The sequence below is a fragment of the Clarias gariepinus genome, chromosome 25 (assembly GCF_024256425.1).
Source record: "Clarias gariepinus isolate MV-2021 ecotype Netherlands chromosome 25, CGAR_prim_01v2, whole genome shotgun sequence".
NCBI classification, from domain to species: Eukaryota; Metazoa; Chordata; class Actinopteri; order Siluriformes; family Clariidae; genus Clarias; species Clarias gariepinus.
The window spans coordinates 16,934,837-17,056,732 of record NC_071124.1 but is presented as its reverse complement, the minus strand read 5'-3'; the positions used below and the strand labels follow the sequence as shown (position 1 = coordinate 17,056,732).

The following is a 121,896-nucleotide window of genomic DNA, read 5'->3' as shown; positions in this document are numbered from 1 at the left end:
GACGAGCAGGAATCGAACCCTTGAACCTTGATGTGTGAGGCCACAATGCCAATCACTACCACCATGCCGCATATTCTTACTCACTTATCGTTTATAATACTTTATTCTCTATACAGGGTCGCAGGGACCTGGAGCCTATCCCAGGAGATTTAGGGCACGAGGCAAGGTACACGCTGGACAGCTAGGCAATCCATCACACACACACACACACACATGCACACACATACAAACACATACACACACTCATACACTTTTTTACACACATGGGCATTTTGGGAACACAAATTAGCATGATCTGCAGGTCTTTGGACTGTGGGAGGAAACCATTGTACCTGGAGGAAACCCACCAAGCACTGGGAGAACATGCAAAGTTTATGCACACAGAAACGGGAAGCAAACTGGACCCTGGAATTGCAAGGCGACAGTGCCAACCACTAAGCCACCGTGCTGTCCGTCTCTCACATTATTATCATGAAATGTATTACTTTGGAACTATTAAGAACTATTTTATTTCAGTATGTGCAATTAAAAATTATTACCATAAATTGTACATAAAATATTGTACTTTAAAAACTTTTATGGGACTACAGAGATGTAAAATATTCAAAAAAATGACAGTGGTACATATCGATTGTGTTCTTTATAATATGCAGTATTTAATAATTTATTTATTTGGTAACATATTACTGTATATAATGGATGACGGAATCTGCCTTCATTACAAACAGCAGGGACAATAAATAAAAAATAAATCTTGCAATGCATAAACTTAAGTAACACAAATAATAATAATAAACCACAAGTTAATGTTTAAAAAAACATGTATTCCTAAAACATGAGATTAAAATACTTGTAATGATAGCAATGTAGGAATGTAGATTCCTTATTATAATAATAATAATAATAAAAATTATTATTATTATTATATAGGGCCAGGGGTAGCTCAGTGGTTAAGGTATTGGACTACGGTTCGGAAGATCCCAGGTTCAAACCCCACAACCACCAAGTTGCCACTGTTGGGCCCTTGAGCAAGGCCCTTAACCCTCAATTGCTCAGATGTATAATGAGATAAAAAAAAAAAAAAAAAAAATGGATAAGAGCGTCTGCCAAATGCCTAAATGTAAATATAGACCTAATAAAAAAAAGAGTAAAATACTAGTAATGATAGCAATAATATATGAAAAAAATTTAGCCCACCTATTATTTTTATTAATATTAATGTAAAATAAGATAAAAATACTAGTAATAACCTATCAAATAAAAAATAGCTTCCAATTATATATATATATATATATATATATATATATATATATATATATATATATATATTATTTTTTTTTTATATACTATATTTTAAATAAATATTTAAAATTAAAAATAAGATTAAAATACTAGTAATGATTGCAACAATATATAAAAAGCTTTCCTATTATAATTATTATTATTATTATTATTATTATTATAAAAACCTAATTAAGAATTTAAAATTTAAATACTAGTAATGATAACAATAATATATAAAATAAAATAGCTTCCCTATTATTTTTTAAAGTAAAAACCTAATCAATAATTTTAAATTAAAATGAGATTAAACTACTAGTAACGATAGCAATAATATGAAAGAAAAAAATGTAAATTATCTATTATCATAATAATTATTATTAATGTAAAATGAGATAAAAATACTAGTAATAATCTATTAAATAAAAAATAGCTTTCCTATTATTATTATTTTTTAAATAAAAACCTAATCAATACTTTTAATTTAAAATGAAATTAAAATACTAGTAATGATTGCAATAATATGTAGCTTTTTAATTAATTAATTATTATTATTATTATTATTATTATTATTATTATTATTATTAATGTAAAATGAGATAAAAATACTGTAATAATATATACGATAAAATAGCCTTTTTCTTCTTCTTCTTCTTCTTATTATTTTTATTATACACCCAATAGAAAATAATTTAAAATGTTATTAAAATACTAGTAATGATTGCAACAATATATAAAAAGCTTTCCTATTATTATTATTATTATTATTATTATTATTATTATTATTATAAAAACCTAATTAAGAATTTAAAATTTAAATACTAGTAATGATAACAATAATATATAAAATAAAATAGCTTCCCTATTATTTTTTAAAGTAAAAACCTAATCAATAATTTTAAATTAAAATGAGATTAAACTACTAGTAACGATAGCAATAATATGAAAGAAAAAAATGTAAATTATCTATTATCATAATAATTATTATTAATGTTAAATGAGATAAAAATACTAGTAATAATCTATTAAATAAAAAATAGCTTTCCTATTATTATTTTTTTTAAATAAAAACCTAATCAATACTTTTAATTTAAAATGAAATTAAAATACTAGTAATGATTGCAATAATATGTAGCTTTTTAATTAATTTATTATTATTATTATTATTATTATTATTAATAATGTAAAATGAGATAAAAATACTGTAATAATATATACGATAAAATAGCCTTTTTCTTCTTATTATTATTATTATTATTTTTATTATACACCCAATAGAAAATAATTTAAAATGTTATTAAAATACTAGTAATGATTGCAACAATATATAAAAAGCTTTCCTATTATTATTATTATTATTATTATTATTATTATTATAAAAACCTAATTAAGAATTTAAAATTTAAATACTAGTAATGATAACAATAATATATAAAATAAAATAGCTTCCCTATTATTTTTTAAAGTAAAAACCTAATCAATAATTTTAAATTAAAATGAGATTAAACTACTAGTAACGATAGCAATAATATGAAAGAAGAAAATGTAAATTATCTATTATAATAATAATTATTATTATTATTATAAATGTAAAATTAGATAAAAATACTAGTAATAATCTTTTAAATAGAAACTAGCTTTGCTATTATTATTATTTTTTAATAAAAACCTAATCAATACTTTTAATTTAAAATGAAATTAAAATACTAGTAATGATTGCAATAATATGTAGCTTTTTAATTAATTTATTATTATTATTATTATTATTATTATTATTATTATTAATAATGTTAAATAAGATAAAAATACTGTAATAATATATACGATAAAATAGCCTTCTTATTATTATTATTATTTTTTTTTATTATACACCCAATAGAAAAAAATTTAAAATGTAATTAAAATACTAGTAATGATTGCAATAATATATGAAAAAGCTCCCCTATTATTATTATTATTATATAAATATCTAGGTAAAAAATCATATACTGTAATATATTAAGCAATAATATGAAGGAGCTGGAAACACAGCAGTGTGTCCTCTCGGGCTTCCGTAGAAAGCGAGTGCGGGGGAGAGGGCGGGGGATGGGGGGGGGGGGTGTTGGGGGCGGAGCTAATCTCCACAGGTCCGCGCGGATCCTCTCCTCACTGCTCCTCACCCGCAACATGGCAGCGCAGAAGATAACCGAGGCGCACGAGCACATCGCCAAAGCGGAGAAATGGTGAGAATAATATACCAACAACATCATCATTCCACAGCTTTATAATCATCCTGTAAGTTATAAATCACCCGAGAGCCGTGTATAATCGCATTATCACAACGCAGCGCTTTCCTTCTGCACCTGCTCTCATTCAGGTCCGTGCAGTAACTGTAAACAATATCATTGTCTAACATTAACCTTAAGGCCCAGCGCATGCGCACTCGGGGTGACAGCTGTACTGCTGATGCTGATGTTGATCTTGTGGCTTTGGAGTACATTCACACCATTGTGTGTGTGTGTGTGTGTGTGTTTAACATCTGGACTGTCTTTGTTAAAGCTTAAAGACCAGCATGACTAAATGGAAGCCCGACTACGATGGAGCTGCGTCTGAGATGGCCAAAGCTGGTGAGCAGTAATAACACACGATTACTAAACATCCACCTACACTGTGTGATCAATGTTGTCCATCTGTCTCTAAGCACAAGGTCAGCCTCCTCCCTCCTCCAGCAGTGGGGACCGGACCAGAATAGGATACCTGGTGTTACTTGTTCTCGTTGCCATAACAAATCAGTATAATCGTATGCTGATGCAAAATTCTTTTAAAATTTCAGTCTCTTAAGGCAAAAATTTGTAATGAGGGCATTCGTATTCTGAGGTTCCACTGTACTTCCATTGACTTTTACAATTAAAAACAATTTCACAAGTTAGTTCTGACAGAGCAGTATTATTTGATGACAGGCATCGCCGGATCTAGCTAGCAAATATTTGCCTTAGGATAAGGGATGGTAATGGCACTTGGATGTTCATCTAAAGTGGGTACGGAAAGTATTCAGACCCCTTTTAAATTTTTTAATCTTTGTTATATTGCAACAATTTGCTAAAATCATTTTTGTCCCTTATTAATGTCCACATAGCACCCCATATTGACAGGAAAACACAGAATTGTTGACATAAAAAAGAAAAACTGAATTATCACATGTTCCTAAGAAAAAAGAAAAACTGTCATCACCTGTCCAATACAGTGCCAACAGTGAAGCATGGTGGTGGCAGCATCATGCTGTGGGGGTGTTTTTTAGCCGCAGGGACAGGACGGCAGGTTGCAATCGAGGGAAAGATGAATGCGGCCAAGTACAGGGATATCCTGGATGAAAACCTACTCCAGAGTGCTCAGGACCACAGACTGGGCCGAAGGTTTACCTTCCAAGAAGACAATGGCCCTAAGCACACAGCTAAAATAACGAAGAAGTGGCTTCACAACAACTCTGTGACCGTTCTTGAATGGCCCAGCCAGAGCCCTGACTTAAACCCAATTGAGCATCTCTGAGGAGACCTTAAAATGGCTGTCCACCAACGTTTACCATCCAACCTGACAGAACTGGAGAGAATCTGCAAGGAGGTATGGCAGAGGATCCCCAAATCCAGGTGTAAAAAACTGGTTGCATCTTTCCCAAAAAGACTCATGGCTGTATAAGATTAAAAGGGTACTTCTACTAAATACTGAGCAAAGGGTCTGAATAGTTAGGACCATGCAATATTTCAGTTTTTCTTTTTTAATAAATCTGCAAAAATGTCAACAATTCTGTGTTTTTCTGTCAATACGGGGTGCTGTGTGTACATTAATGAGGAAAAAAAATTAACTTAAATGATTTTAGCAAATGGCTGCAATATAACAAAAAGTGAAAAATTTAAGGGGGTGTGAATACTTTCCTACTATATGTATTACTCTGCATCGCAGGTTGTTCTAATAAGTAATAGTCGCCAGCATGGGTGAAAGTAGATTGGTACGGCTCACAGTACTAAGAAGAGAGCAGCTGCCTGCCAAAACTCACTTTTAAAACCAGACATGAAAGCATTTTCAGCAAGAAAACACATCAGATATCGTTATGTCATCTTAAACAACACTTTTTCTACTTAACAAGTCATCCACAGGACCCTCACGCCTCAGTAACGTCCGTGTTGTTTTATTTACGGCTACAAAGCTAGCTAGCTTCTAACACAAGGCTGATTCCCAAATTGCTCTCTAACTTCGATCAAGGGCACTACTTGGTTTGTAGGGCAAAGGATTGTACACATTCTATGCAGTGCACTAGCTTTTCATTTAACACTATTTGGGATTTAACCCCGGAACCCAGAAGTTAGCTAATATTCTAAAGTGTAATATGATTACAATATGATTCTAAAGGATATATGAAGCGAAACGATTTACAGGACCACTTCCATGGGTTATTGTCCTCGTCTTTTTGTTACATAGTACAAGTAATAATCTAAAACTACTTTCACCCATGATAATTGCTTTAACTGTCGGTCACCAACTCTGCCAGTAGCGGTTAGTTAGTTCCGCCAGACACCCGTACCTACGACTGCATCACAGCCATGCCGATATTCAAGCACAACAGCACTCCCTTTCATGTAATGTTGCTTAAAAATGATGAATATAATCAAAAGTTGGAATTTGTTAGGATTGTATAAACCAAAATGGTGGCTCCTTAGTTATTAGTTTAAAAAAAGTTTTAGAATACCGGATTAAATGAGGACTAATTTTTTTTCTCTTACAGCTGTGGCCTTCAAAAATGCTAAGCAGTTCGAGCAAGCAAAGGACGCGTACCTGAAGGAGGCAGAGTACCACACCGACAATAAAGCGTATCCTATTTTCTCACGGCTCATTTTCTCATTATTTACTCAATCTTATAAAATTCCTTTCTATGCAGTAGAAGTATGATTTCTTGTCTAACTAAGGATCGTGTTCCTTAACACACTGCAGCAAAATGTGAGTTCTGATACCTTCATATCTTGTGGCCAGCATTAATAGATTTTTTTTCAGCGGTTTGCGCTGCATTGGCTTTTCTGTGGGATCAGACCAGACAGGCTATCCTTCGGTCCCCACATGCATAGATCAATAGATCAGCCTTGGGTGCCCAAGATCCTATCACCAGTTTACTTGTATAGAATTGATAATAAATAGTATTCAGGTCATCTGGTGGTGGTGTTATTGTTTTGGCTGATCGCTGTATATAGTGAGTGGTAAAGCGTAGTGCTTTATCCGCATCAGCATGTCAGCTCAGCCTGATTAGTAGCAAGACTAATAAATACCTTAATCAAAAACAAAATATGAATTGTCCTGCCTTTTTTTACTTAACTTTAATAAACAGATTGTTCCATGCTGCAAAGTAAGTGCTCAGTAATGTTTATTTGGAACTTGAATTATTATGAATATTTATGTTTATTAAATGCTTTTTAAACGGGATGGCTATGTAATTCTGACTTTACTCCAGGGCAATCGAGCAAGCAGGTATGATGCTCAAGGTGAGTTCTCATTTGTTTGTCTGGAATCACAAAATAAAGGAATGAATGAATTTAGGGAGCCGTTAAAGGCACTGGGGTCAATGGGGTTACACATTGGTTGTTTTCTTTTTTATGTCTTTTGACATGGACGTTTAAGAAATGAGAAGTTTTTCACTATACCGGTTAGGGTTAAATAACTTGTTATCAGTTGAACCATATAAAACCCTGCAGTAATTATCCAGTGGAAGACCTGTAACTATTTGCTTAGTTAAATCCAGGTGGTGCCTTTTTTTCGGGAGTGTAATATACAATCATTCTTAATCTGCAGACTCCTGAGCCAGAATTGAGTCACTGTTGCAGGTGTGTGTGACTGAGAGCATGTGTCGTTCTTACAGGATATGAAGCGACTCCCGGAGGCCGTCGCCCTGATTGAGAAAGCCTGTGTGATGTACGTGGAGAACGGGACATCAGGAACTGCAGGCATAGCTTTGGACAGAGCCGGCAAGTACGTGACAGCAGGACCATCCTCATTCTTTCGACTCTAAAAACAGAAGAATTGATTTATTATTACATTTAGTTTACTGTCGCATGGAAAAACATAACATTTTCATACTTAAAGAAAAAAATCTTTTAAGTTAGTGTAACTAAACTATTAGAAAGTTTTGGAGGAGTGTGACCACAGTCTTCATCGTTAGGCCTTCCTTTCCCATGTGTTGTGTCTTAAATCAAGAAATATTCTAATGAATTAAAAAATGAATAAAAATGCATTAATATAACCACCTGGTTGCTTCCTCACAGACTAATCGAACCGGTGGATCTGGAGAAAGCTGTGGACTTGTATCAGAAAGCTGCGTCTGTTTTTGAGGTACGATGACGCAATATACTGAGAATAATACGGGACAGGAGACTCAAATTCTTATGTGTTTATCTATAATTGGTTGGCTTCTTAATAATTTTTTGGGAGTTTAAAAAAAAAAAAAATTCCTTTCATTTCTCTTTATGGGCTTCTCATCTTCCTTTTCACCTTCTCACCTCTGGCAAGCTTTTATTCCGTATCGCTTGCCATGTCTGTCCATGATGATGCCACTCGATCTACTGTAGGAACCGTTTCCGACTAGAACGTGAAATTTTAAAGTAGTGAACGCAGATGATCGGAGTGATGTGGTCACCTCATAGGGTGTACCTGGTGCCGAAACAACTCATGGAAGAGCATAAACAGAAGTGTTTGGATATCTGTAAACAAAATGTGGCACAATACTCTAAGGAAGGTGATCGCTGGTTTGGTTCCCGGGTGATGCTGTTACTTCTCACAGCCGGAGGTCTCGAGAGAGCTAAATTGGCCGAGCTCTCTTAGAGGGGAGGGATGAGAGGTACTTTGTGCCCCCACATTAATCACGGCTCTATGCCACGTGGGGAAAATTAATGCCTAAATTTTCTGTGATTCTCAAGTGGCGGTATTCAGTATTATTATGGCTAGCTTTTTAGCCTGAAACATTTTAATGAGGAAATACGAAAGCTTGTTAACAGACGGGGGACAAAAAGGGTATTGAAAGGCAAGGGGATTATTTAGAAAAATGATGTGCGGATCATTTTTGACATTGCTAATATAATCATGAAAAAAAATCATGGTTGTTTTATATAATGCGCTGTTAGAAGAAAATGATCAGCTTCAGGGGGAAAACAGTAAACACGACGACATGCTGTTGTTGATTATTTTTTATAATAGCGTGCCACGTTGTGTTGTTATTACTTACATGTCTTTTTTTTTTTTAATCAAAGTCTTTTTATTGAAAATATTAACAAGTTACATATACATACATAAATTGTACACTATTTTTTTTCCTAACTGTACCCCACCCCCCACCCCACAAAAAAAAAAAAAGAAGCCAGCCAGCAGAAAAAAGGGGGAAAAAAGGGAAAAGAAATAAATTGCACATCAAACAGAAATGGAAGAGAAGGAAAGTATTAGAAACAAAGACTAAAAAAGCAATATTTTATTACAGATCTAATTGATTTGCATCTATATTTTCAAAATGGCTTATAAATGGTTGCCAGGTATCATAAAATTTCTGAGTGGATCCCTTTATAGAATAGCGAATCTTTTCTAGATGAAGAAAATACAAGACCTCTTTAATCCAGGGAGTACCCACTGGTGGCGACGACTCCTTCCATCTAAACAGGATCAGTCTCCTAGCGAGAAAGGAGCTAAAGGCAATCATATTGGCCTTGGCGTCGTTCAAGCGGACACCACTTGAGTCAACACCAAAAAGTGCAATAAATGGGAATGGTTTTAATGGTATTTGGCAAATTTTTGACAAGGTATCAAAAATAAAACTCCAAAAATTGTATAGCTTTGGGCATGTCCAGAACATATGTAGTAGCGTAGCTGGTTCCTGCTTACATCGGTCACATGTGGGATCAAAGTCCTCTCTAATCCTTGCCAGTTTTACCTTGGACCAGTGAAGCCGGTGAACAATTTTAAACTGAATGACTGTATGTTTGAGGCAAACTGATGATGAGTAAATTCTATGTCTTATCTTTTGCCACAGTTTATCTGAAATTTGTTCTTTTATATCATTTTCCCATTTGCTTTTAAGTGTATCTAATGTGGCTGAGTTACTTGTGTTTAATAACTTGTATACAGCACTAATCATCTGTTTGGCATCTGGTTTACAGCTATAAACAGAATCTAAAAGGGATGGAGAAGGAGACAAAGGGAAGGAGTCAGAGTTACAGGAAATGAAATTCCTCAGCTGTAGATATCTATAAAAATGTGTCCTGGGAATGTTAAACTTTTGTACAAGTTGTTCAAATGAGCCAAAGATATTGTCAATGTAAAGATCGTATAATGACACAATACCACACTTAAACCAAACCCCAAAAGCATTATCCGTGTAAGACGGAGCTAACATACAGTGTCCATTTAATGGTGCTATCAAGGACAGATCAGTAAGCTTAAAATGACGCCGGAACTGATTCCAAATTTTAACTGAGTGTATAACTAGTGGGTTTGAGGTAAAAGAAGATGTGGGTTGTTTTTGTGGCAATTTAGCACATAATAATGATGAGAGAGATATTGATCCCATGGATGCTTCCTCTATAGCCACCCAGACGGGAGGGTTGACTGCATACTGCGCCCAGAATAACATTGCCCTTACATTAGCCGCCCAGTAATAATACAGAAAGTTTGGAAGTGCCATTCCTCCTGATTCACAGGGCCTCTGTAGGATACTTTGTTTAATAGAAATCTGACTACTTAAGTTATTGAAAAAAGATTTTGTTAAAAAGATTGGAAGACACTGAAATAGTTACAGGAATTTTGGAAACAGATTCATTTTAATTGTGTTTATTCTTCCGCCCAAAGAGAGAGGTAGCAAGTCCCATCTTTCAAGGTCTAATTTTGTTTTGGAAAGTAGAACCTGATAATTCGCCTTGTATAGATCTGCATGATTGTGTGTTACCCAAACTCCTAGATATTTGATTTTTCTGGGACTAATCTTAAAGGGGGTTGAATCAGGAAACTGTGCTATATTGTTTTTAATTGGCATCATTTCACTTTTTTGTAGATTAACCTTGTAGCCAGATATTTCACCAAAGTCTTTCAGTAAATCCACGAGTTTTGGTAGGCTATGGGGAGGATCGGATATGAAAAGCAGCATATCGTCAGCATACAGGGAAACTTTGTGTTCCACTCCCCCACGAGAGATACCTTTAATATTGGCATTTTCCCTTAATGCGATAGCCAATGGTTCAATAGCCACAGCAAAGAGAAGAGGTGACAAAGGACACCCCTGTCTAGTACCACGCTGAAGCTCAAAGAAAGGGGATAAGTTGTTATTTGTCCGAACGGCAGCCAGTGGGGATGAGTATAGCACTTTTATCCATGATATAAATTTAGGGCCGAAACCAAATTTACCAAGAGTGTAAAAAAGAAAATCCCAATTCACTTGATCAAATGCTTTTTCCGCGTCTAGGGAAATAATTGTTCCCAAAGTGTCAGATAGAGATGGGTTATAGATAACATTGAACAGGCGCCTAATATTAAAAAAAGAATATCTGTTTTTTATGAAGCCTGTTTAATCAGGTGAAATAACACAATGCATAACTTTCTCCAGACGGCGGGCCAAAACTTTTTGCTAAGATTTTCGTATCTGTATTCAACAATGAAATTGGACGATATGAACTACAGTCAAGAGGATTCTTTTCTTTCTTTAAAATTAAGGATATAACTGCTTGCCGCATAGTTGGAGGTAATGAACCAGAAGAAAAGCTTTCTCGGAAAACTGACGCCAACAGAGGAGAGAGCTGATTGGAAATGGTTTGAAAAAATTCTGAAGGATATCCGTCTGGTCCAGGTGATTTACCAGATTGCATACTTTGGATTGCTAGGGCTATTTCTGTATCAGATATAGACTCATCTAATTGTAATGCTGTATCTGCACTAATTGTAGGAATACCTAAATATTGAAAAATGGCCTCTAATGTCGAGGTGTCAACAGCTGAAGGAGCAGTATATAGTAATTTATAATAGTGTAGGAAACAGCTATTGATAGTTAAATTATCAGTACACTTGATACCATGATCATTTTAAATTTCAGGTATAGCTTGTTTAGCCGAGCGCTGGCGCAACAGATTGGCCAACAGTCTACCCGTTTTTTCCCTGTGCTCATAAAATGAGGAGCGTGATTTTAAAACCGGATATTCTGCTTGTTTCGTCGAAATTAAATTATATTCCGCTTGTAATAATAAGCGTTGTTTAAGTATGGTTGGTGTAGGTGACACACTGCATATTGAATCCAATTTCTTTATCTTATCTACTAATTTTGTAAATTGTTCCCTGGTCTCCTTATTTTGTTTTGCACAAAAAGAAATAATCTGCCCCCTTAAATATGCCTTTAAGGATTCCCAAACTGTAGAAGATGACATACCTGGAGTTTGATTGACATTTAAAAAAAACTCTATCTCTGAACTCATAAAGCTCACAAACTTCTCATCTGACAGAAGTGAGGAGTTAAATCTCCAAGGACGATAGTTAGGCCCTGCACTGGGGATATGGATTGACAGAGTCAGTGGAGAGTGGTCTGAGATCACTATGGCTTTATAATCCGAATCTGTTACAAGAGGCAGAAGCCTTTTATCTACAAGAAAATACAGTAATCTATGCGTTAAAGAGTATAATGTACTGGAGAATAAAATGAGTATTTTCTTGTAGTAGGATTTCGAAAACGCCAAACATCTGCCAATCCATAAGCCTCCAGGAAACTTTGTATCACTTTTGCTGATTTGGATTTGGGCGTTTTTTGGGGGGAACTGCGATCTAACACAGTGGAAAGAACGCAGTTTATATCACCTCCTATGATAAGGTGGTGGGTTGTCATATTTGGGATCCGAGACAGAAAGTTAACAAAAAAGCCTTCATCATCCCAATTGGGTGCATACACATTGGCTAGAATAAGTGGGAGCCCGTATACTTGCCCAACTACAATAATATAGCGGCCAGCAGTATCTGCATCTACAGTAGTTGCTACAAATGGTAAGTTTTTATTAATCAGGATAGCAGCCCCCCTCGCCTTTGAGCGGAAGTTGGAGTGATATACTTGTCTGATCCACCCCTCCCTTAATTTAGATTGGTCACATGTGCGTAAATGGGTCTCTTGAAGAAAAGCAATATCAGCTTTGAGGTGTTGCAAATGAATAAGGACTTTTTTCCTCTTTACAGGATGGTTAAGGGATTTAACATTCCAACTAACAAAATTAATCAAACAACCATTAGTCTGTCTAAAAGAAACGCCTGTTTTTGTCATGAAAAGTTAACAGCAATAGTGAAGCTGCAGATTTACACAAAATAGAATAGAGCCAGGAAAAAAGAAAGAAAGAAAGAAAAAAAGAGAGAGAGAAAGAGATTTTTTTTAAAAAGTACTGCTGACTGGCCTGAACCCTAACCCAATCACCCATTAAACCCAGGTGATTAACCCAACCCACAACAACAAATCCACACACTGTGCTTATCTGGATCCTACTGAGCCAAAATCAGGCTCTCACTAAACCATCTTATAAGCTCGTAACAATAAAATATATGAACAAGTCTAAACATTAACTAGTCAACATCATCCTTATTATGATTATAAAGCGTTAATTACAAAAAACTTTGTACTGAAACTTAAACGGACACTTCAACGTAATTACACTAACTTGTAATATAACACTGTAGTTTACCCCGGTCAGTACTGTGTTTACCGTCCATGTGCCGACGATATGAAATATGAACGTCCTTCAGGAGTTAAGGACTGGCTTCTGCAGAAGTAATAACACTGTGCTTAACGTAGTGCATGGCTTTATCCGGATCAGTGAACATCTTGTCCTCGCCCTTATAGGTGATACGGAGTCGTGCAGGATACAAAATGCCGAAGCGCACACCGTCCTGTCCTCGTAAGAGCTTTCTAACCTCAGTAAATGCCGCACGAGCCTTGGCCACACTCGGAGTGTAATCGGGAAATATAGCTATTTGCTCCCCGTTAAAGCGAAGTGGACCTCGGGACCGAGCACGGCGCAGTACCTCCATACAGTCCTGATGGTAGTGTAATTTGGCCACAATGGTGCGCGGTTTCCCTCCTTGCTTCTTGGGCCCAGAACTTCTATACGAATGGTCAATAAGGAGGTCCTTGTCCATCTGCAGAACTTCGGTCAGTACTTTAGAGACAGACGCGGTGGAGCTTGACCCCGGTTCTTCCGGAACGCCTAGGATTCGAATGTTACATCTCCGCATTTTCCCTTCCATGTCATCATACCTGGCTTTCAGTTCGGTCATTTCTGCCTGCAGGCTCGTTATAGTAGTTTGCATTGAGACCACTTCATCCGACCATGTGGACAGTCCGCCCTCCATGTCCCTCACAGAAGACTTAATCTGGTCCATCTCCGTGCGGGTTGTCGCAACGCAATTGGTGATTTCGGCCTTGAGCGTCTGTAACTCACCCTTAATGGAGTTCAGTTCTTCGGTCAGTGCACTTCTCAATTCTTCCTTAATAACAGTTATAATGTCACTCTTGAGGGACATAAGAATTTGAGATTTGAGGTCTTCGACATCCATTTTTTCCAATTTTGAGGAGGATGAAGTAGCGGCGCGGCTTGAACTCGGCTCACTAACGGGGCTGAGGGCCGAGGGTGTGCTGGGCCTAGTGCTCGATGATCCGCTGAATTTGTATTTTCTTAAGTTCGCAGCCATAGCCGACACCGAAAAAAAACTACTAAATTTGTCACGAAGTTATGACTACGTATTACTGACCAATTAATGAAATAAACTAGAAATTAAAAAAAGGATTTTACCATATTAAATGTTATTGTTCAGCGAGAGCTCGACAAAACACGTCCTACTCCATAATAGGCTCTATAGCGCCCCCCTTATTGCTTACATGTCTTGTCAGAAGTATTTGCAGCCCAACAGTTAAAAGTCTACACTAGTGACGTGATGATGTCATACTGTATGGCCTAATCATCATAGCAAAAATGTATTCATGTTGTTCATCATGCTCAGTGTTATGATGTTTATAAATATGTCTAAATCTGTCAAAAACATTTATTAAATTTAGAAAATTATTAGTCGATATTTTCACTTCTATTGGTATTTAGCTTTAGCTAGTGAACCTTGAAATGCAAACATTTCACAAGCGTTATAGATGTCCTTTCTGGCCTCTACGTGTAGAACGAGGACCGGCTCAGACAGGCTGCCGAGCTTCTGGGAAAGGCGTCTAGACTTCTGGTGCGACTGCGCAGGTGAGTGAGTAGCGTGCATGCAGGCGTCTGTGAGTCTGACATTGTCTGACCTACAGCCGCATTCGCCTTCTCTCCTCCCTTCCATCCTCCCTCTGGCGTTTTCCTGTAAACGATTAAGACTGACACAGGCTAATATTAGCCTAGTGAAAGTGAGGTGATACAGCGCGTCTCGTCTCACTGCTCCACAGGCTGGACGAGGCGGCTGTCTCTCTGCAGAAAGAGAAAAACATGTACAAGGAGATTGAGAACTACCCCACCTGCTTCAAGGTACTGTACACTTTAATGTGTGGGAAGACATGCATGCAGACGTGCATTTTCGGTGCACATAATAATTGTACAGTTTATTTATTTATTTTTTTCTGACCACACCAACCATGTTAGATAAATATAAGTAGTTCCTGGACTGTTCTCAAGCCAATTGGATGTTGTTTATGTATTAGATGTTCTTATTTATTAATCGTAAATCAATTATCGCCGTTACAATAAAATAAAAAATAAAAATAACGTTTTTGTTTTGCATCGTATTTCTCCCTAGCTTACACCAATCAGCCATAACATTATGACCACCCTAATATTAAGTAGATCCCCCTTTTACCTTCCAAACAGCCCTGACTCATCGAAGAATGAACTCCACTAGACCTCTAAAGGTGTTTTGGAGTATCCGGCGCAGAGCGTTGTAAGTTGTGAAGTTAAGCCCAAGTGGATTGAACTAGTTTTTCCAGCACATCCCATGCTGTAGATGCTCGATTGTTTTGCTTTGAGATCTTGTGTTCCTCGAAACATTCTTGAACTGATGTTGCCACTATGATCAGGGAACACTTTCCAGGGTGTATTTGATCAGCGATGATGTTTAGGTTCAAATTAACATCCAGATGAATATGTCAGGGGTCCAAGCAGAACATTGTTCAAAGCATCACACTGCCTTCTTCCCAAAGTGCAACCTGGTGATTCACCAGACAAGGCCACCTTTCTCCATTGCTCCTTGGTACAGGTCTGATTTCGGTGGTGGACCAGCCTGCAACTACACAGCACAATACGCAACAAACTACGATGCACAGTGTGCTCTGACACCTTTCTATCAGAATAAACTAGCAATAACCTTTTCCTTCCTTGGAGCACTTTTGGTAGAACATCCAAGGGCTACAGTTTTGGAGAAGTAATAACAATTTGGGCCTTGTCAAAGTCACTCATAGTCTTACACCCATTTTTTTCTGCTTCCAACACGTCAACGACAGGGGCAAGTGATTTACACGTAATAATGATGAATGTCATCATTACGTGTAAAACGTGGAAACATGATGTTTCCTTTCACATCATGTGGACAGACCGGTAGTGTACATCTGTGTGGGTCGCTTACCTGGGAACCAGGTTGCACTATGGGAAGAAAGCAAGAATGTTTCGAGGAACACAAGATCTCACATGCTGCCTGATATATCCCACCCACTTCCAGGTGCCATTGTAATGAAATAATCAAATGTTATGTTTTAGTGGTCATGTTATGGCTGATCCGTGTATATTCACTTGCACACCACAAGAGGGCACAGTTCCAGTTCCAGCAGTACAGCACTTGTATTGGCCATTGTATTTTTAGCAAACTTATTTTGACTCGAGTATTTTCAACAGACTTATTGTTTACGATGTTTGTGTAACTATTTGAGATTAACTTTTGTTTAAACAAAATTTAAATAGAGAAAAAAATGCATGTCTTGTTACCGTTAACTATTAATGATTAATCAGTGATTTATTGGTAACTTGTTCAGCTATCTGTTAAGAATAGTGCAACCCCAGTTTAAATGATATTAAACATCAACAGTCGTGTATAAAAGGATCTCTATTATATGATTGGCATGTACTGTACATTAAAATGGACCATAAGTGCAAGGTTCAAGTTATATAGAGAGTTTTTGAAAGTTGTCTAATTGTTACCTGCGTTTGTTGATCTGCTTTGTGTGTAGAAAACTATAGCACAAGTCCTGGTCCATCTCCACCGAGGCGACTTTGTAGCAGCCGATAAGTGTGTTAAGGAGAGTTACAGGTATATACTGCCTCATAACCCTGTGATTTTGAGAGCTACAGAGTCCGTAAGGTCTATTTAGCTAATCTGCAATATGTCCTGCCCTTTCCGTTGTAGTCTTCCTGGGTTCAGCGGCAGTGAGGACTGTGCTGCGATGGAGACGCTACTGGCCAGTTACGACGAGCAAGACGAGGACGCGGCGTATCACGTGTGTAACTCGCCTCTGCTCAAGTACATGGACAACGACGTAAGTGCATTCAGCCGTGATCTCACACATCAACATTGATCAGACTTCGGTATTTGTATATCGGAATTAATTCATTGCCTAATCTTTAAACACATTATACTGTATGTAATGCACAAGACTCTGTCCGTGCTCTCTGTCGACAGTATGCAAAGCTGGCCATCTCTCTAAAAGTACCCGGAGGAGGCGGGAAGAAGAAGAAACCTCCCAGCGCTCCACAGGGGGGCAGCTCAGGAGCACCGGCTGCAGAGGACGAGGATGAATATGAAGGAGGACTGTGTTAGGTTAAATGTGTGCATGTGTGTAAAAGAGAGAGAGAGAGAGAGAGAGAGACAGAAAAAAAGACAGAGTGTATAGTATTTCTAAAGAAAAGGTACAAAAAGATGTGAGAAACAAAACATGTAGGTGTATATATTCAGTACTTTGTGACTTTCCCATTGCACAGAGTGGAGTGTCTGTCTAGACTATTGTGTCCAAGGAATACTTCATCATTGTTAGTCTTATCTCTCAATACTGCGTCTGTTAAACGGTTATAATTACATACTGTATGTTTATGTGTTAATGTCACTCACTCACTCATCGTCCATACCACTTTATCCTGTATACAGGGTCATGGGGGGCCTGGAGCCTCTCCCAGGAGACTTAGGGCACGAGGCGGGGTACACCCTGGAGGGTGTGCCAGTCCATCGCATTGCACACAAACACACTCGTTTCTCATTCACACACTATGGGCAATTTGGGAACGCCAGTTAGCCTAATCTCTATGTGTCTGTGGGAGGGAACCGGAGAAAACTCACAAAGCACCGGTAGAACATGCACACAGACCCGAGCTGGGACTCGAACCCTCGACCCTGTAGGTGCAAGGCGTCAGTGCTAACAATTAAGCTATGGTGCCGCCATGTGTTACACTAATGTGAAACACGAACAAGTCTTTGTAAATTAAGCTCTATTTTCTTCCCACAGAGACGGGCCTTTGTTTTTGCAGAGGTAAAAAGTTCATGTTTTAATATTTTAAGCACAGATTATACAGATAACACAAAACCTTTAAGAAAGCACAAGCAAAACAGTAATTGTACCTTTTTTTTGTTCAGATTTCATAAGAACAGTTTTGCTAAGACTTTGTTCTGTTCGGCAACAAAGTTGTAACAGGTATCAATTATTATATAATTTTTTTTATTCAGGTACAGACATGAAAAAATGGAGAAATTTTGCTCCGATGCAATATGAAGTAGTCAGAGATCAGAATAAAAATACTGAAGTATTCCTTTAAAACATCCGAAAAAGAACCTAAAAGCTATTTTTGTTTATAAATACAGTACAGTAGAGATAATAAATATTAGTTTATTTACCCAATTTTTTTTAGTACATACATTACCATTTACTATGTTAAAACGAAGCTATTGTGCTATCATGTGTACAGTATCCTGTGTCTCATTTACAGTATGTATTGCTGTTTTATATAGAGACTGATTTGTAAGATTGTGAATATCAATCTCTTGATGTGGTTTATGTGGTCATGTGTAAATGTTGTGGTGTACAGTGACTTATTCATTGTGTTCTCAATGTCTTGTCATTGCCTTAGTCTGTTAACTGAATTCTCCCTTTAACGTGTAGATATCGGTGACTGCACACACAGGCTAGACATATATAAGATTTAGGTAAGCAAGCTTTCAGTAGACTACCATTATCAGCGATGAATCCTTTAAATATTTCTTTCAGTGCTGTTTAAAATGGTTATATAAACTACAGCAGTGAATCTCAGCTCCGGTTGTGGAGGTCTACTGCCCTGCACATTTTTCTTTTTAATTTGCCTAATATAAAAGTTGCACACGGTAATATTTTTTTAAAACGCTTTGATTGTGGAGCAAAATGTGGTGTCTAACTCATATGTGAAAATAATGCCCCATACTCCCAGAACCACTTCATCACAATTTGGAATTTCCTGGAATATGCCAGGAAAAATCTCCATAGATGTGATAACCTGGTCATGGACTTTGACACATAACTTTGGCGAGTCTGGACCAGATCAACTGACATAACCGCGGGTCATAACACTGTCTCCAGGGGCTTGTACCGTGGACACTATGCATGATGAGTGCATCGGTTCATGTGCCTCCCTTCTTACCTTGGTACCCTAATCAGATGGGTACCATATGACCCTTTTCTTTTGCTCTTTATGCTCGCTAGCAAATTAAAGCCCTTTTTTTCCCCTGATAGTTTTCTTATGATCACACAGCTGTTTAGTTTCTCAGTCATGATTCATGTCATTCATGATATATATATATATATATATATAATTATGGTTTTTTTGTTATTCATGTTATGTCTGCTTCATTATGATTATTCTGATAAATTGATATGATGTACGCCTCGCGTTAAAGAGCCTACACCAAGAGCCGGCTCGTCTGTGAATGACAGGTCGCCATTTTCATGATTTTAGGAAATCAGGGTTCAAATTAGAGTGAGGTTGAGTTCTCTTATCTAGTGCATTTCTTATGCAAAACTAAAAGTGAGCGCTTAGAAGTATGTCATTTCTGTGATTTAAGACGCAGACATTGTTTAAACTTTTAACGCTGAAACCTGAGTTCACCAAGGACATGAAACTATAGAATCATTTATAACCATCCTGATGTAACGAGGGTTCCCCTTCATCTAATACCTTCCTCTGTTGATGCGATGGTGTCTGGTGTCTGCACAGCAATAAACACTTTTGTCGCTCCTTGCACAGTAGTCGCTCTTGCTAAAAAAACTAAGAAAGCAGTACTTGGGTTTCCTAACTAATAGATGTAACACACATTTTCCATTTCAACACCTATACATATTCCGGTATACATCCTGTCCACTAAGAGCTGTGGACCTTTTTCTTTTTTTCCTTATTTATATTTCATGAGGCTGTAGAGTCTGCAGTTGAACTCCCACCCTTTTCCCTCTTTAGTCCATCATTACTGTACACGAGTGCAGTGGTTCCTGAACTTTTTTTTTTATCCCACTGGGTCTCTATGCATTAGTAGGCTGCAGAGGAGTGTTTAAGATGTACAACATGGTATCAGCACTAAAAATAAAGAGTAATACCTCAATACTTTTGCTGTTTCTGCTTCAATCAGGTTCAGCTGATTAAATGGTTAATATTAAACCAACAACAACAAATTTACATTTTATACTTTGAGATTCCAAATGAAAAGTAAAAAACAAAACTGTGGCCTTCTGATATGTGCTTTATTTGAAGGTCATCGCTTTATCTTAAGCGCTTCATTTCCATCCTAACATTGTGCTACACAGCAAACCTAGAATAATAAAGCTTCACATTTCTTTGTCCCTGTAAAAGCATATGTACATGTGATGTAATGAAAACACCTCATGTTTAAATAGTAACTATTCTCTCATGCTACAATGGCTTTAAATAATGCATAGTTGGGAAATGTGAGGAGGGTGTTTAGGTTTCGTTAATGCTCTTCTCCCAGGATTCTTCGAGTGTCTCCGTGAGCGTGGCAGGAACACTGGGATGTAAAAGATCAAACTTAGAAGAAAACTTTAAAATTGTAAACTGCAAAGTGCTGCCTGTTGAAAAAAAAAGCAAAGACAGCCCTTTACCTGTGCATAATACACGCTCCCACTGATAACTGTATGTACAAATCAGCCCAGTATACCTCCCCGCCCTTTTGTTTTTTTTTTCCCCCGTTTTTTAAATTTTTATTAAAGTTTTTTAATAAATGCATCAATTTTTATATTGCTTTACCCCTTCCGTACAAGCAACGCATCATTATCTTTATCTTCACATACAGGCCTATATCTTTCTGACAGACACAATATCTCCCAATGCTTTCATGTTGCAAAAAAGTTCATGCTCTATAGCCATCAACCAACCACATATAATCGTTAATCAGCATCACATAATCATTTTACCACTGTACCTTTCATCATTCTTCACCATTTTACACAGTGCGCATTTTTACAGATTCGCACATGACATGAGATTCTCGCCTGGTCCGATGCTCTAATACGCAATGGAAAAGAGGACGTTTCATCGTCTGAGGAAACGCCCGGTGTGTGTGTTCCTGAGAAAAGACATTGAATGAATGAAAACGCAATTATTTGTACAAACTAAATAAGGCAAGTGTAGATTGTCGGGTGATTGCTGTTGTGTGTCGCTCCAGACTTCTGCACAACCAGAAGCCGTTTGCCTCTTGCTGATCAGAAAATAAAGCACTTGGTAATAAGTTCTGTTGGAAATCAGCTTCTCTGACTCTGGGATTTGTTGACCAGCCTGTCGATCATCAGGATAGACGGCCCTCTGGGCTCATGCGCTCCCAGCTGTGAAGGGTTGTTTTTGCACTGACGCGTGATGGGAAGTAGTTAAGTCTTTCTTATCCCTTACCCTCAGCCCGCAGCCCTTAATAATAATAATAATAATGTACAATTAGCTACAGATCCGTGATCTCTACATTCCCACGTTACACACGATAAAGCACTGTATACGTGAGAGAACAAGAACTGCAAAATGCAGCTAGTTGCCAATTTCAGCTGGCGTCCCGTCCAGCCGTTAAAACCCCAGCCTTGTGCTTCTCTGCATTGGAGAACTCCTCATGCGCTGAGTGTCCTTGTCCGTGACGTTGTCCTTGTCCATGACGGTTCATGTTTCACGACGTTTCACTTCACTTGTTCTTCTCCCTGGTCCATTTGATCATGGTCTCCGGCGAGCGGTAGAGGAAGATGAGCTTGGAGTAGAGGTCTTCCTCCAGGTCCAGCTCTCCTGTTTCTCGGACGAGAAAGATGTCGGTGCAGAGTTTGAGGATGCGGTCCACGTTGGGGAGCTCCTCAAACATTATGGTGTGCGAGATTCCGCTGAAGAACTCGCGCACAAACTTGCCGATCACCAGCACCACGGACATGTACAGACCCATGATGCTGAGAGGACATAAACGCAGTTGGTTAAATCAAATCTCGTGTTAGACACCACACACATTTTTACATGCACACAACACATAGAGGATTCGCAGCTATGATTCAGTTGTTGTTTGATATGTTTCAGGTCACTACTTTCTACTTTTTTGTGTAAATTATAAGATATTGCACCAAAGTGTATCAAGATTCTGATTGGTCAGAATGTGTATTTGAATTTTTTTTAAATTAATGCACTCATTCTATTACAGTATAATTTATCATTTTTGAAGGAACAATATCAACAGAAGAACTTGTATGGTTGACGCTCCATGGACTAAAAAAAAATACAAATTATTTATAAATAAAGTTTTCTTTCGTCTAGGATTTAGGAAGGAGTCTCCAGTTACAGCACTTACATTTGCTCTCCTGAATTTAAACCTTTTTATTCATATGAGTCTAACAACTGGTTTTCTTCTGTTCACACAGCTGTTTATTCCCGAACATGTGAGTTCTTGTCACATTGTGTGCATAAAAATGCTCTTACTGTCACTGTTAAAAATAAATATTCTTTTTACTTTTATTTATATATATATATATTTACATGCAACTTCAATTGTTTAAGAGATTCATGATTTTTTTTTCTGACCACATTTCTTCCACAAAGTTATCAGTTCAGCACTGTCCTTACAGGTTTTAAAAAGTTCTTAACCTACGATTAGTCCTATCCTCTTCAGTTTTTTGTTTGATGCAACCCAACAATTTGACATTTCTAAAATGGCAACATTTTTTTGTTTTCTCAATTTGGAAACAAATGCCATGCCATATACAGTACATCAGCTGTATATTTTTGGTTTCTTACATTTCTTACAAGTATTTTCAAAGTTACCTGATATTTGTAACATTACACTGTTTTACTACTATAGTTAAGTTGCACTAACAACAGCAGCATTTTCTTGATTTTGAGCTTCCAAAAGTTAAAGCAAAGACAACGTTTTGCTAATATGATATTTATAAGACATATTTCCATCTAATGGAAATGAAAATGATTGTAGTTATGTAGAAATAAAAAAAAGGAGAAGCTGGTAAAGTTTTATGACCACTTACCCGTATCCGGCCAGAAAGCCCAGACTAGGAGGGCTGACCTGATCACTCAAGATATAGAGATCCAGTCCAGCCTTTACCTGGTCTTTTGTTTTTCCCTTGATTTTGCCAGGCTTTGTCTGGTTCACAATCCACCACTCCTGAACCATTCCATCAGTGCTGCTCTCTCGGCCTAGAGTCAGGGTGATGTTCTCAAAACCTGGAACAAGGAAAATGTTTGAGATTAAATCTGTTTGTATGTAAATTGAAAAACGTTTATATCCAATTTAAATTTTACTTTAAGTAAAAAAACTTAAAGTATAGTTTCAACAACACAGAAAAAAATCTCAGGCGCCTCAGTGCCTTACCTGCACTTAGCTGATCGATGGGTTTCGCGTTGGAGTCACTGGGCGCACGCAGGTATCTCGGAAAAATGTCTTTAATCAACCTGAAATTATGGATTGTCCGATGAATTAAGCAATTCTCCCCAAAGCTGTATAATTCAAAGGTGCTCATAAATTAATTCACTAAAAGTGTGCACTCACACAGACTGTGTTTTGTTGTTTAACAGATCTGCAAGCTTTTTTTTGGTGTCCTCCTCCAAGTCGATGGTGCGTTTGCCCGTTGCTGTCTCTGCTTTCGCTCCTAAACTGAAGTTCCTGTATAAAACAGACCAGACAATATATTTAAAAAGCGCTTATATCAAGGAAAAAAAATGCTTGGGATTACTGCTCAGCAGGGTTACATTTGGTCATTTTATTATTAGCTTTAGTCTGGATACACTTACAGGAATACACATTGTAGTTAAAATGAATTAATTTAGTCAATAAAGATTTAGATCACATTTTGTATTATCTGAAATAGAAATTCTCCAGTGTCTAAAATGATAATATATCTGCACCTGTGTTTCTAACAGACAGCAGCTTTTTTATAGGGAACGTGAAATACATTTTTATTTTTGCATACGCCTGATAAACGTAAAGAACAGTTCTGTGACACAAGGCAGAAACTATGAAAAGTTCAGAAACATTTTTAATATAATAATGCCACAGTAGTTTAAAAGGCTGAATGTTCCCAAAATTACTAAAATATGTTGTTTGCAAACACAAAACATTAATTTTAATACATTTGATACATCAGCTGACTTCATTTAATTGCCACATAACATTGCTGAGCCTAGGCCTGACAGTCAGAAGATTTTAGATAGGCAGCGTAAAAATTCATATTCTAACAACCTTTAATATCTGTTTAAATGTCTAAAAATAAGACAAGGTAAAAAAAAGAAAAATGTCATCAACACCAACCCTTAATCAAACTTGACAACTCAACTTGCTTTACTAGCTATACAAAATGAAAAGATGAAATATTAAAGATGATGAGCTATACCTCTGTACAGACCAGGCAATGGTTAAATGGAATTCACTATTCTGGGCCAATATTTTGATCAGGTTTTCCCGGCTGGGTGGGCTGATGGTCCACAGCGAGTTGGAGCTTCCTTCTAGGTGGGCTATAGTGAGGTCCTGATACACATATGCCTCGAGAAACTGCAAAGCCATCTACATGGGAACCAACATCACTGCCTCAGATAAAGCATTATTTTAACTTTAAACATGGTCATATGTTGTATCAGGCAGACTGACACTACTCTGAATACTTACGGAATCATGACTATAAGCTTTATTGAAATCCTCAAACTCTTTTGAAGTAACGTTTATCAGGTTCTTCTGTTGCGCACTCATTGTGAAGATTGGCTAAATAAAGGAAAACGGAGGAAAAACAAAATGTTAAAATAATTAAAACACTTTCTGCTTGTATTATGGAATATAATGAGGTTTTTCATACCGTTACAGATTATTAATGAGCACCGTCCTGTTGTATACATACCTGGAAGCCTCCGAGTGTGAGACTGACAGAGACGTCCAGAGGTGTATTGACCACGCCTGCTACTGATTTGACCAGGGACATGAACAGCAGAGGGAACCAGACGATGCAAATGAGCAGCATAACGATCATACCACCCATCCCGTACTTTACCACCTTCTTCTTCTTTTGACCCCGAGGCTGAGGGTAACGCTGGAACACACAAACACACACATAATAAACATATCTTATCCTTGTATCTGGATCCAGTGTCCCAAGTATTCTGATGTGACTTAAATGGCCTCCCAGTGCAACAGTAGTCCCAGTAGTCTACAGATAACTCTGTAGATTTCCATCATTTCTGTTTACTTTGCCTAGATTTCATGTCTCTTACCTTTTCAGACTCCCTCCAGCACTTGAGCACGAAAATGTGTGCATAGATATCCTCCACACAAATCCAGCTAGACAAGCTAAGCGTTGTGTCTGTCCATACCCAGTCCATTACAGCGCGCAGCTCGGTCAGAAACGGGATCATTCGAAACCTTTACAACACAGTCAATAATTTCAGGGTCAGTGCAAATGAGCAGGACAAATTCTTGCAAGAAATTTCAACGTGCAGGCCATCCCATAATACAATATATTTATATCTACTTAATTTTCAAGATTATTTCACGTGAAAGTAGAGTGCATATAAGTATAATGAGGAAACTTTATCAAAAACAGTCAATTACTATAGTAAATGCCACAGTATACTACCCTGTGTAGTCATATACTATAATAAATACTACAGTTTACGACCATACACAGTCAATTACTATAGTAAATACTACAGTTTATTACCCTGTGTAGTCAATTACTATAAGAAATACTACAGTTTACTACCCTGTGTAGTCAATTACTATAATAAATACTACAGTTTACTACCCTGTGTAGTCAATTACTATAATAAATACTACAGTTTACTACCCCGTGTAGTTAATTACTATAATAAATACTACAGTTTACTACCCTGTGTAGTCAATTACTATAATAAATACTACAGTTTACTATCCTGTGTAGTCAATTACTATAGTAAATACTACAGTTTACTATCCTGTGTAGTCAATTACTATAGTAAATACTACAGTTTACCACCCTGTGTAGTCAATTACTATAGTAAATACTACAGTTTACTACCCTGTGTAGTTAATTACTATAGTAAATACTACAGTTTATTACCCTGTGTAGTCAATTACTATAAGAAATACTACAGTTTACTACCCTGTGTAGTCAATTACTATAATAAATACTACAGTTTACTACCCTGTGTAGTCAATTACTATAATAAATACTACAGTTTACTACCCCGTGTAGTTAATTACTATAATAAATACTACAGTTTACTACCCTGTGTAGTCAATTACTATAATAAATACTACAGTTTACTATCCTGTGTAGTCAATTACTATAGTAAATACTACAGTTTACTATCCTGTGTAGTCAATTACTATAGTAAATACTACAGTTTACCACCCTGTGTAGTCAATTACTATAGTAAATACTACAGTTTACTACCCTGTGTAGTCAATTACTATAATAAATACTACAGTTTACTATCCTGTGTAGTCAATTACTATAGTAAATACTACAGTTTACTACCCTGTGTAGTCAAATAATATAATAAATACTACAGTTTACTACCCTGTGTAGTCAATTACTATAGTAAATACTACAGTTTACTACCCTGTGTAGTCAATTACTATAGTAAATACTACAGTTTACTACCCTGTGTAGTCAATTACTATAATAAATATTACAGTTTACGACCATACACAGTCAATTACTATAGTAAATACTACTGTTTACTATCCTGTGTAGTCAATTACTAAATTAAATACTCCAGTTTACCACCCTGTGTAGTCAATTACTAAAGTAAATACTACAGTTCACTACCCTGTGTAGTCGATTTCTATAATAGTAATAAATACTACAGTTTACGACCATACATAGTCAATTACTATAGTAAATACTACAGTTTATTACCCTGTGTAGTCAATTACTATAGTAAAAACTACAGTTTACTACCCGGTGTAGTCAATTACTATAATAAATACAACAGTTTACTATCCTGTGTAGTCAATTACTATAATAAATACTACAGTTTATTACCCTGTGTAGTCAATTACTATAGTAAATACTACAGTTTACTATCCTGTGTAGTCAATTACTATAGTAAATACTACAGTTTACTATCCTGTGTAGTCAATTACTATAATAAATACTACAGTTTACGACCATACACAGTCAATTACTTTTATAAATACTACAGTTTACTACCCTGTGTAGTTAATTACTATAGTAAATACTACAGTTTACTATCCTGTGTAGTTAATTACTATAGTAAAGACTACAGTTTACTATCCTGTGTAGTCAATTACTATAATAAATACTGTAGTTTACGACCACACACAGTCAATTACTATAGAAAATACTACAGTTTATTACCCTGTGTAGTCAATTACTATAGTAAATACTACAGTTTACCACCCTGTGTAGACAATTACTACAGTAAATACTACAGTTTACTATCCTGTGTAGTCAATTACTATAATAAATACTACAGTGTACGACCATACACAGTCAATTACTATAGTAAATACTACTGTTTACTATCCTGTGTAGTCAATTACTAAATTAAATACTCCAGTTTACCACCCTGTGTAGTCAATTACTTAAGTAAATACTACAGTTCACTACCCTGTGTAGTCGATTACTATAATAGTAATAAATACTACAGTTTACGACCTTACATAGTCAATTACTATAGTAAATACTACAGTTTATTACCCTGTGTAGTCAATTACTATAGTAAAAACTACAGTTTACTACCCGGTGTAGTCAATTACTATAATAAATACAACAGTTTACTATCCTGTGTAGTCAATTACTATAATAAATACTACAGTTTATTACCCTGTGTAGTCAATTACTATAGTAAATACTACAGTTTACTATCCTGTGTAGTCAATTACTATAAAATACTACAGTGTACTATCCTGTGTAGTCAAATACTATAATAAATACTATAGTTTACTACCCTGTGTAGTCAATTACTATAGTAAATACTACAGTTTACTACCCGGTGTAGTCAATTACTTTAATAAATACTACAGTTTACGACCATACACAGTCAATTACTATAGTAAAAACTACAGTTTACTACCCTGTGTAGTCAATTACTATAGTAAATACTAGTTTACTATCCCATGTAATCAATTACTATAATAAATACTCCAGTTTACCACCCTGTGTAGTCAATTACTAAAGTAAATACTACAGTTTACTACCTTGTGTAGTCGATTACTATAATAAATACTACAGTTCACGACCATACACAGTCAATTACTATAGTAAATACTACAGTTTATTACCCTGTGTAGTCAATTACTATAGTAAATACTACAGTTTACTATCCTGTGTAGTCAATTACTTTTATAAATACTACAGTTTACCACCCTGTGTAGTCAATTACTATAGTAAATACTACAGTTTACTTTGCTGTGTAGTCAATTACTATAATAAATACTAGTTTCGACCATACACAGTCAATTACTATAGTAAATACTACAGTTTACTATCCCGTGTAGTCAATTACTATAATAAATACTCCAGTTTACCACCCTGTGTAGTCAATTACTAAAGTAAATACTATAGTTTACTACCCTGTGTAGTCAATTACTATAATAAATACTACAGTTTACGACCATACACAGTCAATTACTTTTATAAATACTACAGTTTACTACCCTGTGTAGTTAATTACTATAGTAAATACTACAGTTTACTATCCTGTGTAGTCAATTACTATTATAAATACCACAGTTTACCACCCTGTGTAGTCAATTACTATAGTAAATACTACAGTTTACTACCCTGTGTAGTCAATGACTATAATAAATACTGTAGTTTACGACCACACACAGTCAATTACTATAGTAAATACTACAGTTTATTACCCTGTGTAGTCAATTACTATAGTAAATACTACAGTTTACTATCCTGTGTACTCAATTACTATAATAAATACTATAGTTTACTACCCTGTGTAGTCAATTACTATAGTAAATACTACAGTTTACTACCCTGTGTAGTCAATTACTATAGTAAATACTACAGTTTACTACCCTGTGTAGTCAATTACTATAATAAATACTACAGTTTACGACCATACACAGTCAATTATTATAGTACATACTACAGCTTACTACCACACTGAGTTAATTACTATAAGAAATACTCTATAGTCAATTAATATAGTAAATCATACAGATTACAATATACTATAATAAACTGTAGTATTTTTGTCTTTAGGGTAGTAAATGATTAAGTGAATGCATGTGCAGTTTAAAAAAAGCTAACAAAAAATGCTGTACACTGTAGACTGACTGTCAATTTAAGATATGAATTCATTCTTAAGGAATCTTTATTTACTAAAACTGTTAAACTGCATTTCTTTATTTTTCATTTTTACTGCTGGAATGTAATCAGACATATTGGCATATCTCTGTCCTTATTTGTCAAGCGTCAGATTTCTCTAAATGGTTCCAGTATCTATAAACCTAATCTTTGTCCAAGTGCACTTGTTTCTGTAAATGGCTTAGAACTTTTGGAAAAAGTCCTTACAAGCATAGATGGAGCTGGTTTACCACACCATTTCCTTATGGCATTAAATTACTGTTCATTCTTGCTACTATGCTTTACAACAGTGAACAAAAATGAAGTTAGGTTCCTTATAAGTGCCCATATAAACTGTTATACTTTGCTGATCCTACACCCACAAGCACATCCTCAATCGATCAGATCAATTTCTCACTGATCTGCTCTCACCCTTGAAAGAGAAAGAGGTTGACATAATTGTAGCTCTTGGTAAGAAAGTTGCCCAGCACTCGGGTAGGGTAACCACAGCGGATCTGATAAGCTGAGAGACCGAAGTAAATACACTTCACGAAGTACCATAGCTGGGCCACTGTGTTCTGGCTGAAACGCCTGCAAGAGAGTGCACAAAGCCAGGTACTCTATTACTGAGATTCATAGAAGCTGTGATCATGAGCTGCAAATAAAGTATCCAGATGAGAATCCACTACCTTTCTGTTATTCCTGGCAGGATGAAAAACATCCAGAAGTGGATACCAAACACCAGGATGACCTGAAAAATCACTTTGCCCATGACAGTTTTACGCAGGTACAAGGCTCGGTCTACTACCATGGTGCCAAACTGGATTAACACCATAACAAGGAATGGACCTGGGACCTGATCTTCAGACAGAGAGGATGTAATGTCTGCTCCTCCTTGGTGTTTCTAAAAAAAATCACACAGAGCCAGAAGAGATCAACAGAACAATAAATTAGATAAAAGAGACCCAGGAAATGAGAAGCTTACATTATTGTATACATAAATCGTGAACAGTATTTATTGATATTTGGCAGGTGTCCTTATTTAGCTGGAACAATAATAAATTAGTCTAAAAAAAAACTTTTTGCATGTCACTGTAGCTGAGATTTAGTGACCCAATTTTAAAATAACTGACCCAATTTTAGTGTCCAGTATCATCCTTTTGTGACATTTACATACACAAAAATGTACTTTCGAATTGAGAACACATGATCATTTTAAGAGTTTCTTACACTCCGAACCAATATTAAGGACAGTTTAAAAAAGTGTGCAGAAATGTAAAGTAAAAAGAAGAACATGAAATAATAAAGTAAAATCTGAAATACCCCAAAAGCCCAGAAGCCGAACACGATGATGATAAAGTCAACGGTGTCTGCCAGGAACATGAGCACATAGACGTCGGTCACTGCGCTGTACTCAGGATGGATGAGGTTATAGAAGAACTGACGAATAGGGAGGTAGATCTCTCTTCCTCTGACAAAAAATACAAAAAATATACAGAAATGCTGCTTATTGGTGATAACACTAAAACTTCGAACTTAGCCATATCTTTTCTATAGAACAAATTTTATGCAAAATAGTCTTTAAGGTGTGTTTTAAGGTGTGTTTAATAGACTTTAAGTTGTGTTTAAATTTTAAACACAAACTTACTTTTTGAGGAGGAATATCCTGGCTTTAATGAGCTGCTCTCTGACCTTCTCCATGATGAGCTCCTTGCGTGTCTTGGGTTCTACTCCGACCTCGCCGCTTCCTCTGCGGCTGCTGTTCCTTGTGCTCGTGCTGCCTGGGGGAAGCACGGTATATTTGTTCATGCAAAAAAAGCAAAGTATTTTTTAATAATTTTTAATTGCCTTGTAATGTGTTCCCAAATATACGTAAATATCACATTTGAAAATCCGGGACAATATTACTTTACAAAGTAAGGATAACATTTAAAAAAATTTTTAAATGTAAAAGTTTTAAATGTACTGGAAAATTTATAAGAGTATTTGTAAGAATTAGTTTTTTCATTAAGAGGGTCTTTGCCAATATTCATTAGCAATATTTGTCAATATTCACACTTTCTATATTCACATCTTTTTATACTCAAAAGTAGAAAAATAGACAAATACATGTAATTAAATCCTTGACAAACTCTGCATAAATTCCAGATGATGCAGCCTTCTGTTATGAAATAATTGCACAGATTAATATTTTAATATTGATTCTTAGGCGGATTACGAGTAACGCGGTTTACGAGTATTGCAAACAATATTAAAATAAAGCGGAGAAGCTTTAATAATTTAGATTAGAACAACAGTCTTTCCGTTAATGTGTGTTTAAACAAGTTTAAAGTTTTAATGTTTAAGATGAGGAGGGGGAGACAGGAGGGGCTGAAAGCAAGAGTCTCCACTTACTCTAGCCTCACACACACACAAACACACACAAACATACACAGCGCCTGTGTGCACAAACGGAAAGGTAAAGTGCATGTTAATTTGTTTTATTTTTACTTTATATTTTTGGTATTAATTATTTTTATATATTTATTTTTTTGGGCTGTAGAAAAAATAATTTAAGTTTTCATTATTTCTTATGGGAAAAAAATTAAAATTTGGTTTATGAGTGTTTTGGAATACGAACCCACTTCCGGAACAAATTATGCTCGTAATCCAAGGTTCCACTGTATTTGTAATTAGTTGTCTATTGTAGTTATTTGTAAATAATTATTCTTTTATATAAAATTTAGTTAATTTAATTAATTGTTAATTAATAATCGATTACTCTTTAAATTATAAAAAAAAATAGGTAATACAGTTGTATTATTAAAGTAATAGCAGTCAATATGACTAAATATAATAACTCTTTTCCAGTGCTCTTCAAGAAATTAAAACGAACAAAATACCTTTTGGTTAACTTTCAGGTTACAAGATGTTGTACAAATTTAATTTCATTTAATAATTATTTTTTAATGGACTAGTGAGGATTCCCGGCCAGGTTCGATTCCAGTCTCTGTGTGTATGGAGTACACCCCCCCCCCCCACGACCCTGAATGCAGGTTAAAGTGGTACTGTATAGACGATGAGTGAGTAAGTAAGTAATATACAGTAAATGGCCCTCAACCCTGAACTGTGAGAAATGAATGGAAGTTTAAACCGGATTAAATGTTTTTGCACCATATAACATACAACAATGTGGGGCACTGGTGGCTCAGTGGTAGATGGTTTGTCTGCCTTGCGGAAGGCCCGGGTTCAATTCCCAGACAGTGCCCAAACCCCCCAACCACTGGATGCAGTTCCGGTCCCAAGCCAGGATAAAATGGAAGGGTTGAAGGGCATCCGGCGTAAAACCTGTTCCAAGTTGCCGGTGCGGACCGGATATTCCGCTGTGGCGACCCCTTGCCGGGAGCAGCCGAAAGACCAACAACAATAACATACAACAATGTAAGCACTAAAATTAGACCCCTCACCTCTCTTGGAGCGCTGGGATGAGTGCCGTGAGATATACGAGCCTCCGCTGGAGCTCTTGCGCCGCTGGTAAGTGCGCTGCTCAGGTTGGCGCACCTGGACAAGCTGTGTGGATTCGAAGTCCGTCGAACTTCCTAAGTTGAATTTCATAGAGCGAGGGGGTGAGCCTTTCTTTTTTGTCTCTGCTGGTCTCACTGGTACCATTCTTTCTTCATCTTCAGATTCATCGCAATGATGTGAGGTGTCTTTTTTTGTCTCTTTGGGGTCGTCCTCATCCCACAAACCATGGCACTGAAGAAGTAGTGTTTAAAAAAACAGCATATGGATGAATAGTATGGATGGATGACTGAGGTACATAGATCCAGTACTGTGCAAAAGTCTTGAGCCACCCCTTATTTCTGCATATTGAATTAAATTACATTAAGTAGATTAAATTAAAGAAATGGGAACACATGTTTTACTGTAACAGGCTGCAAAGTAGCTGTTAAATTTATTCATTTATACAAAGATACATCCAAAGCACTATTTAAGGCAAGCCAAGTCATGATCACCTGTGACTCTGTTTACACTCCACTCCACTACTTCCTTTTTGGTGCCTCATGCACCAGCTCCGAGCACACCTGTTCTTCATCTCTATTCATCACTCAGTTCTATATAACCCTCCGTTAAACAACTATTCTTTGCCAGAATATCGTGTGCCTTCATGCCCCATTTTCCAGCAACTTTACTTGCTTCACGTGTCGGATCTCAACCCACGCTTTACTTCACAGACCATGCTTCTCGTTGACTATGGTTCACCCCCCGATCTCGTTTCTCAACCATGAATCTGGATCACAGACTCTGTTTGACTTCCCGGCTTTGAACCACGCATATTTATGGCCACGATTTAACTCTGTGGATTTGCCCATGCCAGCGCTTACCGTGACACACTGAGCATTCATCATCACTAGTATACTAATCACTAGCCTGATCACCTGTTTCTCACTGGTTCATGATTTAATGCTTAAATGAATTACTTTATGGCTTAACAAACAAAAAACATTCCCCTGAAACAGGTATGAAAATGAGAGTCAAAAACATTCTTCAGAAAGCCTGGAGAACTATTCCTCAAGATTACATAAAAAATACAATAAAGTCTGGTTGTTTGGACTTTGAAGGATGGCTCAAGACCTTTACACACACTGCATAAGTGTACATGCAGCTACACTGGGTAAAAACTCAAGAAAAAAAAACAGTGTGGAAAAAAAATCAAGCACCTTGAGGATTGAGCGATGGAAGAAGAGAGCAAGCAGCTGAACGAGGTCATAATGAACATAACCATCTTTTTTCTCCACTCCAATGATGTTTGGTGGGTGATAGGGCTTCTTTTTGTCCACTTCCAGATTCTGATTGAAGGGGAAAAAGCTGAACTGGAAGAAGTATTTGATGACGATGGTAACCTAAAGGAACAAGTTTCAGCGACATTTACTCACCAAGAGCAGTTAAAATATAATTCAGTTCACTATATTAGTAAGAGCCTAAAAAGTTATTTACTGCATTTATATCAGTGTTACAATTGCAATGAACATCCATGTGCATATTAAAAGGGTGGGACTTAAACTTAAAGAGAAACTCGCCTCTGTGTAAATGATGGCCGTCATCCAGAAGCGTTTGCTGGGTCGTGGAACAGACAGCATGGCCCACAGGAAGATTAGGACAGGTAGCACCAGCGTGGCCATGGAGGCTGAAATCATGTGGTTGAGGATGATGACTAGGTAGCAAACCATTTCTGAGTGCGCCACTAACAGATTGTAGAGGGCGTAGCATAGCTGCAGACCCAGCGGCTGCGATTTGTAGAAGCGTTCCGACCCATCCAGCTCCTCGTCAAAAAACATTCTGGGGCAGAAAACATTGAACTGGGAGATCATACATATCTAATTATACATTTAGTATTACTTCTGTAAATTCATACTGTGTTTTTGACCATTAGAGGTTTGTTTAAGCCTAGTTGTACCCACACAATTACAATAAAAAGCTTTAAAAAATTGGTCTAACTGATACTATGAAAAGGTTTTGTTGTAACTGGTGCACAAACCACTATGGACCTTCACACCATTCAGCTGAACTGAGTGGATAAGTAGATGATTCTTTGCACAACTTACTTGTTAAGCAGCAGTTCACTAGCTGTGAGCTCGGTGGTTTGCGATGGCAGCAGTGCATCGTCCGACAGCAAGTCTGATCTGCTGTCTGAGGTCATTAGCATGAGCTGCTTATCCTCGTCACTCTCCTGTGAGTCGACTGAGAGACGATCAAAGCTCACTGCTTTGCTATAGCTGGGAGGGACATCTGCATCCGACGTGTTCGGAACGTCCGTATCTGGGGTGAAAAGCTGGCTGCGCGGCCTTTCTGCTGGCACGTGTTCTGGTCCTGAGGATTCACCGTCTTCTCTCCGCGGACTCTGAGCTTCAGCATAATTTCCCTGCCTGTCTTGGTCCTCTTCCTCATTATCTTCAGGTGCCCATTCTCTTTCTCCAAGGTTTTCCTCATCAGGCTCCATTTCTTCTCCATGTTCCTGCTCTGATTCAGGCTCAATAGAGCTCCAGGGGGCTTTCTCGTCTTCCTCGACATGTTCAGGTCTTTCGTCATGGTGATGTAGTTGATCCTGCTCGTCCTCCACCTCATCGATGGTGTCATTAGTACCTTGTCTTGAAAATAAAGTGATGCACTGCGTGGCCTCGCTGTTAAAAACACAGAAATCACACCAAGGCAAGGATAACACTGGTAAACTAAAGTTATCATATATAATTCAATAGCACTGTGTGCACTTATTTTCTCTAAAAATAAATAGTTTTGTTGTTACTTTACTGCTAGATTGGACGTTTTCCCAGGTGTTTATGCAGCAGGAACTGTATGAGAGTCCAGTGTTTGTACAGAAATGTCAAGCTGACAACACAAAACTAGTGTATAGGAAGACGTGTTCTGTATCATAAAGCTTGATTTTTGTTTGATGTTGAGGCAATCAAGGGCCTTAAATGGTCTTAATTTCAATGTCTCCTGTGATGAGTCATGAATTAATAGACTGCTATGTCACAGAAGTCACAGACGAACTATAATCTAGTTAAAGGCATAAGGTGAAGATGAGTGAAGATGCGTAATGTAGTAGTGTTCAAGACCTGGAAATGTTGCTGCTGCCACTGTCTGCACTGGAGTTGGACATGTCCATGCTGTACATTTTGCGCAGCTTTGGCCGAGCACGTTCGCTGGTTTTGGGCACATGTTGAGACACTTCGTCCAGGTTGTCCAGCGTGGATTCACGAGAAAAGAGCATGGTAGCCTCGGTGTATGCGCTGGATGGAGATGGATGGAGATGTGACTTGATGAAAGAAATAATATCATGATATATGTTCACTAGGTTGCTATTAATATACATTACCACTATACCTCATACTGTACTTGCTCAATTCTAGTTATGTAGAAAGCAGCACTGAAAAATTTATGATCTTATTAGTGAGCATTGGTGATATGCTTGGTAAAGGAAACCCCTGATCTGCAACAAATCAATACTTAAACAATACGAAATATGGCACACAGCTGCTTAAAGCGACTAGGCTCCCAAGTACCTCACCATTATTCAACAGACTATATGAGAAACCATACAAGTTTCATTTATACCAATAGGACATTTATTGTGTTATGTTTCATTGGTGTTCCTTCATTATCCCATTTCCAGTTGCAAAAAAATTGTCATAAATATATTTCATAGCAACATTATTATGGAAAGATTGTTTGGTGATAGATTGTGACATAATTGATTAGATTAAATACCAAATCTATCAGTGGGTTATTGCTGCTACTGCTGCTGCTGTTTAACATCCACAATATTATACCAAGCGAGGTGAGAAAGGTGAATATGCAATGAACAACGTAAGAAAGCCTGATAGAATGCAGAGATGAATGAAATACCCATGATACTGGTTGTATACCATGAACAAAAAGGCCCTCTCACATTACTTCATGATTTGACCATTAAAAGCTAAGGGTCAGTACTGTATCTTATGCCTTCTTTACGCTAAGTTGTACTTTTTTGTTGTCAGCCAAATACAATACACCCCCTGTTCAGTAATCAGAAAGTGAATCGCAGATTAAGTTTTGTCTTAAAACGACTGCAGCATATTAAAATTCACTTATAACACTTCAGCGCTGTTATTTTGAATAAAATATTAACTAAGCCCAGTAAAAATATTTAGTTCAGCTTTTCTAAATTAATATGTATTAGTGCAGGTGTGTGTTTACACCGATCAAGTAGCTTATTAGCAGATTATTTAAAATACATTATTTTATCCGGCAAATTACTGTTTGTAACATTGCTTTTACTCAACCTGTTGATTTTGGCACATTACAATGCGATCTCTTTGAGTATTTTACACGCCCTCACCTCGGATTGCTGCGGATATGTTTGCTTTAACGACCCGTGTTTTATCCCATAGTGACGCTTCACAGTACTGCTTTTTTTTAACACCATGGTTTCGGAAACATATTAGACAAACTGGTTTTAAATTTCCCACAGGAAGAATAAAAACACATTGATCTGTCCAATCATCTTTGATGGTTCAGTTTTTTATAGTGTACTTGCCTTTTTTTTTTGGAGTGAGCCATTTTGGGTCGCGTGTTCATGTATGTTTTGTGAGGATTTGCGCGCCTGGTAGGTGGATTACGGTCATTTCTGTGTCCTCTGCATACATAATTGGCTCTGTCGAGTGATGCGTAAAGCCAAACAAAAATCTGGATTCCGTGACATAATCTGCCACATAACTGATCATAAGATCAACGTTTTTTATTTTATCCTGTCTAGCCAGATTTCTGCTTGTATTCCTAGTCTTTAAACTGATTTCGGGTCCTCTAATGTATGAAATGTAAAGATATCTATTAGTAAAACATTTTTTAAAGATATCTAAAAGAGCGAGGTCTGACCAATATACAGACAAAATTTTCTTTTCTTTTTTATTTATACAGATTGGACAGATACCTAGACATGCTATCTCGGGATGCCACAGAGTCCTGGCTCTCTAACGTATATCCCCTGCGTCTTCGCCGAGGTTTCTGAGAGCCTGAAATTGAATCCTCCTCGCTGATCTGATCCAATCCGGACTCACGTGACACGTTCAGACGCATCTGCTTCTGGTAGTACACGTGGATGCTCTCACGCGATGGCACATTGCCCTGTGGGATCAGTGCAAAAGATATGAATTTTGTATAAAAAAAAAAATGAACAAAAAAAAAAAAGAAAACTTTTTTTATAGGATGTGTGTGTTTGTGTGCGCCACACCTTTTTGACCTCTCTGGTAAGCATGCAGCGTTCGATGCGCAGCACAGTGGAGATATCTATGTATTCCTTACAGATGCTGTTAATCCACACAGTCAGGCTCTCCAGCGTGGTCAGAAACAGCACCCAGGTAAACTTGATAATGTTGAAAACCCTTTTAATAATGTTGTCTGTGAAAAAAAAAGGGGCATTGCTCTACCTCAATAGTTGTGGAGATATGTAGATATTTAGAAATCTTTAAAAAGCATTACTTTATCTTTTAACACATGTTAATCATGTGACCAAGTCTGACCCTCATGACTTCCCATAATCGCAGTGCAGTTACCTGGTTATTACTGTGTATGATAATGTTTAACGCGAATAATAAGATGATGGAGGAACCATCACCAGGTGTGCTGAACAGCAAGTTTAGTTATAAAAAGCTTGTGTAATATGGTGCTAATATTGTGTGCTCCAGCTACCTTCAAGGGGAACGATTTTCACACGACTTCATTAGATGTAAGCTGTGAGGAGGGATGGCAGCGCTATCCGCTCCTTTCGCTTACGTGAGCTCGCAGACGCCCCTGATTGGCTGTAGAGCCATGATTAATGTGGGAGCACGTAGTACCTCTCATCCGTCCCCTTGAGAGAGCTCGGCCAATCAGCAAGAGGTTACAACATCGCCTGGGAATCGAATTATATAATAGAATCTCCTGGTGATAGGGCGAGTGCTTTACCACTGCGCCATAGTTTAATAAATATAAAAAAAATGAAAAGATAGGCAGAAAGACAGTCCTAAAAAAATGTCCACCCTGCCTCTTATATAAAGGCATTTTTTTACTTCCATTCTAATATATAACGTTTCGTAGGGTGTTGAGTTTTTTAAATCAGCTGACATTAAATCTGACTGCAAGACAAATCACAGATGTATATTAATACAAATTCTAAAACGTGCATGTTTCTATGGTAACAGCATACACAAGAACATTTAGGACATTTTAGGATGTTTCACATTAACAGATTTGGAAATGTGCAGAATATGGTGAGGTTTTGTGCAGGAAAAGATTTATACAGCATGTTTGTATGTAAACGAGGTCTCTAAATCAGAGCTTTATAACAGTCAAATGTAAAACTAGAAAAGTTCTCAGAAGGACAGAATTACAGTTTCTCAGTAACACGACAAGATGTGTGGGATTTATTTTTTATTTTTGGCTTAATAACTTTGAGAGGAAAAAAAGATTCTAATGCGGAATGACTCTTTGTAGCTCCTATGAAGTAAATAATAACAGGAATTACTTTATTTTATGGACATTCAGCAGCTCTCACTTACTCATTCAGTCACGTCTATAAGCATTAACCTGTATACAGGGCCAGGAGCCTATCCCAGAACCCTTATTGCACTCTGGACGGGGTGCTTTTTTATTGCAGGGCACACCCGCGTACACACACTCACACACAACTGGCAATTTTTGAACGCCAATTAGCCTGATCTGCATGTCTTTGGACTGTGGCAGGAAACTAGAGTACCTGGAGGAAACCCACCACATTTAGTATAAAATATTACAAGATCCATATTACAGCATGTTTATATTTAAAAATATAAAAATTTAAAACTTTAGCTGACCATATCACGGCCTTTACTGTAACTTCCAGATGACATTAGTAAAGTTGACTTGCAGCCATACTCTTCATCAATAACGTGCATTAGAGCTAAAACATAATAAACTGCTCAAAGTCAATCTAAATTAAATTTCTGTCTGATTAGACGAAATGAAGGAAGTAATAATCCAATAAAGCAGTGCTTCCGGAACATTATATGCATAAATTAGGACTAATGTAAAGGTAATGAGCATAATTTCCAGTAGATACAGTACCTGGTCCGTCCTGCTTATCCTCCTCTGAACCCTGCTGTTCATCATCTCCCATTTCGATTGCAACCTGACCTGCTTACACACATACACACTTTTAATGCTTTACCGAAATCTTACCAAATTGAACCCATATAACCGTTTATGTTCACTATACTACTGTATGTACTATGTGTAAAATTTCGACTGAATTTGCAGCATGCACCTTCCTCCTTATCTTTCCTGTGTCTACGTCCTCTTCCGTATCTTTTCCAGAATTGCCGCCGTCCCTTTCCACGCTCCTTAAGAGCCGTTTTGGAGTCTGTGACCCATGCATGGTACACAAACTGTGGAGCAACACAAGCGGCTATTAAAATACTGCAATGAATTTTTCAAAGCACAGGATTCCTACTCTGGTCATGGGGAATCCCCCGTTTTGCCAATGTTCATGTTTTTCCTCTCCTAACGCACACAGTTCAACTCAGGAAGGCCTGAATTAGCTGATTAGTTGAAGGAGACATGTTGGGGGAAGAAAAACAAAACACGAAAATGTGCAGAACAGGAGGAGGCCAGGACCTGTGCTTTCAAGAAAAAAATGACATACACATAAAGTTTCTGCAGTGAGTTTCACAATCAAAAAACACCAGCCTGAAGTCAAAAAACCATCTTCACCTGGGCAACAAAATGTGTGCGTCTGCTTGTGACATAATATTTACTCACTAATTAATTCCCAGATCTTTAACCCTAGTTGTTTGAATTCAGGCTAGAAAGAAACCAAGGAAAACAATGGTATATGTAGTCTTTTTTTTTTTGCCCCACTGGCACAGATATATTAGTAAATATTTGTACTCTGAATTTGAATTCAGCTTTCATTAGTTTGGACTGTAATTATAACTTGTATACAGTGGGGCAAACCACATAGACTAAACACAAATATGTACAAGACAGTTATGCAAAATAAAGAAATAAATGAATAAACAAACACGAACAAATGCACCTAATCTGACAATTGACCTGATGAAAAAACGCATGCCAACCACTGAACACAACATAGATTTAACCGAAACGTTTTCATTCCATGTCGCACCAAAAAAAGAAACTCGTTTAGCTTATACACCTAAATTCGACAGCATGGAGTGAAAAGGCGAGGCGCTGTTACAGAAACACATACAGTAAACCATAAACAAACACAAGAAACCAAACCAACACAGCATAACCTTTAGATGATACCTTGGCTGCCCTGATAAGATACTGAAGGATAGTTTTGGGCAGTTTTAGTATAGACCTGGGCAAAGCCAGAACAGCTGAGGCAAACTTTCCGATGGCTCGCTGAGAGAGAGAAATGAAAACCAGCCAGTGTCAGAAGCAACATTTGGAAATGAGTCGAGGTCTACAAGCCAAACTACAGAATATCATACTATTTGATATCTACTGTGATTACGATGCCTGATATTTTAATGATGTAGTATGCACGTTTAAATATACACCCACTAATTCAGTATGACTAAACAAAACTCACATGGCTCTACAGCGCGATAAACATTTTTTCATTTTTATCGGTCAGAAGGTGCTGAGTTATTTTCTATCAACTCAGACCACAGTGCAAGGTTTAATTTATTGTGCTCTCAGGCGTCAGTACTTTGTCAAAATCAGAGGTAGAGCTATAACTTTTCCAAAACATAAACATCTTCACATCTATATAGTTTCTCTGTATATAAAAAACTCCTTTTCATAAATAATTGAAACTAGCAGACATTTTCTTTCATAAAAAAAACAACAAAAAATTATCTTTTAAAATAAATATTAATTTATCTATCTTGCGTCACAACATTCCTGCTTATAATTTTTTATTTATTACTTCCGTCAATTTTAAATGTAAATTTCTTTTTTGCAAACTAACAGTCAAAAGGCTGGACACACTTTCTAATTCCATGGTCTTCCCTGATTTTTATTTAAGGCAAACTTATGCAATAATATCTTTTGAACAGTTGAAATTAAGCTGTATCTGCTACTTGCACTATGATCTGTAAAGCCTTTATAACAGCTCTGAGATGCTGTTTGTTAATTGGTGATTTTTTAGGTTGGTAACTCTAAATGAACTTCTCCTCCTGGCCTTCATCATGGTGCATGATGGGTTTTTGCAAATGCACTTTATAATACAGTTCTTGCAAGAACCATTTCAGAACAGCTGACCTTCATGTCTTAAAATAACAACTGGCTATTGTTGTTCTTGTTACTTACAGTAATTAGATTATTCTTTATGTTATTTTATAAAAAAAAAAAAATTACAGTATTGTTTTAGAATGTAGAATAAAATAAAACGGCTAAACATAAAATATTTAATCAGAAGGTGTCTAAACTTTTGACTTATAACTTTTGACTTATATACATATTATGCTATGACGCTATGTTTTTTAATATTTCAAACTATACGGCTTTAACCCTAGCAATGACAGTACAAAAGACAGAATAACTAAATCTAGACACACTCTGTGTCTGCTGTAGTGCTCCTATTATAGAGCGTCATTCTTATACTGTAAAGCTCAAATCTCCTCACCTGAAAAGCTGATCTTTTGGGAGGTTCATCATCTTTTTTGTCGTCTTCCTCCTCCTCCTCTTCACTGTCAGTCTCAAAAAGGTAATAATCTCCGCTTCTAACCACTAAAAGAAAGTAAGGGGAAAATAGTTATTCGCTCTACAGCACAGGCCACACAGGCAATGCCGGACAGCAACAAGCACGTATCGATTTTATCATAAGAAAATTCAATATTCCATGGAGAAGCTTAGTATTGCACAAATCCCTGACTGAGGGACCAGCATACACAAAATTTGATCGTACAAGTCAAAAATAGTAAATTTTAAGCCAGGCATTATATGCAAAGAAGCCTAGATCCAGACATACAGTGCTGTAAAAAGTGTTTGCCCCTTCCTGATTTATTCATTTTTTTTTAGCATATTTGTCACACTTATATGAATTAGATCATCAAACACGTTTAATATTATACAAAGATAACCTGGATACCTACAAATTGTATTTTTCAAATGATGATTTCATTTTTTAAGGGAAAAAAGCTACCCAAATGTGCCTGTGCCCCAAAACCTAATAACTGGTTGTTCCACCCTTAGCGGCAACAAGTGCAATCAAGCATTTGCGATAACTGGCAAAAAAACATTGCTGTGAAAGAATTCCACTCTTCTTTTCAGAATTGTTTTAATTGGAGGGTTTTTGAGCATTAACTGCCTTTTTTAAAGGATCAAAATCAGGTTTAAGTCCAAGCTCTGACTGTCATTTTTGCCCAATCCTCCTTCAGTGAGGCCTGCAGTTCTTAAGATGTTGTTCTGGGTTCTTTTATAAGCTCCTGGTGGAGTTGTCTTTGTGCTCTTGGAGTTATTTTGGTTGGCCAGCCACTCCTGGGAAGCTTCACCACCATTTGTGGATAATGGCTCGAACCATGGTTCACTGGAGTCCCAAAGCCTTAGAATTGGCTTTGTAACCGTTTCCAGACTGATACATGTCAATTTCTTTGTGGATTTTTTTGATTGTGTTGTGTTTTTTTTTTAAATAGAATGCTTCACTTTGCTAGTCATGTTTTATTCAAGAGATGTGAATCTGGCTGTTATCAGGCCTGGGTGTTGCAAGTTGAAATTTAACTTCTCAATCACGTTTTAGCAAGGGGGCAATTACTTTTTCACATAGGGTTGTACATCGTTTTTAAAACTGCGTTTTGTATAAACCCGGGTTATCTTTGTGTAATATTAAAATTAGTCTGATTATCTAAATCATTTAAGTATGACAAATATGCAAAAAAGAAAAAAATCAAGAAGGGGCAAATACTTTTTTTTCACGGCACTGTACCAGTATATGACAGTATTAAATAAAGTCTTATATTCTTAGTGATTGTTAATAACAATGCAGACTACACAACACATCTGCCCAACAGACATGAAAATGTTAAAGCAAGTGAAAAAAGCAGGTTTAAAAGCCCTTAAGACAGAGACAGAGCCTAAAAAACAGTAAAGAGGGTTCAGTTTGTAATGTTCTACAGTATATTGTCCCGCTAACTAACCAAGAACGACAGCATCAAAAATGAAGCAGGGATGGTTAATGGTTCGAACAAAAACAGACCAGGAACATTTTATCCCCTGTGTCCTGTCCTGTTTGCACTGTAGGACAGGAACTGGAGTAGGGAAACTGCCTTGTGTCCTTGAACAGAACAGCCACAATGGACAGGGTTAGGGTGGGAGTGTTGAAATAGGAACGTGAACAAAAACACGAGCATGTAGAAATAAAATCGATTTCTGTGGAAGAAGGACAGAAACAAGAAAAGCAAACTACAACAGCACAGCACGGAGATGAACTGCTCAGCCTGGTGCTAAACGTACAGTAAAGCTTATAGTAACAGGTTCCATTTCATCACTACTGAACACATTAACATTCTAAATAAAACCAAAGATAACGTTTGTAATTGGAAGCTGTCAGCACTGATCAGTTCATTCTGAGCTGTCGTTGTGAAAGAGAGAGTTCCCAGCCATAGGTCTTTGTGTTTTAAAGGGAACCGGACTGGAAAGATGGACTCTCTATTTCTTTTAATGAAGGTGATAAAAATTGAAACCACAGCAAAGATTCATAACTGTGGGCTCTTGGGACCAGGCCAATTGTTTTAATCCACTGATGTGACTTTGAGACAAGGACCCAGTACCACCCAGGTATTAGCATTTTTCCTGTTCTCAGATGCATATCTATTTAAGGCTCTAATTGTTCCAAGGGTCAACATGAATCTTTAAGTTTCATAAATTTTTTTCAAACACAGATTACATATTCTGTCACGTAGATACATACAGTGTCCTGCATACGTATTCACCCCTTAAATTATTTCACATATATGTGGTGTTAGAACCCCAATGTGAAATTGTCTTAATTGGGATTTTTGCCATGCGTCACAAAATGTAGTTATACAAAAAGATAACAGAACAACATTTATCTTTACATTTAGGCATTTGGCAGATGCTCTTATTCAGACAAACAAAAAATCTGATATTTCTTGGTTGCATAATTACCCCTTACCCAACAGTTCTGAACACTGAACTAACATTGAGTGACCTGTATTTGTTACAAATGGCACCAGCCAGATTTACTTGGCAAATATACTGTGGGAGCAGTCTTGGCCCAAACGGTTAAGACTTTGGGTTATTTTTTGGAAGGTCAGGGGCTCATGCCCCAAAACTGCCAAGTTGCCACTGTTGAACCCATGAGCTAGGCCCTTAAAGTCATTTCACAGTGTTAAAAAGATACATGTGAAGAATAACTAAACCTTGTGAAAGTAAAAAAATTCTGGTAATAGATGAATTTAGACTCACTTCTGAAAAGAGTTCTACTATTTTCCAAGAGAGGTTGTAGACACTGACTCTAAACAGTCCATGGTCGAGTCATTAGTCATCGATGAAGTAAGAAGTTGTTGCCATAAGCTTGCTGGTGCCTGTTAGCCTGTGAGGCACTGACCTTCTGTACATGCTGATGTGCAACAGTTGTGATGGATACTAAGACTTTGAAAAATGAGAGCTTCCAAGCAATACTAATAGAAAGCTCTCCTGACTTAATTTTGAGGTAATGAGAGCCAGAAGGTCTGCTGCAATTGTAAGCTCAGACATGAGAAGTGTTTGCAGAGATCATGAAAAATGACCTTTTAGGTGGCCCCAATGATGTTCTTGCAAATCACATCTGATGAAATACAGCTGAAGATGCTGAAGACACCAGACAAGATTGGGGTTATGTTGATAATGTGCAACTTCATTTATTCATGAGGATCTGGGGCAATAAGTTTGGACAGGGATGACAAACTGGGATTGGTGGGCCCGCTGAGGTGGTGCAAAAATCCCCCTTATAGGTCGATAGTATGTATGACAGGGATTGGGAAGTCTGAGAACATTACTGAAATAATTAAGATTCTGGGATATATTTCTATCAGCTTGGACATCGGAATACAGATTTTGTTTGGCCGTTCATCTTGACGAAATTTCTCAAGCTCTGGCAGACTGGAACATCAATTTTCAAGTCTTGTAAATTATACTGAAATCCTGCTGAAAGGTGGGTAACATTCTTCTAATTATGTTACTTCAAATGGAAGTTGCAGTGGAAATAATATATAGGTTTGACAGCGACACAGGTGAAAACTAATGAAACTTATACTTTTAACTTTAACTGTATTATATAGATTCATGACATAATCCCACCTGATTCCATTTCAGTTTCAGGTGTTAGAACTACAAAATGTATGAGAAAAGTTTTAAATATATATCATGAATACATATGCAAGACAAGGTATTTTATATGTTATTTTTATATTACAATATAAAAACACAGTCAATTCCAGAATTATTGGCAGCTTTCAAGAGAATGAACAAAATAATTGTATATAACAAATATTACAAAAATAAATACTTTTTTTTCAAACAACTGTAGATATGACGACTGTCTAACTGTTCATAGATATGAACCTATATTTAAAATGATAATATTTCTCTCAAAACTGTTTTTGGAACAAAACTGCTAAAGTTATTGCTTAAGTTAAGTGCATGTTTTCTTGAAGTATGATTATGTTGTTGTTGAAGTGAGACAGAAAGTTGTAATTACTTAAATGCTTAAAAAAAAACAAGTAGCATATTTAGGTATATTTATAATATAAGTATATTCCTGCCGACCACATGAAAAGGCTAGTGACGGAAGTAATATCAAAAATCGAAAATTATATTTTCAGAATTGGGTCATTCATGAAGGTTTAAAATCAACTGTGGAAATGTTCATCCATACCAAACTATTATGAACTAGAAGCACAAAAATCCCTTCCTAAAAGAAGCAATGGTGAGGCTTCATTCAGAGTGCTGTCTACAGTATGTACATCATCAGAATGTTTAGCAAAAAATGTATTTGCATACATAGATCGGCCATAGTAAAATATGCAAGGCTGGTGGTCTGCTGGCTCTGAAGGATTTATGATTACGTTGTAGATTAATTTTTTTTAATGGCTATCTTAGTTTTTAAATCTGAGCCCATGTGAAAACACGTGGTCTGGATTAAGGAAAGCTTGAAATAAAGTTTCAAAGGGCATCTATCTGGGACTAGAGTTGTGCATCGATACTGGTATCCCGCAGGATGCAACAAAAAAGTCGCATAGGCGGGAAGTTTTATATTTTCATGCGAGCACGAGCAAATAGTCAAATGTGAGGCTTGCATTACAAACATGTTCATGCGCAGTGCATTTGCAGCCTTCGTTCATTCCTCATTAGTAACTGCCTGGTCAGGGTCATAGTAAGTTAAATTTTGATACTAGTTTGCTTACATTTTAGGAAAGGAAAAAAAAATTAGAACATATTAGTCAGGTACAGACAAACAAATAAACATAAAAAAAGAATTTTGTGAGCGGGATTTAAAAACAGTCCCGCGCACATCTCTAGTTGAGACCAATTTGAGTAATGAACTAGAGTAATGTAGCTAAGGTTAAATAACTTTCAGAGCCAGAATTCACACACCATTGTTGAAACTGCTGGTGATGTTCCCTGGGATTTTTCCCCAGTGTTGCACTTCTGAAGAATGTGTTGCACTAACTCAAAAGTGCACTACTAAAATACACCTTTGTGAACTATATAGCGTACACATAGCATGTTTAATTTTTGAATTTTGCACATTGTCATGAAAGGTGCCAATAATGCTGGAGCTGTCTGCATTTTCCAATAAGCCCTAAATAGATTCAGGAGAAGCATAAGGCCTGGGTGATTTGAGTTTGTAAATTGGTCGGTCTCACTCAGCCCTGGTGCAGTATGGGAATCTTCTGAATTCTGGTCAAGGACACAAGGAACACTCAGAGCAGAGGAAATTATGATAGTAAACCTACTGGAAGCATGGTCAACCCAAGGCCTCCACCACTGCTTTTTTTTGGCCTTGGCTTTCTCTTTCACTGCTCCTACAATAAAATGGTGGCAAGATCATTAATATAACTGAAGAAAAAAAATGTATACATACAAGCAAGTGTGTTATGTCTATGGTGCAAAAAATCTAAAGACATATAATGAACCACATAATTACAGCACACAGTCTTTTATTAAAAACAAGATTTCACTTGGCCTACGGTATGTTATCCACATTAGCTACAGGCCTACACCAGTTTAAACATATTTTCCTTTACTTCAGATGTGTTTGTCGTACCATCATCATCATCCTCTTCACAAGCATCAGGCTGAATTAGGTTTTGGCTATCTGTGGACTCCTGAGTTAGGCTCAGCATCTTCTCCTTCCCCTTTTTAAACTTCTCCTGCCGAGTCTTAATGCGGTCCATCCTAGGATAAGGCAGTCACATTCACCACTAACATCACAGTCACACTCATAAAGACCTAGCTAGAATTACTTTGGGGATAATCTAAATTACAATTTAAATGCTATGCTTGGAGCTACATTTTGGCCATTGGTAAGTCTTCCCAATTGGCCTCGTTTAAAGCCCTGCCTTCCTACTTTCTTGATAACGTCTAACAATACATGCCAAATATCAAAGGCGCAAACTGAAACCAGGAATCATGTAATTAAATTTAGACTAACATTTTTTAATGATTTAGGCTAGGGTGTGTTTGCCATCTTATTTTGTTAAAGAATTAGTTAAATATGTTCAACGCACAATACATGAATTTTAAATGGTTGAAATCATTCTTGCAGATAAGAATGAGTCAAGATCTAGTATGTATAGGTGTTGATTCTCACTGTCTCTTGAGCTGCTCCATGGATTTATTCTCCTCCTCCAGTCGAGCTCTAACTGCCTTCACTATAGAGGCTTGGAACAGCTCTGCTCCTCTGAAACACACATACAGAAAAAAAAAAACATTTATATTTACAGTTTCTTATCTGAACATGAGAAAAGTTTTTGTGTGGCTCAGCTCATGTTAGATAAAATCCCAGTTCAACAAACTTTAAAAACATTCAGTCCACCTCGAGAAGTTCTTGTTCCGTTTTCATTTTTTATTTTAAGCTGTATTTACCCAATAAATTCCTGATTTGACTAAATTGTTTTCTACGTAAATGCCATGTTGATGATTGATGCCAATACTCTAGACAACTGATAAATTATTTATCTTAAGGTCAAAGTGGAGAGCCACGACGTTTGTGACTAAATAAGAATGGAACATTTAGCCAACAAAACGAAAAAATATAGATGAATTAATCATTGATTATTTCAGCACTGATGCTACAGTGAATAGTAATCCTTGCATGAAGATTAACCATGAATGCTCTTAAGCACAGTACCTAGAAGCCAGAATCTGTCCAGCACGTATATCGGCCACAACGTGGAGAAAGTAGTAGCTCATGAAGACACGTCTCTGTAGCAACAAAAAGCTGAAACAGATGCTGTCCCAGATAATACCTGCCTCGTCCCTAGGCAAGTCACAATCACTACTAGAGACTGAGGACACAGAGACACATACAAACACTATTTCACACCAAAACCAAACAGCAGATTACAAACTTTCGCTCGTTTCTATTTTAAAGTCGTTGTCTGTCTGCCCCCATTAAAAAAAAAAAAAAAAAAAAAAACCTGCAACAGAATTTGTGCTAAACAATCAGCTATTGTATTCTGATCAATTAACTAATGTTAGGGTGCATGCATGTGGTCCAACAGCATTTATTCATTTTAAACTTCAGTACACATAAACAACCGCTGAGTGAATTTATAACAAATCCAGAGTTCATTAAGGGAAACCTTGATGGTTGGGTTCATTGGGACAAAGTTCTAAGATCCACACCTGGAAGGTCCTCATATTCTTTGATGGTGCAGGCCAGACTCAGCAGCTGGATTAGCCAGCAGCAGCTCACCTTCAGCTTGTTGATGTAGCCACAGGCAAGAATCTGGGCAAAGCAACCACGAGAACCACAGAGAAATTCACACAGGTGTCTAAAATTTTAATACCAAATAAACACTTGTGCATAATTGCATTGGACCAAGGAAATTGTGTTTAAAGTAGCATGACATAAATACACACAGATGCCTGTTTATTAGGCACACGTTTACTCAGTGGTGGACAACTCGCTAGCCCAGGTGCCTGAAATGAGCAGATTTGGGGTCTGGGCTATTAGTTTTATATTAACAGAAAGATACTTATTCAAATAAACAAACAAACATAAATTATTTAAGAAACTGTTTCTTATTGACTTCTAAGCTTAATATGCTTTGCATTAACCACCTACTCCACTACACACATTGGGATTTTACTAGGATGATTAATCAGTTTACACAAGTGCCGTCTGTAATTGTACATCTACAAATTGTCCTATATGTTAAATGACAAAATAATAATGGAAGATACAATATACAAATGTTCCTAATAAACTGGAAACTGTTTTTTTCAACAGGTAAAACTTACAAGAAAATTAAAAAATGTTAAAAAATACTAATATTAAAACTGATCTCACAGAAAAGACGTTCTTCATTGTGATGACAAAGACGTTGTAGGCTATCAGGAAGTCCCAGTAGTGCAAGATCTTCTTGATGGGTTTGAGTAGCAGCTCTCCGCCAAACAGCAGGAAGTAGAAACACGCCACCAGGTAGCCCATGCAGAAAATACTGATGCGTGTGGTACCCGTGATGAAGATAATGGTCAAGACAAACCAGAACAGGTAGCTGAACGTGATCACCTTCAACATGTCCAAATACGACCTGCACCAGGATCAAAGTTTATGCACTTTTATACACAACACCTTATCTAATCATGCTGCTATCATTTACTGTATGCAGGTGTACAGGGTCCATCTGAAAAGTCATTGAATATCAAATTTTACATTAAATAAGAATGAGATGCCAAGACACAAGGATTTATGTGTCTGTTTTATTTATATGGATGATATTTTGGTGACTTTTTCGTAGCACAGACATCTGAACACAATTTAGTAGTGGTGTAAAATGAAACACTATTTAGTAGTGATGTAATGGACTCCCATTGTTTGGCATGCATGGATAAGTTTAACTATTATAGTGAAAAATAAGATTTTACTGCTGGGCTTCATTCCTGAATTAAAAACATTTTGTCTGCGCACAATATATATTTTTACTCAAGCTCTCTCACATGCAGTAATTAATTGCTCAAACTCTCCGTCACACACTTTGGGCTTGTCAGGGTTGCTAGATTATAATGACAAAACACCCTTATGAATTGCTGAAAAAATAATTAACATCTGCCCAGTTATACTGTATAAAGACTTTTTTTTTTCACTAAAATTTGTGGAAATTCTGGTTTATTTTATATTACGAATATAAAATAAATACTAAAAAGGACAGAACCTTCTTCACCTAAACCAAAAAGGTCATTAAGGGGCTGGAGTCTATCCCAAGTGACTCGTGGCACAAAGTGGAGGACACAATGAATGGAGTGCCAGTTGATCACAGGGCATGCAAGCACACACACACTCACTCACACACTTAGACTAATCTTAGGACTGTGGAAGGAAACCGAAGTACCCGGTGGAAACCCACCAAGCAAACTCCACACACGCAGAACCGAGGCGGGAATCAAACCTCCCGACACTGGAGGTAGTCTTTAAGTAGCTATCTGTTGACAAGTGCTTTACTGTTAGTAGGGTCAATGTTTTCCGAATCTCCATATACATGTTTATATAAGAAGGAAGTGAGCGCTCACCATATGGGCTGTAAAAGCTAGCATGTATGGATCTTTATCATCTGAGTGCACTCTAGATCTCTTACCCACCTGGGTGCGCACTACATCAGTCCACTCATTAACTTTCACAGCCACTCAGAGCTGCTGTGTGTGGAAACACTGATGTAGGTCCCAGTACTCAGCCAGTTTTAAGGGCTTTGCTAAAAAGATACATACTAGTGTAGCTGATGGGCCAAAATGGACAGGAGTGGAGGCTCTGGTGATGTTTGCGCAACCAGATCTATCTCAATTACTGGCATAAAAGTTTGTAGGGTAATATTGTTACTGTATATAAAAAAAAAATGCCCTCTGTGTATGCGTGTGTTAGCACCTGCAGTGTATAAAGTCTGGGACGGGGTTGTGTACGCTAAAGGAGGCGGCATCCAGATCTCGGCAGATCTCTACGTTTTCTCCGGCCATCAGACGGACCGCCGCTTTGTTCTCCTCATTAAACACCTGCCGCTGTAATGACGCACTCAGCAGCAACATAAAGTCATCTGGAACAGAGAATGAAAGAAAGAGAAATTAAGGAAAAGAAATAAATGAAAACTGAATTTTTTTACTCAGTTTACTGTTAATCAGCACATTTATTTATTATAATAATTTTGACAAAGAAACTTGCCAAACATTAAAAAAAGAAATTAAGAGTATATAATCATTACTTACAGATGAGAAATTTTGAGTTTGGTCTTGTGTGGAAATCGGGCAGGTATAGCCATTTGATAACATTAGAATCTGTTAAAGAGTTAGGGAATCTCCAAGGGTAGTCTGTAAAAGAATACATTTACTTCATTTCATTTCAGGACAGTTTATTTCTATTTGTATGTAGCTTTTAATTATAAATATTGCTACACACAGTTTAACATGAAATTCTAGTGCGCTATATATTTAGATTTCTCATTAACAAGGTAACAGACAAAGATAAAAAAAAAACTCAAGACACAAACCAGATTCAAAACCAGGAACCGACCCAGCAGGAAACCTACAGTAACTTTGGGTAACTGTTGAAAAGTTTTTTATAACAATGTTGGCATGGTGGTTAGCACTGTGGTCTGGCACAAGGGTTCGATTTCCATGCCAGATGCGTGTGCATTTCCCCTGTGTTTGGTAGGTTTCTCTGGGTTTCTTTTGACAGTCCAAAGCCATGCAGATTAGGTTAACTGGCATTCCCAAATTGCCTGTACAGTGAAACCTTGGATTGCGAGTAACACAGTTTGCGAGTGTTCCACAAAACGAGCAAAGATTTTTAATAAATTCTGACTTGGAAGACGAACAAGTCTTGTTTTACGAGTACCGAGTATCATGTATCACGCATCCGCCAATGTTTTTTTTCTCTTCTTTAGCGCTAAAGAATTGTAGGTAATCAGCTCCCCTGCTGGGACTTAGTGCGTGTCTCTCACTGGTATAATCAACATCCGTGCATGCGTGTACTGTTTACTACAACACTGTGACCACGTGTGTGTGCGTAAAACATCTTTTATTTTGTGTCTTTATGCGTGTGTTCAGCGCACGTGATGAATAAAGCAAAAGCAAGTCTCATTAGAGAGGTTAAAAATCCATTTTACATTTACATTTTCTCTCTCTGCACAAGGCTTAACCGGCTCTCTGTGTCTGTGTGCGCACGCGACATTGGACACCGTGCCACAAACACACACACACACAGACCCTTCCTACTTTCCCCTTTTCACACACACAGACACACACACACTCTTTCTCTTTGCTCTACACAGAAACACTGCTCTGTCGCGATTCTTTTTAAATGTTTTTCAGCATTGATTCTGTTAGTGTGTCGCTCTATCGAGTGTCATTAGAGAGATTTCTTGCTTATTTTTTTGATAAAACTGTTTCCATTGTGTGCGCGAGTGTGTGTGAAAAGAGAGGAGAAAGGGTAACTGTATGACAAGAAGGGGGAAAGGGGAGCTTACTTTAGATTTACTCAAACACACACGCACACACACACACACACACACACAGTGCCTGTGCGCAAAAACGGAAACACTTACTTCTTGGGATTTATTTTGACTTTTATTTTGACTATTTTTTAAAGGTAAATTTTCTTTTTTTTTTTTACTTTATATCTCGTGTTAATAATTTTTATGTATTTTTTGGGGGGCTGTGGAATTAATAATTTGAGTTTCCATTATTTTTTATGGGAAAATTTGATTTGGTTTACGAGTGTTTTGAAATATGAGCCCGCTTCTGGAACAAATTATGGTTCCACTGAAATATGTGTGTGTGCGCACCTTGTAATGGGTTGGCACCGTATCCAGGGTGTAACCTGCCTGGTGCCATAAATCTGAAAGCCAGCACTTTACTTTACTTTACTTTACTTTGAATTGACCTAAATGAATGATCCAAACACATTCATGGTCCCTTAACAGATTTTGAATTTCGATTAGGCATTTAGCTTCCTGCACGCAGCTTCTGTATCGCATGTCACGCATCTCTTAGTGTTATAATGTTACCTCTCTGTTTCATTTTGTTTTCGGAAATGTTATTGTGAAATGCATCTTAGCTGCCAAATTGTAGTACTGTAATATGGTGTTTACACAGAGTACCAAACCAATGGCCCCAAGCAGCAATGGACACAAGCAGCAATTTACAGAAATATAAAATCGGTGAAGAAAATACAGAAATATTAAAGACATGATGGATACTGGAGCCATTGGTCTGGTATTGACATTGTTTTGATGTTGTATCTGCATCATTGGGTTCTCTGTATTTGTTCAACATTATCCCACCGTCATGTAATCAATGTTGTTCCGAAATAATTTCATCAAAATAATTCTAACTTTCTAAGACAACCTAATACCATTGTTGTCCCAACTTCTCTACTGTTGCCAGATAAACGTCACCACAAGGTGATTAATTTTGTAATTTGTGCTGTTCTTTAGGATATTCATGTCGGACTGTCGACAACAGCAATTATCCTGATAGCAAAAAATTAGACAGAGAGAGCGGTAGAAGCTTAAAGCTCAATCAGGATAATTCAAGTAAATGCAAAGAGGCAGAGTAGTCAAGGTTTGTCAGGATCTGGCAGCAGGAGAACAGGTACTCGAATTAACTTTGTTGAGCTACAAAACTCTACTAAAGATCCTGGTTGATGAGAAATAAATTGATTACAAAAAAAATGCTGTAAACAAAACTTTTTTAAAAAAAGGTCACAAAAATGGTCACCTTCTGGTTTCTATATTTCTGTATGTTGCAACCATTTTACATGTAAACTCACCACCATATCAAGTCTGTCATTTTAAAATAGCTTTCTCCAACCAACCAAACACATATGAATTGCCCCGACACACTCATGCTCACCTTTACATGCTGCTGGTGGGATGCCTATACAGACAAAATACTGAAAGGTGATCATGCAGGCCAGAAAGCAGCAATATTTAGGCCAGATTTCAGCAATGGCCTTTCTCCTGCGCCGGTACATCACGGCTGCCAGAGCAACGGCATGCAGCATAGAGTAGAAGTCCATGCGCTGGCCGATCACGTTCACCGCCAAAAGGAAACATACCTGAGACAGAAAAATAGGCACACCGATTAAGCAGGACAGCACAAAATAATTGATTTAACACAGGAGTAGACTGGCGGCTACGTCAAAACTACATCATTTTTCCACTTGAAGAAGTGACAGCTCAGTATAATTTAACATAACTCCTTTTATGTATTTGCTTCCAAAAAGTGCATATGTTCATAAAATATACATATATGCTAAAGAAATAAATGCTAAAGAAAACTTTTGGTGACATACCTCTACCCCAAACTTGTAGAAGGAGTAGTTGATGAAGTATTTGGCACAGCTGATGATGCTGTTATCAAGGTGCTGACGAGTAATTTCATGGAAAATGGTTCGAAAAGGTGGAGGAGCGAGCTTGTTACGTAGCCGGAAAAACTCCTGATGCCTGTAGATTGTGACCTCGAATGCCAAGAGGGCCAACATCAGCAAGTTATTCTATATGAAAAACATTAGCAATGTTACACAGTTAAGGTGCAGGCTCTGTAGAGCATGAGATAAAACTAACCATCAGTCATGATGACGCTATATATTTCTCTCTCTCTCTCTCTCTCTCTCTCTCTCACAGGAGGAGCATATAATCAGATAGAAAACAAACTTCCTTAGTATGCAGTATGCAAAAAAAGCCTATTGGCCTAGGCATAAATGAGCAAATTACCTCCCACCGCATTTCAGTAGGAGTAATAACAGACACAGATTGGAGACATCTAAGTTGTATGTAAAGTCTTTTTGCCTATAAAAGAGCATAATGTGTGACTTTTAAGGATTTAATAAAGCACTTGCTTTATAAACCTAATAGGTTAAATAATTGTGCTTTACGCTTTCCTTTTTACATAACATAGAGTCAAACCTCGATGGTAGATTTGTTATATTGGGTAATATAACAAAAAATATTTCAGTTTTCATAAAGCTGGCTTCGGAAGCACAAAATAGCCAGATACACCAGTACAATACACCGCTTGTTTGACTGCCTAAAATTAAAGAAAGTGGATAATTTTTGTAATTATGAAAATTCCTATAACCATTTTGTTAAATAAATAAATCAGGCTTTACAGTACAGTACAAGTACAAGTGAGCACCAATTGACAAAAAGATGTACATGGATGTCTCTTACGTATATGGTGATTCACATAAAGGTGATCTTTTTTAAATTTTTCTCAGCAGTAGTCTGACATTTTTAGTCTCCATGATGCCTATGTATATCATGACGTATTTTATACATCCTCAAGCAATCTGTATGCTCACCCTAAGATTTGGCAAAAGGGAGGGGAACTTCTTCAGTCCAACCCAGTTTGCAGGGTCTACTGGTTGCTCATATAGCAGCGAACGGTTCATATATTCCTTCTCCTTCTCTGTTAAATTCTCAGGCTATAGGAACGAGAAATAGGAAAAAATACACTGCGTAAATGTGGTAACCAAAGATAAAAAAAATTAACTATATAAATGCAAAGCTTTTAATATCTGACTAAAAACAGTCACACACCATTGTGCATTTACTCGAATACGTTTCTGGGTCTATGGACTCTAGCTGGTACAACATTTTGCAGATGATGATAACACAGGTCCATACAGTGCAGATGCTGGAGGCCAGATGCCGGAATTGATTGTAGGGCAGAGCAAAGGCCCATGATGCCAGGAACACTGAGTTCAGCAAAGACACCTGCAAACATCAGTTGACATTAAAAATGTGCTGGGTGTATGAGCATTATGCAACACTTGTATTTCATTCTTATGGTTAACACGTTAAGAAGGCATCATACAAAACACATGAACAACTTATTTGCGTTAGTCTCAGTATGATGTTACGGTACCTCAGTAACAGACACCAGGATAATGTATGAAGAGACGATCTTAATGACGTGCATCTCAAGCAGCCACCAGATAAAGAGCTGCAGTTTATGGAAGTACTCCAGGAACTTTAAGAACAGCACAGTTAGACGGTCCACCACCAGATGCCACTTATTCTTCAGCTCTACAAGCGGAGAGAGTTTAGGATTGAGTAGAGATGCCACTGGGTTCTTCAGCAGTGTCTAAACCACCATTTTTAAACTTAAACACTTTAGAGGGACTGTAATAATAATTCATAAATAAGAGCATATTTATTGATTTCATACTGGTCACAAATGCTATTCTGTAGTTTTCTCGACTGTTCCAAAACTTCAAAAAAACATGTTGTGTTTACATCAAACTGTCAGAATAAGAAAAGCTAAAAAAAAAAATTGTCCTAATTCCATTGTGAAAATCAGGCTTAACTCGGACAAGACTGTTTTACGCACCCTGCTCAGTCTCACCGACACAAATGTCACAAACGCTGCCCACTCAAATCTCATACACCTCCACCCACCCAAATCTCACACACCTCCACCCACCCAAATCTCACACATCCAACCCACTCAATCTCACACACCTCCAACCACCCAAATCTCACACCTCCAACCCACCCAAATCCCACACACCTCCACCCGCTCACTCAAATCACACAACGCCGCCCATTCAAATCTCACATACCCCCGCCCACTTAAATCTCACACACGCCGCCCACTCAAATCTTTTACATCGTGCCCACTTAAATTTCATACACCCTGCCCCTCAAATCTCACACAGCTCACACGCACACACAAATCTCACACACCCCGCGCCCACACAAATCTCACACACCTCTCGCCCCTCAAATCTCACACACCCTGCACACTTCAAATCTCATACACCCCGTCCATCAAATCTCACACATCCCGCCTACTCAAATCTCACATACAACCCGCCCACACAAATCTCGAACACCATGTCCACAAAAACCTCACACAATCCACCCAGACAAATAGAGATGCACCCAGTTTTTTTTTTTTTTTTTTTTGGTGTTTTTTTTTATTTTCTCCCCTAATTTAGTCGTAGCCAATTCCTCCCCGTCACTAGGGGGCTTCCACTTTAAGGCTACTACTACCATTCAGCCAGGAGGGCCGAAGACTATCACGTGTTTCCTCCGGACCGCGTGACGTCAGCCGACCGCATCTTTTCTAACTGCTTGCTCACGCACCATTAGGGAGTAACACACTCGGAAAAAAGCGCTAGCCGCTCCTTCCGCGTACGCAAGCTCACAGACGCCCCTGATTGGCTGTAGATTGGCGAGTACCTCTCATCCCTCCCCCCTGAGAGAGCTCGGCCAATCAGCTCTCTCTAGACCTCCGGCTGTGAGAGGAAAACAGCATCACCCGGGGTTCGAACCAGCGATCTCCGGATGATAGGGCGAACACTATACCACTGCGCCACTCGAAGGTATTAGTATTATAATAGTGTATCAGTATTATACACACTATTCATTCTTCTTTTATTTACTAAACACGTTCGTGAAAGGTTAAAGGTTTCGGCAATGTGACGTTCGGAACATTGGATAAGATATACTTTCCACCCTAAAGGTATATCTGTCATTTCTGTGGCAGTTACTTGACCACCGAGCTACCCCTACAGTACCACTACACATGTCACAACCTAAAGCATAAAAACACATGGATAGAAATAACAGTAGCATTGTACAGTACCTGAGGTTTCTTCTGATGGCATTTCAGGATCTGTAGCTGCGCTACAATGCTGACTCTCATCCTGAATGGAGTCCTCCTCCTTTTTTTTCTCCTCTGCTATGCTCTCCACCACCAACATCTCCTTTTCTTTGTCCACCAGGGGTTCAGGAGAGGAGCTTAACATTGTGAGATCTGCCAAGCTGCCGTCTGGATGGGCGAGTCTGTTCAGCAAAAGTTTTCATTAGGGAAAGAGAGGCAGACCTGCCTGTTTATAAGAGCACTAACTTATGATGTTCAAAAATATTTTAAGATACATAACTTTAGCTACAATATGTATAAGATTAACATATAATATTATTCTTTTTATTCTGGCAAGCAGATGATGAGGGTTAGTGCCATTATAAACAAGTTAAGAGTAGAGGGGTTGTATTGTTCAGGCAGGGTTCAGATCATGGAGCTCAGAGTCTTTACAGAGCAGCGGGGATGTGGTTTTATATAAATATATGAAAGGATTTTAGCAAAAACAAAATGTTAAATTCATCGGTGAAGCTCGATAGTCAGTCAATAATCAATGAAAGTAAAACAATTTTTTATGTTCGCTTATCAGTCAGAATTAGGGGTGGAATCCATGACATTAATGGAAAGCTTGAGTAGCAAAAAATGGGCAGCGCTATTATAAAAGATGTCTCCGTCTCAGGCGATGGAGGGTCAAGGGGGTTGAGAACTTGCATGATATGGCTGCATGGCATTCAATTCTTTTCCTATCCTGCCTCAAGCTTACTTACTTGCTTTGAGTAGATGGGATTTTTTGCTTGATGCTGTTAAAAAAGCAATCGTTTATAGAATTGAATCACAAAATCATTCCAATTCAATTAATACAACAAGGCTTAAGAGCATTAATAACATTTGAGGGGGAAAAAGGTGAGAGGAGACTGTGAAAATGGGAGGTGCTTCAGAAAAGGCACGTGCACATTATGGACATGCTGAGGAGAGAACTGTCTGGAGGAGTTCGAATGCAGTCAGTGGATGGAAGGGAGAAGGTTATACAAGGAGATGTTACTTAAGGGACATGTCTTTAGGGTCACTAGTGTGCCAGGGGTACATCATTCACTAACAAATTATATATTATTCATTTCAAAAACTCTATTGACTATTACTATCAATAGTGACACAGTATCATTCAAATAATGTCCTATTCTATGTTGGAATAGTTTGTCTAAGTAAGGAGAGAATGAGGAAAGGAGAAAGAGAGAGAGAGGTAAGGAGATTTGAACATTCAGAGTAGAGGGTCCATGGGTACTCAGGATCACGAGCAGTCACCCACCTATCCATAATCAGACAGATACGGGCACTGACTTTGGCATGGCTGTGTGGCCAGTGCCATTATGGATGGCAAAAGAGAGACGAGAGCAGACAAAATATTAAAACAGGAACAGGAAGTACATGTTTAAAACTCATTGTTTGATTATGAAGTGCTTCCTGTGTAAATATTAAAACTCTAAATTGACACAATGACCCTACGAGAATGAAAGTGAATAAAAACCATGATGATGAGAATACAAGAAGTGATTTTGTTGTTGTTGGTGGATAAACAGAGAAAATATTCTTAATAAATAAAGTTGATAATAATAATAATAATAATAATAATAAAAATAATAACAACACATCAGCTCTTTACCTGTAGATGGCGTTGTCCTGTTTGGCAACCACAGCTTTGAGGTCAGTGAGCTCAAGAAAGTGTTCATGAAAATAGTGCAGGTGAAGGATGCAGACCAGTAGAAAGGAAGTAGGAATGAAGATGCGTGTAAACAGTATACCCACGGAAAATCTTTCTAGGCCCAGATCCTTTAATCTGCATGATTTGGAGAGAAAGAGAGAGAGAAAATATTATATACTGTATATATACAGTATAGAGAGAAAAAAATATTAAGATAAAAACAAACCAAATCAATCAAATATTATATTTAATACCTTTCATAAACAAATGGTGGAAGGCAGTATGTCTTATGTGCTTATTTAAAGCTTTTTAAATTTAAAATACTGTGTAAAAGCAATGTTAAATACCTAGGGTTAATTTATTTGGTGTAACACTCTGAGGCTTCATGCATTCTTTACTTAAACAGACTGAAAAACCCGCGGCAAAAAGGTTGTAAATGCATTTACAGTTTAAGCTATTTGTTCTACATCCATGATGCACATTAAACCCAATACTGATACAAATCAACAGCTACAGTATGGCTCCAGGGAAAAACAGTAACCTGTGATCACCACAACAATATATAGTTCAGTTTAAATTTAAGAATGAGAAGGAAAAAAATGGGATTGTTCATTCATTCATTAATTCATTTATTCAACTTTTATTCATTCACCCCTATCTCCAGAGGCCACTTTCTTTTAATAAAGGTCATGATGAATTCCTAGGTCCTTTCTAGGAACACCCCCTGAAAGGGATGCTTTCATATTACCCCTATACCCGAGAGGCGTTGCAGTAATATTACCCCTAAAGGTGTTATATTAATATTATCCCTACAGGCACTAGAAGTAATATTGACCCTAAAGGTGTTACATTATTATTATCCCTAGAGGCGCTACTGTAATTTCCCCTAAAGGTGTTACTGTAATATTAATCCTAGATGCGCTGCGCTAATATTAACCTTAAAGACAATATGTTATAGACACTATAACATATGCAATTTGTTCTGTCATATTTCATGCTCCATGCCTCCTATTGGGACAGTTAATTCATTAATTCATTCATTAAGCTTTCACTCATCCATTCACTCCTCTATCCATCCAGCCACTCGTCTACAGTACAGTAGCCACTTTATTCTAGTCAAGGGCATGAGTTTAAAGCTGTTCCTAAAAAACACTTGCTGAAGGGACACTTTCGAATTAACATTAGAGATGCTACAGTAATATTACCCCCAAAGGTATTATATTAATATTATTTCTAGCGGTGCTACAGTAATATTACCCCTAATTGTGTTATATTAATATTATCCCTAGATGCGCTACAGTAATTCTACCCCTAAACGTTTCATATTAATATTATTCCTAGAAGTGCTACAGTAATATCACCCCTGAACGTGTTATATTAATATTAACAATAGAGCCAATACTGTAACATTACCCTACTCCTAAAGGTGGTATGTAAATATAATCCTTACAGGCACTACATAATAATATTAGTAATATTATGTGGTGGAGGTGTTATATTAATATTGTCTCTAGAAGTGCTACAGTAATATTACCCCTAAATGTGTTAAATTAATATTAACATTAGAGATGAGCTACAGTAATATTACCCCTAAAGGTGTTATAGTAATATGACATCTAAAGGTTTTATATTAATATTATCCCGGGATGAGCTACACTTATATTACCCCTAAAGATTTTATATTTATATTAACATTAGAGATGCTACAGTAATACCTGCAAAAGTGTTACTGTAATAGACCTAGACATGCTGCACTAATATTAACCTTGAAGGCATTGCATTAATATTAACCATAACGGTGCTACATTATTATTAGCAATAGAGGTGCCGCTGTAATGTTATTGGAATATTAACCCTAAAGGTACTATGTTAATATTAACCTTAGAGGTGCTACAATAATTTTAACCCTGTAAAGATATTACAGTAATATAAAATCCTGGAAAAACTACAGTGATATGAAACCTAGAGGTGTTGTACTCACTTTTCCTCACTCATCCCCGTCATGTTGGACCAGATATTGATGGAGTTGTCAAACTGGCATGTGTAGATGAGGGTGAGTACCAGCATGGTGTACACCACGACTGACATCCAGAAATATTTTAGAATCCGTCTCCAATAGTCATAATGCACCTGCGCAAAAGAAGTAGCCACCATCACAAATCGTCATGGTTTTATTTTTGACATGTTAATACATGGCCAGTGCATAATACTTATACACCTATAAAAAGAGTACAAAACTTCTTTGAACTATCTTTTACTGAAATGATGCCTGAAATGGTACATCTTTGGTACCTTTAATATGTATGTATCATATTACAGAAATGTGACAGTGATTTAAAGGCAACAGAAGATCAGAAAGTTTCTCCAACTCTATGAGTGCAAACATCTACTGATTCATCACAGATCAATCAAATACATACTAATTTGACATTATAACCTAATCTAATCTAATCTACTTTTAATTTTGAGTATTTAATATCTGACACCTGATAGAGGGCCACACAGAAGAGGAACAGCATCATGTAGATGATTTTGTACATGACGATACGTCCTTCGAAGCTCACAAAGAAGAACATGCCACTGCAAATGTAAATCCAGTACTTCACCAGCATGGCCATCACCAGATTTCCCACCATGTGCACCAGGTCAGTCTCGCCACTTTCCTCTTCCTCTGGCTTCTCCACCTCTAAAACACAAAGCGTTTCTCCTCCCTCATCAAGACAATTATGCTGTCATATCACTTATGTAAAATCGAAGGCATAACATGTTACCATTGTACAATCTTATAGGAAAAGTACCGTATTTACTGTATTTTCCATTCATTTATTAAATCATCTTTAAATTTAAGATGTTGTTATACTGTATACAGGTGAAAAATTCTACTGTCCTGAAATGTATATGTGATAAATATTTTTTTTTCTCCTATTAACAGATTATCAGAGATGGGAGACTTTTAAGACATTTTTTAAGAGACGACATACAGTAGATCATCACCATAAATCTGTTTCTTTAACATAATGCAATTTAAGGTTTAGCTGGCTTGGGGGTTAAGCTCACCCCTTTTTTCTGCATCGACTGAAACTTCAGAAAGCGGAGCTTCCTCTTGTAGTTTTTCCTGCCTTTCGGTCAGGGTCTGTCGCAGAAGTAGCCAGAAACTCAGCAAACACAGTACCTAATGACAAAACAAAAGAGAAATTTACTACAGACACACACACACATACAGGATAATGGGCACCCAAGCTATGGGCACCTTACCTACTGTATGCCCACGGGGACCAAAACCAAGCCCAGAAAAGACAATGCTGGCTATGATAGAACACACAGTGCAACACAGATTCAAGCACCAATGGGATGCATCAGATAAACAAATCCAATCCACAAAGGCCCGACCCTACAACCCACAGAACCCAAAGGATTCCCTGACAACATCCAAGGTCAGAGCTGCCTCTTTAGTTGGTTTAAATGTTGTTTTAATATTATTGCTGATAGAAGTAAAAGTAAAAGACTTAGTAAAATGTTTAGGGGACACATTCTGAATATGGACAGAAGTTATTTTCTGAAAGTGAAGGGAAAGACACCAAGCTCAACACAATTGGGGAAATATACAGTATATTGGTCAACACTTGTCAAAACTGGCAAGTGCTAATTCCCCCCCAAAAAAGTTAAGACACAGAAATCTGATAGCAAACATGTATGGCTGGAATATGGTTAAAAAACTTGCAATAGTCTGGGGAAAAATATATTAAATAAATGAACTAACTATTACTATTCATCTAGTTAGCTCGCTACCATAAGAGCATTGACCTTGACTTAGGCAATCAAACAATCATTATTCTCTTCTAAGATACTTTCCATTGCACTGTAGTTTGATGTGTTTGCGACATTGATACAAAGACAGCAAGCCACTTTTAAACATTTCACATGCAAGATTTACTTTTGTATTGCAAGTAAAAGACTGCTGATGTGTGTAAAGCAGATTCAGATTCATAAGCTTGTTCTATAATTACAGCACTGAATTTCATTAAACCGATATGATGCTTGTTAACAAACAGAATTCAACTTTATGCAAAAAATGCATAATCTTTTTTCGCTAGTTAGTCCAATTTGTCTGCCAGCATGCCAGGCATTAGAAATTATGGACGGGGAGAACTTTTAACCAACTTGGGCCCCAAATCCACACCAACAGTAGCTCTAATACAGCTGGAGCAATTTCAGAATGTCAGTTGGCTGTTAGCCTTGTAGTTTGATAGACATGAAACATGAAATCTCTAACAACCATTTACAAACACAGTGTTATAGATTCATCCAGGCCATGTTCTGTTTTACAAATACTTAATATGATGATAAAGCACGAAGGAAAAGCTAGTTAATTTTTTTTATTTTTATATATATATATTATGGCAAGCCGTTTAGGAAAATATTCATAAGAGAATTGAATGAAAACTCTATATATATTGAATGAAAAGTCTGAATATATTGAATGGATTCTGAATATATTTATATATATATATATATATATATATATAAAACAAGGAGTTAAAATGCACAATAAGAATTAGAGGAAAGTAAAATCAAACACTTATTGATAGAAGAATCGTGGTATCGGATCATGCGTAGATAAATACATTTACTAATCATTTATCACTTTAATCTTGAGATTTATCAAAGTATTTTTTCGAGTGTTTTGAGAGCTGAAAAACTGTATAGAGTAAATGACTATAAGCTAAAATGGTGCTAATTATTATATAATCATATAAATGGCAGCTTTCCCACTCGTGCGGCTAATTTTATTGCAACCATCTTTACAGTCGCATTGTATGACGTGTGATGTGCTGCTGACTCGTGTTTAAGTCTAAATTCAAGTCACCTGACTTCACTTGCACCAAAGTCTCTGATAACGTCTTTGGGTAAGTCCAGTCTTTGGGCACATTTTCTATCAGTGGAGAAGACGGTGAGTCCATTGAGCACTTCCTGGCTCATTGTGGAGCGTATATATTAATCTTAATATAAAGGGAATACAGTCTAGTTACATTTTTCTGAAAGTAAGCTCATGAGTCATAAGTAATGTGATTGGTTACGAGTTTCGATTGGACCATTTTCACAATAACACAATAGACTGTCTGCAAATATGGACAAACAACCTGGACACAAAATCTGCTTGTCCCACTGATCTGTCCACCCATTAATCACTTTAATTAACATGAAGTGTGTATTTTTCTTTCTTACCTTGGAGCAAAGTTCAGTGAAAGGTACGGTGGGCTTGAGGAAGAGACCGGGGACAGAATTCATAGATTCAAAACTCCAGATGTACTGCAGAACAATTACCAGATTCCCATATGCCACCATAAAGGGTGACGTGAGCATGGCATACTTTCTCCTGTCTCGCACCATCCACAGAGTGCAAGACCACATGAGGAAGACAAATGTCAGCCAGCTCACATATGTAATGCTCCAGGCCTGAGAAACAGAGACACACACACACACACACACACACAACAGTGCATTATACTGTAGGTGACGAGATCGCTCACATGTGAGCATGTTTCAGAAGCATGTGGCTTCTACCAACCACAAATTTATAAATGTACTGAGAAAAATAATCTAATGAACAGATTAAAGCATTTGGCTGGCTCACCATCATAGCGATAAGAGCGCAGACGTAACTCTGTTTCATAATGAAACGGAAGACTTTGACAAGACCGGTGGGAGCTGCGGTCTGCTCTTTTTCTTCACTCTCCTTTGTCTCTTCTTCCTCCTCTGGTGGCATCTCCACTACCTCATACACCTCTCCGTCCTTTTGTTCTGCACAGAGGAGCGTTTTATATATAATCACTGCGTCAATAAAGGAAAGTTCATTTTATAAAGAATGCATATTAAATGTACATGTTTTTCCCATTTTGTTGTTATTTAATGCAGTTATTATTATTCATTACCTCAGCAGTCAGAACTATGTAAAACCAGATTTCTTTTTAATGAACATGAAATTATCATCATCTTACCCTCTATATTATTGGATTGATCCACCTTATACTTAGGGATGGATGAGAAGAGATCCAAGCTGACTGGTCCATTCTCTGCATTTCGGGTGGGGACATAACCAAAAGACGTCCCATTGGAGTTCACCAATACTGCCTATGAAGCAATAGGCAAATGTTATGAACTAGTCAGGGAGTGTATATAATGACTCTTTTCTTGTACATATTTCTTAACAAGAATTTTTTTCTGCTATGTATTCTTTTCTTTCTTGTGGCCTTTTTCTTGTAACATGGAAATTTCTATGACCATTCACATCAATATGTGCTTGTTGAACATTTCCAGATTAAGCCCCCCCCTTTCCTGTTATATTATCTTCCAGTTTTTATTTTTATTTTTGGGTATTCAGCCACAAAAGTCCATTTATAGTTAGGATAGCCAGGCGTTCAAATAACTTTTGGCAATATACACTCACCTAAAGGATTATTAGAAACACCATACTAATACGGTGTTTGACCCCCTTTCGCCTTCAGAACTGCTTTCATTCTACGTGGCATTGATTCAACAAGGTGCTGAAAGCATTCTTTAGAAATGTTGGCCGATATTGACAGGATAGCATCTTGCAGTTGATGGAGATTTGTGGGATACACATCCAGGGCACCAAGCTCCCGTTCCACCACATCTCAAAGATCCTCTATTGGGTTGAGATCTGGTGATTGTGGGGGCCATTTTAGTAAAGTGAACTCATTGTCATGTTCAAGAAACCACTTTGAAATGATTCGAGCTTTGTGACATGGTGCATTAACCTGCTGGAAGTAGCCATCAGAGGATGGGTACATGGTGGTCATAAAGGGATGGACATGGTCAGAAACAATGCTCAGGTAGCCCGTGGCATTTAAACGATGCCCAATTGGCACTAAGGGGGCTAAAGTGTGCCAAGAAAACATCCCCCACACCATTACACCACCACCACCAGCCTGCACAGTGGTAACAAGGCATGATGGATTTATGTTCTCATTCTGTTTACGCCAAATTCTGACTCTACCATTTGAATGTCTCAACAGAAATCAAGACTCATCAGACCAGGCAACATTTTTCCAGTCTTCAACTGTCCAATTTTGGTGAGCTCGTGCAAATTGTAGCCTCTTTTTTCCTATTTGTAGTGGAAATGAGTGGAACCGGGTGGGGTCTTCTGCTGTTGTAGCCCATCCGCCTCAAGGTTGTGCGTGTTGTGGCTTTACAAATGCTTTGCTGCATACCTCGGTTGTAACGAGTAGTCATTTCAGTCAAAATTGCTCTTGAATCAGTCGGCCCATTCTCCTCTGACCTCTAGCATCAACAAGGCACTTTCGACCACAGGACTGCCGCATATTGGATGTTTTTCCCTTTTCACACAATTCTTTGTAAACCCTAGAAAAAGTGAAAATTCCAGTAACCGAGCAGATTGTGAAATACTCAGACCGGCCTGTCTGGTACCAACAACCATGCCACGCTCAAAATTGCTTAAATCACCTTTCTTTCCCATTCTGACATTCAGTTTGGAGTTCATGAGATTGTCTTGACCAGGACCACACCCCTAAATGCATTGAAGAAACTGCCATGTGATTGGTTGATTAGATAATTGCATTAATGAGAAATTGAACAGGTGTTCCTAATAATCCTCTAGGTGAGTGTATAAAGATTATTAAAAGTAAATTCACAATAACTCTTAACTTTAACCCTATGATGAGTTTTAAAGCATGCAAAATTCTAAGTAGTGCTCAATTCGATTGACAGCACTATGAAATCTGGATGCATTGAGTTAAATATAATAATTAATAACACACATCCACACATCCATAAATAACTGGAATAGCATTAGCCATGTAACATTTAGCAGAAAAACTAAATAAAATAAAAGCAAGAAAAAAGCAGTATAATCAATACAGTGGAACCTTGGACTGCGAGTAAATTTGTAATTAAATTTTAACTTTAACAAGCGTGGGCTTGATATAGTAGTAGTATGCATGCGCATTATCTGCTAAGTGGCACATGATCACAGACGAGCCAATGGTTCCTTTTGGTCTCGCGCTGTGGCATTATGGGTAATCGTCTCTCACGCTGAGTTTCAGTGCGTGCGCCACTCGTACAGTCAACATCTGTGCACGCGGGTATTGTTTACTATAACAGTGTGACCACATGTGTGTGTGTGCGTGCACGTAAAGCAAAAGCAGGTGTCATTAGAGAGGTTCCTTGTTAACTCACTCTCTGTCAAAAAGCAGTGATTCCATTAGTGTGTACGCATGCACGAGTGTCATTTGAGAGGTTCTTTTTTCCCGACAAAGCAGTGTTTCTATTAGTGTGTGCGTGTGTGTGTTTGTGCACGCACGTGCATGTAAGTTTGTTTGTGAAAGTCATACTAGACAGTAGCCCCCTCCCTCCTCCTCTTGTGTTTGCACAAACACACACAATGGAATCACTGCTCTATTGGGATTCTTTTTAATCCTTATTTTAATCCTTATTTTTATATGAATATTACTTGGTTGTGGAATAAATCGTCAGAGTTTCCATTATTTCTTATGGGGAAATTCACTTTGATGTACGAGTGATTTTAAATACAAGCATGCTTCCAAAATGCATTATGCTCGCAATCCAAGGTTTAACTGTATTTCATATTTGTACATGCCCAAATGTAAAAAAATGCATTTACATAGAAAATAATTAATTAATCATATCTTAACTAAGAGTAAGCTTTGGCCATATTGTACATTTAATAAAGGTAAAATATCAAGACCATAATCTGACATTAAAAAAAAATACCATTGCAAAAGAAAGTAAATGCAGGATTTTGAAAAACACAAGCATCAGATCAATAGCACTATATATATCAAGTTTTAAATTTATTGACATGAACAGGGATTTACATGACACTCTGGAAAACCACAAATGTTCTCTAACCTCAGTGGTGCTGTAAGCATCCTGAGTGGACAAAAGCTAGAGAGAGAGAGAGAGAGAGAGAGAGAGAGAAAGAGAAGCAGAAGAAAAGAGTGAGGTAAAGATATTGACCAGCAGAAGGTCGATGGCATTATTGTTCTCTAAGCTGGAGCTGGAACAATAAGGAGCAGCACTACTGAGAGATTACAGGCCATCACTCACACACTCATGCTGGGCAAAAGCTTTTAGTTTTTCTAAGAAGAGCTACAACCGTCTAACATGACCATCTTCAGCTGGACAAAACCCAAAGGTCCCTGATTTCAACCAAGGGCTTTTGTGGTCCTCTTTCTACTTTAATCTGAACTGTCTATTGACATGTTAACATTTGCATGCTTTGTTGATTTACGAGCCATAGGTGTTTTGGGTTTGTTGTTCAGCTTTAGTCATGATGAAATAATAGCCGAACTGTAAAACTTCAAAATCCAGAAATAAATATATACATACAGTAAAGGTGCCAGGTTTACCAGGATAAAATATAATAAATTCACGTGCCAAAAAAAACCCTCAGTGTTTACGCTAAAATGCTGTGCTTGGTTTTCACAAAACAAGGCGCTACTGTAGGCATTAAGACAAACAACTCCACTTTGGTCTCATCTGTCCATAGTTCAGACGCAGTTCTGCAAACTTCAGTTGTGCTTTTACTGTTTTGTTCAGTCTTCTTCTAATTGTGCTGTCATGGACTTTAACATTTAGCATACTTGGTGAGGGTCTAAGATGTAGCTCTTGTGTTTTTTGTATTTTTCTAAGCATTGCACAGTCTGACCTTGAGAAGATTAAACTGGCAGATTGATTACAGAGATGTCCAGAAATGTCCTGTATTTGACCCAAGTAGCCTGACATTGTTATGGTCTTGGTCTGCCTGGATCTGATCACAAAATATGCTTTTTGGCCAATGTATAGTTTCACTTCTAACCACAATAGTTAACTTTTGTACATTCTCAGTAGACGTATTAATGAAACCCTTTATTCTAGACAAAAGCTTTTTGTCCTCTTAAATGTTTTTATGTTAAGACGGAAAAGCTGTGTTGTTAATTTTTGTCAATGTGATGGACAATGGGACAACGTTGGTATTACTGTAGTTATTTTTGAAAATTTACTATGATGATCTGTTGTCAGAACAATGTTCTGATTCAATGGCGTTGAACGAAAGACCCAAACACAATGTTTCAAAATCAACTTAATAAAAACAATATTAACATGAATGAAATTGCTTGATCAGGATGCAAGCTTTGGTTACTGCGGTAAGAACACTAGGTGCTTACGGCTGACCACAAGGAAACATGCTGCTGATGATAGTAAATGCACATACATAGCAACATGTGCTATAAAAAAAATTCCCGGACAAAAGCAATTTACCGGAATATTAAACTGGAAAGCAGCCAAAAGGGTTGAAAAAATGTTTTTTTTCTGTTCTGTGTAATCGTGATGTAGTTTGACCTTTGTGCTAAGATCCACCTCTTGTGGTAAGGGGTAGTTTAGAGGTTAAGGCATTGAACTATTGATTGGGAGGTCCCGAACTGGATATGGTTCATATCCCAGCACCACCAAGTTGCCACTGTTGGGCCCTTGAGCAAGGCCCTTAACCCTCAAATGTGTAATAAGGTCTTATTATAAATATTATAAATCGCTCTGCATAAGGGTGTCTTGCAAATGCTGTAAATGTAAATGGGCTTCAAGTTAATATTTCAAAAAAACAATGAAACAAAGTGCCAATATTAAAACATCCAATGCGATACATGAGCTTTGAGTGGGAAGCTGTTGTGTCCGTCTCCAACCGGAATTCTGAACCCTGTTAGAATCTTGGATGTAGTCTGATATTTTGCGAATGAAAATTTATCGGCAACGATGCTCCACGTCGTGTTTGGGTCATTCATTCAACATTATCTCCACGTCATTTTATCAATGCCATTCTAACTTACAAAAAAAAAATGTCGTCCCAATGGTGAACATCATTACAATGTCACAACGACTACTATTTATATTATATACACTTATTCAGCATTAAGTATCCCTGTTGGGTATTTATATACAGTACTCATGCATTACTTACATTTTTCTCTTCAGTCTTTTGCCGTGTCTGCCACCATAGTTGCCTCCTTTTTTCTGCTGTGGGGGGCATGTTTTCTTCATTTACCCCCTCTTCCTCATTCTCCTATCAGGCAAGGCAATCAACAATGCAAATTTAACAGATAATTTAATCAATCCACATTTCATGTCTCGCCTCTGATCTCCGATTTTTTTATCTTACAAACAGATGATCTAAAAAAGACCACACACATATACAGGCTACAGACTGAACTATAGACACATTCAGTAGTAACACTGACATTAATTTGATTAATATCGAGTGTTTCTGAAATGTCTTCCTTATGTGTCACACGCAGATTTACACTGTAATAAGAGATGATCAGGCCTTGCTTTCTAAACTGCAAACAGGGAAACGCTCAGCCCACAGATCAATATGTTCTCAGACAGGCAGGTTTTTAAAGGACACATGCTATTGACCACTCGATAAACTGTGCATTCTGGAATCCTGCAGCTGTATGAGGAATAGGACGGGGTAGAAATCTGTTCTTGGCTACTGAGAAGACATGCTGGAGATACAGTGTTGTGGACTTTTACGTGTCCCAAGGTTTGCAATTGTAATTTCGAAAAACAAACAAACAAACAAACAAAAAAACCTATGATCCTATTAATTACATCATTGCATTTGAGTGCATTGATTGGCTGCGAGGCGCTGGCATCATTAACTTATATAGCTAGCTGAAAAGGTGTTCGTCGTTCAGATTTTATGAAGTGACCTATAGACTGCCATTTCTTACTCATAGTCATCAACACGAACGGAAAAACCTGAACCTTGTGCCTCATATGCTGCATGCAAATGATAATACACATGAAATGTCCTGCACTTCTTTAGCTATAGACCTGACACTAGTTTTTGCTATTTACATACTTTTAGGGATACCAAACAGGAAGCAAGGATATACAGTACCTCAAACCATTTAAAAAATGTTATACCAACTTCAATGTATAGGGGCAGACGAAGAATAGACTGCCTGTAGCTGCAATACCATACGTGAGAAATGATGTAATGTGCTAAATATAGCACAACACTAGATTTAAGAATGAATGGATTAACAGAAATATGTCCTTCCATCTGTTTGTGAAAAAAAAAAAATTATATTTGGCAGCTTTTGTGGTATAACAACTACAATAGTTTAGGATGTACCGTTATCTATATAAATAAAACAAAGGTTTTGTCTGTACTCTTTTATAACTCTTCTATTATATCTTTTTATTTTATACTCTGGAGGATCCGAAACCAGTCTCAGAAAAGTTTCTGTCTGTATGTCTGTCCAGGTAGATTTTGTCACAGCATCATGCAAAACTGTCTGAACAGAATTTAATATATTTTTTTTTTTTGCCAGTCCTTTGTTATTTGCCTGCAGGTAAACCTGTACCATAAATTTAAACAAAATGTTGAATATAAGAGTCATGAGCAGTTACTGTATGGGCCAGATTATGTCACAGCTTCAATAGTTTTTTTTTTTTTTACTTATTCTGCGCTTTTGCCTCGAGATGGGCGTGGCCATACGCGTCACTCAACAGAGCAAATCGATGCGATAGTTTACCGTGTATACATTGGGAATGCGGAAGAAACAAAAAAGACGGTAATGCACCTACAAGCCGGCAAAATCCACAATGCACACACAACAACACGTCTCATTATGGCTTGTTCCAAAAAAAAAAAAAAAAGGGCACGTACACTATGAAAACTGAACCTTAATTAATTAAAATGTTGAATAAAAGGGAAGTAATAAGCAGTTTCTTTATGTGCCAGATGCTGATCAGCTAATTTTTATCTTTAACATTTTATCTATTTATATAAACTCTTTACCCGTCAACATAATGAATCGATTTCACCCATATCCTACGGGATTAAAATTTAGGAACTGTACATACTAAACAGGCAATTATAAATAAAAAAAGAAGAAGAAGAAAAAAAGTCTTAACTGTTATTGTTGGATCTTGCAACCAAAGCCGAATCAGCGTAGCCAGGGTATAGTATAGCACCAAAAGCATGATAGGATTGACAAAATGATGCCAGTTGAGATCAGGGTAGACAATTAACTTCCATGTAGAGGAGCAGTCTGTCCTGATTATAGGGGAGATGCCAAACAATCTGTGAAGAGAATAAGAAATAAATTATTAAAAAGATCTTATATACAGTAAATCTTTCCACAACCTCAAAAGTCTTGAAAGCTTCCTTCCCTGCCTGTCTTTAAAAGAAGAATAAATAGCGTCATGTCTGGTTTAAAATAGTTTCTACATCTCCTGACTTCCACATGATGCAAATTTGAGAAAAAATAAATAATGCATTATTGATATTTATACCACACAGGTATGCACTGGTACCAGTGCTAATCTAATGGTACACACACCACAGGATTAGTCTGAAATGGTTGAATTATTTCCCGTAATAGAGTACTGTGCCAAAGTCTTAGGCACCATGTGTTTTTAGGTATAGAAACTAGATTGTTAAAGTTAGATTAAATTAAAATCTAATAAATGTATTATTATTGTCAGTACAAAAACATTTCAGATTTTCAAACAACAAAATTAAAAGACACAGAAATGCCAAAAGGCCAGAAAATTAAGCAGCATATTCCATAAGCGGCCACTTTGTAGACAAAAAAAACAACAACACACAACAACAAAATTAATAAATAAAATGCGTTTAACTGTGGGTGGGACTTTTGCACAAGACAAATCACAGGTTTATATTAAGGTACTCATAGTAATGTGCAATATTATATGTACATGATACATCAAAAACATTTACTATAGTAACATGTCCAATATCCTTTTACAACACTTCAAATGACTCAGTTAGACTCAGAGTGATGAGACGTGCATGCCTCAGGCCCTACTTTTTGGGCGATGATATCACTTCCTGCTTGGCCTCTTCCTGCACCTGGGATTGGCCAAGTCACATGACTCCATTGTGAGGGGAGCGGGATGCGGGAAGCAGAATTTGTTGACAGACACTTTCAACGGTTCGCCAAACCAAGGCCGAGAATCTGTCATCAGCCATAATTAGGCCATGCATGGGACACATTTACTGTGCTACTGCAGTTACAATGGGCGAGTATGCTCAAAGAAGCGCCAAAACAACACCTAGTTCTATCTAAAAACACCAGTGTATGGTGAAGTAATGCTAAATGCATCAAAAAGTGTTTTCTGAAATTACTTCCAATTGATACAGAAGGGGAATTTTAGTTTTACTGTAAAATAGACATATTTCTGCTAATCATAAACCTACTACAGACAAACAATGCAAAAAAGTGAAAGTGCTTTTATAGGGTCTTAGACTAGGCCCAAATGAATAGGGGGAAGTGAGCATCGTCCAAGGCGCTAAAACTATACTTAGAAGTAATGGTCTTACTGTTTCAAGGCGAATGAATAAAAGCTCCTGAAATCGATTTGTGACCATGAAGTCCATGACAAGAATAGAAAGCTACTGGTAAAGTGCTGGGTGTGTATAGAGACCTGGATTCCATTCTTCCCTCAATCAGAGCATTATGAAATTTTATGGGATAGATAGAACATATTATAGGAAAGTACGAGGGAATTTTAGAACATACCACTTACATGGAAACACCCTATGGACAATATGATATCACTTACATATAAAAAAACAAGATTGCCCAGAAATAAAACCCTCCATATATACTTAATTAGCCCCGAAAATATGAGTCTATCACAGCACTTAGAGAGAGACAGATAATACGAGGGCTGTCTACAGGTCTAAGAAAAATTGTGTTATACTCCAAGATGTAACTAATTCTATACAAGTACATGTATCTGTTCAACTTTATGTATATATAGTGCACGTACATACAAAAAAGATGAAAAACATATATTATATGTTATATATATATATATATATATATATATATAACATATAAAATCATTAGGTTTATCTGTTTAACTGCTTGTTTACACAAATATCTAATTAGCCAATCACACGACAGTAACTCAATTCATACAGGTATGTAGACACGTACCAATTAAGCATTGTTTACATGCCACAGCCTTGTACTGCTGTATGATACAACACCAAAGTATTGTTGCTGACCATGTTCACCTCTTTATGACCACAGGATAACGCATCATGTGACAAAGCTAAAACCGCTTTCTTAAGTTCACCGCATGTTCTTAAATGGCCTCCAGAGGCACCATATAGGCCAAAATCTCTAAGGAGTGTTTCCAGCAACTTGTTGAATCACAAAGAATTAAGGCAAAAGGGGGTCCAACCCAAGATGTATATAATGAAGTGGCCGGTGAATGTAACATATACAAAACAAGCTAAAAAAAAAAAAACCTAGCCAGCTGTAAAAGCAGACATGCACAGTTGACTTATACATTAAACATATTATATCTTTATAATAAAGATTATAAAAAAAGTTTCTTTACATTTTATATTCAGATAATAGGCAGCTGCATATTTGCATATTTGTTGTTAGAGTGCTTGGTAATAATTTTTAAGATAACCTCAGGGTAAATGAGGTTAAACTCAACCTGATGTAGCTGTCTTCAGCCGGGATGCTGTCCTGCAGGAACTGGAACTGATAGAGGTAGAGAACGATGAGGTGCCCGGCACAGAAGATAGACATCATCACACACAGGCAACTGAAGAGGAGTGTGTCGAAGGTCTGGCAGAAAGACCACCATGTGCACAGCGCAAGGAAGATGAAGAAGTAAACGGCTGAGGTCAGAGAGGGCAACATCATACCTGTGAGCGAAGGCATAAAGAGCGCTGACTCGGCTGGTGCACACACAAATCCAAATAAAAGCACTAAGAATAGAAGACATTTTTACCAGCTGTCAGTGCGCCACCTCTGCTACTACTATACATAGGACAACCAGATGTTATGTACAGCTCCATATACAGTAGTTCAAAGATCTGTCCATATACAGTGGTGTCCAAGGATATTAGGACAACTATGTATTATATGTACAGTATAGACATGTATTATAGCTCTCACATCTCCCATATAGATGTCACTAATTAGTTCTCACCTGTCTCGATGAAGAGGTGTGCTTAATAGAAGCCTTTTTAGTTAATGGACAAAGCGAATATGTAATAGGACTTTTACTTTATGAAGCTGGCGTGTCCCCCTCTGTGCAGAAACGGATAAAACCAGAGAGTTTTCAAGTAACAAATTTCCATACATGATCTTAAGGAAGCAAGAAAGCAGGCATGGATTGAGGAAGTGACGGCTGAGTACTGCAGACATCTTTTTGACTTTGAAGCTCTTCCGGATTCAGTAGGAGAATACAGTATAAGAATACAGTATGAGAATAACCTGAGATTAAGTCTGGTGATGGGCCTAAGAGTGAGGTAAGTGGGAAAATGACCAAATTAGTGTGTGTGCATGTGTGTGGGTGTTGATGTGAGCTGAGAAAATGTAGACAGGACAACAGCAAGAGAGAGAGAGAGAGAGAGAGAGAGAGAGAGCGAACGCGCATGCATTGCGGAAAAGCCAGCATAGTCACTATCCACATTCCCTTCAGATATGACACCTACACCTATACGTCAAAGCGCTCACAGTTCACCATGTAAATCAATCACAATTCCCTCGATGATTAAATTCATTGTCAACTAATTTAATTAACGAGTGGATCATTACACCTGCACCCTGTTTATTCCTTAATGAACTAAATAAAAAAAATAAGTAACGAGATTGTACTATAATTCATTAAGTCACATGGAGCTGAGTATTTTTTAATAATAATAACCTTTTTAAGAAACGGTATTTTCGCATATCCCAGTTAGGAAGCTGGAGCAGCCCTGAAGCAGGTTATCGTGAAAGTCAAGGCCTCAACAGTGGCAACTTGCCGGTCCTTCCGATCAGAAACCCACTAACCTACAGCCTCCACCATGTGTGCCACCACTAAACAGTTTTTACCTTTTGTCACTGGATGTTTGTTATGTAACTTTTATAAAAATGATCATTATATCCGCAATGTAACCCGATTTTCAGCCATTCACCTAAATATATCATTGCTAACAAAAGCTGCACTATTATAACTGTTTATTATTACTATTATAAATTATTTATTATTATGTATTAATGTTATAAATTATTCATTAATTTCTCACCCGTCATGCCCAGCAGGATAGTCACCACCACCTTCCCGGCTGTAGTGATGAGATTACCGATGATATCTTTTACTTTAGACGCCACTCCCGCAATTATGCGCAGGACCCTCATCTTAGCGCTCTCCTTCACCTCCTCCTCCTCTTCCTCCTCGTCCTCCTCCTCTTCTTCCTCTACCAGACCCTCACCGTCTTCTTCTGCTTCGTCTTCAGCATCAAAGTCCTCATCGTACAACATCTCCTCACCTTCTTCCTCATCGGGGATTCTGTTCTCCTCACTCTTCTCCTGTGTGAGAAGGCAAAGAAATGTCCAAATACTGTAACATACCACAATAAATCCATAATAAATCAGAACATCCAGTTTGTCTCCCAACATAAATAAGCAGCATTAAGAGAAATAATTATATATATATATATATATATGATATTTTGTGATAAAAATGTAGGTTGCTGTGTAAAAAAAAAAAAAAAAAAACCCTGAGGAGAGAATAAACTACACGTCACGATACTGGAAGACATTCTTATGTTGGAATTTTTTTTTCATTATTTAAGTATTTTCCTTAAAATTTATTTGTTTCTGTAAACAAGTAGCTTTCAATTAAAATAATTAGTATGGGGCTCCTTAAGATCATTTTAAAATACATTACATTTTAAAATACATTTTAAAATTACATTTTAAAATACATTACATTTTGGTAACTAAAGATTATATAATAAAACATTGTGTTTAAAAGTAAATTAGTCCAATAATATCTTTTAAACTTCTGTAATGTTATTTATTTATTTTATATATTATATACAATATAATCTTATATATAAATTTATATATATTTATAGGTTAAATAAATTTAAATACACAATGATTTTGTACACAATTATGCAGACATGATAAACATGTATAACAAAATTAGTACAGCATATAATATGGTGCCTAAGACTTTTGCACAGTACTACATATATATCCCATCTCATCTTCTATACCGCTTTTCCTGTATTTAGGGTCGCGGGAACCTGGAGCCTATCCCAGGAGGCTTAGGGCACGAGGCAGGGTGTATATATATATATATATATATATATATATATATATATATATATATATATATATATATATATACACTTTACTTAGCTTTACACAATTAAAAGAATAATAAAAGTTTGTATGGAATGTGAATGTGTATGTATCAGATTTATATATTTTTTATTTATTTTTTAAATTAAGGGTATTTTAATCATATTTAAATTAGAAGGAGCAGGTATTAATATAATGCATGTAATATGTTGACTCGGTGCAGTTTTATCTTAACAACATAAAAAAAATTTGTATAGTTTTTTTTTAACAAGGGATGTGTGTGTGACAAACAAAGCTGCTGTTAATTAGATAACTCTGAATCTCTCAGCAACAACACACAATAAACCAAACAAGCTTTTAACTGCTTCACATGTGTAGCCTGGAGCACAGGAACCAGCACCCTGTTAATTTCAGCATAGCCCACTGGCTCGACAGGGTGAGGCCTTTTACACAACATGTGCTAACGCTTACTGAATAAACATTATGGTGCTGCTTTCCTGGATGCTTTACTGGATTATCCTTAGTGTGCGATGTCAAAAGCAATTCACTATTTATCGGCATGATTTTAACATTCTACCTACTTTCACAGACTTTCAACTTCTCAGCTAATAAACTAGGCCTTCACAAATAACAAGAGGGAAATAGTCTGAAACAGTAAATTAACGTCTGGATCAAATGAATTTTTTTTCCATTATTTAAGTATTTTCCTTAAAATTTATTTGTTTCTGTAAACAAGTAGCTTTCAATTAAAATAATTAGTATGGGGCTCCTTAAGATCATTTTCCTATATTCTGGCCTGTTTTATCCCAGAGTTCTGTACAGAGTGTGAACACTGATTTCTTTCCTGCTTGATAAATGCGAGATTGAAAAAGCCTGACACTCTGCAAACGAGTGCACAAACTGATTTACTGGATGTATTTGCAGGTGTTTTTTTTTTCTGTAACTCCAAACTCCTAAGGAGTGTGGACTATAGACTAAGTATTCAGACCAAGACTAAAAACACTAAAACCTCTTGGTGGAAGCTTCTTGATAACATACAATTATGTTAATTTCATAGCATTCATGTGCTAATTACTATTATATGTACTGAACAACCATACCGTTATGACCACTGACAGGGAAACTGACTACAACACTCCGCACCAGCACTGGTGACACTGGTAACTACTGTAGTGACAGGGCCATGACTAACCAATCTGGTCCAAGCCCACAAAAAAGCCAATGCAGCACAAATCACTGAAAAAAGTCAATACAAGCCATGATAAAAAAAAATAACTTCTTCGATCCCAATCTGACCGAGCACCAATGGGGTGCACCAAATAAATAAGTCTAATCCACGGCATCCCCACCCTGCAACCCCCAGCACCCAAAGGATCCACCACAAGTCACTACAGCACATCTCCAGAGGTCACTGCTGGACATTTAAGCCACTCCATTTATGTCTCAGATTGTATGCCATGAATGAATCTTCATAAATAAAGGTCTATAAGAATAACTAGCAGATAAAGATGCTGTTTATAGAAATCTGTTTAGGACTTTACATTTCATCTATTAAATGTTGAAGAAGTCATTCTCAGTTCATGCCACTTTTTTTTTTAAGGACAACACGGGTCAATCTACAACACAGCCTATATACAGATAGTTGCAATTATTCACTGGTCAGTTGTTGTGCTTGTATTTTGGAAAATATGATAGAAGCTTATACATTTTTATTTATTAGTTCTTCATTTGCTCGTCTACTTCCCTTTGGGCTATGTACTGAAAAAGAAATACAGTAATTCTTAACTCCCCCGGCAGTTCAGCCATAACCCTTTTGAATAAGCCTGACCAAGAATGCATGTGTAAACTTCTTTAGTAAGTCATTTTTGCTGGTCTGTGGTCAGCAGTTTCAGTCAAATAGTGATTTTCAAGTGGTTGAGGCTCTGGGCTACTGGTTAGCAAGTTGTAAACTCAAATTCCAGCAGTGCCAGGCTGTTGATCTCTTGAGCAAATACATTTAACTTCCATCTGATTAACACATCTGTAAATTACATTCAATGTAAAAGTCTGCATTGTAACATACTATAGTAACTATGTGTAAAATACAACAACATTATAATGATGTCCACCATCAGGACAATGTTTTTTTTATTTTTTATTATTTAACAAAACTTTTTCGATAATTTCGTCTGCTTTCCCGTGTAGTTAATATTTTAGTAAACTGTTATTGTTCTGCATTTTTGTGGTGCTTGTTACAGTCAAGACAAGTGCTCAAAAATGTGCCCTCACACATGAATTATTAAGTTTTAAGTCGAATAAGAAGATGATGTGTCTCCCGAAGCTCAATACGCTTACCTGCCGGGAACAGAATCGGGGGAGAGGGACAAACACCAACACACTCACACATGATGTGCCTGAAGTTTCTCTCTTTACTGTTTATTATCAGTAAAGAGAGCAGATATAATCTTTTGGCTGGGTGCCCTGTGTTATGTACATCAAAAGAACCATAGAGAGACCCAGAGACAGACAGACGATAGAAAACACATTAGCATTTCCGGTTAGACAAAAGCGTTTCAGCATGCAGGAGCTGTTTGTATGCATATTTATCTGGACACGGGCTATAGGAAGTGTTACCATGTCACAATGAAGAGGGTTGTTTTATGGCCATAGAGGCATGGGAAAGTTGTTATATACTCATTGTTGCTCATTGTTATGTACGAGTATTTACTAGCTTCAAGAGCTTGTTGCCTAATAATCCACGCTCGCAGAGCGCCATCGATTTGTTATTAATATAGTTTTGAAGATTAGTTTTGTCAACATTGCATAGAGAGCATTTGTTAAATGTTATCGCATCATCATATAGTCAAGTCGTTTTAACATTTAAAAAACCTAATACCACTATTTTTTCAATGTTCCTAATATTTCCAAATTAATGTATATTGTGGCCATGACTTACTCAGTCATGGGACAAAAAGAATAAATGTGCGGCCATGGGATACTATGTTGTGCCTAGCATAATAGCCAAGATATTTTAAAGCGTAAACGAGATATTATGTTGTGGCCACAAACGTAATATATATAACTCCCACACCTTAGTAAGTCATAGCCACAACACAGTATCTTGTAGTCACGGTTTATAATATTTTGTTCCCACAGAATATGTTTTTTTCCTCCAAAAGTCATCAGAGGGCATCTGTACCCCGCTTGATATGTATTGAATACAAACATGACTTAATTAATGAAATATGTCACCGCTGTATCAGTATTTGTGTAATAGATAGAGAGAGAATGAAAAAAAAGACCGAGCAATACTAAATATACTGTATGCTGTTACAGCTGATGTCAATCTCACCTGTTCTTCTGCATCAAAGTCCTGGTTGTACTGTGCCATTTCCTCAACTGGTCTCTTCTTCTCCAGACTCCGACATACCAGCCAGGTGCCCAGGCCTGCCATGAACATGCCGATGTCTGGTAAAAACACCCGGATGCCATTTCCTACATCTGCCCCTATGACGCTGATGAGAGAGGAGAACAGAAATCAGCTATTGAGCTTTATAATCTGAATCTCTCTTTAGGTCATCACAATGATGAGATCTGAGTTACAAGGCAAACAAAAAACTTTTTTTCAAATATTAATATATCATCTGGGTTTCGATTGTGAAAAAACGCTAATTTTGGATGTGGTCATAAAAAAGCCTATAAATGTCTACATTTTAGTTTAAACCCCAAGTATGCTAAACACTTTAATATCATTTGAAACTCAGCTTAATACATCAATACATTATCCTTAAAAAAAGAACGTAAAGTTAAACCCGTATACTGTACTGCTGTGTCTCCCGCAATGCTAGAATGTAAAATACAGAAGTTACCCCTTTATGTACTGTAGTTCATGCAAGTGCATTTTCTTTGGTATTCTTTGGTATAAGTAAGATAAAAACAGTACTAATTTACCATCCCAAGCAGCATTTTCCTCTACAGTTGCTATGTGTTCTTTCTATAGTACTAAAAATGTATACAGTATATTTTAATAAGGAAATTAAGTGTCCTTTCTGGGATTTCATTTTCTTACTTCATTACCACCATTTTATACCTATCTTATTTCTTTATAAGTATTTACTTTCTATTTATTTCACTATAAACTCTCACGGTCCTGCTGCCCAGATTCTCCTGAAAGTAACATCTCTAATAACTGGGTAAATTACTTACAATTATTTTAGGTTTTGGCAAGGGAAAAAAAAAACACCTGACAATAGTCTTTAACATTTTCAGCATTATACCTACAGTAAACATTTTTTTTAAATACAGCATTAATAAAGAAGTGCTAGCGTTTAATAGAATGGATATCCTATATTTAAACTTCTTATTGGTGTTCATTTTCCAATAACAACCCAAATGCCATGTGTAACTGTGGCAGGCCCACAAACAAACACCATCTGTGATAATGGAAAGCTGGGATGTTTATTGGAATGCAGTGTTTTTTTGTTTTTTTTTCTCCCAGCAGCATTTTCCAGCCACAGCTTCTTGCACATCTGTGGTGCGCTACAATACTGGGATTTTATACGCCTCTCCACCCAGTTCTATAAAATCAGCATTTCCCCATATTAAAAGCATATAAATATTTCCCATTAGAAGCACATCAAAACAGTCATGGTTAAAATAAGGTGCTTTTTGTGTTAAAATAAGTGTTATTTTAGTTAGGAACAATTTATACAGTTCTGTAAAAGTCTTTTAACTTTTAGTCAGACCTAGAACTTTTTAGCTAACAAAGAAAGGTCAGTGATTTCAGTCTTGCAGAAGAAGTATATATACATATATATATAGTTATAGGATTTATTTATGTTGTAACTACAGTAATTTGAATTTAAGAGACATAGTAGGAGATAAACATCATTTAAGGTTTACTAGCTGATTGAATATAATCAACACTTGCTGTAAAATAATTTTTTACTATAAAATATTTTCTGCATTCTGCAATTTTTTTTTTGCTAATTATATAAATATATTTATGTCTCTGAATGCCAGACTCTGCGTCAGATCAAATTCTTTACAGAATATAATAAACACCTACACACCTGCACCTTAATTCTTTAACATATAATTAACACCTACACACACAACCATGCAATTACTTCTGCAGTCAGGAAAGTGTGAAGCCTAAACAGTAGTGTCTCCAGACTTCATAAAAAGTTGCAGTAACAGCTCATCAATCCCTGTTAAGTGAATTCCAGTCTAATTAGAGCTCACTGATGTTTCCAATAAGCCCAGGTTTCCCCTTAAATAAACTCTAAGAGTGAAGTGAAAATGTCCCTACTGTGCAAATGAATACAGTCTCATTCCCACTTATTCTGTGACGTTTTTGCGGTTTTAGACAGTCCCATTAACCTGGATGCTCCGACACCTCTAGATAAAAAACATGACACAATGATGGTTTCTGTCTTTTCTGGTCCACAGCAGCCACTTTAGACTCATCTCTCCCTGGCATGCCGGCTCTAAGTCAATTTGGCGGCTCTGTTTCCTCCCTCTCGCATGCCTCCATGCCAGGTTTAAGAGGAGAGACACATCAACGTCCCGTAATGTCATGGCTAAATGCCTTCGTTGGAGTAACAGGTCAATTAGGGGCATAAACAGTTTACAGTTCAGCTTCCTGCCACTTTCAGCGGCTCCTCTCTTAGCGAAATAAATCCACGCGTGCGCGCGGCTCGCACTTATGAGAAACCGCGGTTAATTGTATCAGGGTCTTATGAGTGCCTCGGCATGTCAGATTTGGTTCTGAAAAATGTGAGCTTTCAAAAGCAGGTCAGGTGTAAGTGGGTTTAGCGCTCAGGTGGAGCTGTATGGAGAGATGGGCAGACTGCCTGACACACGTTTTAAGTGGGCTGTAATGCTGTTTGTCTCTGTTTGTTTCCTGCTAACAGCAGGATGATGCTTACACAGGCAAGCAACTCAATAATTTAAAAATATCACAGAGGTCTTTCTCGCTCCTAGACTTCAAACAAGCAAGGGTGAGTCAATAATTTTCCACCACTTACAATTATTAGTAGCGCAGCATGTACTGTGGGTGTTATCTGTTCCGAAGACACTGGGAGTAAAGCCTGATTTTGCACAACCATTACTCAAGTTTACAGCGTTACTATAAAACCTGTTTACTCACAGCAATGCAAGACACCACATTCAGTAAAGAATATTTCTAACTCTAATTTTAATTCTGACAACAGCTGTACAAGTTCAGGGTTATCCCAAGTTGGGATTCTGATCACTTTCACTCATTTAAACTTATTTTCTTTGGGATAACTCTAAAATAGTTCAAAAATTTCAGAACAGCCAATAGCAGGTTTTTAGTGACTAAAGTCGTTTGCGAGAAAAGATTCAAAACTGGAATTCACAGAGAAAAGTTTGGATGCTTTTGCTCAAATTTAACTCACTTTAGAACACTTTCTGCTTCAGCCCCAAGTCTAGGCACTTATACTTGTAAATCATTTAAAATGATAAAATGATAAAATGATGAAATACATTTCAAGAAAAATTTGACATTTGACCTCGTTTTGACCATTACAGTTTGAATCAATTCCAAAATGTAATCGATTACTTTAGTGGTGAAATTTATTTAAATCAATCAGCTACCAGTCAACCTCTTCCTCTTGAGATATTTTAAGCAATTCTTTCATGGACGGGTAAACTGGAAACATAATACCTCTACCACTTATTGGCGGAGGCATAATAATTGTTGCTGGTGCATGAGGGATGTCGGGTGTAACGCAAACGTTCAATATTTAAGCAAATGAAGTGTATTATTATACTTTTACTGTTCTATGATTGCGTAGATGAATATAAAAATTGGTAATAATTAGGTAACAAAATGGATAAGACATGCTGTAAAGCATGCAGAGAGAGAGTTTCTCTCTCTCTCTCTCTTTTTCTCTATGTTTATACAAAATCCATAATATTAAAATAAAGTGATGTAACTTACCTCTCAAATCCAATCTGTCGTATAGATTTCTCCCAACCTGAACCTGAAGGGGAAAAAAAAAGCTCTTTACGCTCTTTGCCACATTTCTACTGTATTTTCTTCATAGTATGATGGGTGGTGAAAAATACTTGTAAAAATATTTTCAGGCAAGATTGATGTAATTATGCAAAAAATAAAAATCAATATCAACAATTTTACAATAATTCTTTCACATTTAGCCTTTCATAGTCACTCACTGTTCACATATACACCTGCTGTTTATCCAGTCCGATCCCATTATACAGTAGACTCACATTCTTGTTTTTGAATGACTGTTGTGAAACAAGATTTTCTGCTGATGTAGTCCATCCACCACAGGTGTTTTGTGCCTGCTGAGATGCTTTTTTTGCTCACCACAGTTGTACAAAGTGCTTATTTGAGTTACTTTGGTTAGACCGGTCTGGTTATTCTCTGGTCATTCAACAGAATGGTTCTTCTTTTTTTCCAGCACTGTTCCATATAAAATCCATATACTGTTGTATATGCAAATCAGCAGTTTAGGATCAGCAGTTTTTGAAACACTTAAACCAGCCCATCTGGCACCAACAGCCATGCCAGAGTGTGTTAAAGTCACCAAGACCAGACCTCACTTTTTTCCTTTCTTAGATGTTTGATGTGAACATCAGCTCCTAAATCGTTTCTAAATCGATTTTTCATGCACGGTGATGCCGCCATATGATTGTCTCATTACATAACTCTGTAAATGTGCAGGTGTACAGGTGTTCCTATTAAAATGAGCAGACACTTTAATCAATAAGCTTTTAACAGGTGAACAATAATACAGTTAATGATACCCAGGTAGACGCAGCAATTACTAACTAAAATTTCCCTGACGCCTGAGAGGTGCAAGCAGTTGTACTGTTGTACTGTGCAACACTTTAGTTGTGGCTAAAGTGTTTACAATAATGACAAATCAATATGCCTGACAGTTTGTTAGCAAATTAGCAACTTAATTAGGTGTCAGATTGCCTTTTGAGGTTAAAATGCTATTATAAACGCTGTTACTACTCCAGCATCCCTGTGTCAGTTACCTGCTGCCAGGATTATTATTTTAGATATAAATGGATATACTATCTATCTATCTATCTATCTATCTATATAAGAGTGAGTCAAAATTTATCTGCACTCTACTCACCCTTGCTTGAGAGCTTACATTTATAGCAATTGGCAGACGCCATAGACGCATGCAGTGATTTTTTTGTGGTCTGACGTGTACCTGGTGCTGAAATGACTAAAGGAAGAGCCTAAACAGAAACGTGTGCGAGGCATGGATTCATCACTACAAGCCTGAAAATAAGCCGTAAAGTGTATGGAATGGAATTATCCTCAATCGCAGATTGAAAAAGTTCAAAAGTCAACCATCAGGTGGAAAATTGACACTTATACTTTTCTATGATTCTCAAGAGCCAGCATTAGAACATTATCAGGAAAAACGGTTAAAAAAATCAACAGTGCTCATTACAGTGAAACGCTTATTGAAGTGCTAAAAGTTAAACCTCAGATTAAATGCAGAGGACCGCTATTCATGGGCGTATGTATTTGTCTTTTCTAAAAGGTAATAAAAGTAGATTCTACAGCCTGAGTGCTGATAATTTTTTTACTCACTTTCGCATATATAGATATGAATAGAGATATAAATGGAATAAATATAAATGGTTATAAATAATAAAAATCTAAATGCTCTGTATTTCTGCCTATTTAATCATTCTGTGTGTGCTCAGACACATAGACAAGAAGACGGTATAATTGAACCGAGTATGAGATTACAGGATTGAAGTGGCATTTTGCCCAATGAGAGCCAGAAACCACCGTATGTCTAAGACAAACAAAGGCAGTACAAAGACTACAAGACTAACGTTAACCAATTAACTCACAGGTTATCAACTGACTAAAATTTCATGTCAGCTAGTACACAGAAAAATCCCCAGCGTTGAATTAACACCACAGAGTGTTTTTTATATACTGTACGGAGACCCAGCTGGACTAATAAGTGTGAAATCAACACTGGGGATGACACAGAAACAAAACATTAGTGCAAGATGTAGTTAATTTTCTACAATATTTTATTAAATTGTCATGATCATCATGATGTAACCAGGTTAGCTGTGAGCATTACATCCATCCAATAAATTCAATTAGAACAAATTCCAGTTAGTAGCTTTTTTTTTCTAAGCTAAGAACTGCCGCCCAGTGCTGCTTGTTTTTACTCATACATACATCGGTATAAGGTAAAACGTTTTCAAATGTTTTAATCTACACCATAATCTAATATTAGATGTCACCTGAAAAGGGGGTTTTGTTAATGATCTGTTTTCTGTCATGCTATTCAGGAAATAGTCTGGGTCCTCTGAAGGTACATATATATTTTTATAGCGAAAAACATATAAACATGTTAAACATCTATACCGCATATCATATGTTTGGTTAAAACACAATCTTATTGGATAAGAAATAGCAATTAGCCTACACTGTGTGTCTTAAGAAGTGGAGGTGAGATTTAAACCCCCTACTCTGGAGGTGCAAGGCAAGAGTGGCTGAAACCACCCAAATCAAACTGAATTGAATTACTGACTTTAGGTAACACTTAAATATTTTTTAAGACATTATCACATTATAACACTGTGATGAGTAAAAGTTTAGGAAAGATTTGATATGATATAAATTAAGCGGCTTTGTTTAAAGGTACTGATTTTTTTTTTAAACATCATTAAAAAAATGCCATTTTATTTAACATGCATCATTTTGTGTGTGTGTGTTTTTGTTATGTTATGTGTGTGTGTGTGTGTGTGTGTGTGTAATGCAACTATACTGCACAGTAAAACTGGCACAGAAGAGTGTTCACAGAAATTACTAAAACATTTCTGGCATTTAAAGAATCAAAACAGCACAAAACACCTTCCTCCCTAAACAGCAGGTGAATATCATATCACCTTTTCCGCAACAAAGAGCAGTGATGAAATCCAACCTGTCCAACAATGTGCAGTTTCTCAAAAACTTGCTTGCATTAATTAGTGATAAACAATAAACTCAATCTTAATTTGCTATCATTTTAAAATCAGACTCGATAAGTAGTACAACAGTGATACTAATAGTGATGATAATAATTACGACTAATAATTTTCCTAAAAACAATTATCCCAGGCTTATTCTTAAATCCACTTTTAAAATTGTCAGTTTATGTTTTTGAACAGATTCTGGGAACTTCACAGCACAAGATTATTCATCTTAAAATGTCTCTTAAACTGCACACAGGTTGAATAGTTACTGTAGGTGATTTTGGATAAGAACTGTTTGCACTAGAGCTAATTTATCTGAATATCCACAAAACTGCAAATTTTAAGCATCTTCATATTAAAATTAATTGACTATATTAACTATATTGATTTGCCCCATATAATCTCAATTTAATCTATTTCAGTTTTGGGTTGTGGCATAAAAATGTGGAAATGTTTAGAGTGTGATTACTTAAGTAAGCCACTGTAAGACACAGTTGGCCATTTGCCATTTACAGTAAGATCTCAGATACTGTAACATGTTATACATAAAGAAGTCATGTGTCTTAATATTACTGTGCAAACCGAATACTAAATGGAAAGCACTGCAGAACTGAAACAAAGATCATTTGTTCAGTCATTTACTATTTACTTACTTTAGATTCACCATTTTTCAGGAACACAGTTAAATCGGTAATATGAGGAGCATTCCTTTTAGAACCTTTTGGTTGTGCAGAATAGCGACATTATAAGACTTTTATTTCCCTATATAATCCCCTGCTACAATAATGCACTTATCCCAACATTTCACCAGTGCTTGGATACCATCAAGGTAGATACCAAAGTTCTTGCAGTGTAAAAGTTATTTCATGTGTTTTTGTGTAAAAACAAAAATACAACTTCAGACAAACAAAAACATTTTTTTTTCCCACCATGCCAACAAAAATGAATGATAATAATAAAAAAAAAAAACATCTCGGCAATACTAATTACCCCATGATTCAATATTCTTCCTGTATGACTTTCTCAGTTTTATCACATACAGTAAATGTGGAGGAATTTTGGCTCATTGTACTTTACAATGATGCTTTAGTTAATTGATGTTTTTGGATATTTGCATATGCACAGCTTTCTTATGATCCTACCACATTTTTATTAAATTGAGGACTGATTTATACATTTTTATTAAATTCCAAAACCTTGATTCTTTAATTTTTTAGTCATTGTGTTATATGTTTACTCGTGTGCTTCAGATCACTGTCCTGCTGCATGACCCAAGTTTGATCAAACTCTAGCTGTCGGACAGAGTGTGTCACATTTACCTCTAGAACACTGTGGCATGGAGAGGAGTTCACGACTGACTCAGTGACTACAATGTGCCATTGCGTCATGTGGCTGCAAAACAAGCCCAAATCATCACCTCTCCACCACCATGCTTGACGGTGGATATGAGGTGTTTTCTGCTGAAATGACAAACAACTTCACTTTGGTCTTATCTGTCCATAGGATGATGTTTCAGAAGTCTTGTGGTATGTTTAGATTCAAATGTATTTTTTATTTTTTTTAGACAGAAGAGCCTTTTTCCAGGCACCCTTACAAACAAACCATTTTTGTTCAGTAGTATTCTAATTGTGCTGTCATGGACTTTAACACTTAACATGTTGCGTGAGGCCTGTAGCTGAGATGTGACACTGAACTCCAAATAGTTCGGAAATGTTATTTTTTTTTTAACCCTTTACAGATTGATGTGCAGTAACAGTTGCTTCTCTAAGATCATTGCTTTTCCTCTTTGCATTGTGTTAACACAAACATGAAAGCTCCAGACCAGCAAACTCCCAAAACTACTTTTATAGTCTGCACGCCTGCTAATAATTATTTAATCAAATGCACCTCGCAGCAACTTACTCTCTTAAATCCTGTGGAAATAGGAAGATAGGATACTTGGTATTGCCAACATTTTTTTTTTGGCGTCATTTTTGTGAAATATATAATAGAACGGCAAAAAAACGTTGTTGTGTTGTTTATGTAAGACTTGCTGTGATCAGATCATTTTTATTACGTTTTTACACAAAAACACTTAGAATTAAATAAGGGGATACTAACTTTTCCACATGTATAGTATAAACAGTGTGTATGCATATATGTCCATGTCATATCTACTTCCTGTTTAAATCTCAAAACAGATACAGACATTTGGAGCACTGAACAAATACAGATAGTGTGATCACATTACACCCCTAATGCCTACACTGCACATAGTCCTGGGCCAAGTGCTATTAAAATGTCAGAGGTGTTAAAATGCACCTCAGTGCACACAGATCATATTTTGCTGCATTTTTATTAACAACTTACAAGAAGGTCTAAAATGCCATACATTTATTAGACCTCTTAGCAGTGGCAAACTGCTGCATGAGGCATTCGGTGAAGATGTTTTCCAAAATGCTTCACTTTCCTAAAAGATATTATATATGGTATTTGATGGCTCTGTCAAATCACAAATGCCTTTTCCCTATCATATACTCTTCTCTGAATGCTCGCTCCATAGCACAATGTGTCTTTTTTGACTAGCAGTAATTCGTGTGTATAAAGAAGCGGTCAGCACAAAAATGATACTGGTCAGCACAATGCACCCAAGCCTGAGATGGAACAGGAGCCACCACTGACGGAGAGTGACTTTATTAATCACAATATATATATATATATATATATATATATATATATATATATACAGTAAGAAGACCATGTTAGCATCTCCCTGATACAACAGGTAAGATTTTTCAGAAATCTTTCAAGCTCTTTCACTGAAGCTTGGGTTCAGATGACATGTCAGTGGAATTAACACTAATACACACTCGAGTGCACACTGTCATTACTATCATTACGGCAAAAGACACGGACATACCAAACACTTAGAAACCCCGCAATTCATCTGAAATGCAAACATTTTACTTCTAATTTTACCTACAGTATCACTTATAATAATGAGTGATGACATCATTTAAAAGGTATTTTAAATATTAAAATATATGTGTTAAATTGAAGAAGAGTGACAAACTTAAGCATACTCTATGTGTGTGCATGGATCACAAAATGTCACTGTCTGTGAAGTCTGCAAAATATCCACATCAGATCATTTGCTCAAAAAGAAGGAAAAACTCTGTCATGGTTTTGCAAATGTTTCCTGGTTAATGCCTTAATGGCTTAGTTGGCACTGCAAGGACAGAAATGTGAAGAGTGTCAAGTTATAAGAGCATCTTTTTCACATACTGTACATACACACAAGGTCTACAGTATCTACAGTGTATAATAAAAGAATGGTCCTGCTTTAGCTCTGGGACCAAAAATCCAAAAAACTACTCAACTGTTTTTACACAAATACCAAGACTTAAATTAACCCCTGTATGTTTCAAAGTCACAAGGTCATAATAAAATTAATTCATTTTCTATACTGCTTATCCTACAGAGGGTCGCCAGGTGGCCTGGAGCCTGTCCCAGGAGGCATTACGGAAAATGTGGGAATGTCAGTAAGCATACTGTGCAGGTCTTTAGACCGTGGGAGGAAACTGAAGTACACAGAGGAAACCCACCAAGCACAGGGAGAACTCCAATTAAACAGACTAGAGGTGGAAATTAAACCCTTAACCCTAGAGGTGCGAGGCCACTACACCATCGTGCCACAACCCATAATAAAATTATTTGTTATTATAATAATGACAATAATAATAAGTTGTTGGAAACTTTTTCCTTTGTCGAAGCAGAGACCAGGAGACGTTGGGATATCTTTTAAGCAGAATTTACTCTTTTAAGTAATCGTCCAAGTCTGACTAAAACTCAGCTCTGGAGAGTTTATACTTTTTAAGGGGGAGGGATACCAAGAGGTGGAGACAATCTAAACAAAGCATAGTGTAGTACAGGTATCAGCCTGGTAACAGGAGTTCCCCAGCCCTGATCTCATCAGCATAACAGTGCCTTTACTGTAAATGCATAGGTGTTAATCTAATCAGCCTGACAGTATCGCCTAGACCTTCATATACAGTATCATAGAGACAAAGGCACAGCCTGGCCTTGAGTTTAACATTCACATTTACCTTGGGACCCTATCCAGTGGTCATAAGTACATAAAGACAAAGGTTAATGTCTCAGACACCTGGGCTACCAGACTTTATCTTCTTAGAATGTCATCATCTTTACCTCAAAATGTAAATCCCAATGTACATAACTATTTCAGTTTATTTACTATTACATTGGAAGCTAGATTTAACATTTCATAAATTTGTAATCTTACAGTTCCCCCTTTCAGAGTTCTAATAACTCTCACAAAATACAAACACTTAATTCTTGTAACTTGTGATCATTATAGGCACATAGCACTTGTTCTGTTGTTGATTGTAGTGATGAATGCCAGGATGATATACAAACAAACATAAAGCTAGAGCCTGTGAAGGTCTTATGGGTAATAGTCTTTTTTGGTTGGAGCTGTCATTCTTGATAGGTGTGGGTTATTTGCTGAATGAAAAACTTGATGCTGTGGACGGATAGATAGTACACCAGTAGGAAAAACAGAAGCGGAATTGCTACTTCCTTGATCCACAGCCAGGGTTTCCCTAACATGTTTCCGAACCATGAAGAATTATCTTAAGTCATCTGGTGTAATTTTGTTGAAAGATCAAGAATGTTTAAGAATGTTTTGTTGGATTTTGTACTAGTACGGCAATCTTGATCATGTTGATGGATGACTGAAGTTCTCATATTTGATTCTCTGCGTTGTGTATTTTTTTTTATCTTCTGTGACAGTTGGCTCGGTAGTGGGTCTAGTTGTCTGTTAAAGGCTGTGGCTTCCTTTGTAGATGGCGAGGTCAGTGTGTATGGATCTCGGGACAGTCATCAAGTGCTATCTGCATGAAGTAAAAAAGAAAACTAACGCGAAAGAGCAGTATCTGTTCTAAAAGACTGCAAACACTAGGGTTGTATCCTCTGTTCGATCTTTGTCTACTATTGTTTCTTCTTTTCCTAATTCTTAATTCCTGTGACAGCTAAAGAACAATGAGGTAAGAATGGACTAAAGGATGGGGAAGGATGAGGGAGTCTTTACTGCAGGGTTTGGCACCCGATGCCTGTTGCATTCGGTTCTTCCCTGGGCTCCTTACTGGTCCGTGTGTCCTATCCTAACCCTGTAGGTGGGGGAACAACTGTAGAGTGCGACACATAAGTCCAGGTTTTCCTTCCCTGACACAACACTGCATCTGCTGTAATCCACATCACTTGATGTGGTCCGTGCCACATAGGCTCTAATGGCGTGTTTCTGAATGATTTTATCATGACCCACTGGGATGATTGTGTGTCCACCTTTTGATGTAGTTTGCCAACACGACTCAACTCTCTCTCTGGCACTTTGTACTGCCTTTGTGAGGTTTTTACAGTAAGCGATCAGGGCATCTGAAGCAATGTGTACGTCAGCATTTTTAAGATCAATCACACCTGGCATTTGCATTGGGCATCCAGTAATAATCTCATAAGGGCTCAGTCCTACTGATCTGTTAGGTGAGGCTCTCATACTTCACAGTACCGCTGGCAACGCAATGCATTTTGCTTAGCCTGGCTTTGATTGTTCTTTTTGCTCATTTAACCTGTCCTGATGCTTGTGGTCTGTATGGACATTGAAGATTCCACTTAATCTACAACATTTTAGACACTTCCTTGACTACCTGTCCTGCAAAGTGAGTTCCTTGATCTGAATTGATGTAATCTGGTAATCCACATCTGGGAATGAAATCAGTAACAAGACATTTAGCAGTATGTGTAGCTGTAGCACATTCTGTTGGATCAACTTCTACCCATCTTGAGAACTTGTCTATTACTACCAAAACTGGGTCAGTTTTTCCTTTACAATAAGGTAACGATCAAAACATCATCGACATATTGAATAATTGTGGACTGTTTAACTCGACATTCTGGGTAACACAAATCACATCTGGGTAACACAATCAACATCATAATCACCTAATGATATATGGTCGAAGAATTTTGAAATCCCTGTCAACTGTAAAAGCTAACCATGCCTGGCTATCAGAAGGGACAGAAAAGAATCCATTGGACATATCGATTACTGAAAAAACCTTACAATCTAATGGTAAGCCATTATAAATTGTAGATGGATCTGTAACTACAGTAGGGGGGTGATTTTATCAATATGTTTATTGGCTACTCTGTAGTCTATGGTGAGTCTCCATGTTCCATTGGCTTTCTTGATGGGCCAGCACACAGTTTCAGCAGTTTTTCTACAATAGGTTTGACTCCCTGTAAAGCTTCCTTACTGATCAGATATTGTTTGGTAACAGGAGGTGGAGTTCCTGTCAATTTGACTGGTTCTACACCTCTCAGAAGACCGCAATCATCCTTGTCTTTAGCCCAAATTAATGATTCTGCAAGAAAGCATACTCAGGAGAGGAAACTTGTATTGAGGAAATTTAAATGCGGATTCTGAGGACAGGTCTAAAGTTAGATGTACTTGTCTCAGTAGACCCATGCCTAGAATTGCACCTAAATTTAATGGAGCACATACAGTATCTCACAAAATTGAGTACACTCCTCACATTTTTGTAAATATTTTATTATATCTTTTCAAGGGACAACACTAAAGATATGAAACTCTGATAGAATGTAAAGTAATCAGTGTACAGCTTGTATTATGGTGTAAAGTTGATGTCCCCTCAAAATAACTCAACACACAGCCATTAATGTCTGAACTGCTGGCAACAAAAGTGAGTACACCCCTAAATGAAAATGTTCAAACTGTGCCCAGTGTCAATATTTTGTGCGGCCATCACTATTTTTCAGCACTGCCTTAACTCTCTTGGGCATGAAGTTCACTAGAGCTTAACAGGTTGCCATGGGAATCGTCTTCCACTCCTCCTTGATCAAGTCACGAAGCTGGTGGATGTTAGACACCTTGTGCTTCTCCACGTTCCGTTTGAGGATGCCCCACAGATGCTTAATAGGGTTTAAATCTGGAGACATGCTTGGCCAGTCCAGCACCTTTACCCCCAATTTCTCCAGCAAGGCAGTGGTTGTCTTGGAAGTGTGTTTGGGGTCATTATCATGTTGCAATACTGCTCTACGGCCCAGTTTCCGAAGGCAGGGGATCATGCTCTTCTTGAGTATGGCGTAGTACATGCTGGCATTCATGGTTCCCTCAATGAACTGTAGTTCTCCAGTGCCGGCAGCACTCATGCAGCCCCAAACCATGACACTCCCACCACCATGCTTGACTGTAGGCAAGACACATCTGTCTTTGTACTCCTCACCTGGTCGCCGCCACACACGCTTGACACCATTTGAACCAAATAAGTTTATCTTGGTCTCATTAGATCACAGGATGTGGTTCCAGTATTCCATGTCCTTCGTCTGCTTGTCTTCAGCAAACTGTTTGCGGGCTTTCTTGTGCACCATCTTTAAAAGAGGCTTTCTTCTGGGACGACAGCCATGCAGACCAATTTGATGCAGTGTGCGGCATATGGTTTGAGCACTGACAGGCTGGCTCCCCATCCCTTCAACCTCTGCAGCAATGCTGGCAGCACTCACACGTCTATTTTTAAAAGCCAACCTCTGGACATGACGCTAAGCATGTGCACTCAACTTCTTTGGTCTACCACTCCTGTTCTGAGTGGAACCTGTCCTTTTAAACCGCTGTATGGTCTTAGCCACCGTGTTGCAGCTCAGTTTCAGGGTGTTAGCAATCTTCTTATAGTCTAGGCCATCTTTGTGTAAAGCAATAATTCTTTCTTTTTAATCCTCAGAGAATTCTTTGCCATGAGGTGCCATGTTAAACGTCTAGTGACCAGTATGAGAGTGTGAGAGCGATAACACCAAATTTAACACACCTGCTCCCCAAGGACACCTGAGACCTTCTAACACTAATGAGTGACATGACAACGGAAAGGGAAAAGGGCTAATTGGGCACAATTTGGCCATTTTCATTTAGGGTGTTTTCACTTTTGTTGCCAGCAGTTCAGACATTAATGGCTGTGTGTTGAGTTATTTTGAGGGGACATCAACTTTACACCATTATACAAGCTGTACACTGATTACTTTACATTCTATCAAAGTTACATATCTTTAGCGTTGTCCCTTGAAAAGATATAATAAAATATTTACAAAAATGTGAGGGGGGTACTCACTTTTGTGAGATACTGTAGCAATTTTGTAGCCAATTTAATAGGAATTACTGTAATTTCTGCACCTGTATCAAGCAAAAAGTCAATTTCTTTCTCTTGTATGCTACCTTTCACAAAAATCTTCTTTTGTCATTGTGATTGATTACAAGGGAAAGGTAGCTACAGGGCCTATGCAAATTTATTACTTTAAATCAAATTTGAGAGATTATTACTGTCTCTAGTCTGAGAAGGAGACAAACTAGAGTTTAATAGTGTTTCATAAGCTTTTAAAAGCCAATTATCCACTATAAATATATACTTCTCATAAATCTACACTGATTGATAAAGTCTGCCTTTGTCCATAAGTGAATATTATTTATTTCAAATAATAGATTTATTTCTTCTTTCTTTTCTTTTGTTTATGACTGTGTGAATATTAACTGCAGTTATATTACCTACTGTAGCATTGTGACAATTAGTTGAAGATTTTTAAAGCACTCTCTGAATAAATAAATGAATGAATGAATGAATGAATGAATGAATGACCAACATACGTTTGAGCAACCATAACAGATGTAGTAGAATTTAAGTACACAGAATTTACGTGGTTGGAAACTACAGACGCTGCATACTATACTTTATACACTGTACATGTATAAGTACGGTATATTAGATATTTCCAAAGAAACAGGACTTTTGTTTGGTTGTCAATGTAATACACAATGATGACCTTCTCCCATGTGCCATGTGTGCGTATGTTTACATGCTCAGATGTGAATTCATTCAATGCCCTGCCAAGCACACGGGTACTGTATTTATTCTGCTGAACTTCCCTGAGGCAAAAGCTGCATTAAACAGATGTGACTGCTGAATTTGCCTTCTGTCAAGACCTTTTTATCCACCTATCAAAGATAAAATCATAGAGAGAGAGAGAGAGAGAGAGAGAGAGAGATACAATCCGAAATTATTAGATACCGCTGAACAGTACTTAAAAAAGGACAAACCACAACAACAAATTGTATCTTTAGGGACTTTGCAGTCTGTCACAGTAAAACATTTGGTCCAATTTCTCTAATTTTATCTACAATATCAATTCAATACAAAGAAATAAGGGGTCTCAAGACTTAAGCACAGTATTCTCTCTCTCTCTCTCTCTCTCTCTCTCTCTCTCTCTCTCTCTCGGCAAATTAACTCAAAACACCTGCTAAGGTTCCTGAGCCTTTAAATGGTCTCTTAGTCGGGTCCACTCTGCACATAAAGAGGAGGACACAAAAGGTTATTGCTTAAGAAGCTGGCTGTTTACAGAGTACTATATTTAAGCACATTTATGACGAATCCAGGATATGGGCTACAATTGTCGCATTACTTGTGTCAAGCCACTTTTGAACCAGAGACAATGTCAGAGGCATCTTACCTGGCCTAAGGACAAAAAGGACTGGACTGTTGCTCAGTGGGCCAAAGTCCTCTTTTTAGATGAAAGCAAATATTGCATTTTATTTGGAAATCAAGGTCCCAAATTCTGAAGGAAGAGAGGAGAGGCACAGTATCCAAGTTGCTTGAGGTCCAGTGTAAAGTTTAAACAGTCATTGGTAGTTTGGAGAGCGATGTCATCTCTGGTGATGGTTCACTGTCTTTGATCAGGTTCAAGGTCAGCGCAGCCATCTAACAGAAAGTTTTAAAGCACTTCATGCTTCCCTCTGCTGACCAGCTTTAAAGGACCAGAAGGACTTGGCACCTGCCCACACTGCCATAAGTACTTATACCTGGTTTAAATACCTTCGTATACCTGTGCTTGATTGGCAAGCAGACTTTCCCGACATAAAAAAAAAATCTATGAAGTATTGTGAAAAGGAAGATGCGAGACACAAGACCCAACAACGCAGAAGAGCTGAAGGACGCTATGAGAACAACCTGGGCTTCCATAACACGTCAGCAGTGCCACAGACTGATCGCCTCGATGCCATTGGTCTTAAATAATATTCTAATTTTCTCAAGTTTTCATTAGCTGTAAGCCATAATCATCAAAATTAAAAGAAATAAACACTTGAAATATATAAGCGCGTCTGTGCTTAATGAATCTATATATATCTATATTACTGAAATAAATCAAATTTTCGATGATATTCTAATTAAGTAAGTTGCACCTGTATAGGGTGCAACTTCCCACATTCCCACAGCTTATTATAATCTGATAAAAGTGTAAATAATCAGAAAGTGCAATTTTGCTTCCATTTCTGATCAGTAAACTCTTTCAGAACAACTAACTCTCCCAACTGTGTTTACTTAAGGAGATATCATTAAATGTAATGTGAAAGTTGGAAATGATGGAAAGCCTTCCCTAGCCTCAAAGTTGAAGAAGATAAGAGGAAAGGAGATGGTAATGATAAATGACTAGTTATAGCAACTACAGTATAATTTAAGTGACAACATGAACTAACATCTCTTAAATGATCCACATCAATAAACCGTTATTTCAAACTAATATATAATAAACTAATAATGCACTTCAGCATGCTTGCAGCACTCCACACTGCATTGTGTTGCATCATGCCATTAGCATGATGTGTGTTATTCCACACATCATGCTAATACCTTAGCCTATGCTTTAGAACAGAATATGTAGTGTTTTATCTCTTTATCACAGCAATATGCTTACCACTAATACAGTACTTCATTTACAAACAAGGTAGCTCTTATTATCACATATGTTATAATAGCTGTACAAAGTGTTTTCTTCAGCAGCCCTTTATTTTATTCTGTTGCTTGTAAATGAAATAAATCATAAAGCTATGGCTGTATCACTGATTTAAAAAAACACTGACACTGGAGACTCCTTCCAAAAACAGCTAAATACAGTACATATCTCCTGACAGAAGTCTTCCCCACATCAGAAATTACACACATTTTATAATCTGATGTGAAGTGCCTGCCATACAAGCTCACATGCACTTTCTTTAATATCGAAACAATAATATAAGAAATTAAGTTCAATAATTTAAATGATATATCTAATAAGTAAGTGCGATAAATAATATTATACTGACCGATTAGAATTGAGACTTCAGTGCAGCTTTGGTTAAAATATTACCTGTCTGTTTTTTTGTGTGTTTATCATTTTTAAATAGAACAAATTTAAATAACCAACAACATCATATTTTACCCCTTATTTTAATGAACAGTTGGTGTGAAAGTATTTTTTACAAAATATCGACAAAAATATATATTTATTTAAAAATAAAAATACTTTGCAGAAAGAAGTAAACTATTCAGACTTGTCCAGTCTCAACACTTGAAAGAAAGAAAAGGGAAAAAAAAGTATCTCTCTATAAATCCACGGATGGCTATATGATTTTGGGTCATGCTGAAAAAAAAAACAAGCAACTTACAGTTAAACCCGGGATCGATGTTATTCCTGGCTAGCAGGCTGTTGACCGTGATCTGGTAGATGATGTGGAACAGGAGGAAAATCATACTGGTTAAACACAGCGACTTCAGCAACCGTCCTGTGTGGCCTGTAGGAGATAAACCATATTAGCATCAGAGATTAAGTGAAATGAAATCACACGGTATTATAGAAAAAAAAAAAAAAAAAAAATTTAGCTTAACTCAATAGTTCTTTAGAAAATAACTTGAAATTAAATAAATTATGATAGTAACATTATCATATTCTTTCCAACACAACAAGGTCAAACAGCCTTTAAAATGCCTTCATAATTGAGTGCAAGTGTTGAACAATGTTTTATGGATGAGTGAACAGGAACCAGTAAAGAGTCTAGGATCAGGTCATTGTGAGGGAATTATGGTTATAAATCCTAATAGAATGCAGCTTAATGTGGTACAAATGAAAATACGGATGTTTCTTTTCCATTTCTGTCTTTAATGTAACACATACTGTACAGCTGCCAAGACCATGGGATTTTATAGTACACCTGCAGCTATTCTAAAGCCTAATACAGTAATTGTTACCTTCTTATATCTGCTGGTGTGCACCGACCATTTTCCACTGAATAAGCATTTCTGTTGCTCATTCTAGAGCTTAAATGCGTAATCTTTAGGTTTCTTTTTTTCTATAATAATCACTATGTTCACAGGAGTTTTAAAATTACAGCAACCTAAAAATATGTAATACTGTAAGACACATTACCTTATAATAACAAATCCATTGAGCAAAATAACCCATGCACTTAGATCCACTCAGATTTTAATGCTGCAAGACAAACCTTTTTGCGTGAGAAAAGGCAGTAGGGCTGAAAACTACCCTACACACGCGCAGCGTGGCACACAATATAAACAACTTGCAGTGTTGGGGGACGTTACTTTTTAAAGTAACTAATTACATTACAAAATTACTGTCTTTAAAAAGTAACTAGTTAGAGTACTGTACTTTTCCATTGCAAAAAATGAAAACTCCTTCGTGATTCCTCATGTATGTTGTTTTCTTTGAGACCTTTAATTATTCTCCCCTTATCACTCAGCGAAGTTTGGCCCATAATCTGTTAACTACTAATACCCCTATCTCACCATACGCGGTGTAGTGCGGTGGCCGTAAGTACGGTTCATCATGAGTTACCGCGAGTTTTAGTGTTGTGATTAGGTTTCCATCTTTCCACGCATCGGTCCTCACATAGTCATAACCACATAGGTGAGATAGGGGTATAACAGCAGGAATAACAGAGGGAGTTATTAGGGGCGGGGCTTGTAGAACGACTTTCACACACACACACACACATACACACACATACACACACATACATACATACATACACACACACACACACACACACACACACACACACACACACACACACACACACACATTAACGAATTGGGAATGACTGATGTCTGGCTCACGGATTACATAAATTGTCTAAATAACAAATGTAAATTACATTTTTAAATAATACAACTACATAACTAAGTATTAAAATGGCGGACGCAACGCGTTAGATTACTCGTTACATCAAAAAACAATTACAATTTTGTCCTAAAAACGACCCCAGTCCGCAAAAACTTAAAGCGCTGTTATATTTAGCAAGTAGTTTTTTAGTAGCTTATTTTAAAGTAAATTATTAAATCCAGCACTTACTTTACTCAACACTTTGATTTCACTTATGGTGCAGGGTAAACTTCAAGGAGATATCCAAGTACTGCAGAAGTTTTATTTAATCCTGTCCAACGGTCAATTTATGACAAGCCAACAGTTTGGTGCATGTGCAGTACGCTGTCAAAATTTGTGGTTTATAGTCTCGCACATAACTGTCCGTGACTTAACTTTTATTTATTTTTATTTCATTTATGGCACAGGTTTAACTTCAGGCTAATACCTGGGGACTGGCAAGGTTTCATTACATTACATACAGGCAGACAGACATACAGACATACAGACTAGGCAGACAGATGTGCTCTGACCGATGTACGGACAAAAACGCTCTTTTATTTATATACTGTAGATGATAGACTGTTTATTTATTTGTTTGTTTGTTTGTTTTTCTCTCATTTTTGAGGGATCTCGAAATTGATCATGTCTTAAAAGTGTTGTGAGCTACCGATGTTTGTTTTTTTTAAGTTAATTATTTTAACATATACAGTAGTAGTATTTACCATATTAATCCTTTTGTGTGGCTTTCTAGTGACATGATAGAAATGCGATCAGGATTTCAATTCCAGAGTGATGCTACATGTAGACAGCCATTCGTAGCCGGGAACCTAGAAGGCAGATAGTGCTTTCCTCTAAAAGTGTTACAACATCCACAACGGAGCGTGAGCAGCAGTGTAAAAAGATGTGGTCAGTTGTCATCACAAGTCTTGGAGGAAGCGTGTGATAGTCATTGCCCTTCCTGCTTGGTAGTTGTCGCCGTGGTGAGACTGGTGAGAATTGACGTCGAATTTAATTCAGAGGACGAAAAAGTAGACTGTTGATTTTGTTCTGCACTGGAATAAGGTCCTGTTCATTAAGATAATGGGTAAGGGCTCACAAATGGAGCAACAGAAAAGTGTTTATATCCCTTCTGAGCAGGTTGGCCATGCTGTCGGCAGGAGGGGTAAGTAATGCAGCTTCCTAATGGTGCATGAGCAGCAGCTCATGGAATTAGTGGGGTCAGCTGGCGTCACATGTCTCAGAGAAAGCAATTCACCCTCTGCTTGCTTTCTTTCGGCTGCTCCCGCCGAGGGGTCGCCACAGCGGATCATGCGATCTGCACAACTTTACGGAAAGGCTCGAACTCGGATCCTCAGATCCTCAAAACAACAACCTAAAGCCTTAGCTGCCTGAGCTACCACTCACTTCAATTCACCCTCTCTGGTTTTTATTTATTTATTGCTATTATTATTACTATCATTAGAACTATTATTATTATAAGTTTTTTATTGACATAAATTAACTGAACAAAATATAATTAGTTGGTAACTCTACAGCTTTCTTTAAAATGTAAGAGTTTAAGTTGGCCTCAAAACTCAAAAATCTGGTGGAGTAAGTTGCCTTAACTTCTCAATCAAGAAATTTTTTATTAAGCTTAAATTAAATGAGATTTTTGATTATTTAGCAGACGTTTATAATCAAAACAACTAGGAAGCCTGGACAAGTGATCAGGTTATGGTTGATGTGCACAGAATTTGAGCTCATAACCTTCAGGTCAGAAGCACAGATCTTTAGAGCTAAGCTAAAACTGCAAAACACTTCAATTTCTCGCACGGCTAAATATAATTCGCCATTTTTGGTATCAAAGTTAAAAATATAAAAACCAATACAAATAGAATAGATATCTGATCAGGACATTTTCTCCATGTAATATATTATCGCATACTGTAATACCTCACCCTGCCACCAATAATCAAGGAAATATAAAGGTATACCAATCACTAACTGAATGTCCAAAGATTTACTGTACATAATAAATATTCAGCAGATTTACTTATTTTTTGTTGAAGACAGTTTCACAGCCCCTCTGACCAGCATATCAGTTTCAGCTTGTGCTGATTTCTCACTAATAAATCTAAGAACACTAAATAGTTTACTCATTTCCCAGCCAGTTTGCCCCTGGCAGTCAGAGAGGAAAGAGAACGCTTGTTAATATGAAGCTGTTGGAAAAGTGAGAGAGAGAGAGAGAGAGAAAGAGATAATGAGACAGAGAGAGAGAGCGAGAAAGAGAGAGAGAAGGGGAGAGATAATGAGAAAGGGAGAGAGAGAGGGAAAGAGAGAAAGGGAAGAGAGAGAGAGAGAGAGAAGGAAAGAGATCATGAGAAAGGGGGAGAGAGAGAGAGAAAGAAAGAGATAATGAGACAGAGAGAGAGAGAGAGAAGGGGAGAGATAATGAAAAGGGGGGGGAGAGATAGAGAGAGAGAAAGAGAGAAGCCTGAAACTGTTCAAATTCATTGCTAAAACTCTTGTTCATATGCCATTCAAATAAAATAAAAGTGCAAGTGATTTGGGAAACATTTCGAACTTGGCTTGGTTTCTAAGGGCTGAAGGTGAGACTATTTGCACTTGTTTTATCTCTAACTGATTATATCCAGATGCAATTAACAATGCATACTGGGGGTGTGACAATTAACAATGCACATTGGGGCATGCAAGCTGTGAGCCTTGCTGTGCCTCCGCCAACAATATACACATACACACACACCATTGGTCGGCCAACAATTACAATGGTTGCCTAATTAAATAATTAATGACGCATTTACATTTTTTTTCATTTTCTTCTAGCTTATACAGTATAATCAGTGTGGAGAAAAAGTCAGGTAGACAAGTAAGTTCCTGTTCTTAGTTACATTTCCCAGCCAAAAAAGAAAAAAAAAAACATCACACTCACACATAACATTTTGTTGGACCATCTTTGCTTTGGCACGCATTCGCTGTGGCATCGTTGCGATCAGGTTATGTAATGTCACAAAGTTTATTTCCCTGTAGAGTCACATAAATTTCTCCCCAAGATCTTATATTATATTGGTGATGTAAGGGTCAGACTGCTTCTCCAGCACATCCCAAAGATTCCCAATATGTTTAAGGTATGGACGATTCTGTGGTGGCCAATCCATATGTGAAACTGATCTCATGTTCCCTGAACCACTCTTACACAATTTGAGCCTGATAAATCCTGGCATCGTCATCTTGGAATATGTCTGTGCCATCAGGGAGGAAAAACATCCAATGATGGGAAAAACCTGGTCATTTAGTATACTCAGGTAGTCAGCTGTTTTTTTGGGCTCGTAATGTTGCTGAGCCGAGATCTGACCAACAGAAGCAACCCCTGATTAACGCTGTCCCCACAGGCTTCTACAGTAGGCACTAGGCATGATAGGTGCGTATACCTCTCTTCTTACCTAGATGTGACAATCACTCTAGAAACAAGTGAATCTGGACTTACAGTCCATTCTTAATGATCCCTGCAAATTGAAGGCTTCTTTCCAATTAGCCTCACTAGTAAGTGGTTTTCTAAAGGCTACACAGCTTTGCTTTTTTTAAGGCTAGACCTAATGATCTTTTCAAATGATCAGGCTACATAGGTTTTATTTTTATGTTTCTTCGTCAATGGGAAGCACGATAACACAGAGCTCCCATGTGTCAAATGTGTTCATTCAAAGCACTTCCTAGCATTCCGATACTCTATCTGTTCTGATGAACTTCCCTGCGGCCTTGTATCTGTATTAAACAGATACTGTATGCCTAATCTACCTCGTGTCAAATTGTAAAAGGCTCAGAAGCTCCTGAATGCTTCTTAAATTGCATTAAGCACAGCTTTTTTTTATTGGTGGAATAAATAAATCTGCTTGGCATCACTGTCCTCACCCACAGTTTGATGTAACCACATTGATGAGTCACATTAAATTGTATAATTGTATCTTTTGGTCTGTGAATAGAGTAAAAAGACTATGGAATGAATCCTGAGCCCAAAGTCCAACAAGAGCTCCGGGTAGACAGCATCTTAATCCAAAATACTACACGCGTCCCACCAGTGTTTAGTTGAGATACTTCTCATGCACATTTCATGGCCTTGATTAAATATTTCGCGCTGTCATTGATTTGCTCAGAAAAAGAACCGATGGAGCAGTGGTAGGAACAGTAAATAACAGTAAACATTAAAGCAAGTGCTATTTTCTAGGATAATAATGAGTGTGGAATCAAAAGTAGTCAGATTAGACCAGATTAGACCAATATAATATTACAACAAGGATTATTCATGGAGTTTTATACTAGGATTCCTATTACGCATTTTTTCATATTCTAATGGACATTTTCTAATATTAATCTTTCTTATTTCTCAACTGTTGCATCATATTACACATAGATTTTGATCTCCTCGAGTTCTTTTCAGGATTAAAGACAAGCATTAGTCTTTAAAAGCATTAGCCTGTAACTCCATGAATATGCAGGTACAGTATATACTGTAGGTGTTCCTAATAAAGTAGTCAGTGAATGAGACACTGCAGGTCTATGTAAAATTGCACGTAAAAAACGAAACAGGGCATTTTTCATTGGTCCAAAACCTTTTCCTTCCACATGTCCTCATTCTGTCCATGCTTGGCCTGCATTAAGGTTCAAAAAGTGAAAACTAGTCATTGAAGCTTTCCCAGCATCATCAGACAGATGACAGTTTAAATCTGTCACAAATAAACCCAAACCAACCCACAGGGCCAAGAGCACCATTAGCAACCCATGACTCAGAACTCATGTTACTCGTTCGACATTTACAGAATATAACTTGGAACAGAAAAGAATTGAACTCTTGTTCCAAATATGAGTGCTGTCATTCAATACGAGACACACCAAATCTAGTCTGAGTGCAAAGCAAACACTATACAGTACAGTAAGTGCATGCATGTTTTCTCATGGATTTTTTTTTTTTTATTTACAGAAAAATACATAACAAAAAACACATAACCTACAGAAGTCTAGTGGCGGCCTTAATGAAAAGGCAATGCATGGACACACAATAACAAGACCTGGTCCTAATATTGATAATCAAGCTTCTCACATTTCTCCGGAAAAAGGGATCGATAAAGTCTTTCTGTCTGTCTTATCTCATCTACTGTATACATTTACTGTACGTCTATTCATTTATCTGTTGTGAGTGGGTTCTGGGTTATACTGTACAACTATACCAGACTTCAAAGATCTATGAAACACCATGCAGGAAGTACATTTCCTTTACAATAAAGGCAGGTCTCTTTAACTATTGATGAGGGTGTAAGTGGTCCACTTTAGAACCTGCTTCCCTCCTTCTCTCTCCTGGAGCTATGAGAGGCGATGCAGTGATGTTCCTGCCCTTCCTCTGACCCATCTGAGCACTGCGTCATTCAGCAAGACACATGGTTCTCCATGCCTGAAGACCTAAGCTGCTACAATCTAGCTACTCTATATTTAATCTGTTATATACAGAAATAGAGAATGAATTAATAAATGAATGAATCAATCAATTAATTAATCTTTTCTATTTGCCTTTAAATAAGGAACAAATCATAGCAGTATACCCAACAACAAAGTGGTGAGAGCAACCGAAGTGGTGTACTTGTTTTGTACAACAGAGTTTACCAATGGTCACAAATTTGCATTGATTTATAAACTACTGTACATGTGACTTTTAACCACTTACACGTACATTTAATGTTGTTAAAGCAAGTTAGTTCCTGTTAACAGTAACATTTTAAACCAGCTGCAGTTATTTCCTTACTAGTTCTCTACAATTGAATAAGTCATTTTACAAAGAGTGCAAATATCAATAATTAAACTATAGAAACTATAGTAATATAGCAAATTATTTACTACAGGTACCTGTGCTTTCATACAAAAGTGATACAGCACTGTTCAAAAATATTCAGGCACTCCTTATTTTTTATTTTTTTTTCCTCCAAAGAGACTTTCCAAAACGTTTAAATGTAGTAAAAATCTCCAGGCCTCCTAAAGGAATTCTTTGAAAATGGGGTATTGGACTGAAAATATGCTTGAGCAATTTCTCAATGAATGCTAAGTGGTTGGAACAGATGAGAGGGGAAATGAGGTAGCTGCTGAGGTTGTTACATCCATACATAACCATGTCTTTTTGTTACGTAATAACAAAGGAAGGAAAAGGAAAATTAAAGGAATTACCGTAGAAATGTCACTTTTCTTTTTTACTGTGACTGCAAACTATACATAATTAAATAATTATATATAATAATAAAAAAAACAAATTGGTTATTTATATAACAACTTCACAGAAACCTCATTTCCCCTCTCTGTTCCAACCACTTAGCATTTAGCATCACCAGTATACTGATCACCAGCGTGATCATCGGTCATCACCGGCACCTGTTTCTTCCTAGTCCATGCCTTAATTTAGTTTTTATGTCTGAGCAATTTCTCTAAAACTGCTCAGGTATTGGACTGAAAATGAGGGCCAAAGAAGTCCTTTAGGAAGCCTGGTTACTACAGTAAAAAATCCAAGAAAGAAAAAAAAAAAAAAAACTAAGTGGTAAAAGCACGGGTAGCTCCAGTTACCTGTGGTAACAACTACAGACTAATATAAATTTCCTATATTACTATAGTTTCTATAGTAATATACCGAGCATTGGGACGTGAGAGGAATATAACACTAGGAATATAGTCTAAGACTAATAATAAACAAAAAATTTAAATATGGAAAGCCTAAAATTGTTGATGTTTTTCATTATTATTAGACATTTATTTTACTGATTAAGAGAGACAAAAAGAGAGCAAGAGAGAGACACACACACACACACACACACACACAGAATAACTTTATTATACCATCATAATGTAAGAACAGGAACTAAGTTGTCTTTTGCTCATTCTTTAAGGCACTGAACAACTTTGCGGATGGTCATGAGGTCAAATCTCATGACCGCCAAGACGCTGGGCCCTTGAGTGAGGCTCTTACCCCCTTTAACCTGCTCAGGTGTTAAATGCAGAATGAAATGTCCTATCACTTTTTTAAGGTACTCTGGATAAGGGTGTCTGCCAAATGCCATAAATGTAAATGTAAATGGATGCTCAACAACATTAAATCTGTTCAAATGTGTGGCATTAGTCCCCTCTGACATGCCATCATTTTTATATAACAGCACGGTTTGCAATGTGTACTGTAATTCCTTACTTAATCATAAGCTTCTAAGCAATCAGTTGTATTTCTGTGTTTCTTTCAAGCACTCAAAACAATAACTCCTTCTTTCAGGTTCTGTATTCCGCTGCGTTAAAGGCAGACACGCCACTTTTCTTTTTAATACACCCTCAATACTTTTAGCATTTTTTAAGCCCATTGGTTTCTTTCACAGTCCATTTAATAGCAGCGTTGTGACAGATTTCACCCCGGGATTGGATTTATGAAAGCAGTCATAGGTAAATTTAAGTAGCTCTTACTCTGCATGGTTGTGATGGAGGGCTCGGGGAACAGCGGGATGAGGAGGAGGTAGATGAGGTAGACAAAGGACAGCCAGTTGTACCTGAAGAAGCATGCTACAGAGAGATGGGACACACACACACACACACACACACAAAAGCAGACATATGGTTAGAGAAAAAAAGCCTTAAAAAACTGTATATGCAATACATACAGGTGAGTGACAAATTAATAAAAATAGCAGTGCAATGCAACTAATAACTTTTAATCTTGAGAGCAAAGATTCGGATACGGATTCAGAAAATGCTGTTCATCACAGTTAGACAGTTCCACAGACTTAAGTTGCTCAACTTTGTCTATTAAGACACTTTTCTGTTTGTCACCTGCAGTGGGGACATAAGATATACTGCAGAACTTTTACATCCTCTTCTGAACGCATTCTGCAAAACATTTACAAACAAAGCTTATACATGGGATAGAAATTACCTAGAGTGATACGAGACATTTTTCTCATGCTCTGTTCACTAATCACTACGCTGACATATTAAGCCTTGCACGTGCTCTGAAAGCTAAAAATTAAAAACTTATTTTAAAAAAATGTATGAATCCAAAATGCAAAACTTAACATGCCACAGATTTTATATTTTTTTTATAAAAGACAGGCCGAGTTAAACTTTTAAATGACTCACAAACCCGCAAAAACAATGACAGAGACTCGTAAGACAGACGTCCAAACATCACCGTCTAGGCTTTAAATGAAACAGGGTTACGAGTACTTGGACAGAACGTTCATCAGAGCTCATGCACAGAGGGTCACTGTGAAAACCCAAAAGTGCAGAAGCCTGGGAAAACATTCGGTTTGTGAAGTTTTGACAAATTTCCGCTAAACACATTTCTCTTCTGCATTTATTGCCACCACAAGTAAAATTCCTGTTCTCAGCTGACCAGAGTGGACCCCGATGGTGTCTTCTGCTGTTGCAGCCCACCCACCTCGAGGCTTGACATGTCGTGTAGTCTGAGATACTTTTCACCCCACCACAGTTGTAAAGGGTTAGTTTCGCCTTCCTGTCAGCTCAAAGTAGTCTAGCAAAACTCTTATGAAGAAGGCATTACAGTCTTAAGACACCCACAGAATGTTTTCTTTTTCCATGGCAATCTGTGTAAACTCTCCTGACCGCCGTGTGTGAAAATCCAAGGGGCGGTTCAGCAATGTCTGAAACAATCAAACCTAGGACCAACAACAAGGTTAAAGTCAAAGAGATTTTCCTCATACTGATGTTTGATGTAAACATTAACTAAACCTGTTGTCCTATATCTGCATGATTTTACAAATTGCAACAGATGACTTGAATAAAGGAATAAGCATGTTTACAGAATTTCCCATTAAAGCGACTGCTTAGTATATATATTCATTTATTAATTCATTCATCCATCCATCTATACTGTACATTACTGTGCAAAACTTTTAAGCACCCCTTTGATTTTTTTTTTTACAAAGTTAAAGTACAAAACAAATTAAAAAAATAATTAAAAAAATTCACAACATTAGTAATCTAGAAAAACTTGCAGGCAAAAACTTTATTGGCCAGAAATGAAAGCAGCATATTAATTTAAAAAAAGAAAGAAAGAAGAAATCTTGCATAAAAAAGAAGCAGGTGCGGCAAAGTCCTCAGAAGGACTGTGGCTGGTTCTGCAGGATGTTCGGTCAAATTAAGAAGCTCATTTCCTGATGAAGCAGCACAAATTGTACATGAGACTATACAGAATTTTAAGCAAAGGGTTACATCAACTATTTTTTTTGTATCATGAATTACAGTTTCCTGCTTTTTATGGGGTTTTTTATTACGTAGATCCTTTTTTTTTTGAAGACGGTAGTTTTTTACATGTGATTAAGACTTTTGCACAGTACTGTACCTCTGTCCTGTCGCAGGAGGCCTGGAGCCTATTCCAGGGTATAAGGCGGGGCACAACCTGAATGAAGTGCCAATCCATCTCAGGGCACAACATAATCAGACATCCAATCACACATTACAGGCAATTTTGAAACCCCAATCAAACTACTGTGCATGCATTTGGACTGTGGCAGGAAACTGGATAACCTGAGTAAACCTACCAACCATTCAAACCCTAAAGTCCTATATGTGTGAGGCTAACCATTTAACCACTGTGCTGCTTGTAAACAATATTACTCATATCTATCATTGCAAATTTTTCTTGGTACTTATATGAGTATATGGAGGGTTTATGAAAAACTCAGAGGAGGTGTTCAAGCATTTTGCATGAATGCATTTAAGAAGCTGTGTGTGTATGTATGTATGTTTATGTGTGTGTATTATATATATATATATTATATAAAATGCATTCCACACACTGAGTCAGTAGAGTTTAATGGGGTATTTAAATTGCATTGTAAAGTTATAGAGCATATAAGTGTTCTTTAGTTATTAATGGGCACTCAGAAAACCAACATGAGAGCTATAACTTGTTTTTGTCATTTTATCAACAGAAGAGAAAAACTAATAAATTCAACCACAGAGTACAAATTTGTCCTTTGTAGATAATCTCACCTACAAAACAATGCAGTAATTCACAAAAAAAAGACAGGTCTTGTGTCTAACATCACGTCATTATCTTTTTATCATTTTATTGTGGGTTAAAGTGGAGGTGAAACAAGACACATCTGACTTTTTTAAGAACTTACTTGGCTCTGAAGGATTGCCATCCAGATGTCAGCAGCTGGATGTCTGATAATCCCAGCATTTCCCACAAAGCCAGAACAAGCCCAGCATTTCCCACAAGTCTGACCTGAACATTTTTACACGGCAAACTTAATAAGCTTGACATGTTCCCATCATTAATCTATCTTTTTATTTCAGTGAAGTGAAAGACAATAGTAAATATGTTATTTTATCTTCCTGATACAAACTTTTAGCAGTCTTTGTCCTCCAAGCAGCTTTTACTATAACACACTGTTACACATATAGTGTAAATCTACTGGTACATTCTGATCAGATACACCTGTGATTGGGTCAAGCAGCTTTTGCTTCAACTATCATTAAATGAGGTTAAGTTATTCCATAGTGATTCTGGTAGTATTTTGAAATGAGGTTTATTAAAGGGTTTTAATATGCCTCAAATTGATTATTTTCCAATAATGGCACACCCCAAGGATGTTTTATTCTCTTATACCACCACAATTTCCCAACAGGTAAATTCTAATTCATATTTAGATTAAACATTATGCTTTTCGATGCAGGTAGAACAGCGTAAAACACATTACTTCTTACAGCAACCATGCTATAACAGAAAAGTAATCAATACCACTGTGGTATAAGAACTAACTAAGAACTAACATGCTCAATAAAATAAGGTTCACAAATGTAAGCAATTAGCCATCCTGATACACTGAATGAAAGTAATTAGCATGACAACACCTTCATGCTTAGCATATTATCATAATCACCGTTCCAATCAGCAAGATGTCATAATGCATGAAAACTAGTTTTGACAGTCAGTATAAAACCATACTAAGTATCAGTATTATTTGCGGTGCAATTGTTAGCAAGATTAGAGTCGTGGAGTTGCAGTAATCTTTTATGTCTCATTTCCCAGAGCAAGAAATATGGACTACAGTTAATAAGGTCCTGGGAGTATTTCTTGTTTGTGACCACAGACCAGCAGGTCTGCTGAAAAAGATAACACTAAATTAAGTATCAGCTAACAGCACGGGAAATAATTAAGTGCAAGACTTAAGACTTATATCGCCACAGCATATATCCTGCTAATAAAACCCAACAACCATGCAACACCATCCTTCCTAAGAAGGATGGCGGGAAATTGAGACAAAACTGTATAGTGGTTATTTAGCAGTGCTAAAGTAGACGTGGGAAAAAAAAAACATATCAGAAAGGATTCTTTGGTCAGAAGGTGAGAAAGTGGCATGCTCACTGTTGATTGATTTAGTGCCATTGTGACCTAAAATAAATAACAGATTAAGTTCTTGGAGTGTGAGTGCTTGTCTACCAGCATAGGATGGTGCAAAAGTAAAGTACTGGCAATGACAAGCCATAAACGTACATGCAAACTGACTAAAACATCCTTCTTACCTAAAGCTGATTTTAAAGAAGGTTTCTTTTTACATGACCATGTTTTTTTTACACATTTGGATGTAGGTCTTGCTGATTTATAATGCAAGTAGAACATAGTTGTCGTCCAAACTCCATGAACACAGACACAAGGTGAAAATCGAACCCGGACCCTGAAGGTGCACAGCGACAGTGCGAACCACTAAGCCACCGTGCCGCCCAGAACCCTGTCACTTACTTTAATTTATCATCATAATAAAATATGGAGAACACATTACTGACTAAGTCTTGTATAAACTTTAGTTAAGATTTTTATTCAGCAGTTTTTTACTTCTAAGCTACCACAGACTTGACCCTCCCAAATACATGTGGCTACAATAAGGCATGACAGTTTACACCACATATCCACATAAAAAAGGAAAATATTTTACCCAGTTATACATTTTCTCCAAATGCTTTATAAATGTAGATTAATTTGCCACTACAAGCCAAGCCCCCTGTCCTCTTCCCAAGGAACTAAACATATTATAATAATGCACAAGCATGGCATACTCTACAAATTCACGCAAGCGGAAGGGATCGGATAGAGCTGTCCTCTGAGTGTGTCCTCTGAGTGTGTTACGACAGTTTCATGTGCACAGGAAGAAGCACTTCCTAGTCTGTCGCTAATTTTCACTATTTTTAGCACACAGAAGCAGGAGCTTATGTAAACATACAGTCGTAAATAGCTTTAATATGATCTTAAGTATAAGTAGTAATTATCGTTGGTGAGATGTTTGATTTAGCTAATCAGATTCCACTCTTTTATCTAATTAAAATCACAGGGTTCTTCATTAAATCCTTGCAGATGATATAAAGTATAAACTGATTTTAACCTATTTATGAAAAATTTCATGTCACTCTTTTGTCTTTTCCCATTAGTAACCATAGCCAAGCTTAATACCACAAATCCCAGACAGCACTCTATGAAAACAAATATACAGGAAGTTCTGTAGACTAATTTAAGCACATTTAACGAGGGTACACTAGGGTAATAATACTATTGTTTTGTAACCGTCAGCTATCAGCTCTTGTTTAACAAGCTGTGACGGTTTCCAGTAACCTGGGTCTAGTTTAGAAATGTGAATACGAAAAACTGTGGTTTCCGAATATGACACTCATGGGCTTGCCTTCACTGCCAGGTTTGATCTGCGGTACAGCAAACTGGCTCAGGAATAATTGATGCTTTTTGAGAAGGCAAAGCCACATCAACTGTTGTGTTTAAAAACACTTACTCTAATGTCCAGGCTACATCTATGGTGTCGGATCGATCTTAATTACTTTTGATGTTGCACAGCGCTGTAATCTTGATATTAAAGCAAGAACCTTAATTTATACATTTGATATGCACGATACTAAAATGATTTATTAGAATCTAAATTTCTATTTAATTTTAAATAACGAAATAAATCTTTAGACGTTAAACGTATTACATTTTCAGTAAAATTTAGCTTTTTGCAAGAAGTGTTAAATTAACATAATTTATGACATAATTTATAACACAATTTTCATGACTTTCATTAAAGCATATTGAATACTTTTAAAGCATTTTAGCATTAGCATCATATGGTGGTCATTTTTAGTTTGCGTACAGTATATGCTCATCTGAAAAATATCAGTCTGAACATTCATATTTCTTTGTGTTTTTTTTGCACTTGGGCATTTAGACAACCAGACACCAAAAAAATTGTCCTTTTGTACAGACTAAAACTAAAACCCAACTGTAAGAAGTACTGATCACCTAGGCATGTCAACAAACACTACCTGTTTTTTTTTTCTTTTTTTTTACAAAAAGACATTTGACAGCCATGTCAAGTTTCTTCCACGTTTTTCCTGTTACCGCACATTCCTGTGATTGACCTCTGCTTATCTTCACTTAAAAAAAAATCGAATCATCAAATATTAAAGGTGTGTTTACGATAATGGGCAGCCAGTTTTTCTCTCCTCTGATGCCACATTATTAATTCATGCGGTTAAAACGACTTTCCAGCGATTAATGGTAGACGCTCCATGGCTCAGTGAGATTACTTTCTGAGGAAAAAGAGCAGACTTTCTCAGCTGTCAAACGTTACATTATCGGCCTGTACATTTGAGTGGATGTTATGTACAGAATGCAGCGTGGGCAGGCTGAAAGGATGACTCTTATGGGTGACAATGCGTTAATTCACGTCCGTTGCGGTCAATCGTACATCAAATTAAGCCATCGGCTTTAGGAATTAAGGGGGCATTATCTTGTTGATTACAGTTAGCGTTTAAATGAAGTGCTAGATGTTTGATGTCTGATGGGATACAGGAATAAGATTGAATCAGACTGCATGCAGGGTCCAGTTCGATAATAGTGCCGGCTTTGCACTATTAGCAAAAACATTAGAGATCGGCCATTTGAGCTAACAGCGATCAAGAATGACTGCCATTATGAGTGTGGTCTGTGATGAAAAACACTCAACCAAACCAAAAAAAGAAGTAAAAAAAATATATAGTAATAAAAATCTGACATTAGACAAACATACAACATCAATATCCTGTGTGTCAGCTCAAAGACTGAAAGCCTGAGCCGAATGATTATACTGTATCCATGATACGGCATTATATACTGACAGTCACTGTTAATAACAGTTCTCATACAGATTGAAAGTTGATTCTAGGTTCAATTATTTTGCGTTTATTAATGTTAAATTGTGATGCACATTAACAAGTGAACAAAGAGCACCGCTAACACGTACAGTGTGTACATAAAAGACCAGCTGGACACACATGACCTTGTACGCAAATATAATAAATACCTATTAAACTGTAACCTTCTATTGATGTAACGGATATAATTTCCTGTCCTTATTTTAATATGAGAATGTTGCGACGTAGAGGCAATATTTCAGCATTTTTTCCTACTGAACCTAAATCCAAAGTTGATTTTAACGAGTGTCGCATTTTCAGATTATTTTTGGCTCCGTAAATCACCACCTAGCATCAGATTGTTAAACATTGCAAGCGCGTACGCAAATACTGTTAGTAGTGTTCTTTTTATTATTATTATTATTATTATTATTAATGCATGTAGCATCTTTGGAGGAAGACCTTTGTAGGAACAGTGCTTCTTTGGTACCTTTAATAATATGAATATAATTTTCCTTTAAAAAAAAATAAAATAAAAGGTTTAGACTGCAAAAACCTAAAAAAAAATATTGTAAAGCAGTCTGGAAATAATTTATGTAAGTACTTAATTGTACAAAAAGCCTATAATGATTTTAAATACATCTACAACAGAAAAGAAAAAATACTGTACAGGGTGGCATCCATACTTTTTAAGGAAGTCTATTTTTTTTTTAATCATACATCTACATGATTACTCTGTCTTTGCTAAACACACATATAATGAACTCATCTTGTGTCATGCATGTACTGTAATTGGCTTAATTATTATCATTTCCTGCACTTTTGGGACACCTTGTAGTTTGCAGGGGTTCAGCTGGTCACGCATGAACACACACGTTGATAACGTATAAGTGTTCCTTCAACACGACAGGTGTTAATTCAACACTGTGTATCATTAAGACAAGTACAATGCAGACAACCTGGTCCAATTTGACAAGCGCTCACCAGCCTAACCTTATCTGGCAGCTGGAGTTGTCCTGACTTCTTTACGCATTGCCCTGCGCGTCACTCTTCACTTTTTTGTTAAGCTTTTTTTTTTTGTGTCTACTCACCTGCCGCTAAGCAGAAGGGCAGCAGCAGTCTGAAGATCAGTCCACACACCACCTCAGACGCCATCGCCCGGGAGCTTTCTCATTCAGCTCAAGTCAGAATAAAACTCGTGCTATTCCGTACAGAAGCCTCCGTCCCGCGCGCTCTCTCCGCTCCTCTCCCGCATCATGCGCAGGTGCGGGAGCCGCACGAGGACCGCACGAGGACCGCGCGCGAGCGACTGCGTTTCTCCTCTTCCAATTCTTGTTTTTTTTTTTTCTTGCTTCCTAATTCCAGTAAAAATCCGACTAACCGGTCTTGGGATGTTTGTTTGTTTGTTTGTTTATTTGTTTTTCCCCCCACTAATAAATAAAAGAATAAACAAACAATAAGAAGTCACATTCTGTTCCGTTTAATTCTTGTGTGGGTTTTTTTTCTCCCCTTCACTTCAGGATCCTGGTTTATCAAGTTTATCCAGCAGACATGTGTCCAAACATGACAAACCCAAAAGTCATTGAGTGTAGTGTTGAATCTCCGACAGCCATTTTTTCGCCCCCTAAGAGCATTTAAACACGCTATAAAGTACCATCCTGTATATTTACCGGGCTCGGGTTCAAAGCCAAGCGATGAACTGGACTGAAAGCTTTTTTGTCCTGCGCACCTCAATCAAAACTCTTCCACAAGGCTGAGAACCGCGGAACCAATCACAGCGCACGAGCTTCCGGCACAAGCCGATGGATAACCAATAAGAATCGAGGAGAGGCGGAGCTACAGAGCCGCTCCGCCAGGGCAGTTCATTGGAGCTCATTAAAAGAAAGAAAGGAAGAAAGAGCCTTCTAGAGAAATGTCTGCTTGTCTGATAACCAGCCGCATTATTTTCCACTTTAGTAGCGTGATGGTTTAGATACCTCTACAGAAAACCAGTCATAACGGAGGAAACCATTTCACCAAGAATGTAGACAAACAATTATGAATGATTCAGCTCAAAATAATGGCCACTGCCATATACACTGTAATGACTATTTGACTTAGTGTCCTCAAGCATCCACAACTACAACACTTACTGTCCACATATGTGAGAAAGAATACTCATTTATTGTATTTACAAAAGAAAATACTTTCATTTAGTTATTTCTAAGGACGGCGCAATAGCTCAGTGGTTAGCACTGTCGCCTTGCACCTCCAGGGTATGGGTTCGATTCCTGCCTTGGGTCTGTGTGCATGGAGTTTGCATGTTCTTCCCGTGCTCGGTGGATTTCCTCCGGGTACTCCGGTTTCCTCTTACAGTCTAAAGATATTGGTAATGTGTATATGTGCGCGCCCAGAGTCTACCTGCCTCATGCCCCAAGTCTCCTGGGAAAGGATCCATGTCCCCCACAACCTTGTATACAGGATAAAGCGGTATAGGCGATAAGTGAGGAACTCTCAGGAAGCATACAAGAAAATTTATCCTACGAACAAGTCACTCTGTATCTATAACAACAATAATTTACTTACATTACCGTAAGCATTTTGGTGATCCCCGCCTTACAAGGTATTGATTTAGGTTATCAAATCAGGCTCGGTGTAATGCAAAGTTTGTTAAATATTCATCTATAATAAATTTGATTTATGTTAAGTTGGCTACTAATGGTTTTGATTAGGAAGGAAGAGCTGGTGCTACATTGTGTTGCTTCTACATTATCTTATAACCTACTTAAGAATCGCTTTTAGGCATAGAGTTACATCACCACTGTTTTTCTAAAAGCAATTAGCTTACTGTATCTAACCTCTTTGTAGCTTTTAGTGTGTAACAACTTCCTCAAAACTAAGAATAGCTACTGTGACATACCGTAGGATGCTTTCTGTAATTTTATTTCATAACAATCTTAAAATTAGTATCTTGGCTAGGAATCAGGAACACATTGGTTTTATCATGGTTAACTACTGTGACATACCATAGAATGCAAATATTAGATAAGCATACAATGTTTTCACAATTTGTTTACAGTTACATATAACTGGATATTGACCCTAGAGCGAACTGAGGAACTACTGATTATAAAAAATGTAAAAAAAAAAAAAAAATGCAACAAGTAATATTTCCTATATAAAGTACAAGGCATAAGTTAGAACACATCTAGTTCAATGTTTTTTGTTAAGAATTTTTTTTTTTTTTTTTTTTTTTTTTTTACACATTGTAGAACAATACTGGATTTTCCCCCAAAATCTGTTAAATAATACATATGGCATTCGGTACTTAAATAACAACAAAGTCATCAATCAATGGTTATTTTAAGACACAAAGGTCAGCTGTTCTGTAACAGTTCTTGCAAGAACAGTATTTGCAAAACCTACCAAGCACTGTGATGAAACTGGCTCTCATGAAGACCATCTCAGGAAAATAAAAACAAAATTTACCTCTGCTGCAGAGAAGTTAATTTATAGTTACTAGCCTCAAAAATGACCAATGAACAGCAGCTCAGATTAGAGCCATTACGAAGGCTTTGCAGAGCATATAGTAAGTAGCAGGCACTCTTCAAGAAGAAGTGGCAGCAATGGTCTACAAGGTTAAAGACACTTGTTGAACAACCTTATGTGACTTCAAACAAACCAGCAAACAAACAAAAACACCACACTTTTAAGCAACCTGCAATTACATTATGACCACTGACAGCTGACGTGAATAAAATAAGCATAAGCACCTGGAAGTAGGTGGGATGTATTAGGCAGCAAGACAACTTTTTTATCCCTAAAGTTGATGTGTTAGAAGTAGAAAAAATGGGTAATCGTAGGGATTTAAGTGACTTTGACAAGAGCCAAATTATGATGGATAAAAGACTGGGTCAGAGCAACATTAAAACTGCAGCTCTTGAGGGATATTCCCAGTCTGCCGTGGTCAGGACCAGGGAAGGAAAACAAGGAAGACAAGGCTCCTATATTCCGATCCAGTAGAAGTACTAATAGAAAAGTTAGGGTTTGGTCTAAAAGAAAGATATGAGGACACACAGTTCATCACAGTTGTGTATGGGGCTATGTTTATGTCAGAGTGCCCATGCTGACCATTGTCCACTGCCAAAAGTACCTACAATTAACATTTGAGCGTTAGAATTGGACCATGGAGGATAATGGAATAAAGTGGCAAGAAATATAAGAAATTAAAAACTTTAAAAATAAAATTTTTTATTTTGTTCGATGTTCCATTTAGATTGGAATAACAGGTCTAAGAGATTTTTAAATAACTTATATAGCCATTCTGGTGTGAAATTGTGTAGTTTTTTCTTTGTTCATTATCATGGACATTGTAAATAACTATAGGTAGGTAGAAAATGCTTTTGCTATCTCTTTTTGATACTCAAAATAATTTGTGTTAGAAAAGTATTTATTACTTATCAATTTAAAGTTACATTTGACTGAATATGGTGATTCCAACTTTACAAATGACAGTTTTAGAACAATCCTTAATGTTACATACCTACTATAAATAGAATATCTTAAACCATTCTACACCCAAGACAGAGCTCATTTATACTATGGGCAACATAGTAGAAAATATTGTCAATATTTCACGGATTTTAAATGAATACGTTAGTTTTTAATTACATTTTATAAGAAAACAGAAGTCACATTTTGCAAACTTGAAAATGTGTGTAAAAAGTACATTAGTTGACACAAATTCAGATCATAGCACCCCCTATTGGACTACCTTTACCAAATTCAAGGCTCGTTCTCACAATATCCTCATAATTAAGCACACTGAGTTCTGTAAAAATTTGACTTTGCATTCGATTATATTAAATTAATAAATTTAGGTTTAATATATATAATATATAGAGATATATAATATACCAATTAAAACTGCCAATAATATATAATATTCAGGATGCCTGCATCGTACAGTATACACAGGCTTAATATGAGTGTATTATACAGTAGTGCAACAACAACACTATAAATTATGGATGGTGCAAAAATGCATAGTGGATAAAGCAGGGCAATATAAAGTGAAAGAGAAAGTACAATAGTGTAGCAGTTAATATGCCATGAGCAGCTGTTCAGTGCAGTAACAGCCATATAGAAAAAACTAATTTTCAGTCTGTCCGGGCATTGAGGTACTTTAGTTCCTGCCTGATAGGAGACGTTTGAATAGTCCATGATTAGGGTAAGGAGGTGTCTTTTATAATGCCTCTTGCCCTTTGCAGACAGTGTTTTTTGTAAATGTCCTCCATGATTGAAAGCTTTACTCTCTGAAGCAGTGAAGTTACCATAAACACAGAGATGCTCTCAATGGTAAAACAGTAAAAGTTCTTCAGTATCCTGAAGCACAGGTGGGTCATTTTGAGTTTCCTCAAACAATAGAGGTGCTATTGTGTCTTTTTAACACCAGAAGAGAGGAGTTCAGGGACCAGTTGACGTCCAAAGGTGGGTGGACGCCAAGGAACTTAAAGCTGAGTACACCAGTACCTGATTTCCACATGCATGGCATTATTAGGAAAAGTGTACTACTAGTGTACTGCAAATAGGCTACAATGTGGCGTTATAGAACCAACTCATGAAAGCTAGGAACTAGAATTAAAATTTTACTTAATTTTTATATCGTTGAGTGCTCCTGCATCTGTTGGTATCATTTACTTGACTTTATTTATGATGCAATGAATTGCTGAATAGGCAGGTTTTCGAATTTCCGTCCCACATTTTAACTGCCTTGGTAAAAACTACATTTGGGATATGTCATCATATTGTCTTTCTGAATGTGTGTACCCAGAGAGGATAGTGTTTACAGGCGATGCAATATACAGTACCTAGATTCACTGGCTAGGGCCTGTATAAGGCAAATGTTTTGGCCTATTAACTTTTATAATGATATATTTTCTTCTTTGTCAGGATTGTGTAAAAAATTTTCCACCCCAATTTTTCTGCATAGTGGTTTAACAATCTGTGAGGATTCTAATATAAAAGAATCTAATTGCTAATCTAATAAGGCGTGCCAGTTCATAGCTCTACGTCTTATGATCTCTTCTGCACATATATCTGTAAGGCAGCTTTGCTCCTTGATCTCCTGAAAAACGACATCTCTTCTAAGGACATAAAAAAATATGATAGAAATATAGAAACTGTTAGTCAGAATATGAGGTTGCTGTTTTCAAACCATTTGTCATTTGTTGTTATTGTTGTAGTTTTGAACTTAATGTAGTGTGGGATATGCGACTGCATTAAAATACAGTACAATTATATTCTATTTTTTTTTTACATTCATTGAGCATCTTTACACTTATATTTTACATTACATGATTGGATGAGAGGCGGCTTTCCATGAGTGGTGGTTATAAATGGTATCAAGAATATTTAAACACATGCATCACTTCTCATCAACTCTTGGCTGCCAGCTTGGGTGAAAGTAGGCCGGCATGGTA

General features: G+C 37.0%; 2 protein-coding genes across 2 annotated transcripts; one reads left to right on the top strand and one right to left on the bottom strand.

Annotated features, from left to right (window-relative positions):
• Nucleotides 1–3,374: 3,374 nt before the first annotated feature.
• Nucleotides 3,375–19,515, top strand: napgb (N-ethylmaleimide-sensitive factor attachment protein, gamma b). Its single transcript, XM_053486558.1, has 12 exons — nt 3,375–3,503; nt 3,820–3,887; nt 6,038–6,122; nt 6,632–6,649; nt 6,755–6,785; nt 7,160–7,269; nt 7,563–7,629; nt 14,464–14,534; nt 14,723–14,801; nt 16,490–16,569; nt 16,666–16,795; nt 16,939–19,515. The coding sequence occupies exons 1-12, from the start codon at nt 3,448–3,450 to the stop codon at nt 17,074–17,076; spliced, it is 933 nt and encodes a 310-aa protein (XP_053342533.1). The 5' UTR covers nt 3,375–3,447; the 3' UTR covers nt 17,077–19,515.
• Nucleotides 19,516–19,906: 391 nt separating this feature from the next.
• On the bottom strand, nt 19,907–116,590 carry LOC128512985 (piezo-type mechanosensitive ion channel component 2). The gene is made up of 54 exons (XM_053486557.1): nt 116,527–116,590; nt 108,719–108,814; nt 99,753–99,878; nt 85,182–85,224; nt 81,567–81,729; nt 77,170–77,452; nt 75,585–75,798; nt 73,017–73,185; nt 71,053–71,154; nt 68,967–69,002; nt 66,056–66,188; nt 65,692–65,858; nt 65,283–65,513; nt 63,114–63,228; nt 62,543–62,742; nt 62,038–62,186; nt 60,018–60,191; nt 58,361–58,560; nt 56,636–56,796; nt 56,303–56,484; nt 56,070–56,190; nt 55,062–55,262; nt 54,620–54,824; nt 51,974–52,075; nt 51,639–51,804; nt 50,070–50,313; nt 49,403–49,505; nt 48,906–49,062; nt 48,366–48,455; nt 47,820–47,950; nt 47,509–47,577; nt 42,177–42,280; nt 40,850–40,948; nt 39,846–39,966; nt 39,647–39,718; nt 37,797–37,963; nt 37,497–37,690; nt 35,644–35,817; nt 34,633–35,208; nt 34,108–34,366; nt 33,748–33,930; nt 32,494–32,782; nt 30,696–30,828; nt 30,371–30,518; nt 29,737–29,951; nt 29,480–29,638; nt 25,008–25,155; nt 24,638–24,826; nt 24,412–24,504; nt 24,140–24,309; nt 23,299–23,412; nt 23,122–23,201; nt 22,778–22,973; nt 19,907–21,697 (listed from the first exon to the last, which is right to left on the bottom strand). Exons 1-54 carry the CDS (start codon nt 116,588–116,590, stop codon nt 21,445–21,447), a joined length of 8,733 nt encoding a protein of 2,910 aa, XP_053342532.1. The 3' UTR covers nt 19,907–21,444.
• Nucleotides 116,591–121,896: the final 5,306 nt, after the last annotated feature.

What these genes read in the sequence shown, in the direction of transcription:
- napgb (XM_053486558.1), top strand. Translation starts at nt 3,448, where the DNA reads ATGGCAGCGCAGAAGATAACCGAGGCGCACGAGCACATCGCCAAAGCG. An exon ending in AAGCAGGTATGATGCTCAAG is followed by an intron (nt 6,786 to 7,159) that starts GTGAGTTCTCAT and finishes TCGTTCTTACAG; the next exon opens with GATATGAAGCGACTCCCGGA. An exon ending in GCTTTGGACAGAGCCGGCAA is followed by an intron (nt 7,270 to 7,562) that starts GTACGTGACAGC and finishes GCTTCCTCACAG; the next exon opens with ACTAATCGAACCGGTGGATC.
- LOC128512985 (XM_053486557.1), bottom strand. Translation starts at nt 116,590, where the DNA reads ATGGCGTCTGAGGTGGTGTGTGGACTGATCTTCAGACTGCTGCTGCCC. An exon ending in GCTGAAGACAGCTACATCAG is followed by an intron (nt 73,186 to 75,584) that starts GTTGAGTTTAAC and finishes TTCTCTTCACAG; the next exon opens with ATTGTTTGGCATCTCCCCTA. An exon ending in TGCAAGATCCAACAATAACA is followed by an intron (nt 71,155 to 73,016) that starts GTTAAGACTTTT and finishes CTTGCCTGATAG; the next exon opens with GAGAATGAGGAAGAGGGGGT.